This window comes from Adiantum capillus-veneris, chromosome 15 (assembly GCF_014529385.1).
Source record: "Adiantum capillus-veneris isolate H3 chromosome 15, ASM1452938v2, whole genome shotgun sequence".
NCBI classification, from domain to species: Eukaryota; Viridiplantae; Streptophyta; class Polypodiopsida; order Polypodiales; family Pteridaceae; genus Adiantum; species Adiantum capillus-veneris.
Window position 1 is genome coordinate 40,111,596 of NC_140945.1, and position 144,179 is coordinate 40,255,774.

At 42.9% G+C, this 144,179-nt stretch overlaps 1 protein-coding gene and 1 long non-coding RNA gene across 4 annotated transcripts in view; one reads left to right on the forward strand and one right to left on the reverse strand.

Annotated features, from left to right (window-relative positions):
- Positions 1-2,317, forward strand: part of LOC147440565 (uncharacterized) — a 6,283-nt gene extending 3,966 nt beyond the window's left edge. For both annotated transcript variants that reach the window (XR_015190421.1, XR_015190420.1), the window contains exons 6-7: positions 1,510-1,573; positions 1,656-2,317. This is a non-coding gene — a long non-coding RNA (uncharacterized LOC147440565). The remainder of the gene's footprint in view (positions 1-1,509; positions 1,574-1,655) is intronic.
- A 2,449-nt stretch (positions 2,318-4,766) lies between these two features.
- Positions 4,767-70,346, reverse strand: LOC147440566 (uncharacterized). 2 transcript variants are annotated; one of them, XM_086530291.1, is made up of 6 exons: positions 70,121-70,346; positions 8,683-8,784; positions 8,421-8,549; positions 8,207-8,279; positions 6,867-7,907; positions 4,767-5,026 (listed from the first exon to the last, which is right to left on the reverse strand). In XM_086530291.1, exons 2-5 carry the CDS (start codon positions 8,738-8,740, stop codon positions 6,869-6,871), a joined length of 1,299 nt encoding a protein of 432 aa, XP_086386417.1. In that variant the 5' UTR covers positions 8,741-8,784; positions 70,121-70,346; the 3' UTR covers positions 4,767-5,026; positions 6,867-6,868. The 2 variants fall into 2 exon arrangements, with proteins under 2 accessions (XP_086386417.1, XP_086386416.1); XM_086530290.1 differs by lacking the exon at positions 4,767-5,026 and having other exon boundaries at positions 6,708-7,907; positions 70,121-70,345.
- Positions 70,347-144,179: the final 73,833 nt, after the last annotated feature.

The following is a 144,179-nucleotide window of genomic DNA, read 5'->3' on the forward strand; positions in this document are numbered from 1 at the left end:
CTTGTCTTTTCGACGTGTTGGAAGATACTTCATGGCAAGTTCTTGTAAGATAAACACTTAACTATAACATAAATAATAGGAAAACATATGCATATATGCTATTTAAGTAGTGTATAATACTTGCAAACTTATGTCAATAAATCTCGTAGCTTCCACTCTCAAGATAAGATGATCCTATAGACTCTAGACGTACTTTAATTGCATCTCTTTGTTGTTGGAACTTGTCAAGATGTTTTTGCGTCTCTTACGTGATCCCTGTCCACTCTCTACATCCAATCATGTAGGCATTGGCTCATTATTCTTGTACCTGTCTCGTCTCTGATCAATAATGTGAAATTGTCATAATAGCCATAATCATGATCTAGTCATTGGAGACTGGATCATACCCATATGCTGGTCTATACTCTCTATGAATGGTCTCAATGATATAATTCTTTCTCTCTAGATTTTGAACCTCAATACAATGGATCACTTGGTTATGGACGCTCGTCATTGGTGGGCGTCGGAATAAGCGTTGATAAAGATGAAGGGAAACACTGCTCAATTCAAAATTCAAAATTAATTTTTCTTCACATATATCGATGTCTATATCAATCCTAATACCAACAAGTATACCTTCTAGTCGACGATCTCTTCATTATCTTGAAGCTGACAATCCGTGCTTGAATCTATACTTATCTTTTCGATGTGTCGGAAGATACTTCATGGCAAGTTCTTGTAAGATAAACTCTTAACTATAACATAAATATTAGAAAAACATATGCATATATGCTATTTAAGTAGTGTATGATACTTGCAAACTTATGTCAATAAATCTCGTAGCTTCCACTCTCAAGATAAGATGATCCTATAGACTCTAGACGAACTTTAACTGCATCTCTTTGTTGTTGGAACTTGTCAAGATGTTTTTGCGTCTCTTACGTGATCCCTGTCCACTCTCTACATCCAATCATGTACACATTTCATTATTCTTGTACCTGTTTCTTGTCTCTGATCAACGATGTGAAATTGTCATAATAGCCATAATCATGATCTAGTCATTGGAGCTTGGATCATACCCATATGATGATCTAGTCATTGGAGATTGGATCATACCCATATGCTGGTCTGTACTCTCTATGAATGGTCTCAATGATATAATTCTTCCTCTCTAGATTTTGAACATCAATGCTCTATCACAGATACTACAATGGATCATTTGGTTATCAACGCTCGTCATTGGCGGGCGTCGGAATAAGCGCTGATAAAGATGGAGGGAAACACTACTCAATTCAAAATTCAAATTTAAATTTTCTTCACGTATATCGACGTCTATATCAATGCTAATACCGACGCTTATAACGACATAGCTTTTGTCGATGCATATACTGATGTCTGTATCAATGTCTACACAGACACATGCATCAACGAACTACTATTTTACAATTGTTGAGAGCTCATTTCTTGCATTTTGTCTCTTCTCTACACCAGCTCCATAGCTCCTCTCCACCTCTTTCTCTCGTGTTGCAGACTTTTGTGGAGTTGCCTCTTCTAACCTCTGATCTATGCTTTCACATATTTCTACACAAAGAAGGTACATATTTTTGTTGTATATGTGTAAAAAAATTTGTGTTTGTATGTGTAGGTAACCCCATGCTTATGCATTGTTTTTGCAGGTATTTTCTCGATCCTTCGTACTCCTCGCACACTTGCATTCTTTAAATGTGAGTGTTCTTTCATTTATTTTCATGCATGCATTCACACACATAAACACATAAATATACACTATAAATACACACACATTCATAACACACATAATCACTTTTTATAGTTATGTTTAAGCTTATGGTTAAGATAATGGCAATGTTTATGATTTTAATGCTAGTTTTATTGTTATGCTTATGTTTATGATTACTAAAGAGGTATTGGTTACAATTTTGATAATGCTTATGGTTATGGTTTATTTTTTATTATACCATTGATAATGGCTATGGTTTATTTTTTGTCATGCTAGTGATAATGGTTATGGTTTTGACAACACTTTTATGGTTATGTTTATGCTTATAATAGTGGTAACGGTTATGGTTTTAACAACGCTTATGGTTATTGTTTTTTTATGGTTATGCTAGTAGCAATGGTTATGGTTTTTATACCTTTTCATGGTCGTGCTTATGCTTATGTTTATGGTTATGATAGTGGCAATGGTTATAAATTTTTTTATGATTATGTCATTGGAATTGGTTAAGGTTATGTTGTTGTTTATAGTTAGCACAATGACAATGGCAATGATTATGTTCAAATGGTTTTTCTTATGGTTATCATTTAGTTATACTTACAATTTTGGGGTTTTTATGGCAATGGTAATGGTTATGGTTATCATGGTTTTGATTTATAATTATGGTTATTACACTTTTTATATTGATTGTTTCATATTTATGGTCATTTGCTTAACACTTCTTTATTGTTTTATGATGCAATATCAATCTATCTTAAGGCAAAGTCCGATTCCTTTTGCATTCTTCTTTTGAGCAGAGAGGTGTTGCCTTGGTTATTGCAACACATACAACAACAAATGTCAGTAATCTTTGCTCAATTTTTTTTAACAAGTGCAAGTGTGGGTATACGTGTCGGTATGGATGTCAATACATGCGTCTTTACAAGTGTCGATAAAGAAAATTATTTTACCGACGTCTATACCAACGATATAACTCTGACGCTTATATCGACGGTTCAAAATTTTAGAACTCGTTTATTTGCTTCGGTATAAACGTCAATTTTTGCATGACGTGTTGTAGTGAGTGTCCAAAGTGCACCGTACAGAGCTGTCAAACTCTATGTCATGGTCTTTCCAGCTCTATCCATAACCAACGTCCCATCCCTAGTCTTGTACATATTGTTAGGATTTTACTCATGTGATCCCTAAGGTGTACGTGGTATGCTAAGTGATGTACTCTCTATTGAAGAGAGAGATGAATGTCCTCTCGATAGCACTACTACTACAATAACGACCGCCAAAAGAACGCAAACAAGGCATGTGTTGTCTTGAAGAAGAAAGAAAGAGAGAAAATTGGTCTCGCTCTTTGTTTAAAGGCTAAGGTGATTGAAGAGAAATGCATTGTAGACAAAGCACATGAAGTCTTCAAGGTTGAGCATCACGTAGTAGATGGGCATGTGCGGGTATGAGGTGTACATCAAGGATGAGCCCTATTGCACGAGAGAGAGAGAGAGAGAGAGAGAGAGAGAGAGAGAGAGAGAGAGAGAGAGAGCGAAACAAGGTTAAGGGACGACGATGTGGAATCGAGGTGTGTTTGTCAAGGAAAAAAAATTTAGAGAGAGAGAGAGAGAGAGAGAGAGAGAGAGAGAGAGAATAAAGTTGAGAAGAGAGGAAAGAAACTTTTTGAAATTTACTCGTCGGATTTCAAAAAATCACTCGCAAAAAAGTATCCCCCGTGATTGTGCAACCTTTGAAAGGCATGTGAAGGTTGTACACGTGTGGAGCTCACACTTTGCTTCACAGGGACATGCTAATGGACCAAACAATGGAAACGATAATGACAATAATAATGTCAATGACACTAGCAACAACAGAGACACCTAATTTTCACCACTTTATGCTAATGTTATTTAAATATGCTTTAAGTTTTCTCGCATTACAATAATGGTTGCTTTCATTCAATACTCATCCTTCTGCTAATGTTGTTTAAATAAAAATGTAAACTTTAAAGCCTTTCAACATTAGTATATGGGTATATTTCACTCATCTCAATGTTATGTTCTTTAGAATTTTATTATATATTAAAGGTTGTAAAAGTTTTCTTTTTAGATTGAGCGCATGAGAGAAACTTGTTTCGGCATTGTGAAGTGTCATTTATGATGAGTTCGTATGTGTGTTGCAAAGTGAATAGTGATTCACCTCAAACAAAAGGAATTTGAATGCTGAATTCTCTAAAAACGCTCACTCTGAAATGCTCGCCAAAAAATCACACTCCATGCCACACTATATTACCCAGCACCTTCACCATTAAACAACGTGCTACACAGTTACGAGAACTGCCTTCTTCAGGATCCGTATCATTGTACCACATCGTTTTACATCATGCATTGACTTCATTTGCATAATAGGGCCATATTACATGGCCTCGCATGGACAATTTTCTATAGCATATGCACGCGCTCCACCCTTAACTCCCTCTCATTCGCGAGGACTTCGAATACGAGGAGAAGAAAGGAACACCAGTAAACCATAAAATCAAAGTACACACTGTAAAAAGTGTGTTTTGTTAACTTTTTTAAATGTTTTGCTTGTTTTTGTATAATAATGAAACAAAAATTGCAAAAACTCCGTTATTAGAAAGTCAATACAAGCTAAAGTAGTGACAAAGCAAGAGAATAATTTTGGCTAATTTTTGCGTCAAAAATAATATTTTTTGGGCTAATTTTCTCATGTTTTTCATAATGATAATAAATAACCGTTAAAACCTTTGAAAGTATATGACAGATCTACAATAGTTACACTTCCAAGTATATCCAATATGGCAAAAACTGGAGGACACCAAAAATCGAGCTCTAACTAAATCTGGCACAAACAATCAAAGTTACAGTATACAGCCATCAATTGTTCAAACTGCAAACCATTTGGGTAACAAGAAATGTAAAGGAGGAAAGAAAGTTGAAAGTGTGGAAAGCATGAAATGACTTCTAATGAAAGGGTAATGATTGAGAGAAAGAGGAACTTTTTCTAAGCTCATTTGCAAGTTGAGAGAGAGAGAGAGAGAGAGAGAGAGAGAGAGAGCTTTTGTGCCTTAAGAGGTTCCTTTTTCTTTTTGCTATGGACCAACCCGGGAAATTGTTACCCACCATATTAAACATGTACGCTTCTAATATGATGTCATATGCTGTAAATGATTAAAATACATACATAGGTAGTAGGATTCCGACCCATCATGGGATGGATCACCTCAATCACAGAGGGGAAATCCATGTATGGGATAGTTAGGCTTGCCCAAATCAAGCTCACCAACCATTTAAAGGAAGCTCTTCATAGCACCTACAAAGTGTAAAAGTCAATTTTTAAAAACATGGATCGCGCTCCATGTACCTCAACAAAATTTGAAGACAAAGTGAGCGCTAAGGATATTTAAGTTAAACTTGGGAAAAAACACCAATAGTTTGGGGCAACCATAGTCCCAGGTCCCAAAATTGATGACACTATAGTACTCAATGGAAAGATGGCAGTTGGTCCAAAACAGTGTATAATCAGCATAGAAGAGCTATCAAACATACAAAAGACTCCTACTAACACTAACATTGCTAGAAATCATTAACTTTTTGACACACATGTCAAGGAAATCAAAAATCCAAATGACAACTTGCAAACTAAAACAAAATAAGCTTTAACACACCTGCACAATGGAGACTAGGACACCTAGTAGAGGAAAGTGTAAAGTGATCCAATCATGACTAAAGGGAGACCACTACCTAGAGTCGATACAAAAGATGTAAAGAGTGCTTGAGTCTCAACCCAAAAGCCCAAAATGTTGGATCGTGATCCATATACATGCTCTAATCCAAAACTGAATGCATAAATTTTCTTTAAAGTGTCACCCCTTATAGATTTTGCTCTCTCCAAAGTTCAAAAGTTGCACCCCTAGGAAAAGTGGGCTCTAAAATTTGCAAGAAAGGGCTCAAATTTTTAACCAATGATTTAGATTACACAAAAGAGGTGCCCCTAAAACCCATTCAACATTGGGATCCAACTTATATCATTAAAAGTCAAATTGGTGAAAATTGTTGGGTCACAATTTTGTACCTTTTCCTTAGTTTGACCTACAAACTCTTGCACTTGCATACAATGTTATCCTAAGCTTATTGGTGAATTTTAGTGAAGTTTGAATGAAGATTGCCAAAGTTTTGGAAAAGATAACTGCAAAAAACATTCACGTCCTAGCAAGAAATCACAACCTACTCACTAAAACAAAACAGGCTAACAATAACACAATATTTGTACAGTCCAAGATTTTACATACAAAAATATGTTGTTCCTAGAGAACGAAATGGCTCTACACTTATCTCTTAGCACTTTTAGATCTTGAAACCAGCACGATACACCAAGCCAGTGCTTAGAGAAAAACGAGCCCACCCGATGAGAACAATAATATAAGGCAATTTAAGAAAACTACTTTATTAAAGGTGTAAAGAGTATGGTGATTAACGAGTAATTTATATTTTTTAACTTTAAAAAATCATTGCCCTAAAACAACTTTGAAATACATTAAGGCACTTTGAATGAGATTAATGCAAACATTGAATGAGAGAATATTTTCGTTTCCAATGTCCATGAGGTGATGAGTACTCCTGAGGATATTAAAAGGTATGGACTTTGATGCATTGTTGGCTACTAGGTGAAAGGAATCTATTTGTTAAAAATAAAAAACTTTCAAAGGTGACTAAATAATAGCAATTTCAAAAAAAGTGAAAATAAGATTTGTTTTAGAGGTACCAATATCATTAAATAAAACACAATGATCACTTTTCAAATCAGCTAAATTCTTTTCTACACCACCAATGTTAAGTTGAGATTCCATTCAATGATGCTGGAATACTTTTCTTTTCTTACTGGAGATCCTCAAGCACTGTGAGAGAGAGAGAGAGAGAGAGAGAGAGAGAGCGAGAGAGAGAGAGAGAGAGAGAGAGAGAGAGAGAGAGAGAGAGAGAGAGATCTCACAATGTGAAAATTAAAATACGATGCGCCTTTTTAAAATGATGTGCTATCCCAATTACAATAAAATGGACATAATGATGCCATAGTTCCTAATCAAATTTTGTAATTGTGAAAGTCCCTTCAATGCAAGACTAGTTAGTAGTGCTTCTAAAGAAAGAGCACTTACCTCTAGCTTGGGGAAGATTTATTGAAGTCAGGTTGGGCATTCAAATTGCTTGTGGCATTTGAAAAGTCATCTTCAAAGGGTGATGTTGATGCTCCTTCTACAATAGAAGTAGGTTTGCTTTCTTTACTCCCCATCTTGATATCATCTGGATATGGCATTGCTTGTAATTCAAGGTCCCATCTTATCGGCTTTGGATCAGTGCTACCACTATTTATCAAACTTTCATCAATCTTTGTCTTCACATTCTCGAGTTCTTGCTGAAAATCCTTGCTGGTAGAAGATAAGAGTGTGTTCAAAGCTTGATTTGATTTATTTAGCCATGATGTGCTATCCAACATATTTTCTGAGCCTAAACTGAACTCTATGGGTTGAGTTGTGGGCAAGGATGTCCTTACCCCCTCCTCACCGCTTGAAAAAGGAATAAAGTTAAGATTATTGCACACCTCTGGTTGTAGTAAGAACAACTCAGATTGATGCGTCAACTCATTGCTTCTTTGATGAAGAAAGCTTCGATTTGTTGCTGACAAAAAATTTGGCTTACCTGGAGAGTTTGTCAAAATACAATTTCCTTCTTGTGCCTGTGACTGGTTTTGTTGTGTAGTTTGATACTTCTCACCTCGTTGTAGCATCGGATTGTTGGAATCAATAGGAAACATTGATAGTTGTCTTGATTTGTCCGACGATGCAGAAACCATCATATGATCCTGTGCTTGATTAAGCGGTTGTTGGGCCATAAAGGATAGTACGCTACTATTCAAGCTAGTGGTTGAGTACGGCTGTTGACGTCCTTGATATGGGACCATCCCATTGAAGTTGAATGTTGCTTGTAAGGAGCTCGGTCCACTTTCAAGCTGGTGGTTCCAAGGGGAGTTGAGACATTGATTGAAGGGATTAGATTGTAAAAATCCTCTACCAACTGGACTAATGAGCGGAGAACCACCCATGCGAATGCTATCTTTAAGAGACTTGTCGCTACCTGATCTTTGTAGATGAGGGTGGAAAAGCTTTGGAAGGGATGGTTGAGTGCTTTGACCTGACATCCTTAGGAGAAGAGGATAAAAAATGAGTCAGTAAACATGTATATTAGTAGGAAATCTTCTAATTACATACTAAAAATTCATGAATTTAGATGCACATAAAGTTCTCAAAGGCACTACTGTGTGTTTAATTTCATACAACTTTACATGTTATTGTTTTTTTAGTTTATCACCATTGCATACATCATACACTTCAAAAACTCATGTACCTAAAGAGATCTCCTTAAAAGTATGTATACTTTGATATGGGAGTAGACAAAAACTCAAGAATTGGAAAAGACCTTGTTAGAAGTAGGTTCTTACATAAGTGTAGGTGAAAAATCTTGTTGTTTCATGAGGAGCTGCTGGGCGTTTATGACTTGTTCTCTCTCCCTCTCTACATATGATTGATTGCACGTTAGATGCCAAAAAGCCTCGAATATGATTTTAAAAAGCCTTCTTTAAACCATCATATGATTGCACATATAGTGAGCCTAATACAATAGCCAAGAAGAAAAAGGAGGGCGATAAAATATACCTTGTCTATGCCTATTCATATGTCCACCGAGGGCCTGCGATTTTGTGAATTTTATGGGACAAAAGCGACACTCGTAAGGTTTGAACTTGGGATCCTCATCACCATCAGAATTAGGCCGTTTTCTTCTATCTAGCAATCACCTCATAAAAGCTAGGTAAGAATATATTACTACTTTGTGAGGAATTTACAATGATCCACTAAATAATTAGTTGTTTGCTAATAGTATGATAAATGTTGGTTAGGAAAAACGTTTAGAGAGTACCAGACTGCTCGCTTGCCGCGGTACTGCAACTCGATGCATCGTTATGGCTTCCTTCCATGTCAATGAATGAGTCCAAAAGCAAGCGAGCTCACCATGAAGAGCCTACCATCAAATTTATTGCATAAAAAATCATCAAAAGGTTGTTTGAAAATGTGCAAATTATCTTTAATTGTAATTGAGCTCTACAAATAAAAAGGCTTTCCTAATGGATTGAAAACGTTAAAGGAAAGAAAATCAAGAAGAAAAATACAAATGTATAAGGTGCATTCGACCATCTCTATTTATATACACACAAAAAGTCTTTTGACTTTCCACCTCCATGGCCTTTTCATTTCCTAAACTCACCCTTCACTTATGCACTCAAGATGTTTTGAAAGGAATTTTTATTTTTCGAGATTGGGGAGACCTAATAAGGCAATTTGTAGATGTTAATATTGATTGAATGCTACAAATAACGGGGTTACCAAATCTTGATGCGAAGCTGATATGAGGCATGAGCTTAACGTAGCAAAGCAAGCTTGAGAGAGAGAGAGAGAGAGAGAGAGAGAGAGAGAGAGAGAGAGAGAGAGAGAGAGAGAGAGAGAGAGAGAGAGAGAGAGAGAGAGAGAGAGAGAAATGAAATGAAATGTTATATTAACGTCTTCAAAAAGGCCAGAATGACCTATGAGACCAAACTGATACAAAAGTGGTGAATCTGTTACAAAGTCTGGGTACCTTAGTACTAAAGTACTAAGTGTGAAAAGTGTGAAAATAAATGTGAAAAAATAAATACAAAGTATTAAATAAACTTCTTAGGAGCATTCTGGGTGTCTGGCTAGAATGCTTCTAATTCTTTGTTGTAGTCTCCTCCGGTGAAGTGTGCTTCTGCATCTCGATCGTGGTCGTCTCGATTTCCTAAGCTCAGTCGCCCGTCAATGAGGGTGCCTTTGGTATGGATGTGGGTACTCTGTGCTGGCTGCTGGTCTCTTGCTTCTCCTTCCACTCCTGCTTCTCTCGATCCGAAGAAATCTGTGATCTGTCTCTGAGGCTGTAGTGCTCTTTGTCTTCTCATTAGATTATCCCTGTGCCGATGTATTTCCAGTAGGTACAAGCCTAAGCATCTTTGATCTTGGTATTGCATGACTCTATCTAGAGGTCCAAAGCCTTCTTTAAATAGGCAATGGAAACGCCCACGTATCTCATAGTATACGGTGCAATGGCATATGTAGTGTAATTCTGTCTCCGGCTCCATTCCGCATAACTTGCAAATTCTGCTCTCAGGTGGGATTCCCCTAAATCTGCCAAATTCAATTTCCAACTGGTGTGAGGATGTACGAATCTGACCAATAGCACATCTCAAACCATGAGACAGGTGGGTATCCATGTAGCTCGGGCGAATCACAAATCCATCTTCAGATAGCTGTAGGAAGTTTTCTTTGTAGTCAGCCATCTTCGTGCCCAATTCTTGTGTAGGGTCTACCCATGTCCTCTCAGTATCCAATTGTATAAGATCCTGATGGATGATTTTATTAATATCCATTCGTGTAATTGCCAGTGATGGAGCCTCAAGAGAGTATTGGTAGGGGGGTAATCTTTCCATACTGAACCCGTGTCTCTGAAACCACGAAGACAGTTGCGCATACCAGCATGATGTATCCCCTTTCATTGCTAACTCTCGAGAGGATTCGAGGGCCAATCTAGTATATCGGCAATTACTTGTATCCCACAAACCATGTATAAAGGACACTGATCTGGTAAGAGCTTCAATTTCTATCGGAGGGGCAGCTAGTTCCGCTTGGATAATCGCGTGTGGTACAGAGGCCTTGGCTCTAATCATTCGGGAAATCATAGATACCAAAGGTCTCTCCATTGGCTTCCAATTATCTTGATCCACAGATGGTCCCCAAATCTGGACCCCATAAAGCATAGCCGAAGCCACCACAGTATCAAAGAGCCAAAGTTTTGTTCGTGGTTCCTGAAATTGCACTTGTGAACACATCCTCTCCAACCCTCCCAAGGCCGTAGAGGCTCTGGACAATCTAGCCTCCGCTGCTTTCTTAAGAGTAAACTTCGGTCCTGCAAATACCACACCAAGGTATGTGTATGCATCTGTGTACTCTACTGTATCATGGCCATATGCAAATGTAGGTGCCGATCTCCTAACCCACTGCGGTGTGGTGTTAAACACCATAACTTTGGTTTTACCCAAATTCACCGACAGTCCGCTGTCCTTCGTGAATTTATGTAATGCATCTAACTGCCTCTGCATTCCATCTAGTGATTCTGCTATCAATACAATATCACCTGCATACAACAACAAAGGGATCCATGACCCTGCAAGTTGAGCACCTCTGTCACCCTCTCTATCAATGTAATCTGATACCTCATCTATATACATACCAAATAAAGTAGGGGACAGTGGGCATCCCTGCTTTACTCCAACGGTGGAATGAACAATGTCGGAATCCCCTTCTGGAGTACGTACATAACCAGTTACTGACCCATATAAGGCCATGATCCCCCAGATAATCTCTTTGGGGACCCCTAACTCTTGCATTCTGCGCATCAATCTGGCCCTTGGTACTGTATCAAAAGCTTTCCGAAAATCCACAAAGCAACAATACATCCTTCTCCCGCTTGCTCTTCCTTCCTCAATAATGGCTGTGAGCGTAAGAATATGATCTAGAGTGGAATAACCCCTCCTGAATCCAGCTTGTCCTGTTGCCCTTATGCCCTCATTCTCTGCCCATCTACTCAATTTTTGTTCTAGAATGGATGCGTACAGTCGGGTCAATGTGTGACCCACCATAATGGTACGGTAGTTCCCGGGTATCATAGGATCCCCTGACTTGAAAATAGGTACGATAGTAGATAATTTCCAAGATTCAAGTAATCCTTCACACATGACCCGATTAAACAGACGAGCAAGGACTTCTGAAAGTAGATCCCTTGCATGGATCAGATGTTCTGCTACTAAACCCTCATGATGATATGCTCTTCTTGTCTTCATCTTATCAATGGATTTTTCCACCATTTCCGTAGTAAAGAAAGTACTAGTAGCAGGGCATGGCTCTAGCGGGTCTGGTAATGGAGGCTGTCCAGATACCATATATAATGATGTTACATATTGACCCCAAATCTCAGGAGAAGTAATTTTCGGAGGTGATGATTGCTCGTGAAATAAACGCCAGGCCTCATGTGAGTCCTGACTCAAGAAGAGCTGATATAAATCCTTCTCCAGTTTGGCTAAAAATGCCCTTTTCTTGCGACGTACTATACGCCGAAGAGCAATCCGAGACTGCTTATGTGTGATGGTCCCAAGTGTAAGCTCTTTCTGGACCTGGGTTTTCGTCTCTCTGCATTCCTCGTCGTACCAACTGTTTTGAGGCATGTTCCCAGATTCTCTCTTCTGATCAGGCTGAGTATGTGGGTATGCCTCTTGTGCTGCTCCATGTAGTATCTCTGTTAGCTGAGAAGTAATCTCCTCTACAGTATATACTGGCTCGGCTGCCCACATCCTACTATAGATCTGTTCCACATAGACTGAATCAGTCTTTGGTGTGAAAGTATATCTTGTGTGCGTCTTCTTCCTTTGTACTTGAGAGGCATTGTATTGGAAGGAGATTGATAGGGTCAAGAGAGCATGATCCATTGCAATCCCAACCGGTCTGGGTCCCACCTTAAAGTCCTCGATACTAGAAATAAAGCTTGGTGAAGTCATGACATAATCTACTGTGCTGGCCCCATGCCCGTGCGGGAAGCATGTGAATCCCCCAGATAAAGGGAAATTCTCTAGACCATTAAGTATGGCCAAACCATGTGTAGTTGCCATCTCCATGAGATGTCTCCCATATTCAGTGTGTTCTTTATCCTGTGAGTTTCTAGTAAGCCTCTCCTGTGATAAATCCACTTCTCTGAGCATTTCCTCAGAAGTATCATAGAATACTGCTTGAGAGTTGGCCGTTCTGGCATTAAAGTCCCCTAAGAGAACGATGTCTCCATCTCTAGAGAACTCCCATATGTCATTATTCAATATGGAGAAAGGGGACTGTCCTTTAGGCGAGGAGTAGACTGATGTACTTGGAGGGAAGTAGCATATAGCGATATATAGAAATCTACCTGTCTCGGCTCTCATTCTCACCCACATATACCTTGCTTGTTCATCTTTCCTGATAATCTATAGTAGTGGTTTCAGCTCCTCTTTAAATAAGACTGCTACTCCTCCTGAACCCCGGATACCTCGTAGAGATCTCTTGTCTGGTCGACCAGTTGTTTCCCATAAATACCCCTTCACATGTGGCATAAGCTGTCCCGGTATCTGGTGTGTCTCTGAATAGAAAACTATGTCTCTGTCCCTAAAGCTGTCTTCAAAGGCACCTACATCTAGCCTATATGATCCATTACAATTCCATGCTGCTATGCAGAGCGTCGCTCCATAGGTCTCGCACCGTCATGATGCGCGCTTTTCCAGAACCACTACTTTCCGTCCTCTATAAAAGGCGATTTTCCCCTTTTCTCTTGCTGCCCTGATCTCTGGCATCAACTCTTGCATGTGTGCCACTTGTGCCAATGTAAGGTCATCTCCCAAGAAAATCCCGGTTTTCTTAAGAGTTGGCCTCTTCTTTAGAAATTCTTTCCTTATTTCTATATTCGGGAATCGGAGAATAAGTGCCCTATCCTTTATGTTTCCCTTCTCATCGACTCCTTTCTTGCCCACTCTCCATGCACTTGTGTGAGTAGGCTCTGTGATGCCCATGCGTTGTAGCAGTTCCCTCACCTCTTCATCTACATTCTCTTTGTCCTTGACTCCTGTGACCCGCACATGCAGAGCTCGAGTCTTCCTTTTCTGCTCTTCCTCAATGGTCATATTAATAATGGTGGAAGTAGGTGTGGTCTCAGGCATCTGGGCCTTCCCTTTCTTCGCATCCTCAATCCATTTCTCTGCTTCATCAACCTTTTCTTGTGTCTTAACAAGACGTTCCGCCCATGAAGATGCCGTTTTCGATTTCTGTTCATCTCCTTCCCGTAGAGCTTTCATCTGATCCTTAATGTCCTCGAGCTCCTTCAACACCGAAGGTTGGTCGTCTCCCTTCTCCTTAGTTGCAGATTTGCAAGCCGCAAGTTCTCCTTTTAGCTCCTCGATTATTGCATCTTTTTCCTCCATGTGCTTTTCCATATTTGTTCTCCATGCGTCAAAACTTGCTACTGCCTCATCGAGTTTCTTTTGCATAACGCATTTTGTTACATTTACTTCGGCCTTGATTAGGTTTCGTGATTCCGTTTTCACGATCTGAATTTCCTCATTCTGTATCCCCCGGATCTCTCTCCTTAGTTCTCTCATCATGTCTCCATACATGGAGTTCCTGTAGCTCTCTGCGTTCGTGCGCATTTCCTTCCTGATGTCATCCCTTGTGAGATAAAATTCATCAAATCATTCAATACCTACAAGTCTCTACTTGCTTCTACTACTAGCTCCTCTTTAAAGACAATCAGTACTACGAAGATTCCTTGCTCCGTTCTCCTTCCCCCATGAAGGAGTCTATACCTGTGTATGAGACTGCATCCACGGATACCTGGGGTGTGTTTGTGAAAGCATAGTTTTCAGCTCATAAGTTTTCATTGAGTTTTGAACAAGTTCAGACTATGTTTAAAATGAACCGGCCGCCCACTTACTAATGGGCAGCCATTTGCAAATTATGCCTATCAAAGAACTAGGCACCCCCTCTCTTGCTAAAATTGAGAATGAGTGACCCCATTTTCTCTCTTTTTAGCAGCAAAATCTGGTTGCCCTATTTCAAGACCTCCACCACCCCCCCCCCCCCCCCCCCCCCAAAAAAAAAAAAAAAAGGAAGGTATCCCTAGCCTCTGGGGCCTATAAACCACCTGTTGGCACCCCCAGGTTGCAGTTCAGATGCAACTAGAAACAAGGCACCCCTGCTCCGAGAAGGAGCTGAGGCGTTTCTACCACGATAGTTCAGAAATTTTATGTGATGAGTTTGGATCGGAGATTGGTTTCTGCATTGGGAGCAATAGGTGATGATTTATGTTTGAGTACTAGTAATGTTTACTACTGTCAGTAGTTTATGTTTTGCAGCTACTACGTCTCTGAGATCTGAGCAAAGGAGGCTTTGGGCTAAGCTCAAGAAATTCATGAAATGGAATCCGAAATGGTTTGTAGGGACCTTGTGCTCTAAGAGCAAACTGGAGGATCGTTGAGTAGAGAGCTCTGGCTCTCGAGTTTTCAAACTGGAAAGAAACCACTAGTGAGTTTGAGATCTACAATGAAGGGGTTTCTCCAGTCCGTTATGCTTGTAAAAAATTATCCACAATAACAAAGATTCTTTTTAAAGGGGTGGGATCATCCCATCTTCAGGTCATCGAATACTGTGTCGATCTTCTCCCTTTTCTCTCTCTATATATTTTATTTTTGTAAGTCTATTAACTGTTAGGGCTCTTGCCCTTGGACACTCAAGTGCATCCTCCTCCTGGGGTGCATCACCCAAGGAGGAGGTTCCTAGCTGGTTGCTACGAGTTCTCTCCATCGATTCCAGCACATGGTGCATCAATTAGGTGGCCATGGTGATGCCTATGCATGGCTCTTGCCCGATGGTACGCAGCCCTTGTCCGACCATGTAATATGGCTACTATTTGGGAGGGATAAAAGCACCTCCCCTTGTGGGCCCTCTGGTGTGTCGAAAAAAAAATAATTGTTTGTGTGCGCTCCCGTTGTTTGTGTGGCTCCGTTGGTGATTGTGTATCAGAGAAAGGTCTCCTCTCTTTCTCCGAAAAGGAGGACGATTTCGAGTAGTTACGGGAAGAGCCATGACTAGTCAAGCGAGAACTACCGAAGAAGAGCTTCCGAAAGTACAAACTCAACTTGCAGAGTTACAACAACTCTTTACTCTGCTAGCTATCCACCAAAAGGTTTTGGACGATCTCAAAAAGCCCCAAGAGAAGGATATCGATGGGCAAAAGTGACAATCAGAAAGAGGAAAACAAGAATTGAGGCAGAAGTGCACAAGGGATCTCTGGATTGAAACAACTGGACTGTGAAGAACAAAGGCCAAGAAAAAGACACGCTCTCTCTTTCTGAATGAAAGTAAAGATATATTCGAAGTAGTTTCGAACCAAGACGCAATGGTCCCAAACACTGGAGCCCCTTTTCGTATTCCTTTATAATTAATTCACCAAGGTATAACTCCCGAGGATTCTCTTGTTCGAGACTTTGCGTCCAAATGATCTTTGAGAATGAGGCCCCAAGGGTCCTTATAAACAGTACAAGGGATGCCCAAAAGTAGAGCCTAGAAGCATCAGTTTCTTTTTTTTTCCCAGAAAAAGATCCTTGCATTAGTTAATAAAACTGCCCAATGGGCTATGAAGTGCCCTTGTTAGAGAGGGCTACATCAGCATGTGGGGAGACTCTCCCAATGGAAAAACAAATATGTACAATAAGGGCAAATTACGAGATGGGAGGAGGAAACGGCCACACTGGTGGACGGTACTATCATCTGGGTGCGCCATGAACCATGGTGTAGAAGGGCCCTTGGGCACCAAAATTGCAAGAAGGCCTCAAGATACTCCCACATGCTGTTGGAGCTATCTTGAAGTCTCTCAAACTGGCCCTTGAGTGTGTGGATTAGCTCTAGCCAAATGTCACGGACTGGTCGAGCCTTGAAGATGCGGAAGCAATAGGCTTGCTAGATCAACCACAGTGTCAGGCTGCAGATTAGCTTCCAACACCACTCTCTATCTCTACTCCACTCCTGAGGACTCTGTGGCTGGTTGGAGTGTAAGCCGACCCTCCTGTATCACAATCATCTTGCTAACTGAAGCCATCTCAAAACGAAGTGTTGGGCCCATGAGTGTGGACAAAGCTGCAACACCCAAGTGTATTGGCTAGCTGTGGAGAGTGCAAGTAGCAGTTGAAGAACCCAAAGCCGAACTTGATGTGTCATGGGGCAATCCCACAGACCCTGATGCTGAGTCTCAAGCAGGTGGTCACAAGCGGCACATATTGCCGAGGTGCCGTTGTGCACCAATCAACTCCCGACTGAAGTAGCTCGATGTGCAACAAGCCACTGGAACATGGTGGCTCGTCCCGACTTTTTGTTGTTCCACAAACGCTCCCGCCAAGAACTGAGTACTGAGACTCTCCTCTTACCAGTGAATCGCGGCAGTAGGATGAGCCTCCCTCCATGCTCTCAATATGTGGCAACCTAGCTGAGCTATGCACTAGATCCTTGGGTGATCGACTAGAGTAAAGGGATCCCACCCAAACCACTCCCCCGGGTCCCACTGCATTCGCATCAAAGTACGGCTTTCCCAAGCACAAAGCCGCTAGTGTCTCACTCTCATGTTCAATAATATGAACTCATGCCAAAAAAAAAAAGCGATGGCGACACTACAAACGACTGCGCAGGGAAACTCAGAGCGTTGATGGGCGCTGCAGTGAGCTTCAGGCCACTCTGCTGTGACTAACTATTGTCCTTAGCCCAGGGCGAACCCAATAAGCCACACTCGGCCCAGTTTCATGCAGTCGAGGCCGCTCCTATCCCGCTCTAAGCGACATTGCACACGGTCGTCATCGACCCCAATTCCTCCGTCCTCCAAGGGACCCCTCCCACGACCTGTGTCTGTGGAACTCCGAGAGAGAGAGAGAGAGAGAGAGAGAGAGAGAGAGAGAGAGAGAGAGAGAGAGAGAGAGAGAGAGAGAGAGAGAGAGAGAGAGAGAGAGAGAGAGAGAGAGAGAGAGAGAGAGAGAGAGAGAGAGAGACTTTTTCTTTTTCAGAGAGAGAGAGAGTTCGGTTTTTATGGTTCAAGGCAGCCGGCAGGAATAGGAGGATATCCTCCTAGAAACAATAGGGCAGATTGAGATGCCCAGGGCTGGAGATAGAGGGATTGCTTTCCTCGTGCAAATTGATATAGAGAGAAAGAGTGAGAAGATCAACACGCTACTGGGACTAGAAGATGGGCAGATCCTCCCTTGTAAAAGTATCTTTATTAATGGGGAGAAGTCTATAGAAGCACTTGAACCGAACGTATTACCACGTTCGTTCTAGAATCAGAGTCGATGGTACTCGGAAGTTGAGCTTCCTATTCTAAAGGCAAAACCCTATTCCAAGGAACTTCCGTTCCTTATTCTGTATCTTCAAGAACCAAGGTTCTCGCCTCTAGATATCACCTTCCAGACTAAGGGCATGGTATCCCTGCAACTCTTTTCCGACTCTGTCCCCAAAGTACTTCGAAATCACCACACACACACCCAACCCCTTTCCTCTTCTGTAGAAATCCTAGTAGCAACTCTGCTTTCCTGGATGCAAAGTTCTTCCTTGAGAATCTTAAGCTCTTGATCCCAACTAGAGAGTTTACCACTCTCAAATCTGTGGATCTATACCCCAACTTAGGGTACAAAACCGTTGGGCTGATCTGGCTCTAGTTCCTCAGATCGCTTTTCTCCTTGTAGCGGGAATGGGCACCACGTGCCAACAGAAAAGAGTAAACTGAACAACTTTAAGCATTTCAAATAACATTGAACTGAAAGAGATGCACGACACATGAGACACGGAATGGCGGAGTTCCATCGCAAGTGCTCCCCTTTCGGTATTTCTTTATATTGCATCAAACAAGGTACAACTCCCATGGATCTACTCTGCATCTCCCGCGGGTAGACTGCCAAAGCGAGAGCCCATGGGTCATATTTAAAGGCCCCTTGGCTTCTAAAAGCAGTTTACATGAAAAGCATTCAATTCTAAAAGCATCTGGCCTCCCAAAAGCAGCCAGCACGAAATTTGGCCATTCCGTACAATTCTGCCATGTCAGCACCTGCCAGTGCAATTTGTGAAAGTCCATACAACCTGTGACATCATCTGCGTAAAACGTGGGCGTCCGTACAATTTCCACATCATCAACAATTTCGCAAGGGATTGAGTTTGTGTGTGGTCTTGCTTTATTTTAATACCTTTAGGTCCCCTGGGTCCCATCGAACGAGGTCCCATGAGTTGATGGGAACTCTTCTTAAAAAATAGGCCTCTCGACAAGACTTTACAAGTTGGTAAAACTTCTTGTGCTGCTTCTGTTGCTTCTAGGGTTTAGTCCCCTCGGTCGAGATCTGCAGGTTGGCTGCGTTCTTTAGTGGCTTGACATGTCAGCAGTTTGTGACATCCCCACTTCTTGAAAGAAAATAATCGACCGCGATTACAACATATACTTCTTAGAAAATCTCATCCAATAAGGAGTATATTCTCATTCTAGATCGGAGCTCCCTGGGCAACATTGGACAGGGTCCCATGACTCTTCTTTAAAAGCAGGCCTCCCAACAAGACTTTGCAAGTTGGTAAAACTTCTTGTGATGCTTCTAGGGTTTAGGCCCCTCGGCCGGGATCTGCAGGTTGGCTCTGCTCTTGTGTGGCTTGACACGTCAACAATTTGTGACACTCGTGCAAAGGCTCGTGCCTTCCTCTGCTCCTACTCCTACGTTACCTTTTAAGTCTCAACACTCGGAACACAACTCAATTCTCGAAAAGAAACTTGCCAGAAGAGATATCGTCGCAGAGAAACTTCTCTTCCAATCCTACACACAGAAGAGGTGTGTTCTCAAGTTCCTTCTTGTAAATCAGCCCCATCTACGAGATTTATGGGCTAGAAAATGGAGAAAAACAAAAACTTGCGGCGATGGAAATCCTCTCTGTAGGCACATCCTCGCGATGGAACTTGCCTATTTGGTCCAGGCAGCTTCTCGTGCGCTTGTAGCGGCCATGGGGTTTAACCGGGTGGCACCTTGACGACGGAAAATCTGCAGCAACTCCTCCTTTTCCCTAGCGCTGGATTTTTCTTTTTAGAGAGTGAGAGTGGAAATAGAGGGATCGCTTTCCTTGTGCCAATTGATACAGAGAGATATAGAGAGAAAGAGTGAGAAGATCAACACATTACTGGGAACCATAAGATGGGCAGATCCTCCCCCGTAAAAGTATCTTTCTTACTGGGGAGAAGGCTATACAAGCACTTGAACCGAACGTATTACCACATTCATTCTAGAATCACACCCGATGGTACTCGGAAGCCTGGCTTCCTATTTTAAAGGCAAAACCCTATTTAAAGGAACTTCCGTTCCTTATTCTCTATCCTCGAGAACCAAGGTTTTCACCTCTAGATCTCACCTTTCAAACTCAGGGCATGGTATCCCTACAACACTTTTAAGTTTTCCGACTTTGTTCCTAGAGTCCTCTTCCGTAGAAATCCTAGCAACAACTCTGCTTTCTTGTACGCAAAGTCCTTCCCTGGGAATCTTAAACTCCTGATCCCAGTTGGAGAGTCTACCACTCTCAAATCCGTGAATATACACCCAAACTCAGGGTATGAAACCCTTGGGCTGATCTGGCTCTAGTTCCTCGAAGCGCTTTTGTCACAAAGTGATGACGTGGCATGACCATCTGGCAGAGAAATGGCCAAGTGGACAAAAGAAACTGAACGGACTAACTTGAAGAACTTATAAAGCACCGGCCGTGGGGCCTGAAACCCTAAAAGATAGAAGCCTGAACCCTGAAAAGGATTTCCATAAAATGTGTTGACATGCTGATGTGGCGGACCGTACAAAATTTCCGCGATTTGCGTTGTAGGTGCCATGTGGCAGGCTGTACAGATCTTTGCAAATTACGTTGGCTGCTTTTGGGAATCTCTAGCGCTAGCTTTTGGGTGAAAGTGCTTTTGAACTGATTGCTTTTGGAGATCTGCTTTTGGGCATCCCATGTACTGTTTATAAGAGCCCTTGGGGCCTCACACTGTAGAGCATCGGACGTAGAGTCTGAGAGGAGAGGTCCCTCAAGAGTTGTACTTTGCAATGATTAATGATAAAGAAATGCTTTTGAAGTTTCTGTTCGTGTGTTGCTATTGATTTCTCTCTTGGAGTGTCCAAGCCTATTACAGTGGTATCAGAGCTCAAAAAGATTCTTCTTCTATGGAGGATCCGATCCTTTTTGCAGCACACGCTATTTTTTTGTGAGAGAATCTTCTTTTTCGTTGGCTCGTGGTGCCCGTCCCGTGACAGTGGTATCACAGCTTCAGACATGTGCTTTTCTGAAATCATACCGGTCCTACTAAAGACCAGACAAAGCAAGAATCTTTGTGCTGGGAAATTGAATCTTTGTGTCGAATCTTTGTGTTCCGACCTTGGACTTATTAGCCACTGCCACCCTTACTTCATCGCGCATTGGACGTGCTCTCGTCTGTCTTTCAGGGCATAAACCATAAAGAACCCCAGATTACACATGGGTTTTTGTGGAGAATCTGACAGAGGTAAAACCTCTCAGTGGGCAGGCAAAGAAAAGTTGAAATCCGACGCGGGATCTGAAGAAAAGAATGAAGATTTGGACAAATTCTTGGCGGAAAAGTTTGTCAGAGCGAGGTACGAACGTCAACTGCAGGTTGATCCATGTGTGAAAAGATTGATCAAGTACTCTAGAGACGCAAGATTTCCGAAATACCTGAAGAATTCCCGATTGATGAGATTTAGTCGAGATGGCCAGTTGAAAGGACAAACGAGTGCAAAAGAAAAAGAAGCGGAACCTGTACTCGCAGAAAGAGCTGGACAGAACTCTTCAAAAGAAGATGAACCAAAGGACCGCCAGAAGATAAGCCAGAGAGTTACAGAGCAGCACCCGAGCGCGGAAGAAAAGGAAAGACAAAAGCAGGACTGGTATCAGATTTTGTGGGGACCGCCAATCTTGACCAGCTGAACGGAAGTATTGAACTTTGCAAACCATTTGGGCAAAGTGCCAAACTAGGAAGCCCTTATCTTCTTTGATGGAGAAGCCAAGGCCAACTTCATTTCAACCGAATTGGCGGCTTGACTTGGAATTACGCCCGAGGAAATGGGGCCACCGGTCGAGGCTGTTCTAGAGGTACCCGGACGGGTTGTTTCCACTACACCTGTCATTGGCAAACTACATTTGCATTGTCAGGGGTATTTAGGACACGAGGACTTTTACATCATGCCTTTGGAAGGGTGTGACGTCCTTCGAGGAATCCCTTGGTTCCCCAAGAACAGTACCGTGGTCGATTATAGGGCAAGGAAGGTTATCTTGAAGAATGAGAAAGGCAAAGAGGTTGTACTTGATGTAAAATTGAAAGATGAGTCCGTCCCACTTGATGAAATCCAGTTTTTTTTGTTTCTTCAATTTTCTTGAAAGAAATGAATAATGATTAAAGGTTGAAAATGTCAGACCTCGAAAAAAGAACGACGAGATTTTCTGCAAGCTCAGGCTGAGTGTTTCTCTAAGGGCTTACCAAGCGAGTTGCCTCCTTCACATCTTGAAGATCACACGATTGATTAGATTCTCGGGGGCCGGTAGTACATCACCGAACCTGCCACCTTACAGAGTTATCCAAGGCCCAAATGAAGAAATAATGAACCAAAACATATTCCCCATCCCGAGGATCGATGATAAACTCGACAGACTTAAGGGTTCTACTTGCTTTAGCCAAATTGATCCGAAAAGTGGTTATCATCAGATTCAAATTGCTCCTGGAGACGTCTACAAGACTGCTTTCGGGACGACTTTTGAGTTTTTATGAATACTTTGTGATGCGTTTTGGCCATACGAATGCTGCAGCTACATTCAACCGCGTGATGGATAGGATTTTCCAAGAGTACCGATCGTTTGTGGGCACTTTCTTTGACGACATTATCGTCTTCTCCAAGAATGAAGCAGAACACAAACACATAACAAAGGGAAGTCAGTGACTTTATTCCATCTAGGTAATGTGTGACAAAGGAGCGGAGTGACACCCCTCTTGTGCATTCTCGTTTGCATCAAATTCAACACTACTGATATGTGGGATCTCTCGGAATAGTTGAAGCTAGACAGATAGCCTCAAGGTAAAGTTATATCTTAGAAGTATCTGCTAGGTCCTCCTCCTCCATCCACTTCGCATCCAATGCCGGATAGTTCTTGAATTTCACTAAGAACCACCATATCACTTTACCTTTCACTTTCCTTTCCTTGTGGGCTAGTATCTATTTTGGAACGAGTATCTCCTCGCTCTCTTCCACTTCAGGTTGCTCCTCAGGCTCCCTATCAACTGGCACCTCACCCTTGATTGGTTTCAAGAGACTCACATGAAAAGCATTGTGAATCTTCCAAGTATCAGGCAACTTCAGTCTAAAGGATACATCATTTATCTTTTCTTGAATCTGGAAAGGGCCATAATAATGCATACTTAGCTTTGGAAAAATCCACTCCTTTCCCTTTTGTTTCCTCAGGCGTGCTTCCCAAACCTTAAACTCCTTCAATTGCAAGTCGCATCGATGTTTATCGGCTGCCTTCTATTGCTGTGCTTGAGACTTCTCAAGAGCCTCGTGAACCTTGGCAAAAGCAGTGTCCAGATCTCTCGTATACTAATCCGCTTCAAAAATCTTATCTTTGGTGCTTAGAAATGGAGGAACCTTCTTAGCACCCTCGATTACTTCAAATGGCACCTTCCCCATCGATGAATGGGCCGTGTTGTTGTAGGCAAATTCCACCAAGGGCAAATACTTTTCCCATTGAGTCTTTTGATCCGAAATGTAAGACTTCAATCAATAAATCCAAATTTTTTGAATTGGTTATCTCAGATTTCCCATCTGCATGTAGGTGGAAAGAGGACGAGAACTGCAACCGCATGCCAATGTTCTCCCAAATTGCCCTCCAAAACAAACTAGTGAATTAGGGCGTCTCTGTTCAAGACTATGGACTAACGCATGCCATGTAACCGAAAAATTTGTGAAATAAACAATCTCACTAAATGATCAGGCTTAATTGTCTTCTTTACCAGAATGAAATGGGCCTTATCATCATGATCTGGATGACATGAAGGAACAATATGCTACTGATGAAGATTTTGCAAGGATCTTTGAACAGTTTGCAAGACGGGCAACATCATGAGCACTACCTCCTCAGAAATGGTTTTATAATGATGCATGGCAGACTTTGTGTCACTAGGCCATTGCGACATAAGGTCATGGTAGAGAGTCATGTCCCACTGTATGTAGGGCATCGTGGTATTGATGCGACAATTAAAGTGGTAGAGACATTCTTCTATTGGCCTACCTTGAGGAGAGATGTGGATGCCTTTGTGCGAGCATGCGTGATTTGCCCAAAGGTCAAGTTTGACAGGAAAAAGGCACCAAGGCTGTTACAACCATTGTCGATTCCGGATAAGCCATGGGAAAGCATTGGTATGGACTTTACCTTTGATCTTCCAAGAATGCCAACAGGGAATGATGGTATATGGACAATTATTTGCAGGTTCACCAACAAGCAGGCTCATTTTATCCCTGTCACGAAAAAGATAAAATCTGATCAGATGGCACGCTTGTTCATGTACAATGTGTTTAAGTACCATGGTATGCCACAATCGATTTTCTGTGATCGCAATCCTCGCATGACAAGTTTGTTTTGGAGAGGATTGTTTGAGAACATGGTCAAGTTCTCGTCTTCATTTCATCCACAAACTACTCTTCTTTTGAGGAAAGAAGCTCCATTCAAGTGGTTAAAATTCAAAAGACTCTTTATTTCTTCTTGGCTGACCTGATGGACAGTCAGAAGAGGCTAATTCTACTGTCTTAGATTGCTGAAATGCTATGTATCAGATAATAAGGGCAAGTGGGAACAGTATTTGCCTATGCTTGAGTATGCGTACAATAATACGGTGCATTCGTCAACTGGCAAAGCACCGTTTGAGATTGTTGAAGGTGGCAAAACAGTTCCTCCCATTTTGCATACAAAGGACAAGATCTTTGAGGTAGATCGATATGTTGAAAACATGGATGAGATGTACAAGAAAATCAAAGTTGCCTTGGAGAAGACTCAGGCAAAGCAGAAAAAGGTTGTTGATCGTCACCGTCGTGAATTTCTGTTATCACCTGGTGATTGGGTTCTGTTAAGGTTCGAGAAGGCAAGGTTAAAGAAGATGAAGGGCAAGGAACGGCTGTTTCCTAAGCTCAGCATGTGTTACTATGGGCCTTTTCAAGTGCTTGACAAGATCAACGATGTTGCTTACAGGCTGAAATTGCCTGATGCATGGAAATGGATGGAAGAGCATGAACTGTCAGAGTCACCAAATGTATTGCAGCTTTACCTTGAAGCCTTTGGGTTATAGCCTACGTATGCCGCAACCCAACGTGTGTAAAGGAGGGGTAATGATAGAGCTAGCACATCAAATGTGCATATAAATTTAGTGTAATAAATGGAAATGACAAAAGTATGAAGGTCTCATTAAGTCATTTGTATCTATGAGTTACGACCTTTCTTGCGGATACATTGGATGATAAAAGAGTGCTAACAACACAAAATCATCAGTGGCGTGTATTTATGGTATGCAATCGAGGATGTTTGCGATTTCACGAGGAGGGTATGTCACGAGGACGTGGCAACTGTTAACTATGTCACGAGGACGTGGCAACTGCTAACCTTAGTTGTTGGTTTCTTTCCAATGATTTTTGTTTTATTTTTGAGACCCTCTTTTTGAAGTTGCAAATGGTCAGACATTATATGGCCAATGTGAACGGTAGTTTCACTGGCAGACGGGAAGTTGGTCGGCACTGGAATTCGTATAGTAAGAGGATGTCTAGGTTCAGTTCAAGATCATGTAGGTCCCCCCGTCGCACTTAGCAAGTTGGTGGATACTAGGAAGTGAACTGAATAAAGGCATAAAGCCAAGGTGGGGTCACCAAAGGAAAGTACTCGACAGTTGGGCCACACTGCATTTTTGGATGCGGTCCCAATGGGGATAGATGGTCAGAAGACGAGTGGGAGCCCAACGGAAGCATCTCCTAAAAATTAGGGAACTGCTATTTTGGGCCATGAAATCTGTTTGCGTCATTACCTCCGGAATGACAAGGGGAACATTTTAGAACTCTGCTGCAAAGTCAATTCGGCAACCGGTCGGGAGATTTTTAGGCGGCAACCCCAAAACGGGAAATTGCTTGTAAACGTGCCAAGTGGCACAAAATGGTGGACTTCCCTCATGCAAGAAGAAGTGGCGCTGATTTTTGTAGCTGAGAGGCCTCATTTTGCAAGCTACCCCACAGGTTAAGAGCTATTGACTGCAAGCTTTCCCTCTCATGTACAGTGTGGTGCAAGAAGTCATATCCTGCACACCCCACACTACTCTCTCTCTTCCCTACGTGCAGTAATGTGACGCCCCACAAGTGGGCTCTTCATTTGACTCATGTACAGTTGTGTGGTTACATGCATTTTTGCTGAGGCAAGAGCCTCCCTAAGCAAGAACAGGAGTAGCTGACTGCTGCTCCAAAAGCAAGCACTGGTGAGAATGATAACCTCACCATACAGGTGCGATTTCAGTGCTGGTTATGCGCTGTATTTTGACTATTTTTCATCCATATGGACGCCAAAACCCTTGGGAATAGTGCCCCACTGCAGGACAAAACTAGTAAATACAGCGTGCTGAATTTACTATTTTTGGGCAGGAATCAGAGGGTTTATGCTAGTGGAAGTGAGTGTCAACAAGGGAATTGGTTTCGGGCAAGTTTTGGGGTTGTTATGTTGTCGAAATTTTGCCAAAACAGGTGGTATCTAGCTGGATACAGGTAAAGAATTCCCAAGACTCTACTTTGTAATTTACCCTCTTAAAGTATAAAGAAATACCGAAAGGGGTGCCAATTTTGGGGCCTACAGGTTGTCGGCATCTGCTCGGAGCATTCTAGCTTCCGAGCCGTGTGTGCTTAAGTGCTAATTCCCGTCGCAGGTTACCTTTGCAAAGTGCCTTGTGTGTGTCTAAAGTAAAGCCAAAGCCTACCGCCCTACGGGCCGGTTTCACCAAATGCCATCATGCCCACTTTGAGTCTTCGGAAGATAAAAAAAAAAATCCATGGCAATGCTTTCCTACGGACGGGAGAATAGGGTAAAGGCTGTAGAAGTCGCGGTGCCTTATGCCTATCAAACTTGACCTTTTGGCATACCAAACAAGTGCAAACAAACTCGTCTACATCCTTTTTGAGCCTCGGCCCCAAGAAGTAACGCCCAACACCGATCCCGGTACTGGATAACAGGAATTTTATTGAGGAGCTCGCTACCGCTCACCCCCCCCCCCCCCCCCCCCCTCCCTGCTGTGCGCGCAGCTCCCTTGCCACCGCTCCTGCCTCCCCCCTCCTCCCTCGCGCTGCGCGCTCCCCTGCTTGCTGCTGGCCAGCCCCCAACGCGCTGCTGTGTTGGTACAACCAGCTCCCGCGCCCCCATTCGCCGCCGTTTCAACCTCCCGCCCCCTGGCCTCAGCCCCCCCCCCCGCCCCCTCCCGCCCCCTTTTTTCCATCCCTTTTTCGCCTTCTTCGAGCCTGTTTTTCAGCTTGCTAGCATTCACCTCGCCACCAACGACCCTATCCTCTCAGCAGTAGACACAGAATGGCGGCCTCTGCTCCACCTCAGAGGGACTCCACAGAAGCCCCCTCGCCCGACACTGCGGAGCCGACCCTTCGACTTGCTCTTTCGCCAGAAGAGCAAGCGAGCTTGATGGCCGAAGTGGAGTGCTTGCAAGCCACTTCGGTTATCTGTAAAATCATTGGCACTCAGCCCAGTCGGGGAAAAATTCGGGATTTATTGCAGGCTCGTCTTCTCTCCCATGTGGGCAAGATTACAGATGTCCAGATCCTCGGGAGAGGGTACTACTAGGTCGAGTTCGAGTCTGCAGACATGGCGACCAAAGTGATCTCGATGAGCCCGCTCGGCATCAGAGCAGCTCGAGCTTACTTCCGACGTTGGCATCACGGTTTTGACCCTACTACATATGTGCTTGAGGAGGAGGCAGACTTGCCGATTTCGGTTTGATTTCCAGGCCCGAGGTGAGAGTACCATCCCCTCCTACCCAGGATTGGTTCCATGTTCGGGACAGTTTTGGAGTCTCCACGCACGGCAGCTTCAGTTGTGGCCAAGGCGGCAGGTCTACCTACTGTGCGGGTTCTTGTTTGTGACACACACTCCCTCCCCAAGGTGGTACTACTGCGTAGGGTGAGTGGGGGATAGATTAGACAGGTGTGGAGTATTCGGGTCTCCCGAACCAGTGTTTCATTTGCAGACAGATGGGCCATATGGCAAAGGCATGTGCTCGCAAGACTCGACCCACAGCGCATGCGCAACTGCCCAAGGCTGAGCATGCCAAGCAGCCAGGTACACAGGATACACAGGCTGGTACTTCGACAGAGACTAGTAACCAGCCAGCTAATGGTTGGCAGCAGGTGCCTGGCCGTCGCCGTCAGGAGAGAGCTCACCCCACTGCTCCTCTTGGTGGCCGACCTGCCTGCAACTTAGCAGCACTGGGTTCTGACTGGGAACCGTTTTACCCCCTTCAGCAGGACCTGCCTGAGGAGGCCCCGTCTACTTCTGTTCCTCCACCATCGCCTCCTCCTCCCTCAGCCGTTGCCGCCCCGCCTCCCCCACCTCCTCCCCCCCCCCCCCCCCCCACCTCCACCTTCGCCCCCCGCCCCTCCCCTCTCCTTGATGGGGCACACAACCTCGTCTCCGGACCCCTCCGCCACTCCTCCTCAGACACAGGGTACTAGCCACGCTTCTGCCACGAGGCGTTCTCTTGGTAGTGCTTTCGCTACGAGCCGTGTGGCTCGTGAGGGACAACCCCACTTGAGGCCGCCTTTTTTGGTGCTCACTTCTCCCTTTGCAGCGATCCCTAGAGGTCTGACCAGCTTCGACATTCGCAGACGCTGGGATTTCTTCGATTACAGCTTCACTCGGTTTCTGGGTGATTCCTCTTCCGACTTGGAGGAGGCCAGCTTTCGAGTCCACGTCCTCTTTCTTGCAGCTAGAGGTAGTGAGGCCCTGGACACAGCGGTGGGTTTCTCCTTTCCGTTGTGTGGTAGGGATACCACAGAGTGGACCCAATACACAGTCCTGGATTGGCTCCAGACACAGGCTATTGAGTTCTCACACCACACAGGGGACTTAGCAGTGACAGATTTGGTACAGACACTTTGGCCTCTTGCCAAGTTCAGCGTGACACCTCCGGATGCAGCAAGTTGCAGGCACATTGTGGTACACTTGTTTGTTGACACTCAGTGCCCTCCGTGTTATGTTTTTGTGCATGAGGATTCTTGGACAGAGGATGTAGCCCTTTGGGTTGCACGCTCGGCTTGGGCTTGGGTGGGACAGTCACTTCTTGCGCGCTTGTCTAGAGGTCGTTCGGATGCGGATTACTCCCCATCTTAACCGGCCTCAAAGATAGCGAGGTTGGCTGCTGTTGCAGCATCTGTTTTCTCCCACTGACTCCATGAGGATCATCTCATGGAATGTGCAGGGATTAGGAGGGCCCCAGTTTCAGCGACAGAGGGGTCGGCTACGTCAGGAGCTGTAGAGATGCCTTGTGGGTGGTGAGATTGACATTCTTATGCTGCAGGAGCATCATCTTTGTGAGAGCCGCATTCGGCGTTGTGGTCATATTTTGCGTGGTCGCTATGAGACTTTTTGGTAAGCTGCTTTTGGACCTGGAGGCATCCAGGGTGGGGTATGTATGACTATTGCGGAGTCTCTACAGCAGGCCATTGTGGGCAGAGGGATTATTGTGCCAGGCAGGGCTCAGTGGATCACTATGCAGGTTCAGGGTTGCCTTGTGGGCTACCCGAACATATATGCGCCCAATGTGGCGAGTGCACGAGTAGAGTTTTGGTCACAGATTGTTGAGTCTTTGCCGCAAGCAGAGCAGTGGTGCATTGGGGGTGACTTCAACATGTTGGAGGACCCTTCTGACAGGATTGGTGGTAGCCACGCTACTGTGCAGGGAGTTGAGCTGGTAGCTTGGGAGAGGTTTTGTACGACTCTGAGGGTTTTGGATGTGTGGCAGCACTCTAGCTTTGTGAGGCCCCCAGACAGCCCGGCCTTCTCTCGTTCGGACCGCAGAGTGGGAGGAGTGAATCTATCGCGGATAGATCGCTTCTACACTAGTGACTTTTTCTGCGACTTGGGTGGGACAGTTGGCACCTGGCAGGGACTTCCTTCTCGGACCATGCACCAGTGATCCTCAAAGTGACAGATAGGCAGAGGCCGGGGAGCATGATGCTACACATCCCTGAGAGGGTTTTGCTGGACTCTGCACTCAGAGAGCGAGTAGAGGCTCTTTGGACAGAGAGCTTGGACATGAAGGATTCTCCTGCTGACAGAGTGGCCTCAAGACTAGCTCAGCTTAGTCTTTTCTTTCTTCAGGAGTCCTTGACTCGCCTGACTGCAGCGAGAGAGGAGGAGCAGCGTCTCAGACGGGGCGTTGCTTCCTTGCAAAGGATGCAGGAGTAGTGTCTCAGACGGGGCGTTGCTTCCTTGCAGAGGATGCAGGAGCAGCATCCAGACAGTCCTTGGTTGGAGGAGCAGTTATAGCAGGCTCGCCAAGAGCTTGGTAGCTCAGAGGAGCGGCGCCATGAGTTTGCTTTTCATTGACAGGCATCTCAGTGGACGCAGGTGGGTTACAGAGTGACTGTTGCTTTCTTCGAGGCAGTGGGACCTTGGCATGCATTGCTTTCTTCGAGGCAGTGGGACCTTGGCATACGCATGCCAAGGTCAGTCAGTTGAGGAGGCCCGACGGGTCAGATGCTTCTGAGCCAGAGGACATGCGTGCAATTGCTACTGACTTTTACCGTGAGTTACTATCTGCAGAGCCTTAGTCAGAGAGTCAGGATGCATGTAGGGAGCAGGTCTACCACGGGGGAGTGCACTAAGAGCGGTGTGCAACTCCTCAAGCTGAAGTGGAAGCTCAAGTCTCTGGCAGCTGTCCAGGTGAGGATGGCTTGACTCCCAGTTTTTTCTTGGAGTAGTGGGACTTGCTTGGCCCTGATCTCTGTAGTGCTTTCCAGTACATCTTGCACACAGGAGAGATGCCTGACAGCATGAGTGAGAGTCTGATCTACCTCATTCCCAAGGAGGGTGGCTCCTTGGATGAGATTCGACAGTGGCGCCCCATCACCATCCTCAACTTAGCCTACAAAATTCTTGCCAAGGCTTTGAGTTTGAGGATCCAGCCACTTCTAGAGAGCCTTATACATGGGACCCAGACTGGTTTTGTCAAGGAGCGTACTATCCTTGACAACATCTTTACTTTTTGGGAGGCTTCTGCCCTAGCGAGGCTTTGTGGTGAGGATCTAGTGATTCTTCTTCTCGATTTTGAGAAGGCCTACGACAGAGTTGACTGGGACTTTTTGGAGGGCACTCTACGTAGGATGGGCTTCTCGGATGCTTGGATCAGAGGGGTGTTAGCTTGTACAGACGAGCACACAGTCAGGTACTTTTGTCAGGAGGTAGAGGCAATCGTTTCATGCTCACACGTTTGGCCAGACAGGGATGCCCTCTTGCCCCCTTCCTCTTTCTGTTCTATGCTGAGGTGATGAGCAGGTTCTTGGTGTCGCAGCAGGTTGGTTTGTGGAGCTTAACACTTCCTGTTCGGGGAGATGAGCTTCTGGACGCTGAGTTTGCTGACGACTTAGCCTTGTACTTGGATGGATGGCCAAGAGGCAAACCTTCACAGGTGTGAGCAGGCTCTTGAGACCTTCTGTTGTGAATCTGGTGCATTGATCAACTGGAGAAAGACACTGGATTTCTCGGTTGGTAGTGCTCCTATGCCCGATTGGATGCCAGGAGAGGGTTTTAGGTGGATTCCCCCAGGGACTGCAATTCGGTACTTGGGTTGTCAGGTTGGTCTGGAATTGTCTCCCGAGTAGCAGATTGCTCCCCTCCTCGTGTCTATCAGGAGGAAGTTGTTACACTGGAGCTCAGCACGACTTTCTTTGGCTGGCAGAGTAGTAGTGGCCAACCAGTTGTTGTTGGCAACTATGTGGTGCATCACTTCTTGCTGGATCTTCTCGAGTTCTTGTATCAACCAGGTAGAGAGGCTGATCAGGAACTTCCTTTGGTCAGGATGTGACACTCAGATAGCTCGAGCCAAAGTGGCTTGGCAGGTCATCACTCTTCCTTGTTCACAGGGAGGGCTTGGGATCATTGACCCAGCACAGCAGAGTAGAGCCCTTCTTGGGAAGTTCATAGTCAGAGGACTCCTTCCAGGTGAGGAGCCCTGGAAGGAGTTCTTGCTACAGTGGCTTCGTGCTAGGGTGCCTCAGGCTGGAGGCCCCTGGCGACCTTCGACCAGATGGATCTTCACAGAGATGCGCAGAGTTGGTTTGAGCAAGAGACTGGAGGACCACTTTGCTGTGATTGTGCTTCGATCTTGAGAGCACTTGCGGCGAGGCTTGGAGCAGCGATAGCCTACTTGCACGGAGGAGCGCCTACGACAACCCCTTGTTTAGAACCCCATGGTTAGCACTCAAAGAGGCCACTTGGTTGGTAGTCGGCCTCATGTTTCCTGGGGTCCCATGGAAGAAGGTCTAGCGCGCTCTTTAGGTGACCGGTTAGAGTTTTCAGGCTTGTCAGAGGAGTTGCAAGGTTTCCAGCTACAGGGCATGAGAGGGGTGCAGAGCATGTGCCAGGACATCTTAGAGGCAGTCCCAGCTAAGTGGCTCACACCTCTCGAGCCAGTAGCACCCAGGTGGATGGGAGCCTTCACACAACTGGAGGTTCTCATCTCAGTCCGGGCCTGCTCAGAGACTGTTCCATTCCTTTTTTCGAGTTACAGGGTGAGGGACGCTTACAGCGAGTTGCAGTAGAGGCCCCGTAGGTGGCAGAGTGTTGTTTTCAGAGGATCCGAGTGGTGGGCATCTGTGGGAGGACTTGCGTCATCGATCCTGACCCAGCAGCCCTTGAGACTGGACACTGGAGACTGTGGGCTTGAGAGTGTTGTCCACTGGCACGAGTACAGTGGAATCCTGGAGAGTGGCTTTGGAGGGACCCTTTCTCTTCTGCAGACCACCCAGGTGTCCCGTTATTTCAATACATTGTTCGACTGGGACGTCACATACTAGCAGAATAGAGAGAGGCCCGCCCCGCTGCAGCACCTCATTGGCAGGAGGAGGGTCTCACAACTGAGTTCTTGGCAGCCTTTTGGGAGAGGTTATGGAACTCCAGACAACCGAGGCGAGTCACTTTGTTTCAGTGGCTGGTCGCACACAGAGCTACAGCTGTTGGGAGCTGGCTAGTGCATAGTGGTCTCTCGGCCACATGTGCAGCTTGTGACCATCTTGTGGAGAGTCAGCGTCACTGTCTTTGGGACTGTCCTTTGGCACAGCAGGTGTGGGTTCGTGTTCTTCGGCTGATGCCTGCTCTCTCCACGGCTCGACAGTACACTTGGGGAGCAACGGCTTGGTCCAGCCTCACGGGCCTGGCACTTCAGTTTGAGCTATCTTCTACCAGCAGGATGATAGTGATGTACGGGGGGGCGACCTACACTCCAGCCTGCCACACAGAGCTTACTCCATAGGAGTGGTGCAGTGAGAGAGAGGAGTGTTGGGAGCTCATCAGTGGCTTGACACACTGGTTCATCTGGCGGGCCCGTTGCTTCCGCATCTTTGAGGCTCGCCCTGTGCCACCAGCAGAAACTGTTTGCGATCTTTGGCTAGAGCTGATCCACACTCTCAAAGGACAGCTCGAGAGACTACAGGGCAGCTCTGACCGCATGCGGGAGCGCAGAGAGGCTTTCCTTCGACTCTGGCGTCCTGGGCCTTTCTACACCATGGTCCAGGGTGTACTCCGATGGTACTACCGACCACCTGTGTGGCTCTTCCCTCCTCCTATCTCTTGATTTAGCCTCATTGTACATATGCTGTTTTTTCATTGGGAGAGTCTCCCCATCATGGTTGTTGTAGCCCTCTCTTGAAGAGGTGGTTGTAGCCCTATGGGCAGTTTCATTAACTAATAGAAGGATCTGTTTCTCGAAAAAAAAAGTAACGCCCAACACCCTTCAAGGTGGTGTCAATGCCATGGTGGCCCAAAAAAGGTAGACAATGGCACTCTGTCAAAACCTTTTCCCTCAAAGGCTGTGTAACACATAACATCGTTGTCACAAACTGATGATGTGGCATACTAATAAGTGTCCCAACTTATGGGCACCTGCCGACAGGGCCCTCGGGATATTAGGACCGTTAAAAAGTGGCGAGTGGCTGGCTGTATGGATTTTCCACAATTCACGTTGCACTGCTAACGTGGCTATCTGTACGGATTTTTGCATATCGCGCTGGATGAGATGACATGGCAGACCATACGGAAGAACGCAATTTGTGTTGGCTGATTTGGACACTAGCTTTTGGAAGGCCAGTGCTTTTGAGTTGCAAGCTTTTCATGTATTGCTTTTCTCCAAGGCCTAGGGCCTTTAAATAAGCCCATTGGGCTCTCTCTGGCTGACGTTTTTGTGCTGACGAGCCGGTGCGCAGAGACAACCCAAGGGCAGCTGTACTTTGCTCAATATTAATACAAAAAGAAATACCGAAAGGGGCGCTAGTCTTTGGGGCCAATCTCTCTGGGCACGAAACTACGTCGGTCACTGTCGACTCAATCGAACTGTGCTTTAATTGTGAAGTGTTTAAAGTGGTCGATTTCTCTTCAGCCAGGAAATCCGGTCCCTTTTCTCGCGACACACATAGATTCTGGCAAGAATCAGACGACTTCTCTTGCAACCTCGAGAACGAGAGGCAGCACGAAAAATTCGAATGGATTAGCAAATCACAAATATGGGCCACCTCGGCCTACGCAGTATCAGGTAATGGAGATGCAACATCAACAGTAGGTTGATGAGTGTGCAAAGCAGATGCTCCAGTTTGCAAAGGATCCACAATATGCCAAATTTTTGACCCGGCACTCGATTGACGAAATGCATACGCATTGGCAGAAAGCCATTGATTCACCATTAAAACCAGCCCTTAAGAAACCTCCTACTCCAAGGATGTTTATTGAAGAAGAATTTGATGACGTTGTCGAAAAGCAAGTCAACCAACTTTTGGGAGCGAAGAAACAATCGAAGAAACGCAACAAGGGGACTGCCTACCCTGGTTATTTGGGCCGCCAATCTTCTTTTGCCAGTGCACAAAAAATGAAGAAGCATGTACGCTTCGAAGGACTGGACAACTCATCTTCTTCCAATAGTTCAGACAGCTCTTCCTCTTCCGATTCGAGCAAAGAGGACAAAAAGGGCAAGAAACGCAGAAAGAATCAAAGTTTTGGAAAGAACTACAAGAAGCCAAAGAAGAGCAGATCCCGACCTGTTTCTAATAGTTCTAATGAGGATTCATCCTCCTCTGAGAGTTCGGACTCCGACGATCACATGTTCTATTCAAAGAAGAAACACTTTTACAGAGCCAATCAATATGATTTTCTCGAGGACAAGGGAAAAAAGACCAAGGAATTTAAAGAAGGTGGATAGTCAGTAAAGTTTGAATCCTTCTCATGATTCCGAGACGCTCGTAGGGCTTTAGCATTTATTCAGTAGTTTGACATAGCATTCTTTGGAGGGCGCACTACAAAATCAAGAGGGCAACATCATTCTTAAAAGGAAATGCACGAACGTGGTACGGTCCACTTTTCTTTTACGGAAAGAAACCCCTTCCAAGTGGTTAACGTTCAAACGGCTCTTTATTTCTTCTTGGTTGACTCAGGAGTACAAACGCGATGTGATGACCTCATCTTCGGATGACCAAGGCTGACACTTTGGATGCTTATTATGAGAGGTTTGGGATGCTTTTCTACTGGCCTCTTCTTTCAAGAAGGTCACTTTTAAGCAGCAAATCGAGCGGTTTTGTTGTGGACTTCTCGAAGAGATCCAAGATTACTGCCTTGAGCAAAAGTTCGAGTCCATACAACAATTGATGGGGGGGATTTGCTATGCATTTGGGTAACTTGACTTATCCCACTGATCAAGTTTCGACACCAAGGACCGGACAAAATTCAACAAATGATAACAGAAGAAAGAGGAAGTTCCAAAAAAAGAAGAATGCACGATCCTGAATGCCCGAGGAATAGAGAACAGATTATCTCAAGGAGGGGAAGTGTTTGGACTGGGGAGAACAAGGACACATCTCTCCAAGGTTCTGTAAAAAGGCACAGCGAGGAAAATCAGAAGTGGGTTTCCGAGCAACGAGAAAGGATCCATGGAAATGCTTTCCTAGGGACGGGAGGGTAGGGTAAAGGCTGTAGAAGTCGCGGTACCTTATGCCTGTCAAACTTGACCTTTTAACATACCAAACAACTGCGAACAAACTCGTCCACATCCTTTTTGAGCCTCGGCCACAAGAAGTAACGCCCAACACCCTTCAAGGTGGTGTCAATGCCACGGTGGCCCAAAAAAGGTGGACAATGGCACTCTGTCAAAACCTTTTCCCTCAAAGGCTGTGTAACACACAATATCGTTGTCACAAACTCATGATATGGAATACTAATAAGTGTCCCAACTTATGGGCACCTGCACAGGGCCCTAGAGACACTAGGACTGTTAAAAAGTGGCGAGCGGCTGGCTGTATGGATTTTCCGCAATTCACGTTGCACTGCTAACGTGGCTATCCGTACGGATTTTTGCATATCGTACTGGTTGAGATGTCATGGCAGACCGTACGGAAGAACGCAATTTGTGGTGGCTGATTTGGACACTAGCTTTTGGAAGGCCAGTGCTATTGAGTTGCAAGCTTTTCATGTATTGCTTTTCTCCAAGGCCTAGGGCCTTTAAATAAGCCCCTTGGGCTCTCTCTGGCTCACCTTTTTGTGCTGACGAGCCGGTGAGCAGAGGCAACCCAAGGGCAGCTGTACTTTGCTCAATTATTGACACAAAAAGAAATACCAAAAGGGGCGCCAGTCTTTGGGGCCAATCTCTCTGGGCACGGAACTACGTCAGTCCGTGTCGACTCAATTGAATTGTGCTTTAATTGTGAAGTGTTTAAAGTGATTCTCTCTCGTGTCGCGACTGATTCCAGACTTGGGGTGTCCAAGTTTGTTACAGTGGTATCAGAGCTCAGTCGATTTCTCTTCAGCCAGGGCATCAAACAAAAAAAGCCAGCAGATCGCCATCGTCGTGATTTGAAATCGAAGGAGAACGATTGGGTGCTCTTACGTTCTGAGAAGGCACGCTTGAGAAAGAAAAAGGGAAAGGAGAGGCTTTTTCCAAAGCTTAGTATGCGATACTATGGACCTTTCCAGATTTTTGAAAAGATAAATGATGTCTCCTTTAGATTGAACTTGCCCGATACTTGGAGGATTCACAATGCTTTTCATGTGAGTCTCCTGAAGACTTTTAAAGGCGATGTGCCCGAAGATGGGGAGCCTGATGAGCAACCCGAAGTGGAAGAAAACGAGGAGATCCTTGTTCCCGAATAGATATTGGCACATAAAGACAGAAAGATTAAGGGTAAAGTGATAAGGCGGTTCTTGGTTAAATTCAAGAAATATCATGCATTGGATGCGAAGTGGATGGAGGAGGAGGACCTAGCAGATACTCCTCAGATTGCGAATCTTTACCTTGAAGCATTTGGATTAGCATAGTCTATTCTAGATGGAACCTTGAACTCAGCTTGGGCGGAATATGGTGCAGCGAGTATGCACAAGAGGGGAGTCGCTCCACTCCTCAACAGATTGCCTCAATTTTTTATATTAAAGTCACTGATGTCTCTTTGAGTTTCAGGGATATTGTGAGCTGACAGTATTCTGCTGTATGACTTTATGAACTGGAATTTCCGAACGTGATACTGACTTGTTCTTGACTTGTTTAAGTGCAGGAACTGATGGACGGAATGACGACATCATTTTGGTCTGAACGATCTCGATAGACATGATTGCAATAAGGATTAGTCAATCGGGCATATGTGAGGTCCCCAGTGGATTTAGATGCGATTGCTAAGTACGTTTCCAATAAATCATGGTCTGAGATCTGAATGAATTTTAAATGTGATTTGTCATGTGATGTCCTGTGATGTGACCGTTGATTGGTACATGTGCTAGATGTGTGTTCCTAGTGCGTCGGTACTAATAGTCATTGTCTGCTAAGAGAGTTTATGGCCTCTGTCTGTTTTGCAGGCGTAATCGAGAGCGATTACAATGCTTTCAAGAGGGGGGTATGTCACAAATCAGTGACGTGACAATCATTTGGGAAGGACACACATCCCTGGTGTTGTGTCAGGCATGGCCTTGGACATGGGGAGCAGCAGAGCAAAGCACACACACCTTCTCACTGGCTGGCTGGTCCCGAACTTCCCGTTGAATGCTGATGTGGCACTGCCGTACGGCCTGTCCGGAATTTGCGGCGCTGGATACGGCAGTAGGGCTGACGTGGCAGCTATATGGAGACATGCTTTTTCTCTACTCAATGCAAGGCTTAAAAATCTACGCAAATTATTGGGCATCTTTTTGGGAGTTTGCTTTAATTCCCCAAAAGGGCTTGTGAAAGGACTTTGCTTTATTTTTGAAAGCTTTTGATTTTCAGCTTTTGGGGCTCTGCTTTTGGCATCCCTTGTAACTCTTTATAAGTGTGGATTTAGCTCCCACTTCTCAGAGCATCGAGTGAGACCCAGCCACTCACGTGTACTTTGTGCAACAGATTAATACAAAAAGAAATACCGAAAGGGGCGCCAGTCTTTGGGGCCAATATCTCTAGACACGGAACTCCGCCGGGCCGTGTCGAATCAATTGTGAACTATGAACTATTTTGAAGTAAAATTCTTGTCGTGTCGCGGTAGCTTGACTTGAAGTGTCTATCTTGGCCGGGTCCATCTGCACTCTTGCTGTTGAGACAATGTGTCCCAAAAAGTGTATCTCTAGTAGGAAAAATTCACTTTTCTTCGTATTAATCACCAACTTGTGATCTTGTAATGCCTGAAAGACCTGAAGCAGATGTTCTCTACGTTCTGCCTCATCCTTGGAGAAAACAATGATGTCGTCAAAGAAAGTGCCAACAAATAGTCTGTACTCTCGAAAAATCATGTCCATCATCCGGTTAAATGTCGCGGGAGCATTGGTTAGGCCAAAAGGCATCACCAAAAAACTCAAATAACCCAAAAGTCGTCCGAAAAACTGTCTTGTACACATCTCCTGGCGCAATTCGGATCTAATGATATCCGCTCTTTAAATCGATCCTGCTAAAACATGACGTTCCCTGTAGTCGGTCAAGAATATCATCGATCCTAGGAATCGGGAATCTGTTCTTGATGGTGATTTTTTATTGGGAGCTCTATAATCGATGCACATTCTCCAAGATCCTTCTTTCTTCAAAACCAACAACACCAGAGAGCAATAAGGTGAAGTACTCGACTGGATAAGACCCTTTTCCAAGAGGTCTTTCACTTGGTTCATAATTTCTTGATTCTGGGCTCGGCTCACACAGTAAGGTGGCCGGTTCGGTGGTGTGGTTCTAGGTATTAGATCAATGGTATGATCCTCAGGACGACGAGCTGGTGGCAACTCGCCTGGCAGGCCCTCTGAAAAGCAATCGGCATGAGTGTGAAGAAAATCCTGGTGTTCTTTATCAAGGTCAAAACATATTTGACCTTCAATCATCATTCAATTCTCTCCAGAAAATCAAGAAGCTCAATTTCATCAAGTACAATCTCTGTGCCCTTCATTTGTCAAAGTCGCTTTCTCAGCCCAATAGTCAACCACGGCATTGTTCTTATGGTACCAAGGGATTTTGAGGAGGACGTCACAACCTCCCAAGGGCATTATGTAGAAGTCCTCGTGCCTAAACACCCCTGACATTGCAAATGAAGTTTGCCAATGATCGGTGTAATGGCATCATCCCATCCAGGTGCCGCTGGAACTACCTCGCCTGTGGCCTCAACCTGTCGGGCATAATCCCAAATCGAGTCGCTAATTCAAGTGAAAAGAAATTGGCCTTGGCTCCTCCATCAAAGAAAATGAGGGCTTCCTGTTCTCTCACTTTCCCCTAGGTGCGGCAAAGTTTGTACTTTCGTGTATCTGATTCGGTTCGGGCCCCATGCAATGCGGTACTAGTTCTGTTTTCATCTCCCTTTTCTACCACATTCCTCTGCTGCTCTAGAACTCTTTGGCTTGTCTGCAGTCTGTTCTTGTTGTGCCTTTTTGGGGCACTTTGCGGAGATGTGCCCATGTTCCCCACATCCAAAACACTTCCCCTCTTTGAGATAGATAAACCTTTCTCTAAGAGTCTGCCGGGGACGTGTATCTTTCTTTTATTTGTTTTGGGAACTCTTTCTCTTTCTACTTTCACTGGGAGAGGTCTGTTGGGTTCTCTGAGTCAAGATCTCATTAGTGGGGTAAGTCAAATTTCCCGAATGTATCGCAAAACCCTGTTTCACATGACCCATCAATTCTTCAAGAGAATTCAACTTCTGTTCCAAGCAGTAGTCTCGGATCTCTGTAGGAAGTCCGCAGCAAAACCGCTCAATCTGTTCCTTAAACAAGATCTTCGTAAATGAAGAGGCTGGTAGAAAGAAGTTCCAAAATCGCTCGCAATAAGCGTCCAAACAATCTCCCTTGGTCATCCGAAGATGATTCCAAGCAGTTCGTATATCTCGTTTGTACTCCCGAGTCAGTCAAGAAGAAATAAAAAGCCTTTAAACCATTTAACCGGAGCTTTCTTTCTCAGTAGAAGAGTGAACCACCATGTTCGAGCATCACGAAACCCAGAAAAGGATTCAAATCATTGTCCACCTTCTTTCAATTCTTTTACTTTCTTGCTTTTGTCTTCGACATACTGGTTGGCTTTATAGAAATTCTTCTTGTTTGCATAAAATCTGTGATCGTCGGAGTCCGAACTATCCAAAGACGAGTCCTCTGTAGAACTGTCAGAAACTGGGCAAAACTTAGGCTTCTTTGTCTTTTTCTTGCCCTTTCCGAAGCTTTGCTTTTTGCTTCGCTTGTCCATGTCTTTCTGCGAGTACAGGTTCTGCTTTTCTGCACTCGTCTGTCTTTTCGGCTTTACTCCCTACTTGAGAGGAGAAGCAATGGCCACATGCCATCTCAAGTAAATCTTATTAATCGGGTAATTCTTCAAGTAAATTACCAATCTCGGGTCCCTTGGAGTACTTAATCAATCTAATCACACATATGCCAATCTGCAGTTGATGTTTGTACTCCTTTTTTGGCAAACTTGTCCGAATTTTTTTTTGCCCAAATCTTCATTCTTTTCTGCAGTTTCCGCACCGGATCTTCAACTTTTTTTTGCCTTCCCACTAAGAGGTGTCATCTCTGTCAAATTCTTCATGAGAACCCATGTGTAATCTGGGATTCTTAATGGCTTTATGCCCTGTAAGACAGAGCGATGAAGACGGGAGCGCGCCCAATGCGCGATGTATGAAGGGTGGAGTGCCTAATAAGTCCAGGGTCGGGGCACGAAGATTCTTTCCCAAAAGTTGTGTGTGCTGTAAAAAGGATCAGATCCTCCGCTGAAGAAGAATCTTTCTGTGCTCTGATACCACTGTAACAGACTTGGACACTCCAAGTCAAGATTCTACCACGACACAACACAAATTCACTTCAAAACAGTTCACAATTGATTCGACACGGCCCGATGGAGTTCCGTGCCAAGAGGTATCGGCCCCAAAGACTGGCACCCCTTTCGGTATTTCTTTTTATTTTAATCTTCGAGCAAAGTACAACTCTCGCGGGTGCTCTCCCTCAGACTCTGCGTCCAGATGCTCTGCAGAGGGAGCTCCCTTGGGTTTATTATAAAGGTTACAAGGGATGCTAAAAGCAGAGCCCCAAAAGCTTCAAAATCAAAAGCCTAAAATAAAGCAATTTTATCTCACAAGCTTTGCAAAATAAAGCAACTTGCGTAGAATTTTTCCCATCAAGATTTGCATTGAAATTTCCTTGCTTTTTTCTCATTGCAAAAAGCTGGAATTTCCGTACTGCCTACCAGTGCTTTTTGCGGCATGATTTACGGGGGTCCGTACAATAGTGCCACGTCAGTCTACATTGCAAAATCTGCCACGTCACCATTTCGGCCAGCTACCCGGGGCGGGGATATGTGTGTGTACAGGGCAGCCACATTTCTAGTTTGTGACAAAAGCTGTCTTGTAGACGTCCCCAAGAGAAATTTGGATCTGATGATATCCACTCTTTAGATCAATTCTGTTGAAATAAGTGGACCCCTGATGTGTCGAGTATATCATCGATCCTTGGGATAGGAAATCTGTTCTTGATGCTGATTTTATTGAGAGCTTTATAGTCAATGCACATTCTCCAAGATTCATCTTTCTTTAGTACTAGCAACACCGGTGAACAGAAAGGTGAAGTGCTAGGTTGGATGAGACCCTTTTCCAAAAGTTCTTTTACCCGGTTCATTATTTCTTCATTTTGGGCTTGGCTAACTCGGTAAGGTGGCCGGTTCGGTGGTGTACTACTGGGAATCAAATCAATCGTGTGATCTTCAAGACGAGAAGCATGTAACTCGCCTGGTAGGCCTTCAGAGAACAGTCAACCTGGGTTTGTAGAAAATCTTGTCGTTCCTTTTCTAGATCAGACATATTTGACCTTTGTTCATCATTCAATTCTTTCAAGAAAATCGAGAAAACAAAAAAACTGGATTTCATTAATTTGGAAACAACCAAAGTTTATACAAGTGGGACGGACTCGCTCTTCACATCGAGTACAATCTCTCGGCCCTTTTCATTCTTCAAAGTAGTTTTCCTTGCTCTATAATCGACCACGGCGCTTTTCTAGTGGAACCAAGGGATTCCTAGGAGGACGTCACACCCATCCAAAGGCATGATATAAAAGACCTTGTACCCTAGATGCCCCTGACAATGTAAACCAAGTTTTCCGATGACAGGTGTAATGGCAACATCCCGTCCGGGCCTCGCTAGGATAGCCTCCGCCTGTGGCCGCATTTTCTAGGGCGTAATTCCAAGTCGAGCTGCCAATTCGGGTGAAATAAAGTTGGCCTTGGCTCCTCCGTCAAAGAAGATTAGGGCTTCTTCATCTCGTACTTTTTCCCATGCGCGAAAAGTTCAATGCTTTCATCCATCTGATTAGGGTCGATCCCCACACAGTCTAGTACTAGTCCCGCTTTTGTCTTTCCGCACTCTTCGGCTGCTCGAAAACTCTCTAGCCTGTCTTCTGATTGTCCTCTGGGTGCCTTTTTGGGGACCGTGCTGACACATGTCCATGTTCTCCATAGTCAAAGCACTTCCCAGAGTTGAGATACTCAGCTCGTTGTTCATTAGTCAATTGGGGACGTGTATCCTTCTTTTTCTGAAACTTCCCTCTTCTTCTGTTACCATTGGTCGAATTTTTTTCGGTCCTTGTTGTCAAAATTTGATCAGTCGGATAAGTAAGATTACTCGAATGCATAGGAAACTCTTGCTTAGCATGTCCCATAAGTTGTTGTATGGACTAGAACTTCTGCAGCAAGCAGTACTCTCATATCTCTTTGGGTAGACCACAAAAAAATCACTCGATCTGTTCCTTAAAAGTGATCTTTTTAAAAGAAGAGGCCGGTAGGAAAGTATCCCAAAACCTCTGGAAATAAGTATCCAATGTATCTTCCTTGATCACCCGAAGATGAGTGTACTCCTGAGTGAGCCATGAGGAAGTAAAAAGCTGCTTAAACTGTAGCCACTTTGTCGGTGCTTCCTTTCGTAACAAAAGAGTGGACCACCAAGTCTGTGCATTTCCTTTCAAGTAGGATGTTGTCCTCCGGATCTTGGAGTGCTCTGAATAGCACCCTCCCAAATAAGCTATGTCAAACTATTGAATAAAGGCGAGGGCCTTGTGGGTATCTTGGAAGCCTGAAAAAGTATCAAACTTTAGTGCTTGCCCACCCTCCTTGAAATCTTTGGTTTTCTTGCTCTTGTCCTCGAGAAAGTCACGTTGGTTGGCTCTGTAAAAATGGTTCCTTTTAGAATAAAACATCTGTTCATCGGAGTCAGAACTCTTAGAAGAGGATGAATCCTCCTCGGAGCTATCTGATTCCGGGATCTTCGGTGGGATCTACTCTTCTTAGCCTTCTTCTTGTTCTTTCTGTCTTTGGGTCTTTCTTCGTTTCTTGTCCTTTCTATCCTCATCATTAGAATCAGAGGAGGAAGAGTTGTGGGAACTATTAGAAGAGGATGAGGACAAACTGGACTTATGACCCAAGTACCCGAGGTAACCTGCTGATCTACTGTGTTTCTTTGAATGCTTCTTGGTCTTCAAGAGTCGGTTGACTCGTCTTTCGAGTACGTTGTCAAGTTCATCTTCAACGTACAAGGCACTTGTCCTAGGATTGGAATTTGGCCCTCGTGGAACAGGTTCTTTCTTCAAAGCTGACTTCAAAGGTGAATCGATAGCCGTACGCCATCGAGAATGCATCTCGTCAATTGGGTGCCTGGTCAAAAGTTTTGCGTATTGAGGATCTTTAGAATACTGGAGCATCAGCCGATCACATACTCTGTGGCCCTAGGGGACCCATACTCTTCTTTTGGATCAACAGAAGGTGGCCGTCGTCCATTTGAATCTTCCTTGTTCTCACCTGATCCTAAGTTGCTAGGTGGCTTGTTCTGATCCTTGTGAGATTCGTCGACTGGATCCATGTGTGTCGCAGTAGAAGGGATCGGATGCTTTGTAGAAGGAAAAATCGACTGAGCTCTGATACCACTATAACAGACTTGACACCCCAAGTCGAGAATCGAGAGATATTGGCCCTAAAGTCTAGCGCCCCTTTCGGTATTTGTTTTTATATTATATCTTGAGCAAAGTACAAAGTTCGAGGGTCCTCTCTGCTCAGTGCTCTCAAGAAAAACTGACAGAAGAGTGGCCCTGGCAGTGCTTATAAAGGCCCATGGACTAAAAGCAATTACATAAAAAGCTTCAAGTCTCCAAAAGCATCTAGTCTCTCTCTCTCTCTCTCTCTCTCTCTCTCTCTCTCTAGCGCAAAAGTTGCCAGCGTAATTTGCGACGCATTTTGCGGGCGTCTGTACAGCCAACCACGTCAGCATCATTGTGCATTCTTTTTATCCTTTTTGTTCCTTTAGGCCCCTTCGGAGGGGATACCATAAGTTGGAACATTTGGTGAGTCAGTTTCTGAGTGGGATAGTGCCACGTCATCATTTTGTGACACGTGTCAAGCCACCGAAGAACGGAGCCAACCACTAGATCCCGATCGAGGGGCCTAAACCTTAGAAGCAGTAGAAGAAGCAGAAGCTGAAGAAGCTTATACCTACTTATGGGACCCCATCTGAATCTGTTCCCACAATCCTCTTCCGTAGAAATCCTAGCAACAACTCTGCTTTCCTGAACGCAACGGCCTTCCTTGGGAATCTTAAGCTCTTGCTCTCAGATCTGTGGATCTACACCCAAACTCAAGGTACGAAACCCTTGGGCTGGTTTAGCTTTAGTTACTCAGAGCGCTTTTCTCCTGCAAAGGTTGTAGCCTTCCTATGCTCTTAGTCCCTCGTGAAGAGGAGGTACTCTGCAAGCAAATACTCAGAGATCAAAACAAGAAAAACGTCGCCTTTGAAGTCTCCACACCCAAAACGCAACTCGGCTCTCGAAAAGCGAGTTCCCAAAAGAGATCTCGTCGCAGAGAATCTTCTCTTCCAATCCTACACACTGAAGAGGTGTGTTCTCGGGTTCTTTCTCATAAATCAGCCCCATCTACGACGTTTATGGGCTGGAAAATGGAGAAAAAGAGCAACTTGCCACGGTGGAAATACTTTCCGTAGGCACTTCTTCGCGATGGAGCTCGCCTATTTGGTCCTGGCGGCTTCTGGTGCACATGGGGCAGCTATGGGGACACCGGCGGTGGCATCTTGATGGCTGAAAATCTGCAGCACTCCTCATTTTCCCTAGCGCTGGCTTTTTCTTCTTCAGAGAGCGAGAGAGAGTTTGATTTTTATGGTTCATGGTAGCCAGGAGGAATAGGAGAATGTCCTCCCATCAGTAGGGCAGATTGGGGCAGATAGATTTCCTTGTGCCAAATAGAGAGAGAGGAAGGAATCGTGGGCTGCAAGGGAGGGGTAGCGCTGTTTCTTTTTTTGTGTCCTTTTTAAAGGGTGGTTGCCCATTTATATTTTAAAAATGGTATGAACCTGTTAAAAACTTCAATAAAACCTTATAAGCTGAAAATAATGCTTACACAATCACAACCCACGTGTCCCTGGATGCAGTCTTATGCATAGATGTAATGCTAACATAGACCTCTTTAGGGAAAAGCATCTGTGTTCCCGAAAAGCAACCCGCTTTCTTAGAAAGCATCTTTTTTATCTCAAAGTTTCCTCTGAACCTATTTTCATTAGCGAGAAAACCCTCTCACTTATAGATCCAGCAATTCATTTAGAATTATTTTTCTGTCAAATAAGGCTAATTTAGCAACAATGTTAGGAACTGCTTGGTTTGCTAAAAAGTTAAGTATGATCGGCGCTTGTGTTACTCCAACCTTTGTGTGTGCCCGATTAACCTTGGGAGAGAACTGCAATGAATTTTATTATAGATTTCCCTAAGACTCAGACTGGAAATGATGCGATCTAGACCATTGTGAACAGGATCATATGGCTAGTGTAACAGACTTGGACACTCCAAGTCAAGAATCAATCACGACAACACCAAATAACCACTTCAAAACAGTTTACAATTCATAATAGATTTGCATTGGCCCGGCGGAGTTCCGTACCTAGAGATATTCGCCCCAAAGACTGGCGCCCCTTTCGGTATTTCTTTATGTATTAATCCGATCAAAGTACAAGAGAGTGGTTCCGGTTTCACTCTCAGACTCTGCGTCCAGATGCTCTGCAGAGTGTGAACCCTCACCACTTATTTAAAGTTTACAAGGGTTGCCAAAAGCAGAGCTGCAAAAGCTTCAAATCAAAAGCCTAAATAAAAGCAAAGGCTCTCTCTTCTCTATCAAACTCTCTGAGTTTTTAAATAAAGCAAAAGCTATTCTCTTTCTCTCTCTTGCGTAGAGAAAAGCAAAACTGCCGCAAATACTGGAAAACTGCCGCATTGCCGTACGGTGCCACGTCAGCATGCCAGCGCATTTCACGGGATCCAGCCTTGCTGCCTTTTAGGGTTAGTGTTAGGGTTAAGTCAGAATTTAGGGTTAGGGTTTTTGGCAATTTTTAGGGTTTTCAGGTTTTAGGGTTAGGGTTTGCAGATTCAGGGTTTTCAGCAGCAGTCACGGTTAGGGTTTCCCGCATGCTCTCGGGCAGACACGTCATCACTTTGTGACATACCCCCCTCTTGAAAGCATTGTAATCGCCCTCGATTACGCTTGCAAACGGCCATAAACCGTCTTAGCAAACACTGACTGTTAGTACCTACGTACTAGGAACACACATCTAGCACATGTACCAATCGACAGTCACATCACACGACATCACAGGACATCACATGACATTTAACATTCATTCGGATCTTAGACCATAATTTATCGGCAATGTAGCTAGCAATCGCATCTAGATCCAATCGAGACCTCATCGATGTCCGATTGACTGACCCCTATTGCAACCATGTCTATTCGCGATCAATCAGACCAAAATGCTGCAGTCATTTCGTCTATCAGTTCCTGCACTTAAAAGAAGTCAAGAACAAATCAGTATCATAATCAGGAATTCCATTTCATAAAGTCATACAGCAGAATACTGTCAGCTTTCATTATCCCGGAAGCTCGAAGAGACATCAGTGACTCTAGTATCTAAATCAAGGCATCTGTTGACAAAGGAGTGAAGTGACTCCCCTCTTGTGCATCCCACTGCACCAGATCTCCGGCCAAGCTGAATTCTGGGTTCCATTTGGAGTAGACTATGCTAAACCAAAAGCCTCAAGGTAAAGTTTCACAATCTGAGGAGTATCTGCTAGGTCCTCCTCCTCCATCCACTTCGCATCCAATGCAGGATAGTTCTTGAACTTAACCAAGAACCGCCTTCGGACTTTACCTTTATTCTTCGTATCCTTATGTGTCAAAATTTTTTCAGGAACAAGGATCTCCTCGTTTTCTTCCACTTCGGGTTACTCATCATGCTCCCCATCACCAGGCACATCACCTTTAAAAGGTTTCAAGAGACTCACATGAAATGCATTGTGAATCCTCCAAGTATCAGGCAAAAGGAGACATCATTTATCTTCTTAGTGATCTGGAAAGGTCTGTAGTATCTCATACTAAGCTTTGGAAAAAGCCTCTCCTTTCCCTTTTTCTTTCTCAGGCGTGCCTTCTCAAAATGTAAGAGCACCCAATCATCCTCCTTCAATTTCAAGTCGCGACGATGGCGATCCGCGCGATCCGGTGCATTTTTCTGTCGTTCTTGAGATTTCTGCAAAGTCTCGCGAACCTTGGCAAAAGCCGTATCTAAGTCTCGCGTATATTCATCCGCTTCAAAAATCTTATCTTTCGTGTTTAGGAAGGGTGGAATCTTCACAGCACCTTCAACAATCTCAAATGGCGCCTTCCCCGTCGAAGAGTGTATCGTGTTATTGTAGGCAAATTCCACCAAAGGTAGGTACTTTTACCATTGAGTCTTCTGATCCGAGATATAACACTTCAATAAATCTAAAACCACTGAATTTGCAATCTCAGATTGCCCATCAGTCTGCGGGTGGAACGATGACAAGAACTGCAACCGCTTGCCAATGTTCTCCCAAATTGCTAATCTGAAGATCTGGGCTACAAACATTCTCGCTAAGTGATCCGGCTTGACTATTTTCTTCACTGGAATGAAATGAGCCTATTTGCTAAATCTGTCAATAACAGTCCAGATACCATTATGACCACTCTGTGTTCTTGGGAGATCAAAAATGAAATCCATTGCAATACTTTCCTAGGGGCAGGTGGGTATGGGTAAAGGCTGTAACAATCCCTGTGCTTTATGCCTGTCAAACTTGACCTTCTGGCATACTAAGCAACTGCGCACAAACTCTTCCACATCCTTCTCGAGTCTCAGCCAAAAGAAGTATCTCTCTACCCCTTTCATGGTGCTAGCAATGCCGCGGTGACCCGTAAAAGGTGGACAGTGGCATTCGGTCATAACCTTTCCCTCAACGGCTGTGTAATGCACAACATGGTTTTTCTCATCAAGTAACCATCCCGAATGGAATATCCCGCTACTGTCTCCCCATCCCGTATCTGTGTGAAAACTGTGCAAAATCTGTATCTGTGGCATACTAGTCGACCATATCCTCGAAGCTCCTATGATATATCGGGGAAATAGCCAGAACCAACGGCTTCCGAGACAAAGCATCTGCCACCACATTCTTTTGTCCCTGCACATGGACAATCTGGAAGTGAAACTGTGACAAGATGTTTGCCCACCGCATCTGCTTTTCCGAAAGCTGCTTCTGTGACAAGAAGTAGCGCAAACTCTGATGGTCTGTAAAGACAGTAAAATCCGCTCCGAGTAGGTAATGCCGCCACTGAGTAAGAGCATGTATAACTGCCAAAACCTCTTTCTCATAAATCTGTGCTGTCATCTCCGGCCTTGAGAACAATCGGCTCTCGTAAGCAATGACATGGCCTTCTTGCATCAAGACCGCACCCAGACTACGACCACAAGCATCACAATATACTTCAAATGACTTCTGCAAGTCCGGCAAAGTCAAAACTGGTCCCGTAGTCAATTTCTCTTTCAATGTCTGAAAGACAGTCAACTCTGTGGGTCCCCACGAGAAAGGGACTCCTTTCTGTGTCAAGATATGCAAAGGGGAAGCAACCTCTGCAAACTTTCGAATGAACCGCCTGTAGTACGAACACAGTTCGAAGAAGCTTCTAACTTCATGGACATTCTTCAAATCGGGCCAATCACGGATAGTCTCTATCTTGGCCCGATCCATTTGCACTCCTGCTCCTGTTGAGACAATGTGTCCCAAAAAGTGTATCTCTGGTAGGAAAAATTCACTTTTCTTTGCATTAATCACTAACTTGTGATCTCGTAATGCCTGAAAGACCTGAAGCAGATGATCTCTGTGTTCTGCCTCATTCTTGGAGAAAACAATGCTATCGTCAAAGAAAGTGCCAACAAATAGCCTGTACTCTCGAAAAATCCTTCCATCATCCGGTTAAATGTCGCAGGAGCATTGGTTAAGCCAAAAGGCATCACCAAAAACTCAAATAACCCAAAAGTCGTCCGAAAAGCTATCTTGTAGACGTCTCCCGGCGCGATTCTGATCTGATGATATCCACTCTTCAAATGAATCTTGCTAAAGCACGAGGATCCCTGTAATCTATCGAGCATATCATCGATCCTAGGAATCAGAAATCTGTTCTTGATGGTGATTTTGTTGAGAGGTCTACATTCTCCAAGATCCGTCTTTCTTCAAAACCAACAACACTGGAGAGCAATACGGTGAAGTACTAGGCTGGAAGGTCTTTCACTTGGTTCATAATCTCTTCATTCTGTGCTCGGCTCACACGGTAAGGTGGCCGGTTCGGTGGTGTGTTTCTAGGTATCAGATCAATGGTATGATCTTCATGACGAGCAGGTGGGTAACTCGCCTGGTAGGCCCTCCGAGAAGCAGTCGGCGTGAGAGTGGAGAAAATCTTGGTGTTCTTTATCAAGTTTAGACAAATTTGTCCTATCATTATTGCTCAATTCTTTCATAAAGATCGAGTAAACAAACAAACTGAATTTCATTAATTTAGAAATGGCCGAAGCCGATACGATAGGGATAGACTCGCCCTTCAGTTTAATATCAAGTACAATGGTTTTTCCCTTCTCTGTAGTCAATGTCGCTTTCCTCGCCCGATAATCGACCACGGCGTTGTTCTTGTGGTACCAGGGAATCCTAAGAGAACATCACAACCTTCCAAAGGCATTATGAAAAAGTCCTCATGCCCCAAATACCCCTGACAATGCAACCAAAGTTTGCCAATGACAGGTGTAATGGCTACTGTCACAAAGTGATGACGTGGCTACCGACAGCAAAAACCCTAATTTCTTCCAAAAACCCTCATTTTCAGAAACCCTAATTTCTGGAAACCCTAACCCTAACTGCTGTCTGAAACCCTAAAGTGGTTGAAAACCCTAAAAAGCAGGCGCTAATGCCACGTGGCAGCAATGCACGGATTTCCGAGATTTACGGAGGTAAAAAGCATCAGCATGAGCGACGCAAATTCAGCTGAGAGAGAGAGAGATTGATTTGCTTTATTTTACAAAAGCCACAGAGAGAGAGAGTTTGAGAGAGAGAATCTCTGCTTTTGATTTTTAAGCTTTTGGGGCTCTGTTTTTGGGCATCCCTTGTAATCTTTATATACGTGGTGAGGCCCTCACTTCTCAGGGCATCTGGATGCAGAGTTTGAGAGTGAAACCCTAACCGCTCTTTGTACTCTGACATTGATTTTAATACATAAAGAAATACCGAAAGAGGCGCCAGTCTTTGGGGCCAATATCTCTAGGCACGGAACTCCACCGGGCCAATGCAAATCTATTGTGATCTGTGAATTGTTTTGAAGTGGTTATTTGTTGCTATGGTGATTGATTCTTGACTTGGAGTGTCCAAGTCTGTTAGAGTGGTATCAGAGCACAACCGATTTCTCTTCTACGGGAAATCCGATCCCCAATTTTTTTTCTGCAGCACCTATGGCTTCACGCAAGGATCAGTCGACTCCCTCTATATCTGGAGATGCGGGCAGGGATCACAACGAAGATTCTGGCAGAGAGTATGGCCTGCCTCGGCCTACTCAGGCGGAGCAAAGAGAGATGAAGCGTCGTCAATTGATCGGCGATGCAACAAAGATGATGCTCAGTTTTGCGAAGGATCCGAAATTGGCAAAATATATGAGCGAGACTTCTTTTCAAAAAGTGCATGCGCAGTGGCAGAAAACCACTATACCACCCCTGAAACCCGCTTTCAAGAAACCTTCTGATCACAAACAGTATTCAGAGAAGGAATTACAAGAGGTGGTTGATGCACGGATTGCTCAACTTTTTGACGCGCAAAAGAAAACCAAAAAGCACGGCAAAAAGCAGAAGAAAGGCACTGACTTCCTGGGTTATTTCTTCAGTCGACAATTGACAAGGCAAAGAAACAGAAGAAGCGTGTTTGATTTGAAGGAGTACCCAGTTCTTCTTCTTCTTCTAGTTCTTCTAGCTCTTCAGATTTGAGCAAAGAAGACAGAAAAGGTAAAAAGCGAAGCAAGAAACAAACCTTCGGAAAGGGCAAGAAAAAGGCAAAGAAGGCTAAATCTCGCCCAGAGACTGATAGTTCTACTGAGGACTCATCGTCTACAGACAGCTCAGATTCCGATGACGGAAACTTTTATGCGAACAAGAAGAATTTTTACAAAGCCAACCAGTATGACTTTCTCGAAGATAAAAGCAAGAAAGTTCGAGAGTTTAAGGAAGGTGGCCACTCGATCAAATTTGATAATTTTTCAGGATACTTAGATGCTTCGAAGGCTTTGTCTTTTATACAGCAGTTTGACATCGCTTTCGCGGGAGGACGCTACTGAGAGCACTCCAAGATTCGGAGAGCTTCCTCTTACTTTAAGGGGAATGCTCGCACTTGGTGGTCCACGCTTCTTTTAAACAAGACTGCGCCAGTTACATGGCTGAAATTTAAGAAGCTTTTTATTTCTTTGGATGACCAAGAAAGATACAATCAATGCTTATTGTGAAAGATTCTGGAGCCATCTTTGGATGACCAAGAAAGATACAATCAATGCTTATTGTGAAAGATTCTGGAGCTCTTTTCTACCCGCCTCTTCATTCAAGAAGATCTAGTTCACAGAACAGATTGAGCGGTTCACCTTGGGTTTACCTACAGAGATCCGAGATCACTGCTTGGAGCAGAAGTCAGCTTCTATTCAGGAGTTGATGAGGCCATGACACAACGAGCCAAACAGACTTCTGGGAATGAAAGTAGAAAGAAAAAGAGCAACCCAGAGAAAAAGGATGCACGACTCAAGCTTACTCCTGAGGAGAGAGCTCGCTTCATCAGAGAGGGGAAGTGCTTTGGATGCGGGGAACATGGACATATCTCCGTGAAGTGCCCTAAAAAGGCACAGAAAGAACAGAATGATAAAGACGACGACAGGCCTGAGAGTCCCAGAGCAGCTGAGGAACGTGGTAGAAAAGGCAGATAGAAAAGCAGAACTGGTACCACATGGTGTGGGACCTGCACCGAATCAAATGAATGAAAGTACAAACTTTGCCGCTTTTTGGGGCAAAGTGAAGGAGTAGGAAGCTCCTTTGAAGGAGCCAAGACCAACTTCTTTTCACTTGGAATTGGTGGCTCGATTTGGAATTACACCCGACAAACTGACGCCACGGGCGGAGGTAGTTCGACTGGCACCCAGATGGGATGTTGCCATTACATTGAGCATTGGCAAACTTTGTTTGCAATGACAGGGGTGTTCACGGCACGCGAGTGACGTTCTACTCGGAATCCCTTGGTACCACCAGAACTACGCCGTGGTTGACTACCGGGCCGAGAAAGTGACTTTGACAAATGAAGGGCTCAGAGATTGTACTTGATAAACTTCAGTTTCTTTACCCATTCTTTTGGGAGAGAACTGAACGATGGATAACAGTTGAATATGTTTTGACTTGAACAAAAGAACGCCAAGATTTTTCTCCACACTAATGCCGATTGCTTTTTAGAGGGCCTGAAGATCAAATCATTGATTTGATACCTGGAAGCACACCACCGAACCAGCCACCTTACCGTGTGAGCCGAGTACAGACTGAAAAGATTATGAACCAACTGAAAGACCTCTTGGAAAAGGGTCTTGTCCAGCCTAGTACTTCACCGTATTGCTCTCCACTGTTGTTGGATTTGAAGAAAGACGGATCTTGGAGAATGTGCATCGATTATAGAACTCTCAACAAAATCACCATCAAGACAGATTTCAGATTCCTAGAATCGATGATATACTCGATAGGTTACCGGGATCCTCGTGCTTTAGTAGGATTGACTTGAAGAGTGGATATCATCAGATCCGAATCGCGCCAGGAGACGTCTACAAGAAGGCCTTTCGGACTACTTTTGGGTTATTTGAGTTTTTGGTGATGCCTTTTGGCTTAACCAATGCTCCTGCGACATTTAACCGGATGATGGACAGGATTTTTCGAGAGTACTGGCTATTTGTTGGCACTTTCTTTGATGATATCATTGTTTTCTCCAAGAATGCGGCAGAATACAGAGATCATCTGCTTCAGAGATACACTTTTTGGGACACTTTGTCTCAGCAGTAGGAGTGCAACTGGATTCGGCCAAGATAGAGACTATACGTGATTGGACCGATTCGAAGAATGTCCATGAAGTTAGAAGCTTCTTGGGACTGTGTTCATACTAAAGGCGGTCCATACGAAAGTTTGCAGAGGTTGCTTCCCCTTTGCATATCTTGACACAGAAAGAAGTCCTTTTCTCGTGGGGATCCACAGAGGTGACTGCCTTTCAGACATTGAAAGAGAAATTGACTACGGGACCAGTTTTGACTTTGCTGGACTTGCAGAAGTCATTTGAAGTATATTGTGATGCTTGTGGTCGTAGTCTGGGTGCGGTCTTGATGCAAGAAGGCCATGTCATTGCTTACGAGAGCCGATTGTTCTCTAGGCCGGAGATGACAACACAAATTTATGAGAAAGAGCTTTTGGCGGTTATCCATGCTCTTACTCAGTGGTGGCATTACCTACTCGGAGCGGATTTTATTGTCTTTACAGACCATCACAGTTTGCGCTACTTCTTGTCACAGAAGCAGCTTTCGGAAAAGCAGATGCGGTGGGCGAACATCTTGTCACAGTTTCACTTCCAGATTGTCCATGTGCAGGGACAAAAGAATGTGGTGGCAGATGCTTTGTCTCGGAAGCCGTTGGTTCTGGCTATTTCCGCGATACAACATAGGAGCTTCGAGGATATGGTCGATCAGTATGCCACAAATATAGATTTTGCAGATATTTTCACACGGATACGGGATGGGGAGACAGTAGCAGGATACTCCATTCGGGAAGGCTACTTGATGAGAAAAACCATGTTGTACGTTACACAGCCGTTGAGGGAAAAGGTTATGACTGAATGCCACTGTCCACCTTTTACGGGTCATCGCGGCATTGCTACCACCATGAAGGGGGTAGAGAGATACTTCTTTTGGCCGAGAATCAAAAAGGATGTGGAAGAGTTTGTGCGCAGTTGCTCAGTATGCCAGAAGGTCAAGTTTGACAGGCATAAGGCACAGGGATTGTTACAGCCTTTACCCATACCCACCCGCCCCTGGGAAAGTATTGAAATGGATTTCATTTTTGATCTCCCGAGAACACAGAATGATCACGATGATTTTCCGATTACATGGCACGTCTGAGACGATTGTCTCCGACAGAGACCCCAGATTTATGAGTTTGTTTGAAAGGCAATTTGGGAGAACATTGGCACGCAGTTGCACTCCTCGTCATCATTCCACTTGCAGACTGACGGGCAATTTGATATTGCCAATTCAGTGGTTTTAGATTTATTGAAGTCTTGTATCTTGGATCAGAAGACTCAATGGGAAAAGTACTTACCTTTGGTGGAATTTGCCTACAATAACACGATACACTCTTCGACGGGGAAGGCGCCATTTGAGATTGTTGAAGGTGCTACGAACCCTTCCTAAGCACGAAAGAAAAGATCTTTGAAAAGGATGAATATACGCGAGATTTGGATACGGCTTTTGCCAAGGTTCGCGAGACTTTGCAGAAGTCTCAAGAGCGATAGAAAAAGGCAGCGGATCGCCATCATCGTGACTTGAAATTGAAGGAGGATGATTGGGTGCTCTTACGTTTTGAGAAGGCACGCCTACGAAAAAAAAAAGGAAAAGGAGAGACTTTTTCCAAAGCTCAGTATGCGATACTACGGACCTTTCCAGATCACTGAAAAGATAAATGATGTCTCCTTCCGATTGAAACTGCCAGATACTTGGAGGATTCACAATGCATTCCATGTGAGTCTCTTGAAACTTTTTAAGGGTGATGTGCCTGATGATGGGGAGCCTGATGAGCAACCCGAAGTGGAAGAAAACGAGGAGATCCTTATTCCTGAACAGATTTTGGCACATAAGGTACGAAGACTAAAGGTAAAGTCCGAAGGCGGTTCTTCGTTAAGTTTAAGAACTATCCTGCATTGGATGCGAAGTGGATGGAGGAGGAGGACCTAGCTGATACTCCTTAGATTGTGAAACTTTACCTCGATGCTTTTGGTTTAGCATAGTCTATTCCAAACAGAACCCAGAATTCAGCTTGGCCGGAGATCTGGTGCAGTGGGATGCACAAGAGGGGAGTCACTTCACTCCTTTGTAAACAGATGCCTTGATTTAGATACTAGAGTCACTGATGTCTCTTTGAGCTTCAGGGATACTGAAAGCTGACAGTATTTTGCTAGATGACTTTATGAAATGGAATTCTTGATTATGATACTGATTTGTTCTTGACTTCTTTTAAGTGCAGGAACTGATAGACGAAATGATTGCAGCATTTTGGTCTGATTGATCGCGAATAGACATGGTTGCAATAGGGGTTAGTCAATAGGACATCGATGAGGTCCCGATTGGACCTAAATGCGATTGCTAGCTACATTGCCGATAAATCATGGTCTAAGATTCGAATGAATGTTGAATGTCATGTGATGTCCTGTGATGTCTAGTGATGTCGTGTGATGTGATTGTCGATTTGGTACATGTGCTAGATGTGTGTTCCTAGTACGTAGGTACTAACAGTCGGTGTCTGTTAAGATGGTTTATGGCTTCTGTCGGTTTTGTAGGCGTAATCACGGTCGATTACAATGATTTCAAGAGAGGGGTATGTCACAAAGTGATGACGTCGCTACCGACAGAAGAAACCCTAATTTTCAGAAACCCTAATTTATGGAAACCCTAACCCTAACTGCTGGCTGAAACCCTAAAGTGGCTGGAAACCCTAAAAAGCAGGCGCTAATGCCACGTGGCAGCAGTGTATGGGTTTCCGAGATTTGCGGAGGTATAAAGCATCAGCATGAGCGACGCAAATTCAGCTGAGAGAGACAAAGATTGATTTGCTTTATTTTACAAAAGCCATAGAGAGAGAGAGTTTGAGAGAGAGAATCTCTACTTTCGATTTTTAAGCTTTTGGGGCTCTGCTTTTGGGCATCCCTTGTAATCTTTATATACGCGGTGAGGGCGTCAATTCTCAGGGCATATGGACGCAGAATCTGAGTGTGAAACCCTAACCGCTCTTTGTGCTCTGACATTGATTTTAATACATAAAGAAATACAGAAAGGGGTGCCAGTCTTTGTGCCAATATTTCTAGGCACGGAACTCCGCCGGGCCAGTGCAAATCTATTGTGATCTGTGAATTGTTTTGAAGTGGTTATTTGGTGCTCTGGTGATTGACTGTTGACTTGGAGTGTCCAAGTCTGTTACAGCTACGTCCCTGCCGGGTGCGGCTAGAATAGCCTCCGCAAGTGGTCCCATCCGATCGGGAGTGCTCTCGAGCCGCGCCGCCAATTTCGGTGAAATGAAGTTGGCCTTGGCTCCTCCATCAAAGAAGATCAGGGCCTCTTGGTCTTTCACTTTGCCCCAAGCTCGGAAAAGTTCTGTACTCTTGTCCATGGTGTTGGGATCAGTATCCACACAATCTAGAACTAGTCCCGTTTTCATCTTGCCTTTTCTTCAGCTGCTCTCGAACTCTCAGGCCTGTCGTTGTCCTTGTCATTATGTTCTTTCTTTGCCTTTTTAGGGCACTTCGCGGAGATATGTCCATGTTCCCCGCATCCAAAGCACTTCCCCTCCCTGATGAAGCCATTATGTTGTCCTTGTCATTATGTTCTTTCTGTGCCTTTTTAGGGCACTTCGCGGAGATATGTCCATGTTCCCCGCATCCAAAGCACTTCCCCTCCCTGATGAAGCCATTTCTCTCCTGAGGAGTAAGCTTGGGTTGTGCATCCTTCTTTTCTGGGTTGCTCTTTCTCTTTCTACTTTCATTCGCTGAAGTCTGTTCGGCTCGTTGTGTCATGACCTCATCGGTGGGGTAGGTCAAACTGCCAGAGTGAATGGCAAAGCCCTGTTTGGCATGACTCAACTCCTGAATAGAAGCTGATTTCTGTTCCAAGCAGTGATCTCGGATCTCTGTGGGTAGATCCAAGGTGAACCGCTCAATCTGTTCTCTGAACGAGATCTACTTGAATGAAGAGGCGGGTAGAAAAGAGCTCCAGAATCTCTCGCAATAAGCATCCACTGTATCTCTCTTGGTCATCTGAAGATGGTTCCAAGCAGCTCGTATATCGCGTTCATACTCTTGCGTCAACCAAGAAGAAATAAAAAGCTTCTTTAATTTCAGCCATTTAACTGGTGCACTCTTGTTTAAAAGAAGCGTTGACCACCAAGTTTGAGCATTCCCCTTAAAATAGGAGGCAGCTCTCCGAATCTTGGAGTGCTCTGAATAGCGTCCTCCCGCAAAAGCGATGTCAAACTGCTGTATAAAAAACAAAGCCTTCGAAGCATCTTTGTATCCTGGAAAAGTGTCAAATTTGATCGATTGTCCACCTTCCTTAAACTCTCGGACTTTCTTGCTTTTATCTTCCAGAAAGTCATACTGGTTGGCTTTATAAAAATTCTTCTTGTTTGCATAAAAGTTGCCGTCATCAGAGTCTGAACTATCTGTAGACGAGTCTTCTGTAGAACTGTCACTCACTGGGCGAGATTTAGACTTCTTTGCCTTTTTCTTGCCCTTTCCAAAGCGTTGTTTCTTGCTTCGCTTTTTGCCTTTTCTGTCTTCTTCGCTCGAATTTGAAGAGCTAGAAGAATTGTCAGAAGAAGAAGAAGAAGAAGAAGAAGAAGAAGAAGAAGAAGAACTGGGTACTCCTTCAAATCGAACACACTTCTTCTGTTTATTTGCTTTATCAAATGTCGATTGACGACCCAAATAACCCGGGAAGTTAGTGCCTTTCTTCTGCTTTTTGCCGTGCTTTTTGGCTTTGTTCTGCGCGTCAAAAAGCTGAGCAATCTGTGCATCAACCACCTCTTCTAATTCCTTCTCTGAATATGTCTTGTGAGTGGAAGGTTTCTTGAGAGCGGGTTTCGGGGGTGGTGTTGTGGTTTTCTGCCACTGCTCATGCACTTCCTGAAAAGAAGTCTCGCTCATATATTTTGCCAATTTTGGATCCTTTGCAAAACTGAGCATCATCTTTGTTGCATCGCTGATCAATTGATGACGCTTCATCTCTCGTTGCTCCGCCTGAGTAGGCCGAGGCGGGCCATACTCTCTGCCGGAATCTTCGTTGAGATCCCTGCCCGCATCTCCAGATGCAGAGGGAGTCGACTGATCCTTGCGTGAAGCCATAAGTGCCGCGGAAAAAAAAATTTGGGGATCGGATTTTCCATATAAGAGAAATCGGCCGTGCTCTGATACCACTGTAATAGACTTGGACACTCCAAGTCAAGAATCAATCACGACAGCACCAAGTAACTGAAGGAGTACGAGCGGAAGTGCGACGCGAGAGAGAGTGGGAGAATACCCTGACGTAGACATTCGGTTGTCTAAGTCACCTGCATAATCTGAGTCTGTAAAACCCTTTACACTTAGCTCCTGACTCCCATAGCATATACGCATACTCTTTGTAGCTTTCAGGTATCTCAATATTCCTTTCACTGCCTCCCAATGTTTCTTGCCTTGGTTTGACATGTATCGACTTACTACTCCCACTGCAAATGCAATGTCTTGGCGAGTAGCAATCATTGCATACATCAAACTACCCATTGCAGACGCATATGGAATCTTATCCATTTCAGCCTGTTCTTCCTCAGACATAGGACAATCTTGTTTGCTAAGTTTCACATATGGTGGCAATGGAACACTCAGTGCCTTTCCCTTCTCCATATTGAAACGTTGCAAAACCTTGTCAATATACTCTGTTTGAGATCACCAAATCAACTTCTTTAATCTGTCTCTCTCAATGCGCATACCAAGTATATGACTTGCCTCACCCATGTCTTTCATGTCAAACGATTTTGCCATCTTTGACTTCAAAGCTGAAATTTCTTCCAAGTGCTTGCCAGCAATCAACATGTCATCCACATACAAAATAAGGATCAGCCAACTACCATCCTTAGCCTTCTTTGTATATAGACAGTAATCGAACTCACTACGTTTGTAGCCTTGAGAAAGCATAAACTTGTGGAATTTATGGTACCATGCCCTCGGTGATTGTTTTAAGCCATAAAGACTCTTTAACAACTGGCATACCCAATCTTCCTTGCCTTTCTCAACAAACCCTTCTGGCTGCTGCATGTAAATTTCCACATCTAAATCACCATGCAAGAACGCTGTCTTGACATCCATTTGGTGCAACACCAAATCTAATATGGCAACCAATGCAAGAAAGCATCTCAATGTAGTCATCTTGACCACCGGAGAGAAGACTTCATCAAAGTCAATTCCTTGTTCTTGCTTAAAGCCCTTGGCAACAAGCCTTGCTTTGTACTTTGGCTGACTATCATGAGCGGTGATCTTATACCTGTAAACCCATTTACAAGGTAGAGCCTTTTTGCCCTGTGGTAATTTAACTAGCTTCCATGTCTTGTTTTTATGCAGAGCTGTCATCTCTGACTGCATGGCCAATTGCCAATTCCCGGAGTCCTTCATTTGCACTGCTTCCTTGTAACATGAAGGCTCATTGCAATCAGTCAACATGACATAGTTCATAGATGGAACAAACCTATCAGGAGGTCGCGTGACACGTCCAGATCTACGCACAATAGGTGTCTCAGGCTCAGCCACAACCTGTGGTTCCAATCTATCCTGTCCTTGCTCCTCTTGAGCCCTGACATTTTGTCTTGCACGTGCAGGTCCATCTTCTTGGAAGACAACTCTTCTAATCTCCTCAACCCTCTCTGTTTTAGAATGATATTTGGATTCATTAAAGTGAACATCATTGCTGCGGACAACCTTTCTGGATTCGGGATCCCAAAGTCTGTACCCCATCTCACCAGAATTACCATAGCCTAGAAAGATGCACTTTCTACTCTTTGGCTCAAGTTTGTTCCTAAATTCCTTTGGAACGTGAGTATATGCCTCACAGCCAAAGACTTAGAGATGCTTGTATGAGGGCATTTTGCCTGACCATACCATCTCTGGCACTGAATCCTTCTGCAAAACCTTGCTAGGAGATCTATTTACAAGATGAACAGCTGTTGATACAGCTTCAGCCCAAAACCCATTTGGCAGCTGTGCATTAGCAACATACTTCTGACCTTCTCTTGTATGGTCCTATTCATCCTCTCAGCAACACCATTTTGAGGAGGATTGTAAGGAGGAGTAAGTTCACGTTTTATACCTTTTGACTCACAAAAGTCCTGAAAGGCCTTTGAAACATACTCTCCACCATTGTCAGTGCGTAAGCATTTAAGCTTCTTGCCACTCTGATTCTCCACAAGTGTCACAAACGTTTTGAAAACACTAAACGCTTCATCCTTGTGCTTGAGAAAGTAAACCCATACTTTCCTCGAGTAATCATCTATAAATGTCATAAAGTAAGAAGCTCCCCCTAGAGATAGGTTAGGCATAGGTCCACACAAATCACTATGAACAAGTGCCAACTGTGTATCTCTTCTACTGCTTGTATACTTATGTGGCTACTGTGTTTGCTTACCATACAAAAAATGTTCATAGAATTCAAAATCATTAAATGAAAATCCAGGCAAATAACTAGAATGAGACAAGATTTCCATTCTCTTCTTGGACATATGTCCTAACTGGCTATGCCACAAAGAAACGTTCGGCTACTCGATTACATTGATTACATTTTTAGAGACATTTGATACATATATCATGTAAAGTCCTCTAGACTTTACTGCATGTGCTATTGTCATAGAACCCTTGGATATCTTCCACATGTTCTGTCCAAAAGTGGTGACGTAGCCAACATCATCAAGTAAACCTGTGCTGATCAAGCTCTTTGTAATTGCGGAAACATGTCTCACATTTTTCAGCGTGAAAGAAGAGCCATTCTGAAACTTCAATTGAACATCCCCAACACCTAAGATCTCACATGTCTACCCATTGCCTAGCCGAACATGATCTTTAGTGGTCACATAAGAAGTAAACCACTCCTTGTTTGGAGACACATGAAGTGATGCCCCTGAGTCTATAATCCAGTCACTCAGTGCATTTCCATCAGATGCTGTAAGAAGAGCTGAGTCCATTGTATTCTTCAAGAAGTAGATGTCTCCTGACACTAGACTGTTATCCTCTGCAACAATGTTTGTCACATTTATTTCTTGAATCTTCACTGAGGACTTGTTCTTCTCACCATGGTCTTCAGCTTTCTCTTTGCCTTTTTCTGCTTTCCATTCTCTGCAGTCTCTTTTCATGTGACCCTTCTTGACACAATGGTAGCATTCTATGTCACTCTTGCCTTTAGCACTGCGGGACTTGCTACGAGACTGATTCCTCTTTCCACCTTTGTACTTTTCTTTGGTCCTTGCCCTGACAACTAAGGCTGTTCCTTTGCCTTTGTCCATTGTCTTTCTATTGGTTTCTTCAGTAAGCAGACTTCCTTCTACACCTGCTATGTTCAAACCATCTGGAGGTGCAGAATTACTCAAAGCTGTGCGAAAAGTGTCCCAACTTTCCGGCAATGTGATCAACAGGAACATAGCTCTAATAGGTTCATCAAACTTGACACCTTGAGCTGACAACTGACTATAGATTGTGTTGAATTCATTCAGATGATTGGACATAGATGTCCCTTCTTTCATCTTCAAGTCAACAAGCTTCTTAAGCCAGTATACCTGTGAAGCTCCACTCTGCTTCTCATAAAGATCACTCAGCTTTAACCATGCTTGATAAGCCGACATCTCGTCTGCTACATTGAAGTAAACGCTTTCTGCCAAAGTCAGCATAATGGTAGAAAATGCCAATTCATCCATTTCGCTCCATTCATCTTCGTCCATATCTTCTGGTTTTATCTCCTTGAGCTTTATAGGTTTTATCTGCTTCTTTTGTACCAACACGTGCCAAATCTGCTTCTTCCACAATGGGAAATTGGTTCCATCCAGCTTCTTGATATTGCAAAGAGCAGTGTCCTGTGATCCAGCCATAGCTACGCTTCATAGTAGTTTACTTTTCTGGGAAAAATTCGGCAGAGTTTCCCCTGTAAACTGACCTCTGAACCAATATCAACCTGTCAAATGAACCAAGACAGCTTTAGATTCTGCAGAAATTTTGGCAGAGTCTTCTTTGTAAAATGGCTCTGGTGTACTAAAAACAGACCAAAAACAGCTCAAAAAACACTATCTCTCTGACACTGTAAGCTGCGGGTAAACCTGTCCTGCACCTGTACTGTCTCTGACTGTCCTGTCACTATCCTGTAAGCATAGACTTCGACAATGCCTCAACGGCAGTAAAGCAAAGATGCAATCCCAACTGTCTAACTCACAGTCAATACATCCTAGCTGCCTATCTAAGGGTGCTCGAGGGATCGCTCCAAGACCTGTATCACCGAAAGGATCTCAACATTCGAGAATCCCCCAGCTCAATAAAACCTCACTCGACCCTCAACAAAGGCTGCAGTAAATCTGACAGTACATAGACTTCCCACAAAGTCATACATCCACAAATTTCCCACTGTATGCTGTAACCGCTGCGGCGGTTGTTTGCTGTGTGACTCACAGCCAGCAAACCCTCAATAGACATACATCATCTCTGACAATACATCCCATGTGGAAGTACCTGCAATGTCAGGATGAAATCTGGAATATCAAGCAGCAAACACAAGCTACCTGATGAACTAGTGGATGTCGCCTATAGTCTGTGTGTAGATGCGCCCGTGTCGTATGTGACGCCTCCAAGAACTGTGAGCCGTCCTTCGATGTGTAGACAGCCACAAATCAACACTCTGGGAGTGCCGATATCCTCAGCACCTGCAGTCGTAAGCCGAAACCCCAAATTTGCAGAGTCGGATCTGCACCCGCCGAGACCACGTAGTCGAAAATGGCCTGCGCAGAACTTTGTCGAAGCCGAACGGTGGCCGAGATGACCTCAGAGTGAAATTCTGAGAACGACAAGCCCTACGGGTGCTCCCACACGATTTGGGGCCGTGTCTTTGCCTATCGAATTTCACTCCAATTTGAGCTGGTGACTCTAGCCTCCTGCAGTGCTGCCCCGAGCCTCGATCTGAGCTCTGATACCAGTTGAAGGAGTACGAGCGGAAGTGCAACGTGAGAGAGAGTACGAGAAGAAGAGCACGACGATATGGTAAACTCGCTCTACTGTAATGTGTAGAGCATAGTGAGTTCTTATTAGGTTTTTACAAAAGAATATGTGTACATACCTGGCGGCCCGCCCACTTAACTGGGCGACCACATTGGGCTTTATACCCCAACAGTAACCACTTCAAAACAGTTCACAGATCACAATAGGTTTGCACTAGCCCGGCAGAGTTCCGTACCTAGAGATATTGGCCCCAAAGACTGGCGCCCCTTTCGGTATTTCTTTATGTATTAATCTGATCAAAGTACAAGAGAGTGGTTCGGGTTTCACTCTCAGACTCTGCGTCCAGATGCTCTGCAGAGTGTGAACCCTCACCACTTATTTAAAGTTTACAAGGGTTGCCAAAAGCAGAGCCCCAAAAGCTTCAAATCAAAAGCCTAAAAAAAAGCAAAGGCTCTCTCTTCTCTCTCAAACTCTCTTGAGTTTTCAAATAAAGCAAAAGCTATTCTCTTTCTCTCTCTTGTGTAGAGAAAAGCAAAACTACCGCAAATACTGGAAAACTACCGCACTGCCATATGGTGCCACGTCAGCATGCCAACGCATTTCACGGGATTCAGCCTTGCTGCCTTTTAGGATTAGGGTTAGGGTTAGGTCAGAATTTAGGGTTAGGGTTTTTGGCAGTTTTTAGGGTTTGCAGGTTTTAGGGTTAGGGTTTGCAGATTGAGGGTTTTCAGTAGTAGTCAGGGTTAGGATTTCCCGCATGCTCTTGATTTTCTAGCACAGATTTTCAAGCATCATGGGATGCCCAAGTCTATTGTGAGTGATCGAGATCCTCGCATGACAGGAAATTCTTGAAGTACCTTGTTTAACAACCTTGGAACAAAGTTGAATTTTTCCTCTACATACCATCCCCAAACAGATGGACAAAGTGAGATCGCCAATTCTACAATATTGGATATGTTGAAATACTATGTGTTGGCAGACAGATAGACTGACTGGGAAAAGTATTTGTCCCTTGTCGAGTACATGTATAACAATACCGTACATTTGTCTACGAGGAAGGCACCTTTCGAGATTCTTTATGGTAAGCCTTTGCTTCTACCAATCCTTTTAACTAAGAAATAAGATATTTGCAGCAAATGTTGTACGAGATATGGACACTGCCTATGGGCAAGTCAAGAGAGCAATATTACGCTTTTAGGAAAAACATAAGTAGGTTACAGACAAGCACATAAGAAATTTGGACTTAACAATCGATTGATTAGTCTTACTCAAGTTTAAGAACGACTCATAAGGAGAAATTAGTAGAACTCTCCAATCGTTATTATGGGCTGTCAAGAATTTTGGATGGATGAAGTTCTCCATAGCTTCGGGGTCAAAGAAAATAAGGGCTTTCAAGCCATTGACTTTTCCATAAGCTCTGCATAATTCATTAAAACTCTCGAGGTGTATACCATAAATATCGGGTACTAGTCCAATAGCAGGTCTAGCCCTCTTGGCCGGAGGTGGCCCCGGGGATCTATCTGACGTGGGAGCAGAAGGTTGCACTGAGGACGTCGAGGCTCGCTCAGGACATGTATTGAATGTATGCCCTCTTTGGTAACATTCGAAGCATCAGCCTTCTTGTAACAAGGCGTCTTGTTGACGGTGTGTCAAACGAGGCCGTTGAGGTTGGTTTTCACGGGATTCCTAAGAATTTGTTCATTGTTGCCGGGAGTTCTGGTTAGTGGCCGGAGGTTCTTCTGTGGTAAACTCCAACTTTCCCTTCATGAGCTTGTAGCTGACTGCGGCATGGTCCATAAGCTCTTGCATGGTAGAGACTTGCTTGGAGAGACAATTTTCCTGCAATGGTGATGGTAGTCCAATGGTGTAGCGCTCGCGCTGGTCCTCCAAGGAAATGAACTTAAAGGACACCGGAAGGTACACGTCTAGAAACCTTTGGTTATAGTCATCCATGGTTTCGGTGGCAAGCATTTTCAAGTTGCCCCACTCTACTAAAATCCGGACTTCAAACATTGAATTCATGTAACTACGTGCAAAAGCTGTCTTTAAAGCTTGCCAGGTCCTTGGAGCATGCGGTTGTGTCGCGATTGAACTCCACCATTGCATAGCATTATCTTTAAGAAATCCCGTTGCTCGAGGAATCTTGGACTCTTCTGTATAGTTTCCCAAAAGCATAGATGTTGTCGAATAGCATAGATGTTGTCGAATTGCTGTAGGAACTGCAATGCTTTCTTGCGATCTTTCACCCCGGAAAAAGTGAAAAATTTGACTGTCGTGCCGTCATCTTTGGGTTGGTTAGGCGCATATCCCGAGTATGGATAATAAGGGTATCCATATGGGCTCCAACCATTGTAGCCTGGTGGCAGTGGTGGTGGTGGAGGTGGGGGCAATGGCGGTGGCAAAGGCGGTTGCACTGGATCAGGGTCAGATAGCTGCACCATATTCCTGAAGACTCCCCTGATCGGAACAGACAGCTGAGAAGATTGCCGGTTGGAAGCTCTCGTACTTTCTGGTGCCGGAGGAGGAGGTATCACTTGAGGCATCCGAGGGGGTAACATGTAGTTCAAAAATTGTTCAAAACTTTGCAGCATTGGAAGATTCTGCTGAGGATGCCGCAAAAGAATGTTGTGAAGCTCGTCGAGCAGAAACTGCAAATATTCTGCTGAATCCATGAATTCTATGTCTTGGGTTCTTTATGGCTTATGCCCTATAAGATAGAGCGATGAAGACGGGAGCGCACCCGATGCGCAATGAAGTAAGGCTGGGAGTGGCTAGTAAGTCTAGGGTCGGAGCACGAAGATACTTCAAATAACAATTTCCAGTAGTCTCTGGTTTGCTCGGTCTACTCTTTTGTAGGACCGATATGCTTTTAGAAAAGCACATGCCTGATGCTCTGATACCACTGTCACAAGATGGGCACCACATGCCAATAGAAAAGAATAGACTGAACAGACTTTTAGCACTTCAATAACAACTGAGAGAGAGAGAGAGAGAGAGAGAGAGAGAGAGAGAGACGACACGCGACACAGAGTGGCGGAATTCCACCCCAGAGTATTGGCCCCAAATCTTGACGCCCCTTTCGGTATTTCTTTATATTGCATCAACATAGTACAAGCAGGTACTCCAGACTCTGCACCTTCTCCAGGAAGCATGCCCGAGAATGAGTCCATGGCCTCATATTTAAAGGCCCTAGGCCCCATAAGCAGTTTACAGTGAAAAGCCTTCAAACTCAAAAACATTTGATCCAAAAGCAATGCCCAAAAGTTGCCAGCGTAAATCGCGAAAATCCGTACAACTGCCGCGTCAACAGTCGACGCAAAACACAGAAATTTGTACAGTCTGCCACGTCATCATGTCAGCGGAAAATCCGGAGCGTCCATACGGTTGCCACGTCATCAGCTTTGTGTGTGTGTCTTGCTTTATTTTTATTTCCTTTATGTCACTGGGGTTGCCACGTCATCAGCTTTGTGTGTGTGTGTCTTGCTTTTTTTATTTCCATACGGTTGCCACGTCATCAGCTTTGTGTGTGTGGGTCTTGCTTTATTTTTATTTCCTTTATGTCACTGGTGCCCCATCGGACGGGGTCCCATAAGTTGGTAGGACTTCTTCTTCTTCTTCTGTTGCTTATTCTTCTTAGGGTTTAGGCCCCTCGGCCGTGATCTGAAGGTTGGTTCTGCTCTTTACTGACTTGACACGTCAGCAGTTTGTGACAACTGCCTAATTAGAGGATCCATAATGCTTTCCATGTTAGTTTACTCCAGCCATATGTGGGACCACCTTTAAGTCAACTTATTAAAGTGGAAGCTTTTGAGGTTGAGGAAACAAAAGAAATACTCCAACCAGAGCAGTTTGTTCATCATCAAGAGCGGCCACTGAAGTCCGAAAAGATTACACGGAAGTATTTGGTAAAGTTCAAGAACTATTCTACCTTGAATTATTCCTCATTACAAACGGCCTCTAAAATCCGGAAAGATTACACAGAAGTATTTGGTAAAGTTCAAGAAGTATTCTACTGTGAACGCTTAGTGGATGACCAAGAGAAAATTAGCATCTTATCGCAAGATTCTGGAAGGATATGTACAAGCATTATAGTTGAGAACAATTGTTTAGGAGCAGAGGAATGTTGCTAAAAGGACTATTTTATGAGTAAGTTCTATTTTAATGAAATTAGGATATTTAAATGTGTCCACTTGAATTGTTAAAGTAATGAATTGTAGATCTATTGGAATTGATAAAAGCCATCAAGAAGAGACAACTTTGATGTGTCATATGATGGGTGACATTAAGCATCGTGAAGGAGTTGTTCCATAAGTTCGGTGGGAGACACCGGGGAATGGATATACCCAATGTGTCAGAGGATGGAGGAAGGGAGCATCGGATAGAAAATATTTCAATGATCTAGGAAACTAGGTAAAGGATTACGCGTAAAGATGCAGACACAAGAATAAAGATGGGTTTTGTGAAGCTTTTGACAAAAAGAAAGATGTTTTTAAGTGCTTTTCGGGAAAGCAAATGCTTTTTTTGCAAGGAAAACTATCTTTGCATTGCAGCTGTACATGAAGTTGCATTCAAGGATATACTTGGGGAGTGTTGTGTAGCAGCAGTTTTCAGCTCAGAGTTTTTGTTTGAGTTTTTAAACAGGTTCGCATTTTTTATTTGAGTGCCAACCACCCACTTAATAAGTAGGCATTCTGGGAGCGGAATCCAGAATAATCAGCGGAGGTTTACGCTTCGAGTACAGACAGGAAAGGTATTTGAGTTAGCTCGAGCTAGTCTCGAATTTTCCTAGCAAGAAGGAAACAACCATCAAGTCTAAGATCTAGAACGGAGGGGTTTCTCCGGTTCTTGTGCTTGTAAAAAGAGTCTCCCTCAATAAAGATTCTCTTTTAAGGGAGGGACCAGCCCATCTTCTGGTCCCCAATACTATGTCGATCTCCTCCCTTGTCTTTATTCTTATTATGTCATCTTATTGATTATTCGTGTGCACTCCCATTGTGTGGCAGCAATCAACTTGGATTTGGTATACATAGCATTTTTTATGTCTATCTATGCTTAAATGATTTGAGAGAATATTACTTGTGTTACAATATATTTGGGTCACATATATTTTAGAAACCCGTCTTAAAGCATGCTAGAAACAAAATTTTATACTCATATGTGTTTACCGCTTAGTTTTCCATATAAGAAAACTATGGAATTTGTTGCTGCTTTTTCTATGACATTACATGGGTGACTTGAAGTACATCTTGGCATATAGATCCACCATGATCAAGCATAGCATTTTACATCTCAGTCAATGCTGCGATGCTGAGCTCTTATTATCTCGCTTCGAAATGGAATCTTGTCATGGCATACATACTCCACTTGCAATGAATAATCTCGTCTTCAATCACAGGTCTAGAGTCTCTATCTAAGCAACATCTCATGGTACCCGTTCCCTACAGCAGCACAATTGGTGGTATGTGTTATCTTATTACAGGAACTCGTTTCAATATTTGTCAAGCTACAAATTACCTCCCACTTCATGCAACATCTAGCCCTTGCATATTGGCAGCAGGTGAAGCAACTTATTTTTCTATATAAATGGCTCTAAAGATCTCAGTCTGGTGTATACAAAGATAACCAGCTTCATCCCCCCCTTCTTGGTTGAAATGATGCCGATTAGGGGACGATGTCGACAACAAGCGGTCTGACAATGCTTTTAGACTAGCAAGATGAGTTGTTTCGTGGCAAAGTAATCAATGGCTCAATCATCTACAGAAGTTGAGTATATGGCACGGCATATGGATCATACAATTTCTTCAAGAAACAAGGATCTGCTCTATCAACTCGTTTATGCTCAACTACAACAATAAGTAAGCAATCCTTATGACACATCAGCATAAGCAAAGCAACAATACAAAGCACATAGTCTCCAAGACATACTTCATACAGGATCTTGTAGAGGAGAAAACCTGTGAAGTTCCCAATACACCTATTGATGAACAATGGGTAGATTTTTTGACAAAGCCGACATCGAAAGATAAACACCTTGAAATCTACTAATTGTCTTCCTACGTGACTAAGTTTAGGGGGGCATGTTGAAGGTTGAAGAAACAAAATTATAAAAAACTTCAAATCACTTAACTATAAAACACACAGGCACCACAGTAATGTCACAAGCTTGTAAAGTCATAGACACGCCTAATCGGACACAAAAATTAATTTAATAGATACACCTTGCTATCTTAGTGCACTTTGTGTATTCGATGATTGAACAAGAACATCAAAGTAGAGATACACATATATTTTAATCACAAAATCATCCATACAGACCCTCCACAAATCCGCATGGTTTAACAAGAGCTTGTAGCTGGACATTCCAAAGGATAAATTATTCTCTTGCGCAAATTGAATGATTGTGTTTGAAAAAATTACGTATTACAACGAAATTTCATGTCCACAAGATGATCGAATGAAGAGTGCACTTTCAGATATGTGTCCTACTAAATATTGCTACAAAAACTGTTGAGACATACCTATTTCAAGAACTCCTGAGGGGAGCGAACTCCTGAGGAGAGCGCATGTAGTGCAGGTCAAAGAGCTGCAGCACAACTCATAGCCTTTTGGCGCAGGTCAAAGAGCTGCAGCGCAACTCGGAGCAAAAGCTATGGAACATGCAGCTCAACTCGGAGCAGCGCAATTAGAGATTTAAAGAGCTATGCCAGTTGACGCCGCATGCAATTATTTATTGGGCTCAGCCACTTGACGACGGCGCATGCAATTATTTATTTACTTCGTGAGTCCAAGGCTCTTTTCTGAACGCATAAGCCACCACGTGGCATTAGATTTTTTAAAAGACTCCCATGAAAAGCTCTTTAAAAAAAACCTCTGCGCGAAAAGCTACCAAGTGAATAAAATAAAAAAACCACTCTGCGATGCTCAATTGCTCTCGTATAGAAGCATTTCGATCTTCTCCACAAGCAATTTACAGGTTCCCCAGAATCAATACCTAATTATAAGCCTTAGCGATCATAGGAGCTTTGTGTGCAACAAGACCCAGGTGCTAGCTGAACAATATGTCCAACTTCAACTACCTTACTCAACTCATTTCTACAGACGCAACTAGTTATGGACAACATTATGCCACTTGAAATATTTTGCTTGGAAGGAATAACTCCACGTAGCATTGAAAAATGACAAAATTAAGTTTGCAAATCAAATAGGGAGCAGCTTGGCATCCATATCATAACTTAGTGCTTTTTAATAAGAATCTCTTGGGGCTCCCCTGCTTTGCCTGATGTAATTGGGAGGAAAAGTGTCACTTGCTATTTTTCAAAATAGTGAGGTGAGTATGTTTGGTCAATGCTAGAAAAAGTGGAAAATTCAAATGGAGAGAATCTTTTAAAATGCTTAGGTTTCCTAGGACATGAAAATACTCCTCTTCTTCTTCTTTTTCTCTGTCTGTGCGACACGTCTCTCTGTTTCTCTCTCTTTGCGACACCTGGTGGAGCTCAGCCCATTGGCAGATCTCTCTCTCTCTCTCTCTCTCTCTCTCTCTCTCTCTCTCTCTCTCTCTCTCTCTCTTTGGAAGCATAAATGAATTGCGAAAAATTCTAAAATAAGCAAGTAGATAAAGCATGAATGAAATGCAACAATAAATGAGGTGCTTTACCGATCTACAATGTTGTACTCTTGCTTTTTGGTTGTCCAATCTACAAGCCGATATGTGAGTCAATCTACAAAAAAGCAATGTAAATAGTTAAACATATCGTCTTGCAATGAAATGTCACACTGAAAGTGCAAAGTATATTGTGCACGTTATACAAAGGTGCCATACAAAAGTATGGTGGAGAGCTGGCACTGTGGTTTCTCCAAAATTATAAGAAACGAAAGTTGTGCCTTGCCCCATAGCGTTTTTGTGTTGCGCCAAGCAAACATATGCGCATGGAAAATTGGATGTAGATAACGGACCTTGCAATGTTGTTGAGCTAGAGTTGCGCTTATGCATGGCGTGCAGTGTTCTGAACATATGTCCTCCTTGCCATACACAAAACATGCAGATGTAACTTATATCCTATGATCAATATTACCTTCTCTCTCTCTCTCTCTCTCTCTCTCTCTCACACACACACACACACACACACACACACACACACACACACACACACACACACACACACACACACACACACACACACACACACACACACACACACACACACACACACACACACACACACACACACACACACACACACACAAAGTTGTAAGCTGCTTCGATCAACAATTATGTCTTCTTGCCTCCTTGTTGACTAACCTGCATTATGTATCGATACCAAATTGATGTCTGCATTTGCAACCATCTGAACTTGATCTGATAGCTGTTGCATACATGGACCTTTGCTCATAGGATCTGCCGCCAAATCGTGGTTATTGGCAAGAAGGGAGATCCGAAGCAGTAACTGCTATGCCTTCAAATCCATACCACCAGCATTCCCTGCTTCATATGCATTTGTTGAAGAGAAACACTGCAGTATATTGTTGTTGCTAATCTCAACTGAGGTCGCATTGGCTATCGCATGCATGCAGTTTAGAAAGAGAATCTCTTTACAGGCCGCAATATTGGCCATATTGTCTGTAAATTTTTTGCTATCCCACCCAGATGTTGAATGGCCAACAGTGAACTACTACTGGAGGCTAATAGGTGCTGACAAATTGGTATGCCTGTCTCCAGAAATTCCATTACTCTGCAGCCCTTGTTCTTTGGCTTCTCCATCATCAAAGCTCTTTGTGTGGAAAAAAGAATTAGCTTCCGCTTCTTCTCTTTGACTATTCTTTTGATCCTGGTCGGCAACGTAGGCACCTGCATGATTCATTACTTGACTTCCGTTGCAATGCTGCTACATCTCCTTGGAGCTACACATTAACCAACTCCCACGGACACCATATTCTGCGTTGAATTGGTCATGAGAGATGTTTTTGTTTGTCTGCAGATCGTTCTGAAGTGCTTGCCTCATCAAATTTTTAGATAGGCTATCAACAGAGTTGGACGAGGAGTGTGAAGTCAACAGCTCATCAGACCATGAATTGCACTAGTGGAAATATTTCCCAATGCCTTTCCCTCGACATTGAGCTGTTTGCCACTAATCACCTCACAATCTTTGCTAAAATTGTAAGCAAAGCACTAAAGCCGCTTGCTTAATTACTTGAGGATAACCATCATGAGCTTCGGTGTGATCGATCCTGCTAAGCTTTTTTGCCCTCGTGTCCACTTCGACATTTATTCTTTCCATTTCTTCGGCCTCTTCCGTCTGCATCGCCAACACCTTGATAGCATCAATAGAAAAATGTGTTAAACGGGCCTGCGAAGGCAATGAGTTTTGGTGGTTCGACTCCAGATTAGGCCAATTGATCATCGATTGAAATCCGATTATCTTTTGTTTCAGTAGCACTAGAATAAACCTCTGCCATTGTTTGATCACACAAAATATCTGATCTTTGAGAATGCTCATCACGTTGGCAAGCATCCGAAGTACCCTCCAGCTTGATGATCTATGAAACATAACCACTCCTTTTCGATTCTGCTCGGCTTATTGCCGCATAGGCAAACTGCACATAAAAAAATTGGTGTGAATCTTGAGAATTAGGCATGGGGATTTGCTACATATCATTTCCATGAACATTGAAGGATGGCTGAGGGCACAGGGTTGTTGAATCTAAATCAGATGTGTCGTCATCTCTCTGTTGCTGCATGGACAATAAGATTATTCTCTTGCGCAGATTGAATGATTGTGTTTAAAGAAAATGCGTACTACAACACAATTAATTAGAACCATTGTAAATTCATTTCCACGAGATCATCGAGTGAAGAGTGCACTTTCAGCTACTTGCACTACTCAATATTGGTGCAAAAATTGTTAGGACATCAAAAGAAAAGATCACCTACCCATTTCAAGAACTCTTGAGGTATTGTCTCACTCGAGCGCATGTAGTGCAGGTCAGAGAGCTATGGAACATGCAGCACAATTGAGAGAGCTATGGAGCATTGCAATTTAGAGATTTAGAGAGCTATGGAGCATGCAGCCCAGTTGACGACACATGCAGCAATAGAGAGCTGACGGCGCATGCATTTAATATTTTTTTTGGAAGGAATAACTCCACGTGGCATTAAAACCACAATATTAAGTTTGCAAATCAAAACAGGCAGCGGCCTCGTAGCCATATCATAAGTTAGTGCTTTTTAATAAGAATCTCCTTGGACATCCCGGCTTTGGCTAATGTAATCGGAAGGAAAAGTGTCACTTGCTATTTTTCACCCACCTACTCACATACTAGCTCTATATTAAAAAAAAACAATCACTTATGGGGATACCTCTCGAGATTCCCTCCATCCCCCTATGGCCCTCCAACCTGTCGCCCGTTATGTAATGTTCAGTACAACAAGCCCTGGCTGCCATCATGCACACCACACGGCGCACACAACCTCAACCTCCCCTCGTGCAGCTCCCTCGCCTTGTGACTCCTGCCCTTCATGCCATAGGGGGATAGAGGGATTATCAAGAGGTATCCCCATAAGTACTTGGTTTTTTTTAATATAGAGCTCGTATGTGAGTAGGTGGGTGAAAAATAGAAATTGACACTTTTCTTCCCAATTACATCAGCCAAAGCCGGGGAGTCCCAGAAGATTCTTATTAAAAAGCACTAACTTATGATATGGGTGTCAAGCCGCTGCCCTATTCGATTTGCAAACTTAATTTTGTCGTTTTTCAATGCCACATGGAGTTATTCCTTCTAAGAAAAATATTAAATGCATGCGCCATCGGCTCTCTACCATTGCATGCGCCGTCAACTGGGTTGCATGCTTCATAGCTCTCTAAATCTCTAAATTGCACTGCTCCATAGCTCTCTGGACTCGGCTGCATGTTCCATAGCTCTCTAATCTGCCCTACATGTGCTCTAGTGACAATACGCCATCAACTAGGTTGCATGCTCCATAGCTCTCTAAATCTCTAAATTGCGCTGCTCCATAGCTCTCTCGACTGTGTTGCATGTTCCATAGCTCTTTGACCTACACTACATGCGCTCTAGTGACAATACCTTAGGAGTTCTTGCAACGGGTAGGTGATCTTTTCTTTTGATATCTCAACAGTTTTTGCACCAATATTCAGTAGTGCACATATCTGAAAGTGCACTCTTCACTCAATCATCTCGTGGAAATCAATTTACAATAATTCTAATTAATTTCGTTGTAGTACACATTTCTTCAAACACAATCATTCAATAATCTGTGCAAGAGAATAACCATATCGTGCATGCAGCAGAGAGCTGACGGCGCATGCATTTGATATTTTGCTTGGAAGGAATAACTCCACGTGACATAAGAAAACGAAAAAATTAAGTTGCAAATCAAATAGGGCAACAACCAAACAACCATATCATAAGTTAGTTCTTTTTAATAAGAATTTCTTGGGACTCCTCGGCTTTGGCTGATATAATTGGGAAGAAAAGTGTCACTTACAATTTTTCACCCACCTACTCACATACTAGCTCTATATTTAAGAAAACCAAATTACTTATGGGGATACCTCCCGAGATTCTATCCATCCCCCTATGTCCCTCCAACATGTCGCCCCCGTCATGTTATGTTCAATACAACAGGCCCTAGCTGCCATCCTGCACACCGTAGGGCGCATGCACCTTCAACCTCCCCTCATGGAGCTCCCTCGCCTTGCGCCATTTGCCAGCCCTACCAGCCATGCCCTCTTAATCCAGAGAGAGAGACTTGCATGCAGAAACCCCTGCCTTCCTCCCCCTCCACCTGCAGTGGTAGCCGCCTTCAACTCTAGCAGAGAGAGAGAGAGAGAGAGAGAGAGAGAGAGAGAGAGAGAGAGAGAGAGAGAGAGAGAGAGAGAGAGAGAGAGAGAGAGACCCCTCCGTGCACGAGCCCCTTGGATGCCTTGCAAAGACCCGTCAACCTTCCGCAAGAGAGAGACACAGAGAGAGAAAGAGAGATGGGCTCGCCAGAGCTGACCCTACGGGTATACCTCGTCCAAAGACCCAGATACCACACACACACACACATGTGGACACACAAAGAGAGGGCAATCTGCTTGTGCCCCTCGTTTGAAGAATAGTGCTCCTTCGTGATCTTTTCTTTTGATGTCTCAACAGTTTTTGCACCAATATTCAGTAATGCACGTATCTGAAAGTGCACTCTTCACTCGATCATCTTGTGGAAATAAATTTACAATGGTTCTAATTAATTTCATTGTAGTACACACTTTCTTCAAACACAATCATTCAATCTGTGGAAGGGAATAATCATATCGTGCATGCAGCAGAAGAGTTTGCTTGGAAGGATAAACTCCATGTGGCATTGAAAAATGACAAAATTAAGTTTGCAAATCGAATAGGACAGTGACACGGAAACCATATCATAAATTAGTCCTTTTTAATAAGAATCTCCTGGGACTCCTTGGCTTTGGCTGATATAATAGGGAGGAAAAATGTCACTTTCTATTTTTCACCCACCTACTCACATACTAGCTCTATATTTTAAATAACCCAATTACTTAATGGGGATACGTCCCAAGATTCACTCCAACCCGTCGCCCTCTTCATGTAATGTTTAGTACAGCAGTCCTTGACTGCCATCCTGCACACCGCACCGTGCATGCATCCTCAACCTCCCCTCGTGCAGCTCCCTCGCCTTGCGCCTCCTGCCAGCCATGCCTCCCCCCTTTCCATGTCAGGTTTTGACCTCCGAGCCCTCCCCAATCCAAAGAGAGACACTTGCACATAGAAACCCTCACCTGCCTTCCCACTCCACCTACAGTGGTGGCCACCTACAACTCTAGCACGGAGAGAGAGAGAGAGAGAGAGAGAGAGAGAGAGAGAGAGAGAGAGAGAGAGAGAGAGAGAGAGAGAGAGAGAGAGAGAGAGAGAGAGAGAGAGAGATAGAGATAGTTCTATTATCGTCCTGGGAGGTCAAATATGACCTATGGGACCAAATGAACATGTCACGTGGTGTGAGTGGAGTTCATAAGTGACTCTCGATGCTCAAAAATGGCTGAAATGAGCGTCACAATAGAGAGTCCACATTGTGGTTGGGAGAGGAAGGTATGTAGGGAGAGATCATGGCTGAATATATGGGGAAAAGAGGACCTAATGTGGTCAAAAGCTGAGCACTCAAGTAGTGTGTGGTACTCACTCTCTCGCACTTGACGAGGGCATAAGGTGCAAAGTCGATGACACTCCTCGCCAGTGCCCCAACGTCCTGTCTCGCAGCGTAGAGAATGGGAGCTAAGACGAATGGAGGCAATGGTGCGGATCGCACTCAACGGGATGGGCTCAAGGATGTAGGAATGGGTTCGGTTACCTCGTTCCGAGAAGAAGAGAGATTTGTAGTTTGGGGCAACGTGTGTGGTGTAATGGCTGAAGCAAGAACCTCCGGATTTCTCCCAAGCCGTGATACATTGGCGTTGTAAGAAGGCCTCATTAACTTGGGAGTCGATCGACGCATCCTTGACCAAGTGACATGCATCCCATCTTCCAAACCATTTCTTGATATCAAGCATCCACCCCGAACTTAGTATTTTGCTCTTGCATGTCTTTTGAACCATTTGACTTGCTTCATATGCGATTCTAGGAAGTCGATGCAAAGGGCTACATTGTGTCTTACGCATGTACTCCACAACCCTTTGCATGCCCAAGACCTCAATGGGAAGCAATCCGGACTCAAGAAGTAAGAGCATGTAGGGTGTTTGTGTCTTGACTTGGAGAAAGTTGGTGAGAAAACGCTTTTGGACATTCTCAAACTCTTTCCAAGTAGACTTCCCGATGCTTCCACCCCACACCTCCACTCCATAAAGAAGCACCGGTGTCACTAATGTGTCAAAGAGGTACTTTTTGAGAGCCCAGCACTTGATCTCTCCTGCATTGCACATGTTCTCAAATGCATAATAGGCCCTCTTTCCGGCTTCCAAGCAACGCATTGCACAATCCTTCCATTTATGATTGGATGGAACCTCAAGACCAAGGTACTTGAAGTGATCTACCACTTCAAGTTTCTCATTGTTATATACAATGCATGGATTTTCATCATTGAGGGTCTTTACAAGCATAACCTTGGTTTTGGATCCATTCACGATCAGCCCGCTATGTAGGCAAAAGCGTTCCAAGACACTCATAAGCTTTTGTGCATCTTCTAAGGTATGTGCCAAGAGCACTACATCATCGGCATAAAGCAAAAGCATGATCACCACATTTCCAATCTTAACCTCTTCTATGCCTTCTTGCTGCATAAAGTCAAGAACCATGCATTCCAATTCATCAATGAGTAGCCCAAAGAGGGTTGGGGAAAGTGGGCATCCTTGTTTGACACCAATAGTGCTTTGCAAAAAATTTTGAAATTCCATCTCCCATACGTAATCAACATATCACTTTTTGGTAGATGCGAAAGACTGCATGCATAAATTCTCTCGGCACTTGAAGGCTTTGCATACGTCTCCAAAGATTTCCTCGCGGTACCATGTCAAAAGCTTTCTTGAAATCCACAAAGCAACAATACAACTTTTTTCCTTTCAATCGAGATGCTTCCATAAGAACTCGAAGAGTGACAAGGTGATCAATAGTGCTATGATGCTTTCGAAAACCTGCTTGGCCAAGTGCACGTTTGCCATTCTTTTCAGCCCATTCACTTATCTTCATCTCCATGATACATCCAAATAACTTTGCCATTAAAGAACCAACCATTATAGTGCGATAGTTGTTCACATTGTTTACATCTCCTCCTTTGTGCAAAGGTTTGATCCAATTTGCACTCCAATCATGAGGCATGCCATACTGAAGTGCAAGGTTAAACATATTGCATATCCAATATCGTGTTTTCTTGCTTGTCCATTTAATCATTTCAGCCTTGACACCTGGAAGGTCACCTGCCTTGCGAGTAGCAAGTTTCTCAAGCGCGCGGCATACATCTTCAATGGTAAAGAAGGGAGACATAAACGGAAGGGAGCTACAACACTCCATCTTATCAACATTGGGTTGCTCATAGAGATTCTTACAATGCATATACATATCCTCAAGAGTCAAGTCACCAAAGCTCTCAACGCGCTTGCCTTTTAGATTTTGCCAAAACTTGCCACATGCATGTGCTTTCTCTTGTGCTAAAAGAAGTTGTTTTTCGACTTCCCACCTTCTCCTCTTCTTTTGAACAAGTGCTTTGTATGTGTGTGAACATTCCAAGTAAACTTCCTTGTCTTTGATTGCATCCAATCTTAGCAAGTGTTTTCGGGCTTGACTACATTCCATGTCAAACCATTTCTTCTTGGTGCTATCCTTCTTAGACCTTTTGCAAGACATGTGTTTCACCGAAAAGCATTCCTTCGCACAAGAGAAAATTACTTCTTTGAGAACTTTCCACTTGCATTCTAATGTTGGGCTCTCTTGATGCTCTATCATGCTTAACATTTGGTCCACCATATCAGCATATATAAGTGCTCGTTTGAAGTCTAGACGTAGGTACAAATGATTCACATCATGATTGGAGGCTACATGCTCGGTCCGTTTACCACACTTGAGGTCAATACATAACATCCTATGATCCGATTCCGGATTCCATTCACCAAGTGTAAAGCTTTGTATGCATTCTAGAGTGGCTTCCGAGAACAACATATACTCAATCACGCTAGCACCGTTGTGCTTTCTACATGTAAAGTCATTGGTGCCTTGCCATAGAGATACACCATTTGCAATGAGCATTCCGGTACTATTGCACATATGTAGAAGTGACTTTCCATAGTGATCCACTTCTTTTGCATCATTAGAACTTCGATTATACATGTATGAGTCATCCATTCTTCTTGAGACATGCGGCATGTCTACTTGTTGTGTGTCGTGTTGTAGCATATTTGTGCGAGCATTCATGTCTCCAAAAACAATGACTTCACCTTGATCCTTGTAATGAGCAATGTCTTCCTCTAGTTCAACAAAGGGCTGATCTCTATCCATATTCAAGCAAGCATAAAAGTTGGAGTCATAGTGAGGAATGTAGCAACCGGCCACAAACATGACTTGACCATTTGGTGGGCTGATTTTCAGCCATAAGTAGCATGTGTAGAGAGAGAGAGAGAGAGAGAGAGAGAGAGAGAGAGAGAGAGAGAGAGAGAGAGAGAGAGAGACCCTCCGTGCACGATCCCCTTGGCTGCCCTACAAAGATCCGTCAATGTTCCTCAAGAGAGAGACACAGAGAGAGAAAGAGAGACGGGTTCGCCAGAGCTGACCTACGGATATACCTCGTTCAAAGACCACACACCACACACACACACACACACACACACACACACACACACACACACAAAAATAGAGGGTGATATGTTCGTGGTCATCTTCTTAAGACCAGTGCTCCTTCATGGCTTAAGAGCCTCAAAGATCTGTCACCTACCGCCTTTCAGAGGCTTCGACAGGCTTCACACACACACACACACACACACACACACACACACACACACACACACACAGAGAGAGAGAGAGAGAGAGAGAGAGAGAGAGAGAGAGAGAGAGAGAGAGAGAGAGAGAGAGAGAGAGAGAGAGAGAGAGAGAGAGAGAGAGAGATATGCCAATGGGTTGAGCTCCACTAGGTGTCATAAAGAGAGAGAAACAAAGAGATGTGTCGCACAGAGAGAGAAAAATAAGAAGAAGAGGAGTATTTTCAACTCGTTCTAATTAATTTCGTTGTGTGGAATAATCATATTGCGCATGCAGCAATAGAGAACTGACAGTGCATGCATTTAATATTTTGCTTGGAAGGAATAACTCCATGTGGCATTAGAAAACAACAAAATTAAGTTTGCAAATTGAATAGGACAGTGGCCCGGCAACCATATCATAAGTTAGTTCTTTTTATTAAGAATCTCTTGGGACTCCCCAACTTTGGCTGATGTAATTGGGAGGAAAAATGTCACTTGCTATTTTTCACCCACCTACTCACTTACTAGCTCTATATTTAAAAAAAACCCAATTACTTATGGGCATACCTCCTGAGATTACCTCCAAGCCCGTCGCCCTCTTCATGTAATATTCAGTACAACAGGCCCTGGTTGCCATCCTCCACACCGCACTGTGCATGCACCCTCAACCTCCCCTCATGCAGCTCCCTCGCCTTGCGCCTTCTGCTAGCCCTGCAGCCATGCCTCCCCCCTTTCCACGTCAGGTTTTGACCTCCAAGACCTCCCCAATCTAGAGAGAGACACTTGTGCGCAAAAACCCCCACCTACCTCCCCACTCCACTTGCAGTGGTAGCCGCCTGCAACTCTAGCAAGGGGAGAGAGAGAGAGAGAGAGAGAGAGAGAGAGAGAGAGAGAGAGAGAGAGAGAGAGAGAGAGAGAGAGAGAGAGAGAGAGATAATTGTGAGGAAAAGTGTCACTTGCTACTTTTCACCCACCTACTCACATACTAGCTCTATATTTAAAAAAACCAATTACTTATGGGGATACCTCTCGAGATTCCCTCCATCCCCCTATGTCCCTCCTACCTGTCGCCCCTGTCATGTAATGTTCAATACAACAAGCCACCTTGGCTGCCATCTTGCACACCGCACGGTGCATGCACCCTCAGCCTCCCCTCGTGTAGCTCCCCCGCCTTGCGCCTCTTGCCAGCCTTTCCAGCCATGCCTCCCCCCTTTCCACGTCTGGTTATGACCTCCGAGCCCTCCCCAATCCAGAGAGAGAGAGAGACTTGCATGCAGAACCCCCCGGCTGCCTCCCCCTCCACCTGCAGTGGTAGCCGCCTACAACTCTAGCACGAGAGAGAGAGAGAGAGAGAGAGAGAGAGAGAGAGAGAGAGAGAGAGAGAGAGAGAGAGAGAGAGAGAGAGAGAGAGAGAGAGAGAGAGAGAGAGAGAGAGAGACCCCCTCCGTGCATGAGCCCCTTGGTTGCCTTGTAGAGACCCATCAATGTTCCTTGAGAGAGAGACACAAAGAGAGAAAGAGAGACGGCGAGCTTGCCAGAGCAAACCCTATGGGTATACCTCGTCCGAAGACCACACACACACACACACACAAAGAGATGGTGATCTATTCGTGCCCCTCTTCTGGAGACTAGTGCACCTTCATGGCTTAAGAGCCTCAAAGAGCTGTCGCCTACCGCCCTTCAGAGGCTTTGACAAGCTTTGAGAGATAGAGAGAGACATCTACCAATGTGCTGAGCTCCACTAGGTGTCGCAGAGAGAGAGAAATAGAGAGACATGTCGCATAGAGAGAGAAAAATAAGAAGAAGAGGAGTATTTTCATTTCCTAAAAAACCTAAGCATTTTTAAAAGATTCTCTCCATTTGCGCTTTTTCTAGCATTTACCAAACATACTCGCCTCATTATTTTTAAAAATAGCAAGTGACACATTTTCTCCCAATTACATCAGCCAAAGCCGGGGAGTCCCAGGAGATTCTTATTAATAAGAACTAACTTATGATATGGCTGTGGGGGCTGCAGACCTATTCGATTTGCAAACTTAATTTTGTCGTTTTCAAGGCCACGTGGACTTATTCCTTCCAATCAAAGTATTAAATGCATGCGCCGTCAGCTCTTTGCTGCAGCATGTGCCATCAACAGGGCTGCATGCTCCATGGCTCTCTAAATCTCTAGATTGCGCTGCTCCATAGCTCTCTCGACTGTGCTGCATGTTCCATAGCTCTCTGACCCGCGCTACATGGGTTCTAGTGACAATACCTCAGGAGTTCTTGAGTGATCTTTTCATTTGATGTTTCAACAATTTTTGCACCAATGTAATGCACGTGTCTGAAAGTGCACTCTTCACTATATCATCTTGTGGAAATGAATTTACAATGGTTCTAATTAATTTCGTTGTAGTACGCATTTTCTTCAAACACAATCATTTAATCTGTGTAAGAGAATAATCATATCGCGCATGCAGCAACAAAGAGTTGACGCCGCATGCATTTAATATTTTGCTTGGAAGGAATAACTCCACGTGGCATTGAAAAACGACAAAATTAAGTTTGCAAATCACATAGGGCAGTGGCTAGGCAGCCATATCATAAGTTAGTGCTTTTAATTAAGTATCTCCTGGGAATGTCTGGCTTTGGCTGATGTAACTGGGAGGAAAAGTGTCACTTGCTATTTTTTACCCACCTACGCACATACTAGCTCTATATTTTAAAAAATCCAATTACTTATGGGGATACCTCCCGAGATTCCCTCCAAGCCCTATGTCCCTCCAAGCGATCGCCCCGTCATGTAATGTTCAATACTACAGGCCCTGGTTGCCATCCTGCACGCCGCACGGTGCAGCACCCTCAACCTCCCCTTGTGTAGCTCCCTCGCCTTGCGCCTCTTGTACGCCCTACCAACCATGCCTCCCTCCTTTCCATGTCAGGTTCTTACCTTTGGGCCCTTCCAATCGAGAGAGAGAGACTTGAGCGCAGAAACCCCCTCCTGCCTCCCCCCTCCACATGCAGTGGTAGCTGCCGGCAACTCTAGCACGACGAGAGAGAGAGAGAGAGAGAGAGAGAGAGAGAGAGAGAGAGAGAGAGAGAGAGAGAGAGAGAGAGAGAGAGAGAGAGAGAGAGAGAGAGAGAAGAGAGAGAGAGAGAGAGAGAGAGAGAAGAGAGAGAGAGAGAGAGAGAGAGAGAGAGAGAGAGAGAGAGAGAGAGAGAGAGAGAGAGATTGTCTCTCTCTCTTTGGAAGCTTGTCGAAGCCTCTAAAGGGCGGTAGGCGGTAGCTCTTTGAGGCTCCTAAGCCACAAATGAGCATTGATCTGCAGACCAGGGGCACAAGCAGCTCACCCTCTCTTTGTGTGACTCTATGTGTGTGGTGTCTGCGGAGGAGGTGTATCCATAGGGTGAGCTCTCGCAAGCCCGCCTCTCTCTCTCTCTCTCTCTCTTTCTCTCTCTCGGAAGGTTGACAAGTCTCTGGGTAGCCAAGAGGCTCGTGCACGGAGGGGGTCTCTCTCTCTCTCTCTCTCTCTCTCTCTCTCTCTCTCTCTCTCTCTCTCTCTCTCTCTCTCTCTCTCTCTCTCTCTCTCTCTCTCTCCGTGCTAGAGTTGCAGGCGGCTACCACTGCAAGTGGAGGGGGGAGGCAGGCAGGGGTTTTTGTATGCAAGTCTCTCTCTATAGATTGCGGAGGGCTCGGAGTTCAGAACGTGACGTGGAAAGGGGGGAGACATGGTTGGCAAGAGGTGCAAGGCAAGGGAGCTGCACGAGGGGAGGTTGAGGGTGCATGCTTCGTGCCGTGTGCAGGATGACATCCAGGGCTTGTTGTACTAAACATTACATGACGGGCACCGGGTTGGAGTGCCATAGGGGGATGGAGGGAATCTCGGGAGGTATCTCCATAAGTAATTGGGTTTTTTTAATATAGAGCTAGTATGTGAGTAGGTGGGTGAAAAATAGCAAGTGACACTTTTCCTGCCAAAATTACATTAGCCAAAACCGGGGAGTCCCAGGAGATTCTTATTTAAAAGCACTAACTTATGATATAGTTGCTGGGGGTCGCTGCCCTATTTGATTTGCAAACTTAATTTTGTCTTTTTTCAATGCCACGTGGAGTTATTCCTTCCAAGCAAAATATTAAATGCATGCGCCGTCAGCTCTCTGCTGCAGCATGCGCGATATGATTATTTCGTTTCACGGATTGAATGATTGTCTTTATAGAAAATGCGTACTACAACGAAATTAAATAGGACCATTGTAAATTTATTTCCACAAGATGATCAAGTGAAGAGTGCACTTTCAGATACGTGCACTACTAAATATTGGTGCAAAAACTGTCGAGACATCAAAAGAAAAGATCACCTACCTGTATCAAGAACTCTTGACGTATTGTCAATAGAGTGCATGTAGTGCAGGTCAGAGAGCTATGGAACATGCAGCGCAGTCCAGACAGCTCTGGAGCAGCACAATTTAGAGATTTAGAGAGCTATGGAGCATGCAGCCCAGTTGTTGACTATGCATGCATTTAATATTTTTCTTGGAAGGAATAACTCCACATAGCATTCACAAACGACAAAATTAAGTTTGTAAATTGAATAGGGCAGCGGCCCCGGCAGTCATATCATAAGTTATTAGTTTTTAATAAGAATCTCCTGGGACTCCCCGGCTTTGGGTGATGCAATTGGGAGGAAAAGTGTCACTTGCTATTTTTCAAAATAGTGAGGTGAGTATGTCTGGTCAATGCTGGAAAAAGCACAAATGGAGAGAATCTTTTAAAAATGCTTAGGTTTCCTAGGACAGGAAAATACTCCTCTTCTTCTTCTTTTTCTCTCTCATTGTGACATGTCTCTATGTTTCTCTCTGTCTTTGCGACACCTGGTGGAGCTCAACCCATCGACAGATGCCTCTCTCTCTCTCTCTCTCTCTCTCACAGGAAGCATGTCGAAGCCTCTGAAGGGCGGTAGGGGAGAGCTCTTTGAGGCTCTTAAGCCACGAACGAGCACTAGTCTGCAGAGGAGGGGCACCATCAGCTTTCCCTCCCTTTGTGTGTCTGTGTGTGTGTGGCCTACAGACGAGGTGTACCCGTAGGGTCAGCTCTGGCGAGCCCGTCTCTCTTTCTCTCTCTCTGTCTCTCTCTCAAGGAAGGTTGACGGGTCTCTGCAGGGCAGCCAAGGGGCTCGTGCACGGAGGGTCTCTCTCTCTCTCTCTCTCTTTCTCTCTCTCTCTCTCCATGCTAGAGTTGCAAGCGTCCACCACTACAGGTGGAGGGGGGAGACAGGTAGAGGTTTTTGCACGCAAGTCTCCCTCTCTGGATTGGGGAGGGCTCGGAGGTCAGAACCTGACGTGGAAAGGGGGGAGACATGGCTGGCAGGAGGTGCAAGGCGAGGGAGCTGTGCGAGGGGAGGTTGAGGGTGCATGCACCGTGCGGTGTGCAGGATGGCAGCCACGGTCTCTTGTACTTGGGTTTTTTAATATATAGCTAGTATGTGAGTAGGTGGGTGAAAAATAGCAAGTGATACTTTTCCTCCCAATTACATCAGCCAAAGCTGGGGAGCCCCAGGAGATTCTTTTTAAAAAACACTAACTTATGATATGGCTGTCGAGCCGGTGCCCTATCCGATTTGCAAACTTAATTTTAACGTTTTTCAATGCCACGTGGAGTTATTCCTTCCAAGCAGTGCCGTCAGCTCTCTACTGTTGCATGTGCGATATAATTATTCTCTTGCGTAGATTGAATGATTGTGATTGAAGAAAATGAGTACTACAACAAAATTAATTAGAACCATTGTCAATTCAGTTCCACTAGAAAATCGAGTGAAGAGTGCACTTTCAGATACGTGCACTACTAAATATTGGTGCAAAAGCTGTTGAGACATCAAAAGAAAAGATCACCTACACGTTTCAAAAACTCAAGAGGTATTTTCACTAGAGCGCATGTACCACAGGTCAAAGAGCCATGGAACATGCAACACGGTTGAGAGAGCTATGGAGCAACACAATTTAGAGATTTAGAGAGCTATGGAGCATATAGACCTGTTGACGGTGGATATGCAGCAACAGAGAGCTGATGGCGCATGAATTTATATTTTTCTTGGAAGGAATAACTCCACGTGGCATTGAAAAACAAAAAAAATAAGTTTGCAAATCCAATAGGGCAGAAGCTTGGCAGCCATATCATAAGTAAATGCTTTTTAATAGGAATCTCCTGGGACTCCTCGACTTTCGCTGATGTAATTAGGAGGAAAAGTGTCACTTGCTATTTTTTAAAATAGTGAGGTGAGTATGTCTGGTCAATGCTGGAAAAAGCACAAATGGAGAGAATCTTTTAAAAATGCTTAGGTTTCCTATAACATTAAAATACTCCCCTTCTTCTTCTTTTTCTCTCTCTGTGCGACACGTATCTCTGTTTGTCTCTCTCTGTAACACCTGGTGGAGCTCAGCCCATTGGCAGATGTCTCTCTCTCTCTCTCTCTCTCTCTGGAAGCCCGTTGAAGCCTCCAATGGGTAGTAGGCGACATCGCTTTGAGGCTCTCAAGACACGAATGAGCACTAGTTTGCAGTGGAGGGGCACAAGCAGCTCGCCCTCTCTTTGTGAGTTTATGTGTGTGTGGTCTTCGAACGAGGTGTACCTATAGGGTCAGCTCTTGTGAGCCTATTGTACTGAACATTTCATGACACGCGATGGGTTGGAGGACCATAGAGGGATGGAGGAAATCTCTAGAGTTATCCCCATAAGTAATTGGGTTTTTTTTATATAGAGCTAGTATGTGAGTAGGTGGGTGAAAAATAGCAAGTGACACTTTTCCTTCCAATTACATCAGCCAAAGTCGGGGAGTCCCAAGAGATTCTTATTAAAAAGCACTAACTTATGATATGGCTGCTGGGCCACTACCCTATTCTATTTGCAAACTTAATTTTGTCGTTTTTCAATGCCACGTGGAGTTATTACTTCCAAGCAAAATATTAAATGCATGCATGGTCAACTCTCTCCTGCTGCATGCGTGATATGATTATTCCCTTGCACAGATTGAATGATTCTATTTGAAGAAAATGCGTACTACAATGAAATTTATTTAGAACCATTGTAAATTCATTTCCACAAGATGATCGAGTGAAGAGTTCACTTTTAGATACGAGCACTAGTGAATATTGGTGCAATAACTATTGAGACATTGAAAGAAAAGATAACCTACCCGTTTCAAGAACTCTTGAGGTATTGTCACTGGAGCGCATGAAGTGCAGGTCAGAGAGCTATGGAATATGCAATAGAGTTAAGAGAGATATGGAGCAACACAATTTAGAGATTTAAGAGCTATGGAGCATGCAGCCCAGTTGAGGGCGCATGTAGCAGCAAAGAGATGATGGCGCATGCATTTAATATTTTGCTTGGAACCACGTAGCATTGAAAAACGACAAAATAAAGTTTGCAAATCAAATAGGGAGCGGCTCGGCAGCCATATCATAACTTAGTGCTTTTAATAAGAAACTCTTGGGACTCCCCTGCTTTGCCTGATGTAATTGGAAAAAAAGTGTCACTTGCTATTTTTCAAAACAGTGAGGTGAGTATGTCTGGTCAATGTTGGAAAAAACTCGAATGGAGAGAATCTTTTAAAAATGCTTAGGTTTCATAGAACATGAAAATACTCCTTTTCTTCTTATTTTTCTCTCTTTGTGCGACACGTCTCTCTATTTGTCTCTCTCTACAACACTTGGTGGAGCTCAACCCATCGATAGATCTCTCTCTCTCTCTCTCTCTCTCTCTCTATCTATCTATCTATCTATCTCTCTATCTATCCATCTATCTATCTATCTCTAGAAGCCTGTCAAAGCCTCTGAAGGGTAGTAGACGACAGCTCCTTGAGGCTCCTAAGCCACGACGAGCACTAATCTGCAAAGGAGTGTCATGAGCCGCTCGCCCTTTTTTTATGTGTGTGTGTGTGTGTGTGTGGTCTTTGGATGAGGTGCACCCGTAGGGTTAGCTCTCGCAAGCCCCTCTCTCTTTCTGTCTCTCTGTGTCTCTCTCTCTCTCTCAAAAGGTTGATGGGTCTTTGCGCGGCAGCCAAGGGGCTCGTGCACGGAGGGGTCTCTCTCTCTCTCTCTCTCTCTCTCTCTCTCTCTCTCTCTCTCTCTCTCTCTCTCTCTCTCTCTCTCTCTCTCTCTCTCTCTCTCTCTCTCTCTCTCTGCTAGAGTTGTAGGCGACTACTAGTGCAGGTGCAGGGGGGAGGCACGCGAGGGTTTCTACGTGCAAGAGTCTCTCTCTGGATTGGGGAGGGCTCGGAGGTCAAAAATTGACGTGGAAAGGGGGGAGGCATGGCAAGCAGGGTTGGCAGGAGGCACAAGGCAAGGGAGATGCATTGGGGAGGTTGAGGGTGCATGCGCCATGCGGTGTGCAGGATGGTAGCCAGGGCCTGTTGTACTGAACATTACATGACGGGCGATGGGTTGGAGGGCCATAGGGGGATGGAGGGAATCTCGGGAGGTATCCCCATAAGTAATTGGGTTTTTTTTAATATAGAGCTAGTATGTGAGTAGGTGGGTGTGAAGAATAGCAAGTGATACTTTTTCTCCCAATTACATCAGCCAAAGCCGGGGAGTCCCAGGAGATACTTATTAAAAAGCACTAACTTATGATATGGTTGCCGGGCCGCTGCCCTTTTTGATTTGCAAATTTAATTTTGTGGTTTTTCAATGCCACGGGGAGTTATTCCTTCCAAGCAAAATATTAAATGCATGCGTCATCACCTCTCTGCTGCTGCATGCGCAATATGATTATTCTGTTGCATAGATTGAATGATTGTGTTTGAAGAAATTGCGCACTACAACAAAATTAATTAGAACCATCATTTAGCCCAGTGAATAGCTAATTGAGGGTTTTTTAGGAGATATGGGAAAAGTTCCCTAACTCAAACATGTCTGTGTACAGTGAAAGGGTGAGGATAACCACAGTGTTTGAGTGATTTGATAGGGTGAGGTAGCTCACTATGGCAATTTTGAATAGCCAAAAAACGGCTATCATTAGCCCTCCCCCAGAATGATGGTATATTCATGTATCATCATAAATCATCTTTTCCAAAGAGAGTGCTTCTGAGTCCTTGACAAGATTTTCATTGTTTGGCCCCTTGGAATTTTGGCTCGAGTTACGCTCATACTTCATGAAACAAAACTTACATGAGATAGTTGCCTTTTGACAGACCTTTGGTAGATCCTTTGGTAGAAGGAAACTCAAATAAGGCTTTAGCCGATACCCATTTACCTTCTTGGAGTGCTCTTTACCATTCAAGTCCATAAGCTCATAGTAACTTGAATTGAAAGCCTTCTTGACTATGTATGGCCCCTGCCATTTACTTTCAAACTTGGCATCAAAATGATTATGGAGTTGATTGTCATACCTTAGCACAAGATCTCCTTCATTGATAGCTTTTTCATTCAGTTTCTTGTCAAGCTTCTCCTTTGCTTGTGTAGCTTTCCTCTGGTAGCACTCATAGGCTGCTTCTCTTTCCCACTCAAGCTTCACTAATGTAAGAAGTCGATCCATCCATACCTCTTGATCCTCTTGTGCACCTCTACTATGAAGCCGCATACTTGGGATGTTGAGCTCGTGGCTATAAAGCCTCTTGACCATAGACCAAGTGAAATGGTGTGAACTTCGTGGCTTCCCTATATGTGGTTCGATACACCCACAAGGCACCATCCAAGAAGTCATCCCACAACTTTGTCTTGTTTTTCACCATCTTTCTAATGATGCCTGCAATGACACCATTAGCCTTCGCCACTAAACCATTTGATTGTGGGTAGTAGGGCATGCTATGACGATGTAGAACGTGAATCTCTTCACAAACTTCCGTGAGTAAACCCTTCCTGAACCCTGGACCATTATCTGAAACAATCTCCAAAGGTATGCCAAATTTGCAACAAATATTAGTGTAGACAAACCTGCTCACTGTTTTCCCATTTACCCTTGCCACACTTTGAGACTCTACCCACCTAGTCATGTAATCTATAGCCAGTACAATGTAGAGTTTACCATTTTTTGTTCTAGGCAGAGGACCCATAGCATCAATGCCCCACTTTTCAAAGGGTTCATTTGCAAGCACGATTTTCCTTGGACCATGTACCAATCTTCTATTTCCAATTACGTGACAATTGTGACATCTTTTACGCCAATTTTGGACATCCACATGCAGGCTTGGCCAAACATACCCCACAAGCAAAATCTTCTTCACAGTTAACTCTTGGGCAAAATGACAACCACGTGCTTCTTTATGCAAACCTTTTTGAATGCCTAGAATTTCCTTGATAGTTGGTACTCTTCTGCACACTTGATCCTTCCATCTTTGATAGAGGGAGCCTTCTAGGAAGAGATAGGAACTTGTCTTCTTAATGAGTCTCCTCTTCTGAGCTTTTGTGAAGTCTTGTGGAAACTCACCTTCTAGAATGTAGCTCACAATGGGAACCAAGGATTCAATTCCTTGGTACCTTGGCTGATTTACCACTGTTGCCACCATGATAATATGCACTTCTTTGTTAACACATGCAACTGCTTTTTGTGCAAGTAAATCACCATTTTCATTCTATTTCCTAGGAATATGATATAGTTGTACTTCTTCAAACTGATTAAACAACCTACGAATGGCATGAACTTTTGTCCTTAGGCTTTCATTATTGCATGCCCAAATGCCTAAAATTTGCTTCACAATGAGAAGTGCATCCCCTTTTACCATGAGACGTTGTATACCTTGGCCAATGCACATCTTTAAACCATGAAGTAGTGTGCCGTATTCTGCTTCATTGTTGCTAGTTGAACCTGGTAGATTGACCTTCTCTTTCAGGACCACCTCTCCACTTGGGTTGAGCAACACTAGCCCTCCCCCTACTTTTCCTGTGGCTCATCAAAAAGCTGCATCAAAGAACAAGGTAAAAGCATTAGGAATACTTTTAGGTGGTGGCAATGGTAGGGTTTTTACTTCAGGCACCTTAAATCTCCTTCTCATGTACCCCCTATAAGTGAGAATCCCTGCCAATTGTGCACGCACACTATCTTCTACCTTGAAAGAGTATTGGAACTCTTGCAACTCCATAATCCACTTTGAGATCCTAGTACTAAGATTCATTTGAGATGACACCCAAGGGAATTTTTTTTTTGCGGTGAGAATTACAAAAGGTTTTGGTAGCAAGTAGAATCTAAACTTCCTCACCGCAAACATGAGAGAAAGAATCATGAGTTTTGCCTCCGTGTAGCCTCTCCCCAAAACATTCATGACCCTACTAGCAAAGTAGGTTGGTCTCATCCTGATACTTTGGGGATCTTGTTGTAATAAAACTGCACCAATTGTTTCCTTCCCAACACTAGAGCTAACAAAGAATGTGTACTCCCAACAAGGAGGCATGAGTGTTGGTAGCTCTGACAAAATGACTTTAATGTTACAAAACTACTCTTCAAGCTCATCATCCCATGAAAATTCTACTTGTTGTGTCAACTTTTGCAAAGGGTGAAGTAACTCTGAGGCTGAGTGAATGAAGCGTGACATATACTTCACCTTTTGAATAAATGAGATGACCTCCTTAAGACTCTTGGGTGATGGTAACTCAATAAGAGCCTTTGCCTTTGAAGGATCCACTTCAATGACTTTGTAAGAAACTTTATGACCAAGCAAGATCACTTCATCCTCACCTATATGGCACTTGTCGGGGTTGATTTGACCTCCCATGTCGTAGAGTTTCTTCAAACCCTCTTCTACCTTTTGTAGATGCAATGATTTTGAGCTATAAATGCAAAAATCATCAATAAAAACCCTAATGGACTTTCCAAAGAATGCTTGAAACACAATTTTCATGAAGCGTTGGAAAGTTGCAGGAGCATTTGTCAGACAAAATGACATGACTTTGAAAGCATAACAACCCCAAGGAGTGATGAATTTTGTTTTCAATTGATCCTCTAATGCAATCCCTATTTGAAAGTAACTTAAGTATCCATCACACACAGTGTACTTCTCATGACCAGCTACCTCATTTAGTAACTCATCCTAAAATGGGAGGGGAAAGTGATTTCTTTTTGTTGCTTCATTCATTGGATGGTAATCCACACACACCCTCCACCTGCGGTTCTTTTTGGGAGCTACAACAACGAGAGAGACCCACTTTGAATTCTCCACTGGATAAATGCAACCTGTTGTTAAAAGCTTTCTTACCTCCTTGAGTAGAGCCTGCTCCTTGACAACTCCTAGCCTTTGCAGCTTCTGAGATTTGGTGTGGCGTCAGGGTTTAATCAATCTTGTGTTGAACAACATCTACTCCACGCACGTCAATGTAGTCTTTAGCAAAAATCTTTGGAACTTCCTTAGCACACATTTGAACTCCCCTCATTCTTCCTTTGTAAGTGTGGTTGATAGCATATCTTCTAGCATCCCTTCGTCTTCCACACCTTGGTTCTCTTGAGGACCTATGTCTTCCAAACATTGACAAGAGGTGTTTTGGTTGTTTGGATTAAACCTCACCCCCATGACTTCAATGACAGACTCCTCTCCCGTAGTGCCATGGTCTTCCTAGGATAAATGGGTAACCATTTTCTTTGGTAGACATAACATAGAAATCCACTGCCTTCTTAACACTAGGTTGGTAACCTAACAGGACATAAAAGTGTCCTTTCAAGGTTTTGAAAAAAACCTCCAAAACCATAGTAGATCCACTCATTTTGTAAAATCCTTTCATGAGGTTATAGTTCAAGGCCTACTACACATGGAAAAAATAAAAAACTTGTAAAATTTCTCATCTTTTGGTCACACCAAGCCTCCAAAGTTGATGGACCAGTACATTTTCATCAAAACAGTCATTTCTTACGTTTTGTTGCATAAAAATAAGATTAGGGATTTTTGTAGGACTTGAGATAAATTCCCTAGTTAACTTCAATGGGTTGGTGATTAGAACATATGATTGCTTCTCACTCACTATTTTTTGTTTTGCCAAAAGAAATAGGTAACAAAAAGTTGAATTTTTACCATTCTGCAAACCTATCATCAAAGTTTCTATAGCCACGCTCAATACAAATAATATATGCATGTTTTCTTAGTTCCCTATTGTCCTTTAGGTTCAAAAGGATCCATGGAGCATGCCAAAAGAATAATACATCTCTTACCAAGGGGAATCTTGGGGACAAAGATGAAGTGCTAAATACAGCAAACATGAAAAAACTGGGTTCAACATTATGAGTTGTAGAATCCCATAGAAACTATTCAATATCTAGCCAAATTTGATCCTTATGACTAGATATGGTTACTCCATACAAAATGCATGTAGTTGTCACAAGAAACTAACAATATTGAAAAAGCTATACTTGATATACTAGAATGTTTTGTTTTCTTCTATAATTGAAAAAATCAACCATCGTTGTCTACTATGAAAAATAGGGTATTAGGTGCCCCAAAACTCAAGGAATATTAGCTTTGTGTTGCAATATGCGATATGGAAAATCAAAACCGCATTTGGATATCATGAAAGCCACCAAAAAAATCATAGAAGAGCTAAAATTGGCTAAAAAATAGGATTTTACAATTTTTGTAATTTGGTCATAACTTACATCTTTAACATTTATTTCTCCCTAGAAGCATCAGGACATGTTGAGGACTACTAAAGATAGTTCTTTAGCATTATAGACCTCACAAACATGAATTCTAGAGTGGTATAGTTGCAAAAAGTTGAAAAAAGCCAAAAACAGGACCCATTTTTTCACATAGTTTAAGTTGTGAAATGTTGTGCAAGGACAAGGTTAAAGATAGAATTGATATTCCAAAAAAATGTTGAGTTTTTTTCAGCTCATGAGACAACTTTCTAGACAGATAGCACCTCAAAATCCATTTTGAAACTCTTGACATAATTCAAGGAAAATGGTCACTTAACAGGACATAAAAGTGTCCCAGGACATAAAAGTGTCCCATTAGCAACCTAGTGTTAATGCCAAAGGACTCCACAAAAACATTTTTACAAATGCCTACGCATATTGTCCTTTAGGTTCAAAAGGATCCATGGAGCATGCCAAAAGAATAATACATCTCTTACCAAGGGGAATCTTGGGGACAAAGATGAAGTGCTAAATACAGCAAACATGAAAAACTGGGTTCAACATTATGAGTTGTAGAATCCCATAGAAACTATTCAATATCTAGCCAAATTTGATCCTTATGACTAGATATGGTTACTCCATACAAAATGCATGTAGTTGTCACAAGAAACTAACAATATTGAAAAAGCTATACTTGATATACTAGAATGTTTTGTTTTCTTCTATAATTGAAAAAATCAACCATCGTTGTCTACTATGAAAAATAGGGTATTAGGTGCCCCAAAACTCAAGGAATATTAGCTTTGTGTTGCAATATGCGATATGGAAAATCAAAACTGCATTTGGATATCATGAAAGCCACCAAAAAAATCATAGAAGAGCTAAAATTGGCTAAAAAACAGGATTTTACAATTTTTGTAATTTGGTCATAACTTACATCTTTAATATTTATTTCTCCCTAGAAGCATCAGGACATGTTGAGGACTACTAAAGATAGTTCTTTAGCATTATAGACCTCACAAACATGAATTCTAGAGTGGTATAGTTGCAAAAAGTTGAAAAATGACAAAAACTGGACCCATTTTTTCACATAGTTTAGGTTGTGAAATGTTGTGCAAGGACAAGGTTAAAGATGGAATTGATATTCCAAAAAAATATCGAGTTTTTTTCAGCTCATGAGACAAATTTCTAGACAGATAGCACCTCAAAATCCATTTTGAAACTCTTGACATAATTCAAGGAAAATGGTCACTTAACAGGACATAAAAGTGTCCCAGGACATAAAAGTGTCCCATTAGCAACCTAGTGTTAATGCCAAAGGACTCCACAAAAACATTTTTACAAATGCCTACGCATATTGTCCTTTAGGTTCAAAAGGATCCATGGAGCATGCCAAAAGAATAATACATCTCTTACCAAGGGGAATCTTGGGGACAAAGATGAAGTGCTAAATACAGCAAACATGAAAAAACTGGGTTCAACATTATGAGTTGTAGAATCCCATAGAAACTATTCAATATCTAGCCAAATTTGATCCTTATGACTAGATATGGTTACTCCATACAAAATGCATGTAGTTGTCACAAGAAACTAACAATATTGAAAAAGCTATATTTGATATACTAGAATGTTTTGTTTTCTTCTATAATTGAAAAAATCAACCATCGTTGTCTACTATGAAAAATAGGGTATTAGGTGCCCCAGAACTCAAGGAATATTAGCTTTGTGTTGCAATATGCGATATGGAAAATCAAAACTGCATTTGGATATCATGAAAGCCACCAAAAAAATCATAGAAGAGCTAAAATTGGCTAAAAAACAGGATTTTACAATTTTTGTAATTTGGTCATAACTTACATCTTTAACATTTATTTCTCCCTAGAAGCATCAAGACATGTTGAGGACTACTAAAGATAGTTCTTTAGCATTATAGACCTCACAAACATGAATTCTAGAGTGGTATAGTTGCAAAAAGTTGAAAAAAGCCAAAAACAGGACCCATTTTTTCACATAGTTTAGGTTGTGAAATGTTGTGCAAGGACAAGGTTAAAGATGGAATTGATATTCCAAAAAAATGTCGAGTTTTTTTCAGCTCATGAGACAACTTTCTAGACAGATAGCACCTCAAAATCCATTTTGAAACTCTTGACATAATTCAAGGAAAATGGTCACTTAACAGGACATAAAAGTGTCCCATTAGCAACCTAGTGTTAATGCCAAAGGACTCCACAAAAACATTTTTACAAATGCCTACGCATATTGTCCTTTAGGTTCAAAAGGATCCATGGAGCATGCCAAAAGAATAATACATCTCTTACCAAGGGTAATCTTGGGGACAAAGATGAAGTGCTAAATACAGCAAACATGAAAAAACTGGGTTCAACATTATGAGTTGTAGAATCCCATAGAAACTATTCAATATCTAGCCAAATTTGATCCTTATGACTAGATATGGTTACTCCATACAAAATGCATGTAGTTGTCACAAGAAACTAACAATATTGAAAAAGTTATACTTGATATACTAGAATGTTTTGTTTTCTTCTATAATTGAAAAAATCAACCATCGTTGTCTACTATGAAAAATAGGGTATTAGGTGCCCCAAAACTCAAGGAATATTAGCTTTGTGTTGCAATATGCGATATGGAAAATCAAAACTGCATTTGGATATCATGAAAGCCACCAAAAAAATCATAGAAGAGCTAAAATTGGCTAAAAAACAGGATTTTACAATTTTTGTAATTTGGTCATAACTTACATCTTTAACATTTATTTCTCCCTAGAAGCATCAGGACATGTTTGAGGACTACTAAAGATAGTTCTTTAGCATTATAGACCTCACAAACATGAATTCTAGAGTGGTATAGTTGCAAAAAGTTGAAAAAAGCCAAAAACAGGACCCATTTTTTCACATAGTTTAGGTTGTGAAATGTTGTGCAAGGACAAGGTTAAAGATGGAATTGATATTCCAAAAAAATGTCAAGTTTTTTTCAGCTCATGAGACAACTTTCTAGACAGATAGCACCTCAAAATCCATTTTGAAACTCTTGACATAATTCAAGGAAAATGGTCACTTAACAGGACATAAAAGTGTCCCATTAGCAACCTAGTGTTAATGCCAAAGGACTCCACAAAAACATTTTTACAAATGCCTACGCACCTAGCTTTACTATCATTTTCCATTTTTACTTTGATTTTAGATGTCTCATGGATGTGCATGCCTAGTGTCTGCATGAGTCCCTCTGTTATGATGCAAATCTGTGCACCCCCATCCACTAGACCTTTCCTAACTAACCTTCCTTTGATGTTACAGTCTAGCACTGGTGTAATGTTCTCATTCATTTTAGATTGTATAATTTTTACAACAAGCACATTCTCTTTTACCTTTCTCCTAGTGCTAACTGCCTTCGTTAACTCTCTCCTAACTTGTGGACATAATGCAAGAAACTCAGGCCATGAGATATAAGGGCCCTTATCTCTCATGTCTTCCAACAAGTTGTATGGAGCCATACCATGTACAAGAGGGAAGTCCTGGAGGTTGATACGCCGTCAAGTCCTCTTGGCTTCTTTGGTCTCTTTCGCCTTCTTTTCTTGTCCATGGTCACTTTGTGACGTGACCCCTTCTTTCTCCTTATCTTTTCCCCACCCACACTCAATGCCATTTGCTTCCATGTCAACCTATTTGAATTAATCACCTCTATCACATGCACATTTGGATCTGGCAAAGGTGAAAGTCCTTCTACACCTTGTGGAGGTGGTCTTGCTCCATTTGGCCTTTGTAGAAGCCTTGGTTGTTGACTAGCCTCCTTCACTTGCATTCATCACTGGATAATTTAAGTTAAATCTCCTTGTCTCCCCACGGGGCCAAGAACAATTATACATCCCATGTCCAGACTCTCTGCAATTCCAACATTGCAAAAGACACCTAGGTTGTGGCTCTCTCTCCTCGGCTTTCTTTGTTTGTCCCTTGGGACCTATAGCTTGTGCAAGATGAATTGACAAGTTGCTTAAGGATTTATTTAACTTTTCAATCACCTCATTGTTACCTCACAAATCTCTCTAGATGTTGATGCTCGCAATTTTCCTTTGGGTCTAGGACCCTCTAGTGGAACTTCTCCTTTTAGGCACTTGAGTTTTCTATACTTCTCAACAGCCCTAGTTTCAGCTGCATCAAAGGTAGCAGGTGCACCCGTCTTGACTTTTATCTTGAGTGTAGGAAAGAGACCGGCTATGAATCTCTCCTTCTTTAGGAACTCTACAGCATCACCAGGGTTAGCAACATTTCTCACCCATACAACCCAAAGACATAGAAACTCCTGTTTATACCTGTAGTAGTCATCTAAGTCTTTTTGCTTGTGAGAAACGATATCTTGCCATAGCTTTTGAGTGTTTTGGGGGTCAAAGAAGTATTGCTTGAAATGATCAATGACTTTGTTATAGTTTTCCTTAACCTCTTAAGATGGAGAGTCAAACCAAGTGCTAGCATCCTTCCTCAGAACTACCTCAAACATTTCTAAGCGAACCTCATCTCCTATCACTCTTTTTATGCAACAAGCCATTTTTTGACATTTGGCGTTGGGCCTCCATTGAATCGAATCCTGGGTGACAACACATTTTCTTCTTTATTGAAAATTTACACAATAATGTTTTCTAAATATGCACATCAAATGATCTATGATAGTCAACAAGAGGCAAGATGACAGGGTTTGGTGACGCGAGAATTTTTCCTACTCGTTGAGCACCAAACATGAAGATTATACACTGCTAAAAATGGATCTTTCTACTAATTGCAACATTTATTCTAATGTGTGGAGTGAAATGGAAGGAAAAAACCTCTATTCATGGGCCTTTATCCATGGTTTATGCATGACCTAATGCTTAAAACAAAACAAAAATATAGACGTCCAAACTAAGGTCGTATCTAATGAGAGGCAAAATAAAAGAATTCACCAAAGCGTTTATCTCAGCCAACCTAAGAGGACCTAAAATTCTACGATATACATGTTGAAATTGCAACTTAGTACTAACAATTATGTGTACCTTTTGCCTTGCAATGAGAATGAAAGGATTGTACAAATTCTCGTGATTCATGCAAACTACTTGACTAAACTAATGGTTGAACCTACACAAAAACATACACAAGCCGTCCTCAGTGGGGGCACCAAAATTGAGGCGGTCCGGGGTGGGCAACAAGAGAGGCAACCTCTAAACACCTCTCAAGGCTCCCGTGCTGCTCAATTGGGACTGGGGCAAACACAAGAAAAAAACAACAACAATAAACCCACATCCAAACAAGTGAAGGGGCACCACCTAGTTATAGAGTGAACTAGGACGCAAAAGAGGAGAATCCCTTAGCAATACAAGCGAGAAGAAAGGGTACACTATCACTAATATCAATGCTACAAACACACACACACACACACACACACACACACACACACACACACACACACACACACACACACACACAGAGTTTTGGACAAGAATTAAGCTTTAATTTAAATGATTAACGTGGGTGTATAAACATCTTGGAGGAGAGTCAAGAGACACAATTAAGTTTGATGATGTTCCAATTTACACATTATCTTAGGGTTATGGAAACTCTCTCACCATACATCCCTCTTATAATGTTTTCCCAAGCAACAAAACAAACACAAAAGCTCTTGAGTCACATACAAGCAAATGCTGCAAAAGAATCTCAAAATGAAAACACGTCACCTTAAACCAATGAGGTTGCCAAGCGTGAATTGGAGAGACTCCAAAGAGTTTTGAACCGTGGTTAGATCCAACTTATTGATTCAATTGATGTGCAAGAGTAGGTACAACTTTGATTGGAAGTTATAAATCACTCACTCCTTTGCAATGCTACAACTAGCTCAAAGAAGCTTTCCTATACACCACAAGTGATGGTGTATAGAGAGCTCACTCTTTCTCCCTATGACTAAGATGGAGAATGGTATGCTCAAAGTAGTGAGCAATAGTGTAGAGATCATGCTATTTACCAAGAGAAAAAGGCTCTATTTATAGGTGAGGAGAGTTCTTATTAGGATTATCTCCTAATATATATTTACATAGAAAACCATGTTTATGAATTTTTTTTAAAATTCTTATGAGAGTGGGGCTCTCTTCTCTCTTGAGTCACATGGATGTGGACTCAAGAGGAGATGATAATTTTTGAGGTGAAATAGAGAAGATTCTAGAGAGGTGAGTGATTTTTGTGTGAGGTTTCCTACTCCAAGGTAGAGTAGAGTGGAGTCTTACCACGCACCGAACGAGTTTTTCAGAGCAAAGACAAAACCGTGAAAATATTAGTATGCATCTATAAGCATCTAGCTCAACTCTAGCTTTCTAAATTTATTAATTTGCACTCCATGATGTGTTGGTTTTTTGTATGGTGATGTTCATAATGCTCATTTGTCAAGTACATTCGTTTTTATTTCTCCTTTGCACCTATCTCTAACCATGCCTATAATATATGTATATATACATATGTCTGCACACACACACACACACACACACACACACACACACACACACACATGTATGTGTGTGTGTGTATCTAGAGAGAGAGAGAGAGAGAGAGAGAGAGAGAGAGAGAGAGAGAGAGAGAGAGAGAGAGAGAGAGAGAGAGAGAGAAGGAAAGTGAAGCTCTCATGTGGTACAAATAATCCCAAGCGACCTTAAGATTTATCCAACGAGTCTTCACCTCAAGACATGCTATTTAAGAGGAGTAGATTTAGAGCAATAAAGGGTAGCTAGGTTGAAGTCCAATCTCTCTTTAGCCATCGAAGCTGGCATGGTTTGAGAGAGAGAGAGAGAGAGAGGTCCAACTTGGCTATCCATGCAATAAATTTAGGGGGGGTTCAAACTACCTAGACCTTCATACCCTCAATCGAGGTGGAAAGCCTCCATTGGTTAAAAACAAGGCGCTTAGTTTTGGGACCCACTAGAGGGACGCCATTCCCCTCAAAACAGAGGGAAGTTTGGTACTTTTTGGTGCAAAATACAGACAAAGGTTTGATCTCTAACCCTCACCTATAGTTGCGAATCACATAATCACAAGCTTGTATCTCATTTGTTGCTTCAAAAGTTGATGTTATCTTTTGTACCTAGACGTTACAACAATAGTCTAAATGTGAGGATATTGGAAAAAGGAATTTTGATGTTGGGGTGTTGTGGCATGTATAGTATAAATGCACGCGCTGAGTCATGCATGGGGGTAGTGGGGAGATGGATTGCACCATGTGAAGCCTTCTTGGTCACACAGTATGAATGAACACGTTGAGTCATGCCTGTGAAGCTACATACATAGCTATTTCCCCTAAAAGCAGGCTACATCCAATGTGTTTAGAAAATGTGCCCATAACTTTTGGAAATTGGGGAATCTTGCAGATAGTAGTATGCCAAGGTAGGACAAGATGGCGCAAGAAAATTTGGGGTGGACGGGTATCTACATGTTAAAGGCAAGGAAAGTTGGGGTGGACGGGAATCTACCCATGAACTTTGGTTACCGTTTCCACTTTCACAAGATAGTAGTGAGAGTTCTAGAACTACGATAGAATTTTTGCCCAAGTGCGACCCCATTATAGTAGGGTGATTATTTCCCCACTATTTCCAATCCCCCTAGGCAAGAGTCAGCTCTTAATAAAGTCCTAACTCCCTGTAGCCATCCATGCCGGTGCGGATTGGTAGAGAGAGTAGGCAGGAGTCAACTCTTAATAAATTCCTAACTCCCTCTAGCCATCCGCACTGGCGCGGATGGGTAGAGAGGTTTTTTCCAAGTTCAATTTGCATATTGGAGGGTGGGAAAAGGTGGATGATTATATTCATACATAGCTTCTTAGGGTGCAATCCATCTCCCTCTAGCGATCCACACCGGCGCGGATGGCTGGAGAGAGCTTGAGAGGTTTTGTAGGTTCATGATGCATTCTAGAGGGTGGGTGGAACTGGATGACAATATTGCTATGTGAAAACTCACTATGGGCAACCTTGTAGGTACAGCCAGGATCGTGCAGCCATGTCATCTTGCAAGAAGTATCACAGGGAGGGGAATTAGTATTGTAGGCTAGAAGCCATGTCATCCTGAAGGGACTCATGGAAGGAGCAAGGCATGGGTGGCCAGAAGGGGTTGCCACTAGCTTGCAGTGGTGTTGAGCCACAACAAGATCTACAGCACGTAAAGAGTGATCTGCAAGGGCTTGCTGAGATTGGCTTTTGGCACCAGGGAGAGAGGTATTTTGATAGCCTTGAGCAGATGCAAGTTTGGGTGCACCGAGAGTAGGATGGTGAGGGTCTCCATGAGCTTGACCTCCTTTTTGTTGGATTGTGTCTGGAAAGTCTCTGTTGTTTCCATCAAGCAGGTTGCATGGAAGGTGTGTACCGCCTTAAATGACTCATGTAGATTGTGTCACTTGGACTGGTGCGGTAACTCGAGCAGCAAGGTCATGGTTGCTTGGGAGACCGGTTGCAGTAGGAGCATTATCATCCACAACAAGGGGCTGGGAGGGTGGTGCAAGAGCTTTAATTGCAACTTCTATGTTATCTACAGGGTAATTTGCCAGATCGTCACCTGATGGGAAACAGCATCATCGTGCACTGCTGAGCAAAGCTCTTCTAATGAAGCAACAAAATCTTCCATGATGATGTTGTTGGCTTTGACTTCCACTAAGTTGACCAGGTTGGAATTGCCTGTAAGGACAGGGCGGGCTTGGGTGGATTTCACCGCAAGAGCAAGGTGATTTGAGAGAGGGTCCTCAACGGAGGTGGCAACACCCTGAGCTTAACTGCCAAGAAACTGAGCGGAAGCATGCAAGGATGCGCCAGGGTTGGTTGTGGCTGCAACAAGTGTTGCTTGGAAGGATTTAACCACAATGTCAAGGTTAGCATCAAGAAATGGGTGGGCTCACTGCAAGCCCCCCAAGAGAACTATTACTAGGTTCATTGCGAATAGCTGTAGGCAGTGTGCAGGTGTTTGCATGGGTGGGCTTCTCACAAAAGTGGGAGGATCTTCTTGTGGCCGCCTTGATATGCTAGTATCACAATATCGTTAGCACAAAATGCCGTTAGCAAGTAGTAGAGAGGGTTGCAGTGATAATGGAGCACTAGGCTCTGAGAGATGTGCTCAGTAGTTGAGCCTCTTGTACAAGGTCAATCTTTGCGTGAGGAAAATGGATTGAGGCTATGGAAGATATCTCTATAGATTCCAGACTCGTGCTCAAAAGAAACAACACTAAGAGGCACATTGAATCTATATCAGTATATCAAGGGTTTCACACTAAATTTCTTTAAAACTAGTAGGCTTTTCAGCACTGTCACGAATCAATGCAGGCAAAAGAGATCAAAGAGAGTGTCCCAAAAGGGGGGAGGTTGTAACCACGATCAGTAAACACATAGGTAGGTAAAAGGGAGAGTCCATGTGAGAGCACAAAGTTTTCCCCAGTACATCAATCATGACTATCAACCTTGGTGACTCTTCTATCAAATCACTGCAATAACCTTACCCCCCCCCTTCGATGACTGGCTATATATGATGGGTTGATGCAAATCTCAATATATACCATGATGTGGATTTTCTTAAAAGAATTCCCACATTGCAGTAGAATTCTTCGAAAGTTCCCACCATGATCTATACAACAACTTATTGTACATAAAATCACAATAACTTGAGTTAGAGAGAGGGAGAGTGAGAGAGACAAAGGAGAATTAAGAAGAAGAAGAAGTGAAGAGAAGGTCAAGATCCTCTCTACTTAGTCTTGAGATTTGTATTGGTGGCAAGAGCGTTACTTTTTTTAGCATAAGGCTCGTGGTTTAACCCTTGGGTAGAGGTCTAGGATTGAGTAACGTTTTCCTTTCTTGAAATCATCTCAAAATCTTGTTTGACTTTGGTTTTTAAATAGTGTACCTTGCCTTGTCTTGCTCAATTTAGGGATTTCTCGGAAATTCTTGCTCAAGGTTTGGGATGCCTTAGTAGAGTGGGTGCAATTTACAAGAAAGGGTTAGCAGTTACTGTTAGTAGTTTGTAGTTAGTGGGATGGGGTAAAATTACATGGCATATACACTCAAGGTGCATTATATGATTTATACAATGATAAAAAGTAAGAGAAGGATTAGAATATACACAATTGATGGAAACCACAAGACGGAAAGAGAATTTTCCACCTATCTCTTCTAGTGAATGAAGAGGTTGTAGAACTCTATCGGTGTAGTTCTTGTGACCATGGAAAAGTTGAATTTTCCATGATCATACTCCTCCATTTGTAGAGCTTGAGTGAGCTTGGTTATTTTTCTAATTTTTTCTCTTTTTGTGGAAGGATGAAGAGGTTATGGTAATATGAATTTGATTCTAGAGAGAGGAATTGAGCTATATGTATGTAGAGATGATAATTTTTTAGCTATGGAGTAAGGGAGAGATGGAAATGGTGAAGAAGATGAAAGAATCCATGAAATTTGCAGGTTTGAGTGAGGGATGGAGAGGAATGTGTGTGTGTGTGTGTGTAGAAGTGTGAAGGAGGCAAGAGAAGACTAGGGTGACTTGTGAGAAAAAGTGGGCAGACTGGGGTCCACCATAAAATTCATATCTCACCGATGGTAGCTCCAAAAATTATGCAAAAAGTTAAGGTGTTTATTCAGCTTGTAAGCTACATTTTGTCTGTTGGTCGCTTCTTCAAATCCCAAACGAAGATAGGCGCCAAAAATCTCACCAAAAAGCCTGTTTTTTAATGCCTGCAAAAGCCTTTTAGTGGCTTCGTCCTTTGTTGAATTTGCACAATGCATCCAAGAGTGAGCCTCTCCTTTGTCATATCATGATACAAAGCATCCAAGTTATCTTTGCACATGCATGGAGGAGGATTATTGGTGAATAAAGAAATATATACATGGTTAGACTAGTGTATGGACTATTCATGGATTTTAGCTCAATGAGCACATGGTGTTAGAATAATGAGTACATAATAAAAAAATATGGAAGAATTATGGATATGAAAAAGGATATTGGAATCATATGATATGGTCCCTCTTTTGTATTATTTTGGGTGAAGGAGAAAAAAGTATGCAAGTAAATGAAAATTTTATAATAAACGTGACTAAGGTAGTAGAAATTGATTTTTTATTTTCACAAGGATGAGGGTGAAAATGTGGGGGTGATTTGTATCAGGTGAGTATGTCTGGCCAATGCTGGAAAAAGTGCAAATGGAGATAATCTTCAAAAAATACTTAGGTTTTTTAGAACATGAAAATACTCCTCTTCTTCTTCTTTCTCTCTCTTTGTGCAACACGTCCCTCTATTTCTCTCTCTCTCTCTCTCTCTCTCCGCAACACTTGATGCAACTCTGTGTGTGTGTGTGTGTGTGTGTGTGTGTGTGTGTGTGTGTGTGTGTGTGTGTGTGTGGAAGCCTCTCAAAGCCTCTGAAGGGCGGTAGGCGACAGCTCTTTGAGACTCTTAAGCCATGAACGAGCACTCGTCTGCAAAAGAGGGGCACGAGCAGCTCGCCCTCTCTTTGTGTGTGTGTGTGTGTGTGTGTGTGTGTGAGATTTGCAGCCAAGGTGTACCCGTAGGGTCAGCTCTGGTGAGCCCGTATCTCTTTCTCTCTCTCTCTCTCTCTCTCTCTCTCTCTCTCTCTCTCTCTCTCTCTCCATGCTAGAGTTGCAAGCAGCTACCACTACAGGTGGAGAGGGAAGGCGTGAGGGGGTTCTACGTGCAAGTATCTCTCTCTGGATTGGGGAGGGCTAGGAGGTCAGAACCTGACGTGGAAAGAGGGGAGGCATTGCATGCAGGAGGCGCAAGGCAAGGGAACTACACAAGGGGAGGTTGAGGGTGCATGCACCATGCGGTGCGCAGAATGGCAGTCAGGGCTTGTTGTACTGAACATTACATGACGGGCGACAGGTTGGAGGACCATACGGGGATGGAGGGAGACTAGGGAGGTATCCCCATAAGTAATTGGGTCTTTTTAATATAGAGCTAGTGGGTGAAAAATAGCAAGTGACACTTTTCCTCCGAATTGCATCAGCCAAAGACGGGGAGTCCTAGGAGATTCTTATTAAAATTTACTAACTTATGATATGGCTGCTGAGCCGCTGCCCTATTTTATTTCCAAACTTAATTTTATTGTTTTTCAATGCCACATGAAGTTCCTACTTTCAAGCAAAATATCAAATGCATCGATCGTCAGTCCTCTGCTGCTGCATGCGCGATATGATTATTCTCTTGTGCAGATTTAATGATCGTGTATGAAGAAAATTCCTGGAACAAAAAAACTATTTAGAACCACTGTAAATTCATTTCCATGAGATGATCGAGTGAAGAGTGCACTTTCAGATACGTGTAGTACTAAATATTGGTGCAAAAACTGTTGAGACATCAAAAGAAAAGATCACCTACCCGTTTCCAGAGCTCCTGAGGTATTGTCACTAGAGTGCATGTAGCTCAGGTCAGAGAGCTATGGAGCATGCATCGCAGTTAAGAGAGCTATGGAGCAATTCAATTTAGAGATTTAAAGAGCTATGGATCATGCAGACCAATTGAGAGCTATGGATCATGCAACCCAGTTGACAGTGTATTGCCACTAGAGCGCAAGTTAGAGAGCTATGGAACATGCACCGTAGTCAAGAGATTTAGAAAGCTATGGATCATGCAACCCAGTTGACGGTGCATGCAGCAGCAGAGAGGTGACGACACATGCATTTAATATTTTGCTTGGAAGAAATAACTCCACGTGGAATTGAAAAACAACAAAATTAAGTTTGCAAATCAAATAGGGTAGCGGCTCGACAGCCATATCATAAGTTAGCGCTTTTTAATAAGAATCTCTTGGGACTCCCCGCGTTTGGCTGATGTAATTGGGAGGAAAAGTTTCACTTGCTATTTTTCACCTACCTACTCACATACTAGCTCAACATTAAAAAAACCCAACTACTTATGGGGATACATTCCGATATTCCCCCCATCCCCATATGTCCCTCCAACCCATCGTGCGCGCCATGTAATGTTCAATACAACAGGCCCTAGCTGCCATCCTGCACATTGCACAGTGCATGCACCCTCAACCTCCCCTCATGCAGCTCCCTCGCCTTGCGCCTCCTGCCAACCCTGCCAGCCATGCCTCCCCCCTTTCCACGTCAAGTTTTGACCTCCGAGCCCTTCCCAATCCACAGAGAGACACGCGCACAGAAACCCTCGTGTGCCTCCCCCCTCCACCTGCAGTCGTAGCCGCTTACAACTCTAACACACACACACACACACACACACACACACAGAGAGAGAGAGAGAGAGAGAGAGAGAGAGAGAGAGAGAGAGAGAGAGAGAGAGAGAGAGAGAGAGAGAGAGAGAGAGAGAGAGAGAGAGAGAGAGAGAGAGAGAGAGAGAGAGAGAGAGAGAGAGAGAGAGAGAGAGAGAGAGAGAGACCCTCCGTGCATGATCCCCTTGGCTGTTGTGCAGAGGCTCATCGACCTTCCTTGAGAGAGAGAGAGAGAGAGAGAGAGAGAGAGAGAGAGAGAGAGAGAGAGAGAGAGAGAGAGAGAGAGAGAGAGAGAGAGAGAGAGAGAGAGAGAGAGAGAGAGAGAGAGAGGAGCTTGCCAGAGCTGAACATATATGCATTTTTGCTCCGTCAATTTCCCAATGTAGGCCTGTCACATTTATAGTAGAAAATCTGCTCTCCATTGTCATTGTACAACCCCACATGTGTATTGTCAGTGTTTCCATATTCACTCGCCTAAGCTTCACATTAGGAATTTCTAGCTTTGGCAGCTTCTCTTCAGGCTCGATATCACCCTTTTCCTTATGCCCATTAATCCCCACTTGTCCACAATATAGGGATTTTTCACAACTAAATACATGGATCCCTCATCATCAAACCATCAGTTGCCACTATAGTCCACACGAGCTATGTCCCTGAACTCGGTAGGTCTCTCTTCAAGATTAATGCAATAGCGATCCATACCACCTTTGTAAATTTTAGCACCCTCTTCATTTTCAAATTGAAATTTCAAGTGTAAAAGTTTTGCAGTTGGTGCAAGTTGTGATGGCTTCGCTCCCATGGTTGTTTCTTCCTTAAAGCTCACACTTTTGAATCTTTTAGCCATGTAGGTAAAGGATCTCTCTGAAGAAGTATAAAAAAGACTCTGCTCAAAAAGTCACAGGGGTACATGGATCATGATCCATTTTCTTGCACGAAGTGAATGAAAACTTTCTAGATTGACTCTTTTTGGTCTAGCTATCCCCTTTTTTCATTACTCAACTTTTGAGTTTTGACCATCAAATTCTTAAATTTTTAGAGTTATGGTATCACTTACCAAGATATGGTTTTTTCAGTTTTTCCCCTAAACTTCTCAGCTCAATTTGATGGTTTTGGTTTTTACGTAACCTACTCCTAAGTGCTGAAATGAATCCTAGGAAAAGAAACACATAAACAGTACAAAATTGAAAGTAAAATGGAGGATGAAATAGTACTTTCAAAGAATCGAGAAAAAATGTGGAATGAAATGCTTTCGTATCTCACTCACAACTCCCTATACCTCTCAAGAGTAGATCTAACAAGTCCCCGACTTCTAGTCTGTACCAAGCACTAAACCCCGTGTCTATCCACTCGATTGCTAAGGTGTAATAGAATGGAAATCAAAATCTAAGGCCTTGAAAGTAAATGCTAAGACTAGGTCACTCACCACCTAAGGATCACTTTTGCCGGCAAAGGCACCAATGTTAGCGGGTTGCCATGACAGACGTTTGCAGCATAGCTATCTAGAACTAACATAATGTCAATAATCAGGGAAGCGGCTTGGATGGGACTTGGAGACTCTTTGAGGATTTCAACCCTCAAGAAGTAAACCTATGGAAAGAAGATACCTCTAGCACTAGCAAATCTCTCTACTCAGGCAATCTACCTATGTCCTCTCTCACTGTTCTTGATCATCACGCCATTTCGGCAGTCAAACAAAGTCCAAATGCAATGAAACTTTAGGAGGAGGTCTAAGACACCTAGGGGCACTATCTTACCAAGTCTGGTCCCCGGGGGATTCACTAGTAGTATTAGGAAGACGTCACCTGCGTGCACCAAAACTGCCATTTTACCCCCTATATACGGGACCCTCCTTTGTGAAATCTACCTTTTTGGCCTTATTAACCCCCCCTATTGTACACTCACGTGACATCATACGGTAATCCTTAGTGAAGTCCCCGAGGTCTGGTCGTAATCCAAAAAGGTACTAAAATCACAATCCATCGCACACCAAGAACCAACTTGGCCGAGAGCAAGCATGGTAGTTGGCTTGCAGGCGAAGGGTTCAAAAAAAAAAATCTCATTGTATCACACATGTACTTCAGATATGGAAAATTCAATACTACAAAGCACGAAGGCAGTTTTTTACTCTCAAGGTAAACATATTGGAAAGGGTATTTTACTAGAGAGGCTCAAGAAAAGAGTTTCCTCTAGTACAGCAAGGTCATTGAAGCTATGCAGGCAATCAGAAGAACCCCTCTCAGTGACATGCAGTGGCACCCCCAGTGGTGGGAAAAGAAGTGGACAAAATATTGTGGCATGTAGTAAAGGGATTCCTGCACCATCCTTTGAGGGGTATAGAAAACATCTAAGTGGGCTACTCAGACAATGGTTTTGGTTCTATCCCAGACATGTTACTCATTGCTATGTGGTGGATCATAATATAGAACCAAGGTTAGCTCCTCCTCCAACAACTTGACCGGTTGATCTAGGAACAAATCTCACTGATGAAGAAGTTGAGGTACTACTTGAAGGAGGATTTCAAGTCAAGATAGTTGGAAAAGATCGAGAGAGTGCAACAACAATGCGAACTCCTCCGAGGGGTGGAGGCGATCCCTCTTCTACTTCAACAAAAGAAAGTGGCAGTGGTTCAATACTAAGAAATGGCATAACAGTCAAATTTCAAACTTCCATTTCAGAGGAGGCAGCTATAGTCTCTGGTGTAGCTCCACCCGTCGATGTAATCTGCACAATCATCATAGCTATGATACCACTTGTCTGTGTAACTGGAGTCTGCACACTTGTTGTAGGAGTTAAAGTAGCTATATTTGGTTTGGAAGGACCAACTCTCTAAAATGTATGTGCATATGCACACTGCTCAGGGAAAAAACTGTGAGAAAAATGTGGTCATATGCTCAGGTGACATGCTCACTAGAGTAATACGAAAACTGAAGCTCAGAGAATATGGCTCCGCATCATCTTTCATAGATGCAAGAAAAAAAAAAAGAAAACATGTATAGAATATGTTAGTTCATTCAACCATAAATGGACAACTTAAGCGTACAAATAACTATTTATTCACTGTTGGAAAGTAATCATAATCCATTAACCATAACTAGACATTACAAGAGAGATCTTAATAAAAGTCACTAGTAAATCTCTCATCTTCTATGAGAGTTGATGTACCAAAGTTATCTATCTCAATTTGAACTTCTGCATCTTTGTCATCAAACTCCATGGCTACATCCATCTCTGCTATCTGATCGCTCATCTCTAGATTCAGGCATCTACTCACCAGGAGCACCAAATTCAAGCTTGATATCCTCATCCACATCATCCATAAATTGTGCACGCTACTCATGCGTCTCTTCGTCCTCAACCTCCAATACTTCACATACTTGTTTGATCCATGAAGAGCCTTGGAAAACAAAGAGCCAGCATGGTTTAGTCAAATCATTTGCATCTTCATTCCATAGTGGATATTTGATAATCATAACTCGTTCACAATGCTGCAAAAGTACAAATGTGTCCTGATCATCTATCCACACCGGCCTATATTTCACTTGAATTAATCCACTCCTATCTTTGCGCATAGTTGCATTGGGACCACTAGTAATAATCTTGAGCCACTTCACATAAAAAATAAAAATATCAAACTTTCTAAAGCTAATTTTTAAGATGTCTTGGATATAGACAAAGTATTCAAGTCACCCATTTGACGAACGAACCCTTGTAAAGTCTTCATGAATCTCTCTAAGAAGACCGTCCTAGCAACTGTAACTTCATTTACCACATGCACAAGTAATGCATTTGGATAGTAAGAATGTTTGTTGGAAAATAATTCTTCACCATATCTTAGTTTTCTTAGTTTACTAACAATGCATACATAATATGTCTCACAAACTGATCATGCACTAAAAGAGACCCTCTTTGGAGAATGTAATCTTTGATGTAAGGAAATATTTTTAAAAAAAGAGTTGAAATGGAATTTGTTTAGAGCAAGTTTTCTTTACACAAATGTAGGCAAAGAAAAGTGTTATTGTTTCACCATGAGGAGTTGCCGTGCATTTATGATTTGTTCTCTCTCCCTCTCTACAAATTGACTGGTGGTTAGATGACAAAAAATCTTGAAATATGATGAGAGAAAAATGGTGGGTCTAAAATTTTAATCACTTGGTCCGTATGACTACATATAGTGAACCTAATATAAAAGCCAAGAAACAATAGGAGGATGAACAAATGTACCTTGTGTATGCCTATTCATATGTCCACCAAGGACTTCCGCTGTGCAAATTGGATGGGACAAACGTGACACTCGAAAGACTTGAAGTGGGATCCTCATCATCACTATCGAAATTAGGTCGATTTTTCTATTTAGAAAACACCTCGTATAAGGTAGCCAAGAATATATTAGTGCTTTGTGAAAATTTATAAGGATTAAGTAGACAATTAGTTTTTTTTTATAGTAAAATAAATGCTGATTAAAAATTGTTTATAGATTATTAGATTGCTTGATTATGGAAATTCTACACAACTCGATGCATTGTGATGGTCTCCCATCATGTTGATGAATGAGTCCGTAATCAAGCAAGCACCATGAAGATCCTACCATTTAAAGGAAAATTCAATTGCAAGGCGTATATTAATCACATGAGGATAAAATTATATTACAAAAGACATTAGTACTAACATTGGTCATACTTACTACATGTGATATATGTTAATGTATATAGTTGTTGGAAACGATTTCTATTCAAAGGAAAAAGTTACTCGATATGCATAAAATAGCTTTGATACTGCATGAAAGCTCATTAAAAGATTGTGTCGTTACAAAAGAGTTTTGCAAGCGCTTTTTCTAAGTTTGATTTGAGATCTATAAATACTAACAACATTTGCAAGCATTGTGATTATTGATCGAATGTTACAAATAATGGATTTATCACATTTTAGTGAAAATTTGTTGTAAGGCTCGATTTGAAAAATAGATTTTTGTATATCAACACGCAATGTTAGCCTTTCAACTGTCTCTAATCTCGATTCACCATAACGTAAGATCCGAGTTTGCTTGCTGCTTCATGTCTTGTCTAGGTTCAATATCTCCACGGTAGCCTCAACTATGTCAATGAACAATATTCCACGTCCCTCGTTCACTCTTGCCATTACTTCCACAATTCAATCAATTCGTGCCCTTCGTCTCCCTAACACTAGTTTACTCGAAGGCTCAATTTTATTCGTTTGTCGAAGAAAAGATATGGGGCTATGTTGAGGAAGGAGCTCAAAACATGAATAGAATTCACTAAAACGAAATAGGGAAGTATAGGGTAGGAGCTGTATTCAACATTTTAAATGGTAACGACATGTCATCTTCAAATTTTTGGTAGTAGATAGCGTTAGCTCTTTCTTAATCCTTTGAAGCTCTCTCTCTCTCTCTCTCTCTCTCTCTCTCTCTCTTTTTGGCAATTTTAAGATTTGAAGATGATAGGTTATTGCCAACCATAATGTTGAGTATAGCTCCTACCCCATACTTCACTATTGGGTTTTAGTGGGTCCTCTTCACGTTTTGAGCTCCTTACTTAGCATAGCTCCATACCTTTTCTTGAAGAGATGAATACATTAGGGCTTTTGATTGACCTGGTGTTAGGGAGGTGAAGGACATGAAGCGATTGATTTTTGGAAGTGATGGCGAGAGTGGACGAGGCAAGTGAAAGTTTATGGAGAAAGGCTTCTGAATGAAACATGAGGCTACCGTGGAGATATTGGGGCTTGACAAGGCATTGAGAAAAAAGAAGACTAAGCTAGGGTGCTATGGTAAATCAGGATTGGAGACAATTGAAGGGTTGACATTGCGTGATGATCTTCTATGTGTGCCCTCTTCATACACCATCATGTAAATTGCAGTTCAAGTGGCGATCTTTCAATACATTTTTTATCTATAGTCAATCTCTCAAGATACCATATCTACTCTCTCTCTCTCTCTCTCTCTCTCTCTCTCTCTCTCAAGTCTACTCTGTTGCTTCAATATCATGCTTATCCTACATGGTAAATTTTGCCTTACAACAAATTTGCATGAGAATTTGGTAATTCCATTATTTGTAGCATCCAATTAGTAATCAGAGTGCTTGCAAATTTTGTTAATATTTAAAAGGCTCAAATCAAAATCATAAAGATCGCTTTGTGAATTTGCTTTTAAAGGAGAAAACCTTTTGATGATTTTCTAAGTGATGATCAAAGCTATTATTATATGCATGTAGAGTAAACTTTTCTTTTCGAGTGAAGTTGTTCTCAACATCTATATAGATTAACATATATGTCATGTAGTAAGTAAGATCAATGCAAGTGTTAATAACCTTTGTAATATGATTTTATTTTTATGTGATTGATATACGCCTTGCTATTCAATTTTTCTTTTTATGGTAGGATCTTGATAGTGTTCAATTTTTTGCAGACTCATTCATTGATATGGCGGGAGGCCATCATGATGCATCCAGTTGCAATGCTGTCGCAAGCAAGAAATCAGATAATCTTTAAACGTTTTCCTAACCAACATTTATCTTCCTTGATCTTTACAAGTTTTCACAAAACACTAATGTCTATCTTACCTAGCTATATGAAGTGATTTCTAGATAAAATAAAACAACTTTGTTCCGATGGTTAGGAGGATTCAAACTTCAAGCCTATTAGCGACACCGGTTAGCACATCAATGGTTATGCATAAGTAAAGGATGTGCACTAGATTTTTCTATGTTTACTGTATAGGTTCTTGGGCTCATACGAGTTTCAATCTGTACTAAATTATAGTGTAAAGGCCTCAATTCAATTTTTTTGGCAAAAAGGCTTCGAGTACATGCCTATAAAAGAGGCCTATGCTAAAAGATAAGGTATTTTTGGGTGAGTTATGCTCTTTGTAGGGTGATGAATCATGAGCTAGGGCTTTCCAAGCTCATGTAACTCTTGATTCCTCCAAGAAAATTCTTTTCTTTGTTATCAATTTACTTTGTGCTTAATTGTGTATAAATGAAGTTGTATTAATTGATTATAGATCTCTCATTGCTCTTAATTAATTCTTACATAGCCATATCATTGGTCATGGTGTGTGAGGGCAATGCCTTCATACATACTCTCTCTCTCTCTCTCTCCCCCCAAAGTATGTATATTAGTGTTTGTGCATGCAATGTATATTGAGTAGTTGAACAGTTGCATCAATGCTAATGTGATGTGGGTATGTTAACGACATTATTTGTATGCGTAAAATTAAGAGTAGTGATAGGGGGGTTAAGTTCAATGAAATAATGTGTGCGATATAGTATGATGAGTAGATTTGCGAGCTTGATTAGAGGAAGCACATTCCATGGCTTCTCTCTATGAGAGTAGAAGGATCCCTTGATTCTTCTCATTTGATGTATACAATGATGCTCGTATCTCCAAGCTCTAATCATGTTATTGTGCCATGGATTGATATTTTTTTGGGTTTGGATTGCAAATTTAGTCTATGCTACGACTTACCCCCAACATTTGGCATCGTTATTAGAGACAATAATTTAAGCTAGTAAATAGAAGATACAAAGATTAGAATATTTTTATCACTAATTTTGTTGGATTTGAAAGCATTCTTAGTAATTTATTTTTATGTAAATCCTTTAAAGCACTAAACATTGGCATTGCTTAAAGCATTCTTAGTGCTTGTTTTGTATGTATAGCCTTTAAAGCACTGAACATTGGTTTTTTTTAAACCGGTTGTGGGGTAAGACATGAGAGTCCATTGATTTATGTAGGGGTTGAATTTGCTTTGTACTGTAACATTTGGGTATCTAGAGCCCTTAACTTGAATGATTTATAGCTCATAGCTTAACTTGAAATTGCACGTTTTATTTGAAATAAAATTGCACGTTTTATTTGAAAGTTGAATGATTTATAGCTCATAGCTTAACTTGAAATTGCACGTTTTATTTGAAATAAAATTAGTCAACTTTTGATCATGCATGAGACATTGTAAAAATTGCAAAGTGTGCTTACTTTAAAGTATTATATCTCTCATTAGTATTGTGTATGAATAGAATTGCCACTTTAGAGAATCACTCAATAATAATCAAAGTCACTTTTTTCCTAGGATTGTTTTTCTTTGACAAATTTGGGAATTCAAAACCTTAGCATTAGGATTCAATAAAGTTTTTTTGTGTGTTTTTTTTTCAATAAATGGTTTTTTGGGCTTTTGGTTGCTAATACTTGGCTTGAAACATCTTGGTTTTCAATAAACCAATCAAGAGGACTCAACAAGAGTTGATGCTTTGATCAAGGATTCTCAAAAGAAGGCATGGGAATGAAGCGAGCTTTTTGAGCGAGCTCACGAGTGAGATTTTTCAAAGAATTTCACTAAAGTGGGATTTGTAGTGAAAAAGATTCGACACCTTAGTTGGAGAGAGGTTTTTGGAGGGAGATTTTCTTGTTATTTCTAATTCAAATAGAACCTTTAAATTAATATGTACATATCCGAAAAATATGTTTTGGATTCTTTCCACAAGGTTCAACATAATGCTTTGTATTTTGAGTACTCTAGACTTTCTTTATACGACACCAACTAGTTGCAAAACAATTGAACACAAGCCATGTAGTGACTTCCATGTTTGACGTAGAAGAAAAACAAGAAGACACAAGCCACCATCATATACTGAATTTCTCAAAAAAGAAATACAAGATTAAAAGACCAGTTACAATTTGTGCAATACAATTACATGATTGGACCAAGACATTTGAGGGATTTGACTCAATTTCACTCCTTGTTCAAACCGTACGATGACAGTTGAACACATAAAGAAGATCCTCATTTGTTAGCTTGCTCTGATGGATAAACATAGTGTGGTTTAAATATAATCCAAAATAGCAAAGGAAGATGAAGTAAATATGCTTGCAGGCCATATAAGTAGAAACACAATTGGATTAGCTTTCTGCAGAAGTACTTTTTGCTTAGAAATAGGCTTTTTAGTCGATTCACTTACTTTAGTAATGTCACTACTGGTTACCATTGTAGGCATGTTAATTATGATTTAGCGATAGTTATATGTGTCATGACCGGGGATATACGCTTATTTAAGTCTGTTTACCGCGTCAATGTTAGGGTCAGTTCTCAGCCCCAACTTAATAAAGCTTTACGTGTTTTGGGAGTTAGTTGGAATGCATTCCTATCTATTAGTAGGTTTTTGGTTTGCTAGGTCAAGTGCCACAAATGCTTGTCAAAAAGCTTTTGTTACCAACCGCATAGGAGATTTTAGATTACTTTTAGGTATTCTAGGTATTTACTGGACAACTGGTAGTTTCGAGATTTTCGAATTGTGTGATTGATTTGCCAAATTAAAGGAAATTGGATTTTCCAATCCACTCTTGACAAAATCATTGCTTTTTTACTCCTTGCAGGTCCAATTGCTAAATTTGCTCAATTTTTGCTTCATGTATGACTGCCAGATGCAATGGAGGGACCCATACCCATATTGGCCCTTATTCACGCAGCTACTATGGTAGCTGTCGGGATTTTTTTCATTGCCCAAATTTATGGTCTAATTTCTACGCTTCCCTTAGTGATGCAAGCCAGCTCTTGGCTTGGTGGAGCAATAGCTTTGCTGGGTGCCACGTTAGCTCTTGCACAAAAAGATCTAAAAAAGGGTTTTGCTTATTCCACCATGTCTCAATTGGGATATATGGTTTCAGCCCTAGGCATCGGCGCTTACCAATATGCTCTCTTCCATCTCGTGATGCATGCCTAAATAAGCTTTATTATTTCTCGGAGCCGGTTCAGTAATTCACTCAATTGAAAAAGTTGTTGGATATTCACCTAACAGGAGTCAAAACATGTTTTTCATGGGTGGATTACGTAAGTACATGCCAATTACTGAAACTACTTTTCCTCCTGGTCCCCTTTCTCTATCTAGAATACCGCCCTTAGCCTGTTTTTGGTCCAAAGATGAGATTATTCACAAAAGTTGGTTGTGCTCTCTTCCACTTGGAATTGTAGCTTCTGGCATAGTAGGTCTTACAACGTTTTATATGTTTTGTATCTATCTCCTTACTTTCGAGGGGGATTTTTGCAGTATTAAAATGGATTGGGCTGACTTTAACCATTTTGCACCATTGTCCATCAGTATGTGGGGTGAGACTGAAGTAAATCTTTCACTAAACCAAATTAATCAAAATGTTGCATCTGTATGACTCAGAATAACAAAAAACAAAGGGTTTTCGTGAAGCCTAAAGAATTGTCTTTTGCCATGACATTTTCTCTAGTGATGCTTGCAATACCCACTACATTAGTAGGACTATTGGGAATTAATCTCATAGGAGAAATTGCCAATTTTAAATTATCCCTAGAGTGGTTAATTAATCCAGTTTACTTTTTTGAACTTAGTAAATCTTTTAATATTTTAATAAAAATATTGCTAAACTCGCGTAGCATAGCTCACTTATTTTATCTTTTTTTGGAATATTTTTTCCTTCATTATTTACAAAAAAGTTATAAATATTTTTATATTACTAAAAAACTAGTTGGATTTACCAAATTACTTAGTAAATTTGGGTTGCTTGTTCAATCTTGGTCACTAAATTGGGGTTATATTGATTACTATTATGATATGCCTTGTGCGTAATCTAAGATCTTTCAGTAAGTCACTTTCAAATTTTGATCATTACGGAATTGACGGTTTCGTCAACGTAATCGGAGCCTTAAATTTTTTTGGAGGAGAGTGTATACATTACGAAGAAAATGGTAGGATATCTTATTACTTATTTGTAATTATTTTTGGAGCTATTTTATCATCAGTACTAATTTTCATCTTTTTTTCTTTTCCATAAACTGCTACTTTTGTTTCATGAAACTCCAATTCACGTTCATTTCTCCCGAATTTTTTTTCATCTTCCCCATCTTTCTAATTCTATTTTTCTTCCTCTATTCCCCCTAATTCTAGTGCTCAAAATAACATGGAGGAAGAATCCCGCAAATATTCTACTACGCCTCCCGGAAGGGGGGAATAGAAACCACACATTGGTGATTAATCAATACGAATCTTGGGAGGGGCTTGCCAGGTTGATCTTGACCTCGTCTCGGCCGGTTGAACCCCCCCCCCCCCCCCCAATAATGGGGGACTAGGGAGTATGCAAAGTTTTTGCAATGGCAAAGAAAGCTTAACTCTTTACAGATTTGGAATTGGCTTTTGGAAAAAAGGTATTCAAGCAAGTGTGTATGGGACTGAATCCCCTACCATTTTCCCCGGTAGCTCAGCTTAGAGCGGTTGTTTGTTAACCGATTGGTTGTAGGTTTGAATCCTATCCGGGGAGATCCCTATCTACATCAAGAATTCCCACTAATACTAATTAGGATTAGGAGAGCTATATTTCACGTCACACATATGCCAAATCAAGTTGCGTGATCCAACAACCACTAAATGGTTTGCTATCGCGCTATTTTAGGCCTCAACACCAACGAATGGAAACAAGAATACTGGCATGTTCCCCCCCCCCCCCCCCCCCCCCCCCCCCCCCCCCTTGACTAATTTAATTGGCCCATTCCAATCATTGGATACACCAGATTGATTTAAAGTGGAAATTCTTAGATTTCGACGCCTCAATGAGATCCTTGGAGCTATTTGGGTGAGGGTCGGGGGGGGGGGGAGATCCAAAATTTTATCAAGGATAATTATTGGGAAGACAAAGAATTTTCTTCGTTTGCATAATTCCTTCGGAATAACCTATATCACTCCTTCCAATCCTACCTCTTAGTGGAGAGACTCCTAAATCCTATAGTAACTGTTCTCCAACTTCTTTTCTTTTTGAAATGCTATAATTAGATTTTTTGTATTAGTAAAAGGAAAATAGAGCTCTTCCTCCTACTGAGTAAGTTGGCTTCTAATTCTATGGCTAGAGATCTAAACGGAGTGGGGAGTATCTAGGTGAGGAAACAACAGTTGTTTCATGACATCGAACTTTCATGAAGAAATTGTTTCATTATTCAATCCAGTGGTGCTTTACCAAACCGGAATGGTTTGGATAGATATTCATAAGTTTCAAGCAACATATTATAAATAAGAAAATCCCAAAATGGGGAACGGTTCCATCTCAGCCATTTGTTTCTCTGAACCAGAAGCCTAAACCAAAGAAATCGTTCAGGGAAATCCTCCACTACCGCATAGCAACCCCAAAAAATAGGAGTAAATATCTGTGGATATTGCATTGACGGGAGCAAAGCGAACCCCGAACCCCTGACGGCCTCTAAAACACCGGGGACCGAATGGCGCGCCTCGAGCCTGTCATGGTAAAGCAAGGGCACCACCTAGCTTCAGCGGCTAGGATGCAAACAACACACCATCATAACAAAGTTTTCATCCAAGAGAGATGGATGCTTGGGAGTAATGATGAAGAGGAAGGGAAATGGAAGAGAGAGAGAGAGAGAGAGAGAGAGAGAGAGAGAGAGAGAGAGAGAGAGAGAGTGAGGGAGGGGGTATAGCGGCTTAGTACTTAGGCACCACAGAAGGATGGCGAATCCGCACACCCTTCACACATACACAAGCTCACTCCAAACACAACACTAGGTGGCGATTCCGCACACCTCACATGGGCAAAACATTGCAAGAAAACATACTCACAAAACCTCAAGCTTTATTTAGAGAATAAGGCGATGAAATGGGGAGCTTAGGGTACGGGAATGAGAAGGGAGAAAGTGGTAGAGCACATGGCAGATAGGTGGGAGCTGATGGCGAAGACTCGCACGAGAGTTATGGCCACCATCCTTCATTTAGCTGCCCTTCATCTTCCATAGCCCAAGGGTGTAGAGGTCATGCTCAAGACGAGCATGGTGATTGCGGTGATGGTGATGGTGTGGGTGTGTTTGTATGCACTAGGCACACACAGTGCATAGTGTATTCTTTGGTGATGTTGTGTGTGTGTTTAGTGTGATGGTGATCCCTCTTTATATAGGGGAGGAGGGGGCAGAAATTCCAGAATTTAGAAATGAAGAAAATCATTATCTACATAGGCCATGTGACTGTGGGCCCCACTTGTCTGGCTGTGTGTATATGTGCCAGAACAGCAGTCTCATGAGAGAGAGACTAAGAGAGAGAGATGGGTTGATGAAAAAAAGTGAGAGGTGACATGGAGAATAAAGTAATTACAAGAGGGGAGAGAGGGGAGTGTGTTCAGAGGTGAATCTGTGTGCAGATGTGTGTGAACACAAGAAAAATCAGGTAACCATCGGGTGGGGATGGGTCTGTGGGCACCTTTTTCAGTGAAACTGAGTGTGTGTGAGTGTGGGGGAGGTTATTTAGCTACAAGACAAGAGACATGGCACCCTTTAGAGAGAGAGGGTGGTATTTGGGTCATGGGATACGATAGGAGAGAGAAAGGGGGGGTGGGGTATACTATTTTGGAAGATAAGATAAGTTGCATGTGAGTTAGGGTGCATTATTGGTGAGTTAGAATGCATTATTGGTGAGAGGTGGGGTATCTTGAGGGGAGAGAGAAAGGAGAAAGGACAAGGGGAAGAGAGAGGGGGTTGACCTTTTGAGTGGAGGAGAGGAAAAGGGACACACGGCGGGGCAACAATGAAGAAAAAAGGAGGCAAGGTGGGGATGGGCTGCCCCGCAGGCATGAGGTGGCCTATTTTACCTTTCTCATATATTTACATAATCATACTTTATTTTTTTTCTTACTTTTTCCAATGCCTTTTATCACTCCCTTCCTAAGAGGGGGTTTTCATGGGGTGGGGAAGAGAGAAGAGGGGTATGGGAGCTTGGCTTGTGAAAAGCCCCATCATTAGCCCTCCCCTTTTGGCTAGAGGCATTCATGTCTCTAGCTCATCTGTTTGATCATTATCGTCAGAGGTGGCGGCTGATGGTGTGTCCTCATCTAGAATGTCAATAGGTGGAGCCTGGTCAAATTGAAGAAAATGAGGTTTAAGTCGCCAACCATTTACCCTTGTTTTATAAAGTTTTCCATCAGCCTCCATAAGCTGGTAGCTTCCATTGGCATACTTTTTCCTGATGATGAAAGGGCCTTCCCATCGGAGCAGGAGTTTCTTATCCTTGCGCGTTTCGAAGCGATTGTCGTAGCGGAGCACCAACATTCCTTTCTTCAATTCTTTTTTCCGGAGATGCTCGTTAAAGGTAAGACGTCTATGCTTTGCTTGTGCTGCATAATAATTTATTGCTTCTTCTCTGTCCAACTGCAGTCTTTCCAAGTTGATGATGTGATCTCTCAAATGCATGTTGGGTTGTTGAAGTTGGCTTGCCATTACTCTGAGACTTTGTAGTTGCACTTCAATGGGCAATATTGCTTCCTTACCAAATACTAGATGATACGGTGTGAATCCCAAGGATGTACGAAATGAAGTTCTGTAGGCCCATAAAGATGGTAGTAGATACTTATCCCAGTCTCCGGGATGATTGTTTACCTGCTTGGTAATAATTTTAGAAACCATTCCATTTACCTTTTCAACTAGGCCATTACATTGAGGGTAATATGGTGAAGAGTGCCTCCTTGTAATGCCCAGTTTCTGCATTAATTCTCCTACCAAGTCTGCTCTGAAACTTGGCCCTCTATCAGAGATGATCTCTAAAGGTGTGCCAAACCTACAACATATGTGCTCGTAGATAAATTTAGCTATCTCTACTGCTGTGATTCTAGTGGTGGCTGTAGCCTCTGCCCATCTAGTCATGTAGTCAACCCCCATGATAATGTAGAATTTTCCTGAGTTGGCCCTAGGTAATGGCCCAATGGCATCGATACCCCATTTTTTAAATGGGCCATATGAGAGAATAGGTGTCTGTGGTTCAGGCATAAGTGACCTAGTGCCGGCCTTTTGACACAACTTACACGTTTTGCACCAGTGGTGTACATCACGGTTGAGGCTAGGCCATATGAAGCCTGCCTGTAAGATTTTCCTACTTGTTATGTCTATGGCAAAGTGACCACCACAAACCCCATCGTGACAACTAGCAATTACTCCCGTGATTTCGTGAGAGAGAGGGACCTTCCTGAGTATTTGGTCCTTACCCTTACAGTACAAACCGTCATTGATGAGTCGATACCTTGTGGCCTTCCGCGTCAGCCATTGCTTCTGTCCCTTTGTTAAATCTGATGGGCATTCCCCTGTTTCCAAAAAATGCATGATGTCAGGCAAGGCGTCACTGCCTTGAAATAGAGGGAGCTTTAGTTTTATTGCTCCAACCACCACTTCCTGTAGTCTTTCACTTGCTAGGGCATCTGCTTCTTGGTTTTGAGCCCTTGGGATATGGTGTATTTGAACTTCTTCAAACTTACCCAACAAGGTTTTTACACCACTTAAGTGAGTCCTTAAACTAGGATTCTTGCATGTCCATGCTCCATTTACTTGCCTTACCAGAAGTAGAGCATCCCCAAATACATTAAGGTGTTGTACACCTTGTGGGATGCACCATTGTAGACCCTTGGTTAGTGCTGCATACTCAGCTTCATTGTTAGAATGTGAATCTAACAATTGGCCCAAAGAAAATACCTTTGTCCCTTTGTCATCAAAGACCACTATGCCTGCAGCTGCTTTGTCGGACGCTCGCTTGTAGGCTCCATCAAAGTAGAGAGAGTATGCTCCTGCTACCATCGGTGGTACTGGAGGTAATCGGACTTCTCCTTCCTTAGATTGCTTCTCCTTCCTTTCAAAGACTTGGTAGGTCATGAGTCCCCCCAAACTTGCCCTTGTCGTGCTTTCTACATGTACCGTGTAGTCAAACTCTTGCAGACGAACTAGCCATTTAGTAATCCTAGCAGACACATCCATGTGTTGTACAACATAGGGAAATATTTCATCCGTGGTTAGAATCACAAATTTCTTAGGCAGAAAATATGACCTAAACTTTGTAGTTGCAAGTCTAAGAGCTAGGACTAAGTGTTCCACATGGGTGAAACCTTTCTCTCCTGCTGTCATCATTCGACTAGAGAAGTAGATTGGCCTCATGAAAGATGTCGTCGTATCCTTTTGGAGTAGCACAGCCCCCAATGAGTCATCACCAACACTTGAGGTGACATAGAATTTTTCATCCCACTTAGGTGGTGAGATAGTTGGCAAAGTGGCTAAGACCTCCTTTACCTTGTTGTAGTGATGTTCACTTTCCTCGTCCCAAGTGAAAGGTGATCTTTGAGTGAGTTGTTGCAGTGGTAGAACAAGTTGTGATAGTAGATGTATGAATCTACTTAAGTACCTCACCTTCTGTAGAAAAGAGACCACTTGACGTGCGAGCGTTGGTGAAGATAGGGCTATGAGTGCGGACACCTTACTTGGGTCGGCGTTGATACCTTTTGCTGAAATTTCATGGCCTAGTAGAATGACTTTACTCTCCCCAATGTGGCATTTATCCACATTTAATTGCCCACCTAGGCTCTGCAACCTGGCCAAACCTTCAGTTACCTTTTCTAAATGTGAAATACGGGAGCTATATATACAAAAATCATCAATGAAAACTCTTATGGATGTTCCAAAGAACGGTTGAAAAACATATGTGACATATCTTTGGAATGTGGAAGGTGCATTTGTGAGACCAAATGGCATAACCCTGTATGCAAAACAACCCTATGGCGTGATAAAAGTGGTTTTTAGCTGATCTTCCAAGGCTATGCGTATTTGAAAGTATCCAGAATAACCATCACAGACGGTATAGCATTCAAAACCCGCTACTTCATTCAGAATTTCATCCAAGAAAGGGAGAGGAAAGTGGTCTCTCTTTGTAGCTGCATTTAGTGGTTTGTAGTCAACACAGACCCTCCACTTACCATTATTTTTAGGCGTCACCACTACGGGTGACCATTCTGAGTTTTCTACAGGATAGATGAATCCCGCCTCCAGCAGTTTCCTTACCTCGGCCAAGAGTGCCTTTTCTTGTATGACCCCCAGTCGTCGTAGCTTTTGCACAACTGGTTTTACCCCTTCCTTCAGCTTAATATGATGTTCCACCACTGTAATGCCTGTGATTCTTTCATAGTTATCAATGAACAGGTTAGGAAATCCCATCAACATTTGCAAAAAACTATCTTTCTCCTCAAGTGTTAATTCCGTAGACAACATACCCTTCAACCTACTTCCTCCTAGGCCAGGTGATTTGCTCTCCTCTTCATTGGGTTGCCCTTTTGGTGATGGATCACCAGTTGTGCTTACCCTTTGTGGATCCTTCATAATGATACCCATCACATTTGCTTCTGCTTGCCAATCCTCATGTTGTAGTAGATTGTCTCCCCTTTCTTACCGGTCATGCGTAGAAGGCCAGTACCCCAGTCCTATTTTGCCTTCATGGCCATCAACCATGGCCTTCCCAAGATTAGTGGATAGCCCTCCCCCTTAGTAGGCATTACCAAAACATCTACCTCTACCTCAGTGTTGAAAGCTTTTATTTTCACGGCACTTACCACACCCACACACTTTACTTTTGCGTTGTTTGCCATCTTTGCCTTGCATGGAGAAGGCCTGTCAACCTTGAGCCCTAATCAAAGCATCATAGCTTCGATCATTACACAGATTTGTGCACCTCCATCAATGTAGGTGTTTCCAACCCTCTTTCCTTTTATGTTTACGTCGACAATTGGAAGGATGTCATCCATGTTTCATCCCGAAATTGCTCCAGCTACCTTTGTTTTGGAGCGTCTTGTACTTACCATTTTAGACCATTGTCGCCTTACTTTAGGTGCAAGATGTAGCAGCTGTGGCCATGTAATCTTTGGTCCTTGCTCTGCCACATCCAATGTTAGATCATAGGGCTTAGAGCTTTCCCCTAGCTGGAAGTCGGTGATGCCCAATTTCCGTCGTGGCCTGGATGGCCTCTTGCTAGTCTCTCCTCTCATGCTTCTCTCATCATCTGATTGTGTAGCTTTCTCCCTCCTAGCTCTTTTCACAGTCATGGCTTCAAGTGGTTCTAAAAAGGATACCTTCTCCTTACCCTTGTCCCTCTCCTTTGCTCTAGGTGGATCCACTACTACGGCTTTTCCTTTGTCTTCTAGCCTTATGATGTTTACAGGGCATCAAGTGGTAGGGCTGGTGGAAGAGGTGGAATGGATGCCTGTAGTGGTGTCTGGGGTGGACGTAGAATTTGTGTTGGTGGGGGTGGTGCTCGGGGTGGGGTTGTTCTTTCTCTAGGGGGTGACAATTGGTTCCTCCTACCTCCTCTATCATAGTTTTGTTGTGGTTTGGGACAGTAGTACATACCGTGACCGTCTTCTCCGCAGTTGTAGCAATGATACTCCCTGTTTTGTCGTCGTGCTCTTCCACGGTCTTGATCTCTTTCTTGACTCCTCCCTTGCTGTATTAAGTGGACAGACAAATTCTGCAGTTGGTCAGTAATATGGGCCAACATATCTTGTTGGTCATCTCTTACCCCAAGAGCCGGTGGTGGTGGTGGAATGGTGGTTGTCGTAGTTGCTGGTCAACGTGATGTTCCTGCTTCTGTTGACTCGGTTTCTTTGGATTTCATTCGCAGCTTCTTGTCCTTAAGGCGAGAAATCTCAACGGCTAACTCATACGTAGCCGGGAATCTCGCTCCTTGAGAAGCGGCCATAAGCCATGCATGAACCGATCTTTTTTTAGGAAATCGGGTGCAGCTTCCCCCCTTGCCAGTGACTCAACCCATCGTTCCCACAAATCCACAAATTTGGACTCATAGGTGGCATATTCTAAAAGACCCTCCTGCTTCAAGTCTCTCAACTTGTCCCACAACTTTTCTGAAGTGGTACCTTCCCCAAAGCGCCTCTTAAAAGCGGTTTTTAAGGGTTCCCAGTCATCCTTGGTTGCTTGTGTAAGTGCATTGTACCATGATCTAGCTTCTAGCTTCATGAGATGCTTAAAGATTCTAACCCGAGATTCATCCGTATCTTTGTTGCTCACTACACATGCTACTTCAAAGTCATCTAGGAAGTTTGTTACCAAATCCTCCCCCTTCTTTCCTTTAAATGTTGGAAATGCTACACTTGCCATGATTACTGAGAGAGAGCTAGAAAGACACACTGCTTAACTTGCAAAAGTTTTTTTTCTTCTTTACAAGGAGGCGTGTATACCCTCTTATACTAGGACATAGATTAAAACTTCAAACGGTACATTGCTTTGTACCAAAGATAAGACAAATGGTTGATCTGATGCCAGAACCTCAAAAAACCGCTCCCTACCCAGCATGGTGTCAATGACGTACTGGTAGTGAGCCTTCAAGTCCAGTATTACCTTGATTGAGCGTACGCGTGTTGGTATGTGTGATCTGTCTTGAGGTAGGTTGTACTGATTCATGTGAAGCTTAGAGGTTCTTAGTCACTGTCCAAGTTTGTGGGAGAGGGTGGTTTTCTTTCCTGAAACAAACTTAGTAGATCCCTAGTTTCTCTAGTGAGAGTGTGAGCTGATGCTTCCGTTATTTGTGCTGCCGCATCAGGTGCGACTTGGAAATTGACTGTGATAATTACCTCGGTGAGTTGAATTAACCGATTCTAAGGGTAGAATAGTGTTGATTCTCTATTGGGTAGAGCTCCTTCCATCTTGTTGTTGTGGGTTGGTTGTAGGTTGCGGACATGGTTTTGACCTTCTCCTTCTTCTTCTTGGCACTCGGCCTATGTATATCCACTGAGTTTGGTCTGTTGGTTGACTCTCCCACTGCAAATCGATTACCGTTACCCCTAACACTCGAGCTTCGATGGAGATGCGGAGTTCGTCTAGTTGTGCTTGGAGCTCTTCTTCTTTTGTCGTCCAATTAGCAAATCCTGCTACCCATTCATCCATTCACAATAGTTTAGGGGTTTCAGTCTTGTAAACTGAAGGGTTTCATGAAAAGATCCTCAGTGGGGGCACCAAATGACGGGAGCAAAGCGAACCCCGAATCCCTGACGGCCTCTAAAACACTGGGGACCGAATGGCGCATCTCGAGCCTGTCATGGTAAAGCAAGGGCACCACCTAGCTTCAGCGGCTAGGACGCAAACAACACACCATCATAACAAAGTTTTCATCCAAGAGAGATGGATGCTTGGGAGTAATGATGAAGAGGAAGGGAAATGAAAGTGAGAGAGAGAGAGAGAGAGAGAGAGAGAGAGAGAGAGAGAGAGAGAGAGTGAGGGAGGGGGTATAGCGGCTTAGTACTTAGGCACCACAGAAGGATGGCGAATCCGCACACCCTTCACACATACACAAGCTCACTCCAAACACAAGACTAGGTGGCGATTCCGCACACCTCACATGGGCAAAACATTGCAAGAAAACATACTCACAAACCTCAAGCTTTATTTAGAGAATAAGGCGATGAAATGGGGAGCTTAGGGTACGGGAATGAGAAGGGAGAGAGTGGTAGAGCACATGGCGGATAGGTGGGAGCTGATGGCGAAGACTCGCACGAGGGTTATGGCCATCATCCTTCATTTAACTGCCCTTCATCTTCCATAGCCCCAGGGTGTAGAGGTCATGCTCAAGACGAGCATGGTGATTGCGGTGATGGTGATGGTGTGTGTGTGTGTGTGTGTGCACTAGGCACACACAGTGCATAGTGTATTCTTTGGTGATGTTGTGTGTGTGTTTAGTGTGATGGTGACCCCTCTTTATATAGGGGAGGAGGGGGAAGAAATTCCAGAATTTAGAAATGAAGAAAATCATTATCTACATAGGCCATGTGACTGTGGGCCCCACTTGTCTGGCTGTGTGTATATGTGCCAGAACAGCAGTCTCATGAGAGAGAGACTAAGAGAGAGAGATGGGTTGATGAAAAAAAGTGAGAGGTGACATGGAGAATAAAGTAATTACAAGAGGGGAGAGAGGGGAGTGTGTTCAGAGGTGAATCTGTGTGCAGATGTGTGTGAATACAAGAAAAATCAGGTAACCACCGGGTGGGGATGGGTCTGTGGGCACTTTTTTCAGTGAAACTGAGTGTGTGTGAGTGTGGGGGAGGTTATTTAGCTACAAGACAAGAGACATGGCACCCTTTAGAGAGAGAGGGGGGTATTTGGGTCATGGGATATGATAGGAGAGAGAAAGGGGGGGTGGAGTATACTATTTTGGAAGATAAGATAAGTTGCATGTGAGTTAGGGTGCATTATTGGTGAGTTAGAATGCATTATTGGTGAGAGGTGGGGTAGCTTGAGGGGAGAGAGAAAGGAGAAAGGACAAGGGGAAGAGAGAGGGGGTTGACCTTTTGAGTGGAGGAGAGGAAAAGGGACACACGGCGGGGCAACAGTGAAGAAAAAAGGAGGCAAGGTGGGGATGGGCTGCCCCGCAGGCATGAGGTGGCCTATTTTACCTTTCTCATATATTTACATAATCATACTTTATTTTTTTTCTTACTTTTTCCAATGCCTTTTATCACTCCCTTCCTAAGAGGGGGTTTTCATGGGGTGGGGAAGAGAGAAGAGGGGTATGGGAGCTTGCTTGTGAAAAGCCCCCATCAGCGTATGTATATCTACGAAAGAGGTTTCCCTGACGTATTTGGAATCTCGCTCCTCCTCTTCTAGAGGAAGATTATTCCGTTGATTGAGAGATGAGTCGGGTTTCAATTTTTGATTCTCTTCGCTATAGACGAAAAAATCTTTAATTTTATTATTTGACATCTCTCGAAGGCGCTGGCTTCTCATACCGTAAATGCTCTGAAGCCTCGTGCCAGTTCTTTGTTGGAATTAGGATTGCAGAGAAACACACACAGCTTGGAGAAGACGAAGGAAGCTCAAGGAACACAATAGAGAGTGTGCTACTTAGTGTGCAATGGAAAGATAGATAGCCCTAGAGTGATGTGCGTATATACGATGCACGAGGGAAAAAACCTCCTAAAGAGGGAAGAAATGCCCCGACGGTCCTAGTGTGTTCACACACATCACTACCACAAAGGGGAATAAGCCCAAAGCTCTGCGGAAAACTTCGAGCTTCTCACGAGACAATGTCTTTGTGAAAAGATCTGCAAGGTTGTCCTGTGTTGGCACATAAGCCAAGATGATCTCTCTTGTTGAGAGCCTCTCCCTGACATAGTGGTAATGCACCTCAATGTGATTTGTGTGAGCATGAAAAATTGGGTTCCTCACGACTGCCAATGCACTCTGACTGTTAGTGTAGATAGTGTTGGCAGTGTCCTGTCCAACACCCAAATCAGCCAATAGGCGTTTGAGCCATACACACTCAACCGTGGCTGTGAAGACTGCCCTGTACTCAGCCTCACAACTCAAAGTGGCCACAATAGGTTACTTCTTGATCAACCATGATATACAGGAACTGCCAAGCATAAACAAAAACCACTTGTGGACACTCACGTGTCAAAACAACCAGCCCAATCTGAGTCCCAAAAGGCATGTAAGTCTGGCGACAATGATCCCCCCTTGGGATAAAATAAGCCAAGATGTAAAGTGCCACTAAGGTAGCAGAAATTCCTCTTGACAGCCTGCCAATGCTTAGACCCTGGGCTATGCGTAAATCAACTGACTTGTGAGACTGCAAACTGAATATCGGGCCTCATGTTGCATACATAAATGAGGCATCCAATAGCAGTTTAGTAAACAGTGACATCTACAGGATCACCAGCATCATGAAGACTCAATTTCAAACCTGTTTCCATGGGAGTGGCAATAGGTTTGCAATCCTTAAGTCCAAACTTAAATAGTAATGTCTCTATGTAAATTTTTTGACACAAGCCAATACTACCATCACACTACTTAAACTGTATACTCAAGTAATGATGAAATAGTCCCAAATCTTTCGTCTTGAAAGTAGCATTAGCATTCAAATCAGCCTTAAATTCAGCAATATGTCTCTCATTTGGTCCAGTGATCAACAAATGATCTACATAAAGAACCACAATGCGAAGTACATCACCCTCACGCTTTACATACAATGGGCTTTCTGTTGGAATGTTTACGAAAGCCTTGTTTGACCAAATGAGTGTTAGCTTTCTCATACCAAGCACGAGGAGATTGCTTCAACCCATACAAAGATTTCTTACATCTGCACACTTTGTCCTCTTGTCCTTTCTTGACAAAACCACGAGGTTTCGTTACATAAACTTCCTCAAATATGTCACCATTCAAGAAAGCAGTAGCAATGTCTGATTGATGTACATCCCAACCAAAATAAGCTGCCAATGCACATAGAAAATGCAGAGTCGTCATGCGACAAGTGGGAGCGAAAGTCTCTTCATAATCTATGCCTTTTTGCTGTGCATAACCCTTTGCAACAAGTCGAGCTTCATGGCCATCGATCTCACCATCCAGCTTACATTTCAACTTGTAAACCCACTTCATAACAATGGCCTTTTTGCCAGGAGGAAAATCATATAAAGTCCATGTGTCATTTTCTATAAGTGCATTTATATTTTGATTGCATGGCAGCCATCCAATTTTTTGAATTTTGTGCTTCATCAAAAGACAGAGGTTTCTCAACATCATGTAAGCTAGACATAGCCAAAGCATAACAATCTGATGCATAAGATGCATGGCGAGAGCCTGAACAAGTACGACTAGACAAAGGTGCATCCAATTTACTGTCATGCAAAGTGTGCACCAGCCATTTTGGCATACCTCTAGCCTACTCATTTTCAACCCTTTCCTCATCAAGTACATCATGTACATTTGCATCAGTAATAGGCTGATATATAACATTTTCGAAAACCCCCATAGGCTGTATATTTGCCTCATTGGAATTTACATTCGTACTTTCACCACTAAAAAGAGGCAACAAAGTGTCATAAATGTCCTGTGAGCTTACATTACTATCTCTAGTACATGACAACAAGGGCTGAACAGAATCTTCCACAAACACTACATCTCGTGAAACCAGAATACGTTTTTTTTGTGGATGATACAACCTGTAACCTTTTCCAAACATCCAAAAACACGCATGTGCTCAATAGAAGTCTTTTTATCATGCCATGCTTCATATGGAGTAATAGACTGCAAAGCTTTCATAGGACACCTGTTTAGTACATAAGTGGCACACATAATGGCTTCAAGCCAAAAAGAATGGGGCAAAGCTTGACTTTTGACCATACATCATGCCATTTCCATAAGTGACCTGTTTTTCCTCTCAGCAACACCATTTTTTTGAGGTGTATACGGCACTGTAAATTGGTGTTTATCCCACAACTAGCCAAAAATGCATTAAATTCATGAGACATATACTCCCCCCCTTGATGGGAAACGGAGGGTGCCCATAGTACATTTCGAGACATTTTCAGCCATAGCCAGAAATTGTTTGAAGCACATAAAAACTTTGGACTTTGCTTTAAGCGGAAATACCCATGCATGCCTGGAGTAATCATCAATGAAAGTCACGAACTACAGGTAATTGCCCAAGGACGGAGTTTGCATGGGCCCACAAACATCACTATGCACAAGTTGCAACTTGAATGTGGCCCTAATTGAACCATCCTTTGGAAACTTAGAATGCTGCATTTTACCCAAAATACAGCCTTCACAAACATGTTTGATAGGTGCTTCATGAGGCGGCAAAGAAGCAACCATATCAGATATTTGCAAACGTAGCAAACCAGAAAAATTTAGATGACCAAAACGTGCATGCCAATGTTTTGTATCTGAAATAGCCCTTGAATCTGCAATTGCATTTGAAAAATTTTGTCCACACTTGTCATACAAAATGAGCTTATATAGCCCATGACACAAAAGCCCAGATGCAACAATTTCATCACCAAAACTGAGATCATGAACTTTACATCTGTCATCCACAAATTTGACTACAAGTCCAAGTCTAGCAAGCACAGATGCAGACAAAAGATTCTTCTTTATTCCAGGTACATAAAGTGCATCAACAAGTGTAAAAGAACTACCATTTGCAGCAGTAAGCACAATCTTTCCAACTCCCTTAACTAGATAAGAGGCATTGTTGGCACAAGTGATTGAATTCCCATGAGGGACAGATTCAAAAGAGGTGAATAATTCACGATGTGAGGTAATGTGCTTTGTAGCACCACTGTCAAAATACCACACATGTGAATCTACAGCAACTGACAAGCATGCATCATGGACAACAGGATTGTAAGTGCACTCTGCGCAAAAGCCCATTTTGCATCAAAATCAGCATCACAGTCTCCTTTCACAAAAGACTCAACAATGGCTGCATTTGTAGTGGAACCAGCATTTGCAGTGGAACCACCCTCTTTCTTCTTAGCCTCCTTGGCCTTCAGCTTAGGACACTGCTTGATTAAGTGATCATTAGCTTTACAATAATGGCAACGCATCTTCTTTTTGTCCTTATCACCAAAATTTCCAGACGAATTGCTGCCACCAGAAGCATTAGAAACAGAAGTTTTGCCACTCGCAACAGAACCATAAGAAGTGGCTGCATTGCTGTTACCACCCTTTCTTTGAGAAGCAATAAAAGCCTGTTCACAACTACACGCTGTCTAGTCCCGTTTTTTTTGAAAAGTGACTCTTGCAATAGCAATGTGCATAATGCATCAAACTTGACTACTTCAAGATTTCCTTGGATCATCAGTCTCCAAGTACTAGCAAAATTCTGGTATGAATCTAGTAAGGCATCAAGAACAGTCTGCACAAGGGAACTGTCTGAAATGAATTCACCTGCAGAATTAAGCCGTTCATTGATATCCTTGACACCAGCAAGGAAAGTGTCCATATCATCTTCCTCATGCATAATTTTTGATTCCCACTCTTTACACAGCAAAGCAATTTTAGCCTCATTGCGGCTTGCATAAAGACCAGCCAAAATATCCCAAGCCTGTTTTGCAGATTTTGTTGAACGAATGTAGGGAACAATGGTGTGCTTTACAGACAACGCAATCAATGCATGAGCCTACGCATCCTTTACATCCCAATGATATTGTTGTGCCGTAGGCAAAACAACTCTAATAGAAGCAATCCTTGCATCAAGCCCTACCACATCCTCAACATCGTATGCATCCTCAAAACCAGGACGTACATCAATGCCCTGCACAATATTCCAGACGCCCTTTGTTTTTTCCCACCTCTCTCTTGGTATGCACTTGATGCATGAAAATCACAAAAAAAACGTATGTATTTATTTTGTACATAGCTATGGTTTTGACACATTTGGATCTCGAAGTAAGGAGAGGTAGGATTTTTTGCTATTTTTTATGTTTCGAATTGGAAAATGTTTTCAACAGCAAAGTTTTAGGCGTTAAGCTGAACTTTTGGTCCATATTTTTTTAAAATAATTTTTGGAGCTACGGCTTGGGAGGTATGGCCAAAATGGTGGAGCCTATCTATCCACATGGGAAGAAGTCATGATTATCCAACTCCACACACACGATTTCTTATAGTTTTCTCACCATTATTGCTCTATTTTCTCTTATTTTATCAAGATTCTCTCAAATATTATAAGGAAGCTCTTGGACTCAAGCTATGGAAGGTGACATGGAGACAAATTTTGCAATGATGAAGGCGATTAGGAGGAAATTGGTTAATAAGCAGGGCACACGGAGCTCTCTCATTGGAGGAATGCCTTTAACTGAGGTTACTCTGTAATAACTCCTCTTGCTCATAATCTCTTCCCTAATCAATCTCTTGGCTTGTAAAAGAAGGCCTTCTCTTTTGTAAACGGAGACACACTACGCGCGCGCGCACACACACACACAATCCCATACCCACATACACGCCCTTGTGCTACATGCTAGTAGCATGAAACCTAATCACATAATCACAACACCATCACCATCACCATGCACAAAATGAGCACCATATCTCCACACACTTGTAATGAAGGATTGAAGACATGATTTCAAGGAGAAGAATGATGGCTACACTCATGATATTCCTCGCCATCAACTCCTATCCCTCCATTATGCTTCCTATGGTCTTGTTCCCTTCTCATTTTCTTTCCCTATGCTACCTATTGTATTCATCTTTTGCATGAAATCAACACACTCCATCTTGGTGCCATACCTTGTGTTGTTTGGGATACACTTCATTGTGATTATGGTTTATGCTTGTTCTTTCAATTTTGCTTATGTTAAGGTGTGCAGATTCACCACCATACATACACTCTCTCTCCCTCTCATATTCCTATCATCTTGCTAATTGCATCTTAAGGTGTGCGGATTCGCCACCTCTAGTATGAGAAGTGAGCATATTTGCATGTCTCCCTTACCTCATTGTCTTACTTGCTACATGCACGAGTAGTAAACCCATTCTCACTCACTCATCATTCCTCTCATCTTGTTTTCTGACTACCCCATCCCACACTTGGGCATGGATCTTGATTTTTTTTTCCATGGCACATCTTGCTGGTGGTGCTCCGATTGTGTACCTCCCATGATGAGGCCATTGTGCATAGTCTTGGTGTAGAGCCCATCGAGTGTTACCATGCACCGAGCAAGTGTTTGTACACGATATGGTAAATTTTATCGTCAACAGAATATTTATCGTTTGTTATATATTCATGAACCACAACAAAAAGGGTTATCAATGAATAGACTACCTCCTAAATTCCAAAAGATCAAAGTTTACTTTTAAGAATATAAACACAATATTTGGAAATATTATCTTCTCTCTTAGGCTTGCTTGGGCTTCACATATTTGAGCATAAAATACGATTGATAGACTAATAAGAGCTCTAGATCTGTACTTAATGCTCAAGTCATCGATCGTAAGTTTCTTTTTCTAAGATCATTTGTAGTGCTCATGTGTCTACTACTTTGGTTCTTGATTGTCATTTATACTTGAGAGCATCTTAGACGCATCAATTTGATAGCAATTTATGCACCTCATTAGTTCATATATACATCAATCATCTTTTCCATGTTGGCTTGCCCTATCTATACTACAAGGCTATCATCTTCATACAAAGACACCCTTCTTACACGACACATCATCGACAAACACCATTAATTATGAAAGACTTGTTTTGTTACAACAAAATCATTTTTTTCCTTAATTGACCAAGATAATACTTTTTTGATCAATTTACAAATACAACAATCAAAATTTGTCGAGTTCTATGCCTAAAATTTTCTTGAAAGGCATCGTCATAACTGAAAAAAGTTAGTTGTGAATAAATAAAGTAATTAGGATCTTTTTACCATACAATGTGACAACCTCAAAGCTTAGGGACGTGAGTATTCATATGAAGAGCTTCTTTCACAAAATATTGAAGATGCTACTCCTTTCTATTTTGAATCATTATTTGAAAAAGTATGGTAGATGTCAGATTTCATAACATGGACCACTCAATGGACAAGCACATTATAATTGGAATATGCTTTACATCCTTTCTCATAAGGAACATTCATGTAACCACAAATTATAAGAGGTAAATTCTATTCCAATCTATGAAGATCAAAGCCATGCCCTACTCTAAAAGGTAGTATTGGAGCCTTCTTCACATCTGGAATGATAATTTCAACAAGAGGGAAAGCCGCTATAGTGACTTTGCATACTAATTTTTTTGCGAAAAAATGAAATCTTTTTTGAGCTTGTGTCTGCTCAAGATAAGGTTGTATAGAAATCTTACTAGTCGGGTGAGGGAAAGAGTTGCATCATATTGACAACGCATTGTTTTGCAATTGATCATGTCCGTCCACTAAAAAGAACGACGCTAAGTGAGAGAAAATGCTTAGATCTCTCTCACTCTCTCTCTCTCTCTAAAAAATGAGAAACAATATCACTATCAGGGGCACATTAATTAGCGATTGATTTCAACAAAAACGCCATAGAAAATCGATCTTTAGTGTATTTTTGAAGCACAAAAATTGAAAATTCTCGGCTAGTTTTGAGGGTCGCCTTGAAGGAAACCGGTTAGATTTGGCAGATTAAAGTGTTAAACCCTTAAAAAATCCTAAATTTTATGTGATTTTCAATGCTCTCCTTTTTTCCATTAATTTCTAGGTGTTTGGGAAAAATGTGTCTCAACTTAATATTGTGCCCTTTTCAATCTCAAAACTGCCAGTATATCCCAACAATTTTTGAAAAAGAAAGAACGACATGAATCCCAAGAGATGCCTGTTGCAAAGACAAAGGATGGGACTGACAAAAAGGAAGGGAGTTGAGTTATCTGCTATAGCACGCTTGCACAAGCAATAGCGTGGTGTCAATGACACATAGTCATTGACGACAACGTGGCCAGGCAAGTTTTGGGGGGGCTTGGTTATATTTTTTAATTAATGCGATGCACTATGACATGCAACATATGAAGCCTTTTACGTTGTTAGCTCAATTGACTTGAAGATATGCGTGTGGGGCAGCAAGAGTTTGAGTCCAGCTTGCTAAGTTTTTGGTTAGACAACTTGAAAAGGACTAATGATGCACCCGTTGGAATCTCCAGAAGATTGCATCGAATATAATAATGAACTTATCAGTATGTTGAACCGAGTAGTTGGCCAGTTGAAGGTAAGCGAGAAAGGAGAAATTCTGCCCCACTAGAGAGAAAAATAGTGTAAAGCCTCAAAAAATAAACTTAATTTTCTTAAAGTTTCTCATGGAAAATTCAAGGAATTTGTATGTTTGGAAAAATGGTTTTTCCTGAACAGTGGTCCCTACAAACGTTCTTGGTGAACACTGCCTCACAAAATGTAATTTCTCTTTGTCGAAAAAAGAACGATGGAGACTAGCTTAGCTCTCTCTCTCTCTCTCTCTCTCTCTCTCTCTCTCTCTCTCCTTCTGTCTTTCACACTGCTAGCTCTTATATCTAATTAGCTTGAATCTTTGCAGATTCTTCTACCTCCTTACACCAAGGCGCATATGAAGAAAAATTCTCGTGCGATGTTACTAGGAGTTGAACTCGCCACCGATCAAAAATTTAGTGATCCAATTTAGCTAGCCAACCCACCACACTGGGAATGCTGCTCAATTCAGTGACACTTTTCATATAAAAAAAAGGCATTTTCATATTTCTCCACCCTTTCCTACAAGACCAGTTGCATGTCCTGCGTGCCCATGACGTGTGCAGCTGTCCTATTGTTGGCTCGTCATCTTGACTCCCCTACACACTCAACTGCTATCAGTTCCTCACATTTCACTTTTTCAATTCAAAAAAACGTGAGTATCCCCGCAAGATTGCCTCTAATAAGCTATTTTCCAAAACTGTTAGCACATATTTGGCTCACTTATATATTCAATTCTACATCAGATCTTTCGAATCTCATCCCACCTACTTAGGGAGACCTTAGCATTCCACAAGCACCAACAAACCAAGCTGCAAGCGATGTAGATTTGTAGACTTAAATGCTACGACCAGTGTACCTGTCATATCTTGTTTATTTAGCATTTTTTTTAATAAACTCCAACCGGTACCGCACGTGGGCACATATTCTAAATTGACCAAATTGACCACACATACCGACATTACTAAATATAAATTCCTCCTTGTCTTTCCTTGTCTTTCCGCGTCAAAACCTGACACGGACCTCCCTCACTCCCCTCCTGGCCCGACCCATGCAGCTCTCCAGCCCAACACCCTCTCGCACAGGTGGCTGCATTGCTCTATGAGAGAGAGAGAGAGAGAGAGAGAGAGAGAGAGAGAGAGAGAGAGAGAGAGAGAGAGAGAGAGAGAGAGAGAGAGAGAGAGAGAGAGAGAGAGAGAGAGAGAGAGAGAGAGAGAGAGAGAGAGAGAGAGAGAGAGAGAGAGAGAGAGCTGCTCTATCCACTGCCTCTCCTAGTCTTGCTCCCCCTACTTCCCCAAGCCCCTACATGTCTTCAACCCCCCTCCTTCGTCATTTACTTCAACCCCCCCTCATCGGTCACTTAGTGTAGCTCCCCATGCTCTAACCCTATCTGCCATGCTCCTTGAAACCTCTCATTGCATCGATGACACTTAATGGGGCACCCTCATCTCCGACACATGCTTGCGCAGGAGAGAGAGAGAGAGAGAGAGAGAGAGAGAGAGAGAGAGAGAGAGAGAGAGAGAGAGAGAGAGAGAGAGAGAGAGAGAGAGAGAGAGAGAGAGAGAGAGAGAGAGAGAGAGAGAGAGAGAGAGAGAGAGAGAGAGAGAGAGAGAGAGAGAGAGAGAGAGAGAGGGAAGTCGCCCAAGTCTCTACTCCCACAACTCAAGATAGAGCTCGCTGAGAGAAAGAGGGAAATCTCTCGAGTCTCTCGCCTACCCTGACACGTCCACTCAAAAAAATTGATGCCTGCTCTACGGACTTCAACAATGACAAAAGCATTGTTGTGGCGTCCAACGCTGCATCAGGAAGACACTCCACATGCCCGTAGCACTGCAACCAGAGAGAGAGAGAGAGAGAGAGAGAGAGAGAGAGAGAGAGAGAGAGAGAGAGAGAGAGAGAGAGAGAGAGAGAGAGAGAGAGAGAGAGAGAGAGAGAGAGAGAGAGAGAGAGGCAGTTAGGAGGGGAGCCTCTACTCTATTTTTTGAAAATCGGGCACACATACTTTTTTAGTTTTTTAAAAAAACTCTCTGAAAGAGCGCCCACCGGTGCGCGCTCTTTCAGAGATTTTTTTTCTTCTAAAACTGTGTGTGTGTGTGTGTGTGTGTGTGTGTGTGTGTGTGAGAGAGAGAGAGAGAGAGAGAGAGAGAGAGAGAGAGAGAGAGAGAGAGAGAGAGAGAGAGAGAGAGAGAGAGAGAGAGAGAGAGAGAGAGAGAGAGAGAGAGAGAGAGAGAGAGAGAGGACTTCCAACGTCCACTGCGAGGCTGCAACGGCGACAGAGGTGTATGCAACAGGTTGTCCATTGGGACAGAAAGCAGGGTGGATAGAGAAAAATCATGCGGCCCTGGGGATTTTGTGTGTTTAACAAGATAATTAAAGGGCGCACGGGATTGTAGCGCTGGCATCTGCTTGGATGGCTTATCCCAACAACATAAAGTATAGATATGACTGGTCAGGGATCAATTCCCATACTCCCATTTTGTGAGGGTAGGAGAAGGGGCAAGAGAGAATTCCTTGAAGAATTAGAGCCATACTAAATGGTGGCGACAGCAAGACAATGAGCACTGACAGGCGCCGCATGAAGTCAACTGACAAGATAATGAGCAAGCAGTGGTAGCGGCATAGACTTTCGACAATAGCATGTACTGAGAAAATCATTTTTTCTACTCGTAGAGGCTGACTCTTTGGGTAGCGTGAGGGATCTTGTCAAATGGTGAGTGTGAGAGTCTTTGACAGGGTCTCTTGGTTGTGTGATCAAATCCCTATGCTCAATTCACCTTTTATCCCAGGTTGCCTTGGAATGAGGAAAGTGAAGAATCTGCAAAGAAAATCAATATAATAACAAAGCTACTAGTATGTACGATTATGCTTGGCCGTTTTGTTCGACAATTTCAATTGCCTAATAATGCCAAATTGGATGATGTGAAAGCTGTAACCGAAGCTGGTGTGCTAACCGTCACTATCCCTAAGAGACACCAGGTGAAATCCGCCACCAAAAATGTGCATGTTATAAGCAAGCTTTAACAAACCTTGCTACTTATTTAATGTGATGCTTGTTGTTGTTGCTTGCTTCATCAGCAAAAATGTAAAAAGGAAATGGTATAGTGGCCGTCAATGTGCGTCTTGCTTTGTCAAAAAAAAGAAGGAAAAAGAAATTATATAGCGATTGCCAATGTGTGTCTTGTCTAAGCCTATCATAGATGAGTCACCCCTTTGTGGTCTTCTTACAAGGTTTACTGCATCAAGAGTGTTGGGTGCTCTCAATCAGTTTGCATGAGTAGGTGGTATCCATTGCCATGGAAATAGCACGTCTATGTATTCTTTGGATCTTTGTAGAGCTATTTTTTGAGACACACTTGGGCCATATTTATCAGTTACTTTTTGAGATAATTTTGGCTCATGCATGGTTGCACGCATACTAGTTATTTGCCTTACATGCAACTATGCAACTCTTTAGGTAACTATGCCAAAATGCTGACTTTTGCAGAGAGAGAGAGAGAGAGAGAGAGAGAGAGAGAGAGAGAGAGAGAGAGAGAGAGAGAGAGAGAGAGAGAGAGAGAGAGAGAGAGAGAGAGAGAGAGAGAGAGAGAGAGAGAGAATGATGCCTATCCATTCTCGCATAGCACATATATAGAGGCCCATGAGGTAGACTGAGGAGGAGGGCGTCAATCTCATCAAGGGTAGGCTCAGATCAAAGTTGACGTTTGGTATCTCTAAATGCTCCTGAAGAAAATAGAGAGAATCGTAGACACGGACCCACTTCCTGTTGCCATTTGCAGTTTCGAGAGACACCTCACTCCATTATTATAGTTAGAGTTAGAAGTTGCCAAAAAATCCTTTCATCATAACGGCATCACACATTGGGTTAGTAATCTGGGTCGAGGCATGATGGACAAGTCAACACACTAGGAATCCCAAGCAGTCTAGGAACTTTGAGGAGTGCTCATATGAACATGGAAAATTTAAGAGAAGGTTTTTCCACTAAATTTCTCTAAAATTTGTAGGTTTTCTCACCTTCTACTTTGAATCTTGAAGATAAATCTCAAAATTTATAGATGGAAATATACTAAACCTAGGTTTCTTTTGTTTATCAACATGGTTGGGTGAAAGAGAACTTGCATGGGGAGAAGTTGTCCTAAGAAAAGTGTTCATAACTTTATCCACCTTGCATACTCTTTTATCAAAGCACTCCTTATAATCCCCCACCATTACCACCTCCCTTGACACCTTTGTCACCACCATCTTTGGCAGCACCACCAACTTTTTCCCACCCCCTTGATGGTAGGCTTCAAATGATGGTTTGACCCAAACTTTAATATATACCATGATGTGGAGTTCTCAAAAGAATGGCCTCATTTCAATAATAGAATTATTTTCAAGTTCCCACAGTTTTCTCTAAACTTAAAAATGTACATCAATCCATAATAACTTGAGGTAGAGTGAGAGAGAGGAGGAGAAGAAGAAGTAAAGAGCTCCCAAACTCTCCTTATTCATGAGATTTGTTTCACTCGCAACAACCTTACTTTTGAGTGTAAAGCTCATGGTATAACCGTTCAATTGGGGGGCTGAAACTGGGAATAGTTTTTCATCACCCTTTTATGGAAGCAATGGAACTATGACAAATTGCAACCATGGTATACATACACCAATGTGTCATATGTGATGCTTAATTTACAATAAACACCCAAATTGTTAACAAGCTCTATGAGGGGCCTACGTGTAATGAGGTAGGAATATGAGATTTATATCCAACGAGGATCAATGGTGGTAGAAAATTGCAATGAGCTTCCAATATTTGAGGGCAAAGATTTCCAAGGAGAGGAATATCAACATGCCATTGTAATAATTCCAAGTGCTCTAGCCCATCAAATGAAACACTCCACCCAAACCTTGTTGAAAGGGTTTTGTCGGTCAAAATTTGTGGTTGATGTACCATTAAAAATAGGTGCAATCTTGAATTAATTTTTTGTTGTTGTGAGCTTGAAGTCGCTTAAGAAATCATGTTTGGTTTTTTTTTTCTATACGTGCCTTGCCCTATCTCACTCGTTTTAGGGATTGCTTGGAAAATATCGCTCGAGCTTTGAGATTCCTCGAGGCCATCGAGTCTATTTTGTAGTTCCGCCTCTCATTTGGTGCCCCCATGAAGGAGGGATTTGCAAAGACCTTCGATCAACAAAGAGTAGCCATGCATGCTATCAATTATGGACGCGTGGCTACAAGATTTTTCAAGCTGGAGGAATGAAGAAGAGGAGACTATAGAAGCACTCAAGGCCTTCATTGAAGTGTTACTGCCAGGTTGTAGTGTTGTAGATATCCAAGGGGTAAGCTCCCCATCTCGCATTGCTCGTGCTGATCGCAAATCAAGAGCATCAAGAGGGAGGGCTACGAAATGTCATCACTATTGTCAACCAAAGCATTCTGTCGTCAATGAGTGCCAACAGAGAAGGTGAAGAAAGAATGGTGAGTTTTTCTTTTGAGAACCGCATCAAAACTTTCACACCATTCATATTTTGTGTAGCACCAAGTGTTTTCTCTCCAACTGTTAGGGAAGAGTCTTCAACTATATCAACCTCAAAGTCCAAGCCACAAAGCCTAAAGCATTTGGTGGAAGCAAGCGGGTCTATGCTCTCTCTAGGCGTAGAGAGTTCAAGTCAAGTATGGCCATCCAATTGTCGTCTCGCTGCATGCAAAATGGAAAGGCGATTGAGGTAGACTCTTCTCACCCAATCTGTTTTGAACCCAATATGGAGGATTATGTGGAATTCAACAAGAGGTAGAGTCATGTGGTGAATGTGTCACCTTGTCAACACTTAAGGTATGCAACTCTAGTGGTCAAACCTTGCCCTACACCCAACATGGATAATAGCAATAGGTCAGAAGTATTTCCTTTCCGTTTCTTGCAACACATGCATCTAAACGTGTACATTGATAGGAACATATTCTACCAGCAAAAGATTATTTTCCTGTTCGGAGCAGAGATGCTTGACGAAATCCTTAGATCCCCATGTCCCATCATCTTGCCCCTTCCTGATTACTACCACTCTTCTGATGTAAGCATCTTTATTCTATTCTAGCTTTGCGCTCTTCTTAGCTTCTGCTCAAGTTTTCCACCCATGTATAAACCTTTATAAATCACTAAGTCATTCCAAAGAAATAAAATAAAAAAAATGTGATTGTCTGCTCATTGATTTACTATCATGGCAAAGTGTCTCTTTTTCCACATTCAGTGGCAAGAAGGGAGAAGACGTCACCACCGATTTTTTGGATAACTTTAACATCGCTTGTGTGGTTTCCAACAAGGATGACGGCCCCTCACGGAAGCTACAAATTTTTCCTCTACTAATGAAAGTAGAGGCCAAGTCTTGGTACAATGCTTTGCCCCAAGCTACCAAGGATGCATGGGACCTACTACGTGCTGCATCTGTGAAGAGGTTTGGCGGAGGCACACCCTCAGAAAAGTTATGGCAGTTGCTGATAGAGTTAAAGCAGGGAGATCTGCTAGAGTCTGCCACTTATGAATCCAAGCTTGTGGATTTGTGGGAGAGATGGGCTACCTCACTAGAGGAAGGTGAAGGAGCTCCTAATTTCCTAAAGGAAGACCATTTTATTGTTGGCCTATGGTCGTTGCTTAAAGTGAAGGTGAAGGGGAGATTCCTTGCAACATATGAGTTGGCAGTGGAAGTAGCCTGCCTTAAAGACAAGAAAATGCACATACAAGCAATAGTCAATGAGTCAGAGGAATCAAGATCAGTCCGACTAACCCCAGTGAATGAATGCAACAACCGGCGGCCTCGTAGAGAACACAACCACAAGAGGCATCAAAAGAGCAGAAAGACCTTTTGAGTCACATCACTACTCAACTTGAGAATCTATCTTTGCATTTGGTGCAACAAGGGCATGCACACAATCACAATCAAGAGGAAGGGAGAGGAGAACAAAGGCAAAACCAAGAATACCACTGCTACAATTGTGCGGAGGATGGCCATGGAATGTATTACTACCCACACCAGGAGGCAAAATTTCAAAACCAGGTTTCACCACCAAGAGTAAGACCACCACCACTGAGGGCACCACAATAAGCACCACCCATGCAAATCCTACAACCACCCATTCAACCACATCCACCACCACCACGACAACCTCTCATTCCACCATTACCCCTACCACCAGTTGGCAATCAGGTAGTAAGTGTCATCAATCTTGAAGGTAAGGGAAAGGAGAAAGTGGAGGAGGATATCAAGGGAGTGGGGAAAGTTAAGACCAAGTTTAAAGGAGTAGATGCCATGGGGGTAAAGCATGCTAGGAATGGTGAGTCTTCCCAAAAGGAAGAAAAAATGAAAACTAAAGGGAAATCTAGCAAAAATCCATCTAAGTCACGATGTAAAAATGACATTGTAGATTTCTCTTTGGGTGAATGTTCTAAACCATATGATTTGGTTCAAGATATATCTGTGAAAGCCCCAAATATCACTTGGCCCCAGTTACTCCACCTAGAACCTAGGGTGAGGAGACAATGGAAAAAGATGGTTAGTATGAGACGACCAAAGCCAAAGATAGCTGAGGCTCTGGGAGGAATCTAGATGACATACTACCTGTGATGGATGGTTTCATCAAAGGGAAACACATCTCCAATATCTATATCGATGGTGGCACACAAAATATGAGTCATGAGTGAAAAAATGATGCACTATTTGGGTTTAGAGGTGAGTCGGCCAACACCATGCCAAGCCAAAATGGCAAATAATGTAAAAGTTCAATGTGTTGGTGTTATAAATGCAATTAGGATAAATGCGTTCAACACCAAGGTAGATGTGGACATCTTTGTCATGCCACACAAAGGGGAGGGCTATCCTATCATTTTAGGGAGGCCTTGGCTTATGGCTATGAGACCTAAGCAAGAGTGGGACACTATCATAATCCAAATGAAGGATGCCAAAGGGAAGCCAATACTTTATGATATGAAGACAGGTCGGAAACGCGACATGGATCTAGAAACCTCTTTAGATGAGTTTTCTAGTGGTGAATCTTCAACCACTTCATAGGAGGAGTCAATAGTGAGTCAATAAAGTGACAATAGCATTGAGG

Excerpts from the sequence above, each read along its gene's own strand:
- LOC147440566 (XM_086530291.1), bottom strand. The coding sequence starts at position 8,740 with ATGGAAGGAAGCCATAACGATGCATCGAGTTGCAGTACCGCGGCAAGC. Across the intron at positions 8,550-8,682 it reads CGCGGCAAGCGAGCAGTCTG|ATAGAAGAAAACGGCCTAAT; the intron begins GTACTCTCTAAA and ends GGTGATTGCTAG. Across the intron at positions 7,908-8,206 it reads GATTTTTCACCTACACTTAT|GATGTCAGGTCAAAGCACTC; the intron begins GTAAGAACCTAC and ends TCTTCTCCTAAG.